At 36.5% G+C, this 144179-nt stretch overlaps 3 protein-coding genes across 7 annotated transcripts; 2 read left to right on the top strand and 1 right to left on the bottom strand.

Moving 5' to 3' along the window:
- Window positions 1-2626: 2626 nt before the first annotated feature.
- On the top strand, window positions 2627-36045 carry LOC125227326 (sodium/hydrogen exchanger 9B2-like). Of its 3 annotated transcripts, none has more exons than XM_048131612.1 (11): window positions 2627-2832; window positions 3941-4001; window positions 6072-6175; window positions 7146-7383; window positions 8044-8213; window positions 8766-8980; window positions 9653-9824; window positions 13835-13989; window positions 18547-18711; window positions 33660-33846; window positions 35146-36045. In XM_048131612.1, exons 1-11 carry the CDS (start codon window positions 2808-2810, stop codon window positions 35169-35171), a joined length of 1518 nt encoding a protein of 505 aa, XP_047987569.1. In that variant the 5' UTR covers window positions 2627-2807; the 3' UTR covers window positions 35172-36045. The 3 variants fall into 3 exon arrangements, with proteins under 3 accessions (XP_047987569.1, XP_047987570.1, XP_047987571.1); XM_048131613.1 differs by having other exon boundaries at window positions 3941-4005; XM_048131614.1 differs by lacking the exons at window positions 2627-2832; window positions 3941-4001; window positions 6072-6175 and adding an exon at window positions 6738-6761.
- A 1676-nt stretch (window positions 36046-37721) lies between these two features.
- Window positions 37722-85425, top strand: LOC125226826 (sodium/hydrogen exchanger 9B1-like). 3 transcript variants are annotated; one of them, XM_048130942.1, is made up of 10 exons: window positions 37722-37878; window positions 42260-42326; window positions 42615-42757; window positions 43157-43385; window positions 72604-72773; window positions 75981-76189; window positions 77690-77861; window positions 81337-81491; window positions 84104-84262; window positions 84906-85425. In XM_048130942.1, the coding sequence occupies exons 1-10, from the start codon at window positions 37869-37871 to the stop codon at window positions 85116-85118; spliced, it is 1527 nt and encodes a 508-aa protein (XP_047986899.1). In that variant the 5' UTR covers window positions 37722-37868; the 3' UTR covers window positions 85119-85425. The 3 variants fall into 3 exon arrangements, with proteins under 3 accessions (XP_047986899.1, XP_047986900.1, XP_047986898.1); XM_048130943.1 differs by lacking the exon at window positions 37722-37878 and having other exon boundaries at window positions 42271-42330; XM_048130941.1 differs by lacking the exons at window positions 37722-37878; window positions 42260-42326 and adding an exon at window positions 42357-42508.
- LOC125226827 lies at window positions 52154-57399 on the bottom strand. The gene is made up of 7 exons (XM_048130944.1): window positions 56771-57399; window positions 56606-56659; window positions 56034-56096; window positions 55517-55651; window positions 54178-54368; window positions 53423-53585; window positions 52154-52996 (listed from the first exon to the last, which is right to left on the bottom strand). The coding sequence occupies exons 1-7, from the start codon at window positions 57048-57050 to the stop codon at window positions 52887-52889; spliced, it is 996 nt and encodes a 331-aa protein (XP_047986901.1). The 5' UTR covers window positions 57051-57399; the 3' UTR covers window positions 52154-52886.
- Window positions 85426-144179: the final 58754 nt, after the last annotated feature.

Genomic DNA, 144179 nt, shown 5'->3' with positions numbered 1-144179 from the left:
TTTAAAACGAAAATGTTATAATGTTCAAAGCAGCATCACACATTGCGAACTAGATACAAATTGGTTCTCCCATTTTAGTACTTAGTTGTAAATTGACAATTTAAACTTGTACTCTAAGTTAGAATTAGCCACTTGCACTTTCTTTGGAGTAGCCATTAAGTAGCCTTATACATATTAAAATGAGCTAATAAGCAGTTCAGTCAAAAAGTAAACTAACATTTCAATTGAGCGATCGTCTATTTTTAAATAGACACTTGTCACTGAAAACTAATAATACCTACAAATTTGAAACTATGCCAAGTAGACAAGTCAAACATGGCTCAAGGTTTCGTGTAGCTAATTAGATTTGTGTAAAATGTTTATAACATTAATTTGGTAAGTACCAGATAGTGTTTTTGGAGTTATGAAAAAAAAAACAAGTCTTGCTAAAATAATTTCTAAGTTCTGTTTCATTTCATTTCGCGTAGAGTTCGTCTGTGATTATGATTAAAAACGTCAAGTACTTTTACTGTCTATGTTTTTATAAGCTGTCATTGATATAATGGGCATAATGGCACAAGACCATTAAAGTAATGAAATTTTCTGGAGAAGCCTAATATGTTATTGCTAGACTCACCTATGTAAGAACATTTAATATGACAAATGGATAAGATACCTAACTAAATTGATAGTTATAAAATAATGTTCATGAAAAAAATGGACTGAATGTACACAATAATTACTACAAAAAACTGGACTACAATAAAAGTATATACAATGTACTACATAGATATCGAGAAAGGCTATTATAATAAATAAATAAATATTGGGGGACACGTTGCACAGATCAACCTAGCCCTGAACTAAGCAAAGCTTGTACTATGGGTGCTAGGTGACGATATACTTACTTATATAGATAAATACATACGTATAAACATAGAAAATATCCATGACTCACGAACAAATATCTGTGTTCATTAGGGTGGTTCACATTTGTATGGAAGAAAAATAAATATGACTAATCCTTTCTCCACATGGTTCCCTTTGTTCTATTATGAATTAGTAGTTTATGTACCAAATTTTAACCCATTTGCTCATCATTTACAAGTCGCTCAAGATACATTTAAAATTGGATATCTCCTATAATAAAATAAAAACCGAAATGATTAAAACATTGCAAACTGCCCGGTTCATGTTTTATTTAGCTCTAATGAAATAGGGAAAAATATAATTAAATCATTAAAATACCTCCATGTAAGATTTTTTCTTTAGTCATGTTCATTTCATACATTTCAGTATGGCATTATTGCTTTATTTTGAGCCATAGCTGGGCATTAACTCGTTAATCCGTTAATCGTTAATTAACGAAGTTAACATTTCGATTAACGGATTAACTTTTAAGTTAACTTTAAAAAATGTTAACGGATTCGTTAACTTCCGTTAAATTTCATAGAGTCCGTTAATCGTTAATCCAGCACCCCAAGCGGCTCGCTGCGCCGCGAAAACCACGTTCTTACTGCTACTGTAAAAACCCGTAGTACGGCAAAACCTAGGTTTTATCGGTAAAAGCAGATCCGTCGGTTATAAACAGTCTAAAGACCAATTAGCGACTTTGGATCACTTATTCGAGATCTTCTAAATCTTATTAGGCGTGATCGATCACTAACCTGGGAATAGAGTGCAATCATCAGGCATGACAGACAAATCGCGCAACCGACGCATCGAGTTAGAGTCCGGCGCGGGCCTTAGATTACTCTACCAAGTTATCGTGGCCCACAGCATCGAGTTGTCATCTCAAATCTCAATCTGAAGAACCGACGCACCACGATCGCGACCGCATGAATGACCCAATAATTACCAATCCGAAGTAAAACCTAGGATTTAGCCAACCAGCGGCGGTAAAAGCCCGAAGAGATCGTAATTATTACATTTCGGTTTTTTACCGATTGGCGTGACAGGTTTTAATGGTTTTTGGTGGATACTTAGTAAATAGAAATACGTAATACCTACAGTGGAGTCCCAATTTTATGAAGTGTTAACGGATTATCGATTAACTTTAACTTCCGTTAAATCTACCGAAATGTATCGCTTTAACGATTAACGAAGTTAACTTTTTAAGTAACGGATTAACGATTATCGAAGTTAACTATTTGATTAACGGTGCCCAGCTATGTTTTGAGCGACCTCTAAATAAAGTCTGATTGTTCTCAAAATTGGTTGACATGATTTTAATAAGTTTTCGTGTAGAAATAACCATGTGGAGCTCAAACAATAAAAAATTTTTTTTTTTGGACCACCCTAGTGTTCATCACACAAATAAATGCCCTCACCGGGATTCGAACCCGAGACCGCGGCTTAGCAGCCAGGGTCGCTAGTCGCTACGCGCTAGGCCAGACCGGTCGTCTTAATAATGGAACAATGAACTAAAATAAAATTAATCTTTTTAATATTAAAAAGTGTTCAATGTTAGATTACTTTGTCATACAAGTCAACATCAGCGCCTTCCGTCTTCCACGTCATGTTGAATAACTTTCTTTGCTGTTTTCAAAACTACTTCAATTGTATTGCCTCACTTCTGATGGCTTCGACACCAAGTGATTAATGTATTTTCAATTATGGCAATTGAACACAGTGCGCATGCGACGAAATTTATTATTAGAAGGACGTTAAACGAGATCACACGGTTATACTGACCGCTTAGCGACGGACAATACTGAGTCGAGTTGTGATCTTGAGTGATTAAAGTATTTATTACTAAGGACTTATTAGTGTGTGTGACGGCTAAGTGATAGTATGTACGAAACGGTTCGTAGTTGGGCAACGGAAAGATGAGTGCTGACAGTCGTAAAACTGGCAAGTATATTTTTATGAATTTCATATTTTTTGCGAGTATAAGTTGAAAATTATTTGCCACTTTTCATTAAAAAGATTGCAGTGTTTATGTAGAGCTAGAGATATCCTGGCTTGTTTGAGGCGATAACTTATTTTCTAGGCGGTATAAATAGTATTACCTACACTGATTTCTGCATAACAATATAAAAATATTATTCACCACACCTACTGGTACAGGCTCTCTTTGTTATTCGAAAACAGATAGCAAAATTACATTTAACCCACAGCAATGTAATTTCATAGAAATTTTAACTTGATGTCTAAAGCTGGCTAGTATTTTCCTATAAATTATAATTTTGAATCAGAAATATTGAATAAATTGATGGATTTGATTTAGAGGTAGTTTCATGTTTTATAGTCAGTATTTTGTTCGTGTTGGTGTGGTGAAAAATTTTGTGTTTCACTCGGTGGCAAAGTTTGTTTAACCTTCGTGCCTTGAAACCCTTGCAACGCTCAAGATTCCACTTGGAATCTTTCGCCTGCTCGGGTATCAATATTGGCACGGTTGGTTAAACAACAACTTTGCCCCCTTGTAAATAAAACAAATAACTATAGTCTACATATTTACGATGTCACAGAATAGAATAGCTTAATTATCGCTGTTTATGATTAAAAAATAAAGAAAATTTTGGGCCCATCTAATATATATATACAATAATTTATACTATTTAATTGATAAAATTTAATAGTAAACTAAAGTTGACTGTTAGAAAGAGCTGGGCCTGAACTTTTCGCGAGTAGGGCACGAGGCACAAGTAACACAAGTTTCCAAGATATTTATCACTAAGCACATCTGCTAGCAAATATCCATTAGAGACCCCCGATTTACTTTATGTTTAATAGGGGTGAGATTAGATTTTCTGAATGTATATTCTGTATCAGGAGAACATAATATTATGTACACTGTATTTCTTTTCAATAGCTTTCTTCTTTCTTCTTTTGAATGGCTGAGTGACACTAAAAGTAATCATGAGTGTATTCAAATAAAATTTACCTATAAGTACCTAAATGTTTGAATCCCGAATGTGTGAGATGCCTAAATAAAAAAAAAAACTAAATTCATTTTCAGGCAAAGAAAATTTCAATATAACGCGCAACGCGACAAGTTTTGAGATGGAACGCTCCAAAACGTGAGTAAGTATTAATTTGTATTGTGTTTACAAATTGTATAATAATTACATAGGTACTTATTTAAGTAGTTCATAGTTCTTTACCAAGGACGTATATAAGGGGGGGGTTCAGGGAGTTCAAACCCCCCCCTTAGGCAGGGCCGGATTAAGAGTAGAGCGAGTGGAGCGGCCGCTCTAGGCGCCACATGGTAAGGGGCGCCAAAATCGAGAATTTGGAAAAATCCATACAAAAAAATTATACGTTGCGTGGGCGCGCACATATCACAAAATGGCGAGAGGCTTCGGAAATTAATCCACCTATTGAAAATCTAGATTTGTAATTCAGATTAAGTGGAAAGTTGCACCATATTGCCATTCATAAGGGCGCTGTTGCTAGGGCGCCGTAAAAGGAGGATTCTAGCCCTTGACGAACCACATTGTGCGGCGAACGGCAAAGTTACGTCGCTATCCAAATGCAAAAATATGACTCTACCCGATAGTCCAAAGTGGAGTTCCTCATAAAGCCAAAGGCGCAAAACGTCTCAGAGAGGCGCAATTTTGTGAGTCGCAGCATTATGGTGAGCGAATTTCAAAGCACTCAGATCACTTAGTGGCAAAATACCGAAATGGGCGTCCCGACGGTGACGATCGAGTCCGCAGTTAATCTCTTAAGTCTCTTAATTAACTCTTAAGCATTATTATAAAAATAATAGTGATGGCGAAATATAGTCAAAATACCCCAAAATATGTCAAAGACCGCAACTCTGCAGAGTGCAGACGATAAAAGCTTGAAAGTTCGCGGATTCCCCGCTGGCGGGTTGTCTTAATTAATCGAGTCAATAGAAAAAAAAAATCGCGCTTACTATTTATAATTATCTGCTCTTTTAGTTAGGACAAATTATAAATAAATAAATATATATATATATTATAGGACTCGCGCTTACTATTTATAATTATCTGCTCTTTTAGTTAGGACAAATTATAAATAAATAAATATATATATATTATAGGACATTCTTACACAGATTTCCGAATTTGCTTTCGTGACTTGGCCACTCTAGTGCTCTATTTTGTTTGTTATTTGATGTACATGATATTCACGTTCAGCCACATGTAACTATACTAGGGTGCGGCTACGAAAGTTCAACCATTTGTCCCTTTCGCACTCTGTCTGATGACATCCATAAATTTTGTATTGCGTTAATCTTCAAATTAGGGCATTACTATGAAAAAAATTTCGCTTTATTTTCCTACGTAGTGATGCTTCTTCAAAAGGGCACCGAAAATTTATGCCCTGGTGGTGAACTAGTGGCACCTCGTACAACTGGTCGCCAAACCCATCGCAATAATGTTCTAGAGGAAACTGCGGAGATATACTACCGGCGAAACGTATATTAATTATCCTTTCTTGGAACAGTTGTTAACTTGTCACATTACAAAAGGTTTTGCCAACGAAGACTAATAATGTTGACAACGCCACAAAAACGGAACTACTGAAAGCTGCTAAACTTTTTCTTGGGTTAACAGAAGCAGAAGACCACATATTCAAATCTGAATACGAACTCTGGCATAATCATTGGTCAACCCTGGAGCCTGAAAAAAAACCTAGAACTGCTATTGGGGCCATCGACCAGTGTGATCCAAATTTCTTTCTTTCAATCAGAAACTGCTGAAAGAAGTTTTTCAACCTTAAAAAGGTTAAAAACATTTTTGCGTAATAGGACGCGGGACAAGAGCGCCTCACGGGGCTAGCCTTTATGTCTATCCATAGGGAAATAGCTGCCGTAATAGACGATAATGATATTGTCAATCAACTAATTTTAAGAAGAAAACGATTAAATATAGTTTTATAAGGAAGTAGTGTCTTTTAATTTGCATCATTATAAATTAAATGTTCGAGACCGCTTTTTATCCGGTTGAGTTTATGACCCGGACCCCCCCCTTAGACTTTCTATATATACGTGCTTGTTCTTTACAATACCAAACATGTTTTAATAAGCACAACACTGAATTATTTACTATTCTATATTTACATAGTATGATCCCCTGATGATGTAATTATACTTATTTAATCTGATAAATATGTTTTAGGAGTGGAAATAAAAACAATGCCGGTAAAGGAGGCTCCGAAATGCTAATCAATGCGGCTCCTTCCGTGAAAGAGCTGAAACAATACCTGGGTGTTTTCTTATGCGGTAAGAACTTAAACCAGTGTTTTTGTTACCGACGAACCTTTTCTCGTGATTTATCAAATTGTAAACGGCTTAAAGGATGAATGATTTTATTTTAAAAATAATATTATGGTACGGTGTACATCATGAGGGCTCACTTAAATAGGGCCCATTTAGACGGTACGAGAACTCGCATACGAGTTTTATTACATTGTGGTATTTTATGGCTGTGCAAAATTGTATGTAACCTCAACAGCCCGCAATGGAACTAAAATCGCATGTTCAATTAAGTCTACTAATTAAATATTTCAGTAAACCCGCGTGCAGCCGTGCAAGTTTGTGCAACGTGTAAAATGGGCTCTTATATTTACTTAACTATAGCGTGATATACAACCGTGTTAGTTTTATAATGTTATCTTTATCACCGTACTTTTCTCATTCAGTATTTTTTATAAAGAGGTTTATGAATATAAATAAATGGTAATAAAGTTGCTACTTACTCTTAACTACCGTTCTCCAGAGATAAGATAAGATATTCTTCAGAGATTTGTTATTATGATGAATACATTTCTTGTTACCGACATCGATAGCACTTAAGTCGACATTATAGGTAGGTAAATCTATCTCAAGCCGTCACAATTTAGTCTAGTAGGTAAAATCAGTACATATAACAGAAGATAACTCCAATAATAGACAACTGTAAGACATTCATATATTTACAATTTGGTAGTACAGCTCCCTCAATATAAAAAGTGTTGTTTATTTATTCATTAGGAATAATTACTATTCAATATAAGAATTTTTAGATATACTGATGTATGTAGAATTTTTAGAACGTGTAAATGTACTAATTTAGGTACATACCAATTATAATTTAGTGCTCTCAATATTTTAATTTGTGAGTCGCCTAGTAGTAGAACTAATTGAGTTGTAACATCCTATAACCTTGTACAATAAAATTAAACAGTGTGATATTTAACATGAAATATTTCAGGAGTGACACTGTGGGGAAGTTCGTGGTTTATATTGCGAGATGCCGTCCTCCCTGGAGGGTATCTGTTCAAGATGGCGGCCGTGGTGGCGGCGGGGTACGTGGCCGGCCACACTCTGGAGAGATACACTACCCTGAACCCCGTCGTGGGAATGACGTTAGTCGGCGCGCTGTATAGGAACTTAGGAGCGGACAACTATTTACAGAATCCTGCCGCGGATGCATTAGATTATCATTTGAGGTAAGTTTAAAGAAATAAATACTTTGAATTGATAAATTGATTTCAATTATACTTAATTTAATAGTAAGTACACCTACATATAGTTTTATTAATGCCCGAAATAATACGCTCCGCTCACCGCATGCCCACAATGGCCTATTTCATCGCTGTACATTGCCAACCCAACAAGTAAACATTGACGCCAATTACCCATGTAACTTGTTGACCTAGAAATGAGTACCAAATTCAGTGTCAAAGTATCAATGTTACCATGGTAAATTAAAACAGGCCACTGAGCGTCCTCCGTCTCTGTTACCTATCTAACTTGCAAGAACAAGTCCGTAATAGTCAAAATGTGAAATAGAGAGTGATCTGGCTTTCCCTGCTATCTGGTTTCACTCCATTTTCCCTATCTCATCTCAAAATTTTTATTCATACCCAATTATATATTTACTTCGGATTTGTTTACGAAAACAATTCCACTTTAGGGAATGGGTACTTAAGAGCCCTAATTAAAATTCCAATCAACAAAAGTACTTTTCATTTTCCCATAAAAGAATAGAAAAGGTTTTATTTTCTCGAACGCTTAAACAATTAATTCGAATCTCGATAACCGTCGGTAGAAATCAATTTTGGGGGTTTATGCTGCGAGGATTGCTTGAGGAGATTCTTTTGTTTCAGACGGATTTATCCCGTGATTATCTTGTCGAAGGGGCCTCTCAGCTGGAACTGGGAATATATTAAATATAATTCCGTGAAAGTTTTCTCATTGGCAACCCTGCCTTGGACCGTGGAGTGTTTGTCTACGGCCGTCTTTGCTCATGTGCTTCTCAAATATCCTTGGTATTGGGGTGAGTCCGTGTGTAAAGGAAATACAAACAATTTTGCTACTTAAGTGCGTTTTCACATTATCCGATCCGATATCGGATGTCGGACCGATATACCATACATTACAGGCGCCATCTTGGATTTTTTCTATTGAAATCCTTCCGACATCCGATATCGGATCGGATAATGTGAAAACGGACTAATACGTTTGCCATGTTTCATACATGTATCTTAATATAGGCGAATTGTCATATAAAACTTAACAACCTTCTAACTGGAGGTGATAAAGTTGCGTAGTTGGAAACGCAACGTTTTACTTTTATTATACTTAGATAATAATAATACAAACTTAACTAATTATGCGCGTCCTGAATCCGAAATGGTCACCATAGGGACAATGTATTGTAATATTCGTACTTAACAAAAAGTATCCTAAAAGTTATATCAAGTAGCTCCTGGTTAAGCGTACATTAATTTCATCTTAAAATATAAATGATTTTCACAGAAATCGGATATCTAATATCGTTAAACGAATATCAAATAATCACGAATATTAAATTAAATGCCTTTTTTAGGTCTGCACCTAGGCGCCATATTATCGTCAGTGTCTCCAGCTATAATAGTACCCACAGCCATGGGTTTTCACGGTCGAGGCTTAGGGACTAAGAAGCAGGTGGCGGTGCTCGTGGCCAATGCGGGTGGACTGGATACCGCGGTCACTGAAGGACTGTTTGGCGTCATCAATAGTGCCATTTTCGTCACATCCCCTCTTCCATACAGAATTGTCAAGGTGATGTATAAAATGATAGGAAGATTAACTCAGCTCATTTCAATAAGAATTAATGAACAAATACGGCTATTTCCCTTAACATAATTTTTTTTATCAAACGGTTTCCAGGTCACACCAATGTACAATTTTTTCCCATAAATCCAAAATCAAATTTAAAATTCATTTACTATTGATGATTCAGTGCAATGTTGGCGGTTTCTTGTTTTGGTTATAATACGAGTATGTATAATGAATAGAATACCTACATAATTATATGATTGTTGCATTGTATAACATCTACCGCGGAATGGAATAGGTATCGAGACAAACCTTATTGGTTTAACGATACTATGTAAATTAATTAGAGATTTATGTTTGTAATTACCTAAAATAAATAAAATAAATAAATAATTAATCTTAAAGACTAGTTACATTTCCTGAAAGTGTAATCAAATTTGAACCTTAAATTGGAATCCTAAAGTAAAAATGCTATTAGCGCGCACGTTTTCGATTACTTATGATTATTTTTTTATATGTTGTTATAGAAAATAATATTAGATATCGATAACTATAATATTTTTTGGACTAATTTTGTTATCTAACATCCATGATTAATTTTGTATTAATTTCTAAGCACATTTGAGAAATTTGCTTTGTAAGAATTGTATGGTTAACAATTTCTCTTCGCTTCAGGCGCTCTTGGCTATATTCGTTGGCATCGGCCTGGGCATATTGTGGGGCATTCTGGTGGATTGGCTGCCGGACCAGAAAGATGTCTACGCACCAACCATCCGAAGTATTTTAATTTTCACCGGCGGTCTTCTACTCAGCTACGTAGGAGGATATGTGGGATGGGGCGGAATGGGTAAGTAGACTAAGTGTATTATGCGGATATTCACACCTCTATAATATGCGACTTGAATAGAAAGCTATACCCAAATTATTTTGTATACATTACGTACGTGTCTTCATAATTTCCACCGTTTTTGTTTACTTGGTACTAAGTAAACCTTATTACTATATTTTAACTGATGTGTAGAGTTTGTGAAGTTAGGCCAGGGCTTGTAGTTACAAATTTCGCTCTACATAAGATCTGAAATGTTTAGCAGATCAGCCTTATGTTCTCGTCTTGGCAATATTTTACATAAAAATGCATTTGGTATAATTTCACTTCTTTTTGTAAGGTGCTTAGTAAGCACTGTTTATGGGCATTTTCAGAATTTGGGACCCCCCAAAGTTGTTAACAAAAATTAACTCACTGTCAGTTTTGTGACGACAATTAAGCATAAAATCTGTCTAAAAACTTACTTTTTTCACATTCTGAATGTAGATTATTGCTCAAAGTTTATGTAATTAACACAAAAACAATATTATTATAGAAATTTCATGCTTAATTATCGTCACAAAACTGACAGTGAGTTAATTTTTGCTAACAACTTACGCTAATTGGGGGGTCCCCAATTCTGAAAATGCTCTTAATATGACTATCATCCATGCCCTACTTAGGAGCATGAGGGGATTCTTTCCTAAAAAAAAACAAAAGCGTGTAAATATTGGGGGACACCTTACATAAATCAACCTACTATCTAGTCCCAAATTAAGCAAAGCTTGTACTATGGGTGCTAAGCGACGATATATATACTTATGTATATATAGATAAATACATACTTGTATACATAGAAAACATCCATGACAGGAACAAATATCTGTGTTCATGACACAAATAAATGCCCATACTGGAATTCGAACCCGGGACCGCGGCTACTACCAACTTGTGCGTTCCCATTGAGGGTCCACGTTGGAATTTCGAGCTTTTGAATGTGTCTTTAGTAAAAGTTCTCAAACGATTGTAAATTCAACCAATAATTTGTAAAAGTAGGCACTCAAAAGTTACATTCGGTTAAAGGTGGACCCTCAGTCGTGCATGTCAGGTATCCATATTTCATAATCCATTTCAAATTTACAGCTTCTGTAAAATGACTACTCTTAGTAAAAGATTTGTAAAAATAATTTCATTAATTGTGACTTCTTTCTGCAAACTCAATACGAAATAATGGCATGCAGAATGTGGTCCCCCAATCGATCGCGATAAGTTCACATTAAGAGAGAACAATAGTAGTTATTATTTAAAATGTAGGTGTGACTGGGAGTTAGTAAAAGTACTCGAATAATTGTAAATTCAAGCTTTAGTTTGTAAAAGATGCCATTCAAAAGTTTCAATCGATTAAAGGTGGTCCCTCAATTGAAACGTTTGTCATAAAAATAAATCAATTTACGTAACATTTGGTTGTTAAATATACAATTGCTATAGTCTACTCGTTAGTAAAAAATATTTACTAACTATTGCTCCATCGATCAGTAAAAACAAATGTACCGTTTTACTTAAAATAATAATCAAACACCTGCGAAGAAATACTACGGACCAGGTGACCACACATTAGGATTTTGATTTGATTTGAAGCTCGAAATTCCAACGTGGACCTTCAATGGGAACGCACATACTACCAACTACGCCAGACCGGTCGCCGATTAACCAATGTAGTAATGTTATATAACACCATTGTAGTAAGGACAATTGTCCATCGCACTAAGAGCCACTTTAATAATTAGTCAACCTTCATTTCAATCGAATTTAATCAAGACTGTTGCGCGCGGAGTGAAGTGCTATATAACCTCGTACCGCCCAAGAAATAATTGCAGATAATTTAGATAACTTTAATTAATATAATATATAACCTATGTTGAAATAGTTTAATATAATAATTGTTTAGTTTTTAATATGATTATATACTTTCGGAACGCGACCTTAAACAAAATTATTTCACGGTACATCAATTTGTCATTTCAGTCTCAAGTATGTTACCATGTATATTTATCTCGCTTTGGGAAAATTATGGGTCTTGCGCAAAAGGCGTTTATATATGTATAGAAGCAAAATTTAAAAATATTGAAAATATTAGAATAAGACGACACATAACGAAAAATTGAAATGTTTGCGGTCGGGTCGGCTTTTGGTACACCACGAATCTTGACATACTAAAAGATAGGAAAACAGAATTATCTATGTGTGCTACTCGTTTTCACTAGTTCAAAATTATTTAAAAAATATATTTGTATTGATAAAGCTGTAGTATACTCGGTTACCGAGATATTAAGTCATAAAATATAATTATACAAAGGCTTAAAGTTATGCAAAGGTTGCAATGGGTTTTACACTTCGGGGTGTATCATAAAATTTATAAATAGAATAGAATAGAATAGAAGAAATTTATTCAGAAAACGCTTAAATTTAGGAATTACATAGACAGTACTAATTTATTGTTAAGCGTCACTGAAAGGGTCTCCACTCAGCTTAATGTCAAGATACCACTTAAGAATCTCGACGCTGGTCTTCCGTGGAAACCCTTCCGAGAGAGCGCAACTACATGCTAAAGTACATAATAGTGTTTATATATAGGTAAGTGCAAAACCTGAAATAGATACCAATGATACCATACACCAAAGAAAATAAATAAACAAGCCCTAACCGGGATTCGATTCATTATTATGCGATAAGATCCGTTTCCATCGTCGTATTTCATGATATGTTCTTATGTTACGTGCGCCTATTACACTTCCCACCCTGTATGTATGTACGTACACCTACGTAATCCGCGAGATAACTGCATCTCTCCACTTTCCTAGCGCCCGAGGGCTAAAAGGATACCGACGTCGCAGTCATTTTACTACAAATAAAAAGAAAAAGGCTCCAAGTTACTACCTATCTACTTAACTGTATTAGATAGACCCCTTAGTATGTAGCGATATAGTATGGAGTCCTGTGTGTTCGCATTTCGTTCTCCTTAGTATACCTATGTAGCGATATAGTATAATAATGTAAGTGGACACATTTGGAAGTGGAAAAGTTACAATTAAGCAAATATAGCTCAAAATTAAATAAATACGAATAAATTAAATAATACTGCGGGCATTTCGTTTGTATTCCCACTATTTTACAGTCTAAATTGCCCCTGTCCATCCGATGCATGCTAATAAAACGTTCTAATGATCGCAACCTATGGTTTATGATGCAGGTAATTATTTTATGTTCAAAAAAAAATCAAAATTTAATTCAAAACACACTTCAAAATTTTACCTCCCCTTGATTCTATTTTCATTTTCATATATATTTATTTATAATATAGCATGATTATTACCTAGCCCATGAAGGCGCCGTTTACACAACTGTTACAAAAAATAGTTTCACTATTAAGTAATTATTTCACATCGTGCTCTAACGGACAGACAACAATAATAAATAATGAGACTTTCGTGTTACTTGGTTTTAAGGATAAATGTGCTGTTCCGTATTCGATCAATTTGCTATTTTAATGAATATTTCCTTTGTATTTATACTAATTAAGATTTACTTTTTTTTATTTCATTACTTTTATTACTACATATTATAAATGGCAATGAATTAAACGTTTTTACAATATTTTTTGCTGAATAAGTATTTTGAATAGAAATGTCAATAACAATATTAAAAAAGAAAAGAAGTATAAAATAATAAACTTCTAATAAGGTACATCGGGGCAAATCCCGACTAGGGGACAATTGTAACTGATCTATTTTTTCTATTATTACAATTAAATTGAGTTCCACATGTAGGTATCCACTAAACACGAGTGCCATATATAACCCGTGGACACTCTATTTAATAATGCAAACATTATAATACATGGTTCAGTTGCAATTTTCCCCCAGTCGAAATTGACTCGCTGTACCTTATATACATTGTTTAATGAATATGGCTAATATTAATATTCCCTAGTATTTTTATAATAGGTACCTATTGCTTTTGTTTCAATATGAAATGTATCAAATATTGTTTAGCCGGGGTCGCTATCATGGTATGCGCCGTGACAGCAGCGACGCGGTGGGACCGGCGTGGCTGGCCAATCAACAACAACCCTGTGACAGAAGTATACAAGCTGCTCTGGAGGACCCTCGAGCCGATGCTCTTCACTCTTAGTGGCTATTTTTTGGAGGTAATATTCTTTGATATTCATTGGCCTAATCGTCTATTGCAGACGATTTTTTTGATGCCTTAGTAGGCCGATCGATGCGAGACCGACATAGTCTATCGCAGGACGCTTTTCTGTGTGCGTAGCCGAATGCACAAACGCTCACGAAACTCTCACGATAACAGCTCTTTCGTAGCTATCTATCTCTATCGCTCTTGCGTATTAGCGCGACAAAGCGAGACTACCTTTCACGGCGTTTCGTTTTCGTTTCGCGTCGCAGAAATGGCATTCGGCTACAGGGCCTGACAAGAAAAGTTAGCGGAAATCGGCGCTGAAACGCCTTGGCGTCGCTTTTGTCTTTTATCAGTGAGCGCTAGAATCCATCTTTGATAAGATAATAAGTAAGTATCATCTTTGGTAAGATTATAAGAAGTAGTAATTAAAAATTTCCTAAAGATTATTCTCTTGGTCTTACACAAAACGGTAGTCAACATGTTGACTTTACTGTTGTAGGATTCCGTATGCAAAGGTGCTGGCAATCTATAGATTATTAACTCTCTTTTTTATTTTTATTTACTGTCAATATATCGAAAATAATACAAAAAAAATAAGTACAAAAAGGAACCTAATAGAAGCAATAGAACTATATACGGGTTATTTGTGATGTAAAATATGACTATAACTTGCGTTTATTGCTAATTTCGAACCCGTAGCTCACAAACGTGACATAAGGCTCCCGTGTGATAAAAACTCCGATGCTTGATAATTTAAATTGCCTTTGCTTTCATACAAATTGATGCCTATTATGTTTTGAAAAGCTATATTTACAATAAAGATTGTTTAGCCATCTTTCTTGCGATATGTAAAACAATGAATAATGACATTCCTGACAAAATGATTTATAAAAATAATGTTCTAACTGAGGGTATCGATATATGTAATGCTTTCAACAGATATTTTCATTCCGTATTTATAGAAAACAATTCAAATATTACGTTAAACTTCTCAAATACTTCCGAAACAACCGTAGATATAGAATCTATTAATTTGAATAAAGATGTTGTCCTTCGGGAGTTGCGACGTGTAATCGTTCATAAGGGCGCCGGTTCCGATGGAATACATCCACTTTTAATCTCTAAATGTGCAGCTGAACTTGCTGAACCTATTACGTATATTTTCCTATTTTCTCTAAAGATAGAAGATATTTCCGTGCATATGGAAATCTTCATTAATAACACCCATACCCAAAACAACTGAGGGTAAGGCACTCGTTGATCAGTATAGGCCTATCTCCAAACTGTGCGTGCTAGGCAAAGTTTTTGAAAAAATTGTTAGTGAAGAATTGTTTAGAGCATTGAAACACCATATATCCGAACATCAACACGGTTTTTTCAAATGTAGGAGTGTCGAATCTAATATGTTGACATTTACTGACTTTATACTTCAAGCCATGGACAGAAACCAACAGATCGATGTCGTGTACACCGACTTTTCAAAGGCGTTCGATAAAATTAACCACGATTTGCTTATTAACAAGCTTTTGGACGCCGGTGTGCACGGCAGCCTTCTAAGATGGATCGACTCATATGTACGTAATCGCAGTCAGGCCGTATGTGTTAAAGGGTACTGTTCTAATTATCTTAGCGTGCCCTCTGGTATCCTTCAGGGATCTCATTTGGGGCCTCTTTTATTTACAGTATATCAATGATATTGGCACAACACTTAATAACTCAAATCACTTATTATATGCTGACGATACGAAGCTATTTAAAGTAGTCACCTCGGTCAAAGATTGTTTGGATCTGCAGGATGATCTTAGAGCCTTATCTTCATACTGTTCACAAAATCAATTGTTTTTAAATTCAGATAAATGCTCTGTTATTAGTTATACCCGTAAAAAACACCCAATAATATTTAACTACAACCTTTGTGATGACACACTTAAACGTACGACCAATATTAGAGATTTAGGTATTATAATGGATGACAATGTATCTTTTAATGCACACATAGACAAAATAGTTCAAAGAGCATTTCGAAACCTAGGCCTAATCAATAGACTCAGTAAACCTTTTAAAACCAATAAAACCCTCAAAATTTTATATTTTTCATTTGTACGATCCATATTAGACTTTAGTAGTGTCGTATGGAGCCCTTACTTCCAACGTCATAAATCGAGAATAGAAAAGGTACAAAAAAAATTTATCAAAATTCTTAACTATAGCAATTTTCGAAAGAACTCCAGTTATCAGGAATCCCTACAACACTACAACATCTTATCCCTAGAAAACAGACGCAAATTAACTGACGCGACAATTTTATTTAAAATTATAAATAATCTAATCGACTCCCCTACTTTGCTATCAAAAATTAAACTTTCATGCAGTACTCGATCAGCCCGCTCCTCACGTAAAAAATATCTGTTTTCACCCCCTCACTTGAAGAAAAAATATACAAAAAATTGTTTCCTCTCCCGCGCGCCTGAAATGTATAATAATGTTTTTATGCATATAAACCCTTTTAATGTATCTATTTTAAAAATGATATATCTAACTGCCTGTTAAAATATGCCAATCAATAAGTCATAATGGCTAGATCTCCACTAATGTAATAACTATAACTCAGTAACTAAGTAATATACCGATATATGTAGGTATAATTGTAATGTACTTATCGATCGTAAGGTATAAGAACAAATTACTATAACTGAAGTTATTAATTAATTATTATATTCAAAATGTAATTTTTGACGATCATGATGAGAAGATAAACATAACTTTGGCATGTAACAAATTTATAGTGTAATTTTTATCATGAAATAAAGAAATCTAATCTAATCTAATCTATCATTTAATATTGTCTGTGTTACTGGATTTCGTAGGCAGCTTAACTGACAGCGTTTATAATTTATTTATTATTTGCATATATGGTACAAGATTATCGGATAAAATGTAACGCTGCCCTGCTGCTGCTGCTGGGTTGCACGTAAAATCTATTTCTACCGCTCAGTATCAACTTTTATAATTATTGAACAATACCTATTTGTTAAATTTTCGGCACTGTTTGTCTTTTATGTATTCCATCTATTGTATCTTTTGATGTAATGACTGTTTGTTGCCATAATAAAATAAAATAAAATAAAAATAAAATGTCCAAAGCCCAAATTCTTAACACCGCTTTTGTATCCTATCGTGACTAGATATATAATAATATATTATAAGAAAATCACCCCATGGCGGGTATTAACACATTCTGTATCGTATCCATTTTGATGGCAAAAAGGGTATTAGAATAACAAAATAGAAGCCTACACAAACAAATAATGTTTTGTTTGTGAATACAAAAAACATTATCGTTACTTAGTAGAAAAAGGTAAATCTTTCTTTGCATTTAATAAAAACTAGAGTGTTTTGCCTTTTCGCAGAGTACCTACATAATTATTTCCAATGTAATAATTCAAAAATTGGGTTAAATTGTGGTGTAGGCGAGAGGCTGGCAACCTTTCACTGCAATGCCACAGTTTCGTTTTTCTTCTAACCCCTTATTTGCCAAGAGTGGCCCTGAAGCTTTAGTGGTTTCATGTGCTCTGCCTACCCCTTTACGGGATGCAGGCGTGATTGTATGTATGTATGTATGTATGTATGTAATAATTCAACTTTTCAGTTTTCATCTCGTCTTCTCAGTAATCGGCTTAAGTAGCTAAAGAAACGTGGCTTGTGGACCTAACAACAGCCGTATCTCTCGTATTTACATAAAATATCAGCCAATAAATGCGTATGTATCAGATACATGTTTTTCCGTAGACCTTTTTATACCTTTAAGTGGTTTCTACCTTACCACTTATGTAGACTAATTAGGAGTTGGATTTTATGCCAGCCATGAAAAAACTTTGATTCATGTAAAGGTTTTTTCTATTTCTTTCTTTGTTTATAAGTACATACATTTTGTAATAAAATTAATGATTTTATTGAAGCTCATTTTATTAATTGCAATATTCACGAACATCATCAAATCTACAAATAAGTATACGTCGCTTACCTACTACCAAAAAAAAATCACAGATGTGATAAAATAATATTGGCCAGTCTGTATATTTTATTGGTATTTAGAAGATTGTTTTTCTAGCAATAAGTACACTTGAAATACCACCACTCGAAAGCATCAACAGACCTTTTTGCTTTTAATGGACCACGTTTCTATTCCATGTGTGGAAATCATTAATCAATACAGTCACTTTGAGTTATTTTCGTGTTTTGTTTTTACCATTTTTATACGGAGTGAAGCAAAAATAGTAGGCATCCATTTTCGGATATATTCAGTGATTTAACCAGGATTATTTTGCATTGAAGAATTTTGCTTAAAAATTGCTCATAAAATAAAATTATTCAGTAAAAAAATTGCTTGTCCTTTTTCCTAATCAGTGAGTATAGGACACCAAATAAACCCTTAAACGGATTCCTACTACTTTTATTAAAACATATTATTTATGTTAAAAAAAAGAATTTGTAACAATAATAATTATGTAGTCTAGTTAGTAACATTTTCTGTTTAAATTAAAAATAAATACAACATTTGATGCAGGTATCTCAAATAACGTTAGAAGAATTCGGGCGAATAGTCGCCTGCCTCTTCTTGGCTCTGCTGTTGCGGTTGCTGACAGCCTTCTTGGTAGCCCTTGCTGTGGATCTGTCAGTGAAAGAGAGCCTGTTCGTAGCGGTCACTTGGATACCCAAAGCTATCGTTGAGGTAATATATTCAATGTTTTTACTCTAATAATATATACTTTACTCATGGTAAAAATAAAGGAGTTTGTACAAAAAAAAAATATTAATCCTAATTAACTATTTCAGATAGATTCGGACATACATATGTCTTTAACGCGACAATTCTGTACCGAAATTGATAGAAAATGTACTATGTCTGAGTACTTATCTATCACTGATTCCTGCCATCCACCTGCTGCCTACATTGAATTATTTTTTCTAGGTATATGTAGCCTATGTAGGTACAACCATTCTTAGGAATTAAGAAAAAAATCTGCATCTTTTTTTATATTAGAACTTTTATTCAGATATACTTTGACTAATGTAAGTCGAATAAAATGGAGGCAAAATTTATACATATTTAGCAAAGACGATGGAGTATTATAGAGAGTTACTGTCGAAGTAAAATGTGTAATCACAGTGCATAGACTGCCATCTCCTGACACAGGCTTAAAACTTTTGAACCTCAGTTTTGACAATTTGGCCCATATTCTTAGCTTCATATGTGTTAAAATGTCAAATATTAATATTAGTGCCATCTAGCTGAGCGAACCCCAAAGGTGTAATGCCATCTAGGCCACCGTACCTTTTTCTGTATGGTACTGAGGTACGTTTTTTTCTTAGACTTTATCTGTCTATACGGAGTTATATTTAGGTACCAAATATCAAATATTTTCGTGCCTACTGGCACGTTAGTATAAGTAAAATCACTCGTATTAGTAAAATAACCCGAGCTTTTTTTTTTAAATTTGATAATTTACATTGTGCTAAATGTATAAATATTACTAACATGTTATAACTGTTGGAATTAACAAAACTAAATCTATCTTACTCTAACAAGTATATTGTTATACTTTCTCTTTCATAAATGTAAACTATTGAATAAAAAACAACAGCCCATAGTTCCTAATCTTAAGGACAATAGTGTTGTGAGATTCATTTGTGGACAATGTTGTGTAAATATTAAATGGAACATTAACCCTTCAGTGGTGAATTGGTGATAAGAAGAGTATGCGGAACTTACAAGTTCAATAGTTAATAAACTATCTACGTTTTTTTAATGGTGTTTGATGGAAAAGGAGTCGTAAACCTAAAATAATGGTGGATTTGAAAAGCAATAAAACTGAGGCAGCCATTGTTCAGTATTTGATGTACTATTTGAAAACATATACCGACTTAGGAGAAGAAAATTATATTGCCGCGAGTTTAAAATCTGAAGAGAAATAACAGTACATCATCAAGTTTTCAACGAACGTGTGCGAACTGATAAAAACGGATGCAATATTATACCTATTGTTAAATGAAACATAATACATACTGACTCAACTGACGTTTGCCGTATTTAAGGACCAAAGCTTCGAACCTTCAGTAATAATAGCGTACTCCTTTTTTCACGGCCAGCAACGCACTTACAACATTTGTGATATTACAGATATATCTGTCTGTGACAATAATTACTTAACATTAGTGACTGCTTACTGATCCGTCCGCTAGTTTGCCTCTTATCCCATAAAAAGGGGCATATTATCAGAGTACGAGTTAAAATAGCAATTGGATACAGTAACTACAACGACATGAAAGTTGTTCCATTATCTGAGAAGGAGTAAGGAATATGTTTGTGACCAAGAAAGAGAGTTAACTATGCAACGCAGCGCTCAACGTTAATGCGCTAATGGTAATGACGAGAGACAACTGTAATATAATTGATCGACGTGAGTGCTACGTGGGCTACGTCTACCATATGTTTCCTGACAGTCAAAGTAATCAGCAAACCTGAATTTACAGCACCTTCCTATGCTGACATACTTGTCAGCGTATATCCAATGATGGAATCATGGTATTGACTTACACACCAGTAAGTGTAAGGTGTGGTACGTATGGTACAATTATATTTATTATTCTTTTACATTCCCTGAGTCATGTTTTGGAATACTTGTCGTCACTTTAATTAACAAACGACGTACGTTCCGTTACAAATAAACAGTTGTAACGGAACGTACGTCGGAACACTTATGTCAAACTGACTCGTGTGAAAATATTCATATTTAAGCTAAAAAACAGTTCTGTGACTCGTGATTTAGTTCATTTGAGTGCATAAAACAGCTGTGTATATTAATACAATATTAAAAAACATTACCATAGTGTAAATAGCTTAGATTGAGGTGGCACAGTCCGTGGCCAACCAACCGAACGCGTAGCGGAACCAGTTAGTCGTAAGTGCCGCAGAATGCATGGCGCTTAGGACCTTCTACGTGCTTACAATTAACCATAAAAAGTGATTTATTACTCGAATCTACCGACTTGCAAAGACATTCGGTGCAATGTCTCTAGATAATCTCGTTTGGGGCTGCTGTTCGCTTGGAATAGCAGATAACAAATACATTTGCTGCGAGAAATGTGGAACGGCGTATCACTTGGACTGTATTCCAGTGGGACGGAATTGCGACGAGGGCCAGGGCGGCGACGTGGCTGTACCCACAAACTGGTGCTGCCCAGTATGCATGAGCCAAAAACCGTATGCCGCTAAACGAGATAACACACCAGTGCATTCTAACGTCAGTAACGTCACCGTAAGACCTCAGAAACGTCAAGCAATGAACTCGCCGCCGGCGACGGCCACGTCTCCCGTACAACTAATGTCGCGCGACGATATTCGTGACATTATCAATGAATGTCTGTCCAACACAGAGGATAAATTAAAGTGGCACTTTAAGACAGAGTTAGACCCCATTAAAAAAGATATGGCAGAAATGGACGCTTCAATAAAGTTCATATCTAAACAATACGAGGACATGCGTGTAAGTCAAACCAATATTAATAAATCAATAAGTGAACTACAAGCTGAAAATATAAATTCCAAGGCCACCATTCAGGATCTTTCCACCAGAATCAACCATTTGGAGCAGCGTGCTCGGGCAACCAACATTGAACTCCAATGTGTACCAGAGAAGAAAAGTGAAAATATCATGCAAATAGTCACCAGAATCGGCACAGTTATCCAATATCCTTTGAAATCTGAGCATATCCACAGTTGCAGCCGCATCGCTAAGCTAAACAAAACTAACAATCGACCGCGATCAATCGTTGTCCAATTTAATAACCAGAAGACCCGCGACCAATACTTAGCTGCTGTGAGTAACTACAATAAATCAAACCCAGAAGATAAGCTGAATAGCAGTCATATTGGGCTCGATGGAACCAAGACGCCCATATATATAGTTGAGCACCTATCTACAGCAACCAAGGCACTACATGCTGCAGCTCGAAAGCTGGCTAAGGAAAAATCCTACAAGCATATCTGGACCCGCGATGGCCGTGTTTATGTCCGCAAGACAGATACCTCAGAATACATTTTTATAAGAGACCAGGAGGCTCTGCGTAAAATAGTATAAGATTTAGTTGTAAGCTAATTAGTTGTCTAACTAAGGATAAAACTACATTTCTTCTTTAATAAAATTCAGTGGTTTAAATGTATACTATCAAAATTGTAGAGGATTAAAATCCAAAACTACTGATTTTTACAAGAACCTATGCCATTCTAGTTATGATATAGTCATTCTAACTGAAACTTGGCTCAATCATAATGTGCTTAGTAGTGAACTGTTTCATGACCAATTTATAGTGTATCGAAGAGATAGAGAGTCAACAAAACTATGTAATAAAGAAGGTGGTGGGGTGTTAATTGCTGTATCAAACAAATTTGTTTCGAACAAAATAACTCATTTAGAATCTAAGTTTGAAGATCTATGGGTATACATAAATTTAAGTACAATTAATCCATCTTTCAAATTAATTCTATGTGCCGTGTACTTACCCCCACCGATCCACAAGAGAGACTTAGACGAATTTTTAAAAAATTGTAACAATACACTTGAAAATGAAAACTCGCCTGTTTGTATTATTGGTGACTTTAATCTTGGGTGTATAGACTGGAACTCCATGAACACAAATCCATCAACTCGCTTGACACCTACCGCACAATTGCTCATTGATTTTTGCTACTTAAATAATCTGTCCCAAAAAAATTGTATTATGAATAATTGTAATAGAACATTAGATCTAGTTCTAACTAATCTCACATCCTGTACGGTTAGTAAAGCATCAGATGTACTAAGTAAAATAGACCAATATCATCCGCCACTCGATATAATTTTGTCATTCAATGAAATGGGTACTTTGAAGAATAATAATCAGAATTTAATACGAAATTTTAGGAAAGCTAACTATAAATTAATTAATCAAGAATTAGCAAAAATCAACTGGAATTTACTTCTTCAGAATACAGATATCAATGTGATGTTACGCACTCTATATGAAACTCTAGGAAATGTTATTGAAAAACATGTACCTATCGCTAGAAAAAAAAACAGCTCTAAGTACCCACCATGGTTCGATAAGAACATAATTCGTCTGCTTAAAGAAAAAATAAATATAGAGTTAGATTTAACAAATACAAGAACCCTCTTGACAAGATTAGTTTAGACATTCTCAAAACAAGGTGTAATAAATATGCAACAGAATGTTACAATTCGTATATAGAGAGAGTCGAACGAAACATATCAAATAATCCTAAATATTTTTGGAGTTTTTTAAAAGCAAAACGAGGTGGTGTTAGTGCATATCCCGAAATAATGTCGGACGGAGTGACGACATCGAGTGAAGGATCCGATATCTGTAATATGTTTGCAAAATTCTTCTCCTCTGTTTACAGCACGGACGAAATATCAAGTAACTTTGGCTACCACTCTGTAGATGTAAGCTCAGAGGTACTGTCAAGTATGTCATTAGATCACAGTGTAATTTCAAAAAAACTATTAGGTCTTGATGTCAACAAAGGTGCTGGCCCCGACGGCATACCACCCCTGTTCATCTATGAATGCTCAAAGAACTTAGTAGAACCGTTATACTTAATTTTTAATGCGTCATTACGATCAGGAATATTTCCCCAAGAGTGGAAACTTGCTAAAGTAGTACCTATACCAAAATCGAATCAAAATACGTTAGTTGACAACTACAGACCCATTTCTATACTGAGTACGTTCGCTAAAATATTTGAATCCCTGACTTGTCCCATAATACAATATCATATCAAACAAAATTTAACAATTCATCAACATGGTTTCGTTCCCGCTCGATCCACTAACACTAACCTTGTAACTTTTGTCGAAACATTATCAGAACATATAGATATAGGTAATCAAGTAGACGCTATTTACACTGACTTCAGCAAGGCATTTGATCGTGTGTCACATTCTGTGTTGCTACATAAACTATCAGCTTACGGTTTCTCGGGATTATTTTTGTCTTGGTTGCGTTCTTATCTTACAAACAGGTCATTTTATGTGGTTATTAATGGTTTCAGATCTGACCTAAAATCTATAACATCGGGAGTTCCCCAAGGCTCGCATCTGGCACCATTTCTTTTTAACATATTTATAAACGATATACCACAATTCATACTCAATGCGACACCATTTTTATTCGCAGATGATCTCAAATTTATTAAAGTTATAAATTCGGAACAGGACACTGTATTACTCCAGGATGATATCAATAGGTTGGTCAAGTGGTGCAATGACAATGGTATGAATTTGAATACTAGTAAGTGTTATCATGTTAAATTTACGCGTAACAATAGCATTTTGCAATCATCTTACTACATTAACGACGAATTAATAAAGGAAGTCACTCAGATTAAAGATCTTGGAGTCATATTCGATCGAAAACTCTCGTTCATTCCTCACGTAGATGCCATAACAAAGAAAGCTTCTAAAATGTTGGGTTTCGTGATTCGCAATAGCAAGACCTTCCGCAAGGTTACAACAAAGAAACTTCTATACTACACTCTCGTACGAAGCATTCTGGAATACTGTAGCGTAGTTTGGCGACCGCACTTTGCGACTCATAACTTGAGGATGGAAAGGATACAGAAACGCTTTGTATGGCATTTAGCAAGAACAACTGGGGTGGCAAAGGAATTAAAGTCCTACCATAAGCGCATAAAACACTTTAAATTACCATCATTATCACAACGCCAGGATAGTTTAGACTTATCGTTTATATACAAGCTATTGAGAAATAAAATGGATTGCCCCCAACTATTAGAAAAATTCGATTCAGAGCCCCAAACAGATATCCACGCACCTCAATCAAACCCCTAACCCCCCCTTTTCGCAAAACTATTCTCGGTAAAAATTCCCCAATACCCCGTTTAAGTAGACTGTTAAATGAAAACTGTGACCGTTCTGATGTATACTTCGACTCCTTAAGTAGATTTCGGACTGGCACCCAGGACTAAATCACTAAATCACTATAGATATATAGGTAGTTATGCTAATTGTATCTTCTTTTCTTGTCTCAATGCATGTAATAAGTACTTCAGTGCAGTTTATGTTTCCAAATTGTAAAACTACAGCATGTTTCAGTTTCCTTTTTTAAACTACTCAATGTTAATTTAATTTAAGATTACACAAGTGGTGTTTGCCTATAATTAGTTGTGCAATAAGCTTAAAATGCTAATGCATGTATACCTAACCATGTATTATTGTAACCGCTGTTGGCAGACCTTAATAAATAAAATAAAAAATAAAAATAAAACAATACAATTAATATTATAGAATTGTGACTTTTGAACAGGAAGTACGTATTAATTAGTATTTGTACTTTATTTTTGGGTCACTACACAAATACGAAACATCTAATGCTATAAAATTTAAATATACAAGCATTAAGTACAACAGTGGAGTTAAAATACGCACGTCAAATATCTTATTTCCTTTATTATTGTTGAAGTCCCATTTTTGACGTGTTGTGAATAGTGACGCTTCATTTGACTTGTAAGGGCAAAACACATGTTTTGTTGAATTGGCCCACTGGTGCGCCCGATAGATACTTGAAATCTCATAAATTAGTATTTTTTTTATTTTATTATTAAAGGAGCTCAGTTTTTTATATTTGTCAGATTGTCTAAAGAAAGTATCTGAGAATGATGACATACGTATTTAAAGTGGCACATATTTATACATTTACAGTTTCATGTGCTCTGCCTACCCCTTTATGGGATACGGGCGTGACTGTATGTAAGTATGTATAAATAATAAATAAATAATAAATAAATAAATATTGGGGACACCTTACACGGATCAACTTAGCCCCAAACTAAGCAAAGCTTGTACTATGGGTGCTAAGCGACGATATACATACTTAAATAGATAAATACATACTTATATACATAGAAAACATCCATGACTCAGGAACAAATATGTGTGTTCATCACACAAATAAATGCCCTTACCGGGGATTCGAACCCAGGACCGCGGCTTAGCAGGCAGGGTCACTACCAACTGAGCCAGACCGGTCGTCATATGCATATTTATGTTGTCTTAAATGGCATTATGCTTAAATATAAGTACCTTTATGATATTAATGATGTAAGAACGAAATAACATTTTATTGTTGTGTTACTTCATGACTGAAAACTCGTTCTTTTGAATTAAATTAGCACTGGTATAATAATTGTAATACATCTTTGTGGTCATATAAAATCCTCGAGGTATATGGTTCTGTGTTTGTAAACATAATTTAGTTATGTCTTGAGCCATATGAAAAAGGTGTAAAAAAAAAAAAAAAAAAAAAAAAAAAAAAAAAAAATGATAGCGCAGTATGTCATTGATTGAATTCCATAATGACATTCAGAGTGTTTCTGAAAAGTCTGTTTATCGACCATGTGAGTCTGATTATCAACCATGTGAGTCTGTATGAATTCCATAATGACATTCAGAGTGTTTCTGAAAAGTCTGTTTATCGACCATGTGAGTCTGATTATCAACCATGTGAGTCTGTATGAATTCCATAATGACATTCAGAGTGTTTCTGAAAAGTCTGTTTATCGACCATGTGAGTCTGTATGAATTCCATATGGACATTCAGTTTTTCTGAAAAGTCTGACTATCGGCCATCTGGTCTTGAGGGAAATGGAAATTCGTTAGACATTCGGGAGTTTTCCGAAAAGTCTGTTTTTGGGCCACATGAGTTTGAGGGAAATGGAAATTCGTTAGACATTCGGGGTTTTCCGAAAAGTCTGTTTTTGGGCCACATGAGTTTGAGGGAAATGGAATTTCGTTAGACATTCGGAGTTTTCCGAAAAGTCTGTTTTTGGGCCACATGAGTTTGAGGGAAATGGAAATTCGAAAAATGTCTTCAGGATTTGTTGTGTTATGATTAAAACTATTGTGTGTGTGTTTGTATAATTGACATGTCCATCGTGGTTCAGCGTGGAAACGCGGCCACTGTGTGATGGTCCATCGTGGTTCAGCGTGGAAACGCGGCCAATGTGTGATGGGTATCTTTGCGTCGCGTCGGAAACGACGCGGGATGGTTTGTTTTACCGACAGCTTTTATACAAGTTTTGAGATAAAATATCCAAGCACAAATTTTAAATTTAAATATTTATAATTATAATTTTAGGTGGTTGAGAGTAGATAGATCAATCGAAACTCAACAGTTAAAACAAAAATTAAACAAATAAAAACTAAATAGTTTAGATCAAAAATAATATATAAATTAGTCTAAACATATAAAGTCCATTTTTCGTTGCACTTGTAGTTAAATATAACAAAATTAAACAAATTATATTTCTTTGTGAAATACATGTGCAGTTACACTAGTAGGTATATAGTTTTTTTTTTCAAAGCAAAAAGATTTCCAGAACACATAATATAAGTAGATACCTTCCTAAATTGCATAAATAGGTACCATTGTTTATAAAAATCATAACTCTACTTTTCTTTTAATATCTAGTCATTCACACAAAGATAGTAAGAAAATAATAGCACGATGTTGCATCATAGAAGGTATATAATTCTTGTAGCCGTCTCTCTTATTTTTTATTAGACCAACTGGGAATGCAACAATGCATAATATTATTTATCTTTAAAATTTACAACTTTGTCTAATACTCATTAAAAAATGGGTTCCGTATTATAATGATTAAATACTTACCTACAAATTTTATACTCGAAAATTGCAAGTGAAAGAGTCTTATAAGTCTTTCAATTATATTTTATTTGGTTAGCTAAATATGACCTCCTCTCAGAACACAGCAAAACTAATACCTAACACTTGGTTATAAATAAATATAAAAACCTAATTCTATTTTAACCATTATCTAGTAGGTACAGACAGTGATAATATTAAATAAATTTCATTTTAAATGATATACATACATTAAGAACTATTAATCATAAATAAAGAGTCAAATTAAAAGAATTGTATTTAAAATATAGCAACACACAATAATAAGTAAAATAAAGCAATACTCGTATTGTTGTAGCATTTTAAATAACTATACTTAGCTAAACAAATCTTTGCATTTGGAATGTGAAGTAAAATAATGCAAAGAGTTCCAATTGAAGAACAAAGGACTTTGTAGAAATAAAGTGGTGTTCTTAGCCAACTTAAGCTAATGTAAACAAGGCGATACGTTTCGTTATGCTAAAGAGTGTCAAGTTGATTCTCACGGATAAGGAAATCATAAGTGAGCCGAACAGTGGACACTCTATAGGGGTGACAAACTTCTATGAAGTGGTTTTCGGTAATTGTCAAACAGCAAAGTGGCATTGATAAAGCTGAACTTTTAAGTTCATTGATAAAGGATCAAATAGATTGTTTCTATTTCTATTATACATATATAATTGGTGGTAGTTAATACAATGTGCATGTACAAGCACAGACAGGTTAGTTCTAAAATATATCTACATATGATATGAACCTGTCAGAGAAAATGGTACATGAGTAATGTATAGAAATGTGAACCTTATGTGTTCCAGTACAATCTTACAGAATGGTTATGAAAATAATATACAGCTTGTGGTTTATATAACTATAGTTAATTGACAATAGTGAAAGCTGAAACTACGTATTATAATTGATACGTATTTAACTAATAAGTTTTATGTCATGATTTATGAATGGTTGTTTTATTGTGAAAGTAATATGTTTCATTATGTATAGTTGTAAGAAACTGTGGTAATGTAGTAGTAGGAGTAAACACTTTATTGCACAGAATAAATTATGTGAAGTACAGACAGTACAGTAAATAATTTTAATGGTTATGTACAGAGGCGAGCTTATTCCCTTTAAGGGATCTCTTCCAACTAACCGTAGAACAACTGTGTATTTTTAATTTGTTCATGATGTACAGTTTGTATGAATGTTATACCTATGAAACATTACAATATGAATACATGTCATATACCTGTTGACATAAATTAAAGCGTATAAAATGTCAGCGTTAATATTAAGACTTAAACGTTATAAGTGTCTGTGAAATTTATATTTATGTGTGGTTTTATGTGGTTATAAATGTGTTGTATTTAAACGACTATGTTTTGACTTATAATAGTTATAATTTACTTGAATCGATCTGATCAATCGATTCTGGTGTGTTAAATCACATATGCATATGTGTTCTATGTTCTTAGATATGGTACCATATAGGTAGGAAATGTAAAACTATAACGAACAAGCCTGTTAACCATAGATATTATTTATACAATATAATAGTCACAAAATAATAGCTGCTTTCACTTTCCTAAACACGATGGCATAATATTCCTATAAATATTGAACAATAATCGGGTGTTTTCCGGAAATCGATCGACCAATATTTGCATGGTAAACGGTCCGCTAGTTACATGTGCAAGTCATTAATCATAGTCAAGTGATGCCGCCCCCGCCGCCCGCGCCCCCGCTGCCGCGATGGCCACGTCACCATCCTAATATAACTTTTAAGCGATCTTTTTCATTAACTAGTGCGGGACAAGTACCTAGCCGAGCGTCCAGACTTCAGTTTAATTCAATTTGAACTATCTTTTGCCCTGTGTTAAGACCACGACGACGACGACACTAGGTAGGTATACAACTATACAAACGAGCTCTTAACCTAGTTTCCTACGAGTTTTTAATATGCATCAACACCGAGTTGAATTTTTTATTTCGTAGTTTTTACACTTTTAGGCAATTTTTTTACTTATACTGCTTACTTCGAAAACATGTAGTATAAGTTTTAAGCGAATCTTTTCCATTAACTAGTGCGGGATAAGTATCCGAGCGTCCAGCCATCAGTTTAATTCAATTTGAACTTTCCTTTGCCTGGTAGTAAGACCACGGTCTTAAGAGAAAATTCCTAAATGATGACAGATGACTAGTTTTCCTTCAACACTTTTACCTATTGCTTACTCCAATAAATGTTCATTGAGTATGTCACCGTCCTAATATACCTTTAAAAAGTCATTTTTAACTAGTCGGGTTAAACTACCGAGCATCCATCCGAATTCAAAGTAATTCAGTTTGAACCACTTTTGACCGATTCACTCTTAACAGGGTGGCTAGCCGAATGGCACAATCGCTCACGAAACGCTCACGAAACGAAGCGCTAGTAGATATCTATCTCTATCGCGCTTGCGTATTGGCGCGACAGAGCCAGCGGCGTATCGCTTTCGTTTGGCGTCGGAGAAATGCCATTCGGCTAGAGTTCCCTAAATTTCGGGAAATAGATAGTGGTAAATTTTTTTGAAGTCTTCGAATACTTAGTTTTATTTCACATTTTTAGGACAACATACTGCTTACTTCGATATAAACTGTTCTTTGCCGGGTCATCGTCCTAATATAACTTTTAAGCGACCTTTTTCATTAACTGTGAGACTAACTGCCGAGCGTGCAGACTTCAGTTCAATTCACTTAGTTCTTCCTTTTTCCGGGTTTTACTTTTCTTAACTAAGTTTTCTAAATAACGGAAATGATAGTTAAATTTGTTTGGAAATGGGTTTCAAATTCTTCTAAAAAAAGTAAGTATTCATTCTAAGTAAGTTTAGATAGTAAAAAGAATAGAACCCAAGTCCATTTCGTCAGTGAGTTCCGTTCCGTGATATTTCTACAACATACTTATACCTACCTATTACTGCTTCTAGTTATAGTGAATAAATAGTATTAATTTATATTTTCATGTTATGAATTTGTTATTGTCGTAAGTTGGCAAATAAATGTATGTAGAGCAAACTGCTTCCTTCATGTTCTCGCTCAAACTATTTAAAGCCATTTATAAAGGAGAACTCATGTGTAAGCTGTGTAACTTGTGAAAGATGACGCGTAACTTCAGCCGCATTGCGCAGGGTTGAGACTTAAAAAGACAGGGGAAAGACGCTTCTGCATTACTAAAGTACTGACCGTAAAATTTTCCTCTTTGGATACTGATATTGAGATAAATATTTATATAGTTCGACTTAAATTATCCATAGGGGCGTAACTTAAATTAGCATTAGGGGCGTAGTTAAGCATTTTTATCATTTTTGATTGTTCTAATAATTAGAGGCCAAAATATCTGCAATGATATCAATATTCAGGGAGGAAACTACGTTTGTATGAAAAAGCGATTTCTCAGGGCCCTTCCACTTTGGTCTTAATCTTAATGCAGCGCAACGGCTCGGCGTGGTGTTTTGTCACGTAAATGCGGCACTCGTTTTTTGCCCGACTAGGTATTAACCACACGTCTATTCTAATTTTAATAAACGTACAAAATTTGGATAAAGTATGGATGTTAAGTGACGTTTTCTCAATAAAACACGTTAACTTTTGACACAGCTCACAGTTAACGAAACTTCGCTTTTGAAACTGGCATATCTATCTGATCCATAATGCCGTATAGACATATACTATCGTCATCATCGTCATCGCCTTATTCGGTTTTTTAACCCCCGACGCAAAAACGAAGGGGTGTTATAAGTTTGACGTGTCTGTCTGTCTGTCTGTCCGTCTGTCTGTCTGTCTGTCTGTTTGTCTGTGTGTGTGTCTGTCTGTGGCATCGTAGCTCCCAAACGGATGGACCGATTTAGGTTTAGTTTTTTTTGTCTGAAAGCTGAGTTAGTCGGGAGTGTTCTTAGCTATGTTTCATGAAAATCGGTCCACTATGTCGCGGTCGGGGGTTTTTTCAAAATTTTAATTTTGTGGTTATTTATCATGTAATTATTTTTCATGTTGCCTATAAAGCCGATGGTTCTAAGTTCGAATCCCAGTAGCATTTATTTCTGAGTCTTCAATTCCTACAATACCGGCCAATAATAGGTATGTGATATTTGTGATTGGTTTGTATCAGCGTGTATAGAGTACTTAAGCGAGGTTTATTTGTGAGTGCTGCCATGGAATATATTGAGTTACAGTGGGAGACTTCATTAAATAATTATCCATACATAAATAAGGTGTCGCAAAAGGCACAGTTGGCTGTGCACAGGAGGGGTGTTGGTGCACTTAAATATGCACGGTAGCAAAAGTCGGATATGGCATATTATTATGGCATAACCATCATCAGTGCCAAGTTAGTGTAATCGAAATGAAAGCGTTGAGAAGTAGTGTGCGATGTTACATTATAAGATAGGTAATATATAATATTTTAGAAACATATAATTAGTTATTTACAGCTGTGCAATGTGCGTGTAACATATAAAAAATATTGAATGAATTTGCTCTTCAGCATTGTAGTATTAAAATGATTTTACTAGTTCGCCATGACAGTCAACCTTAGCACACATACTAACATAGGTGGAATCGATACGGGTAAAAAAAAATCTAGCTAAATAAGGCAATTCATCAAGGCATACCAAGCTAGCTGACAGCTTAATTTGATAAGACAAGTAATTTACATGTTGAGTAAACGTCATAATTTTAATTGCATTTCAAATAACCCATGCGCAAATTGTGGTATCGAAGTCGTTGTCAACTTGACTTGGTCCGACTTTTCTTCTTTTTGCACTTTTAAACATATAGAACATGGCCCCCTATTACCATTTTAATATATTATGTAGAGTCTATCCTTAATACAGATAAAAAACCTTAACTTAAATAAAAAGTTAAGCCTTAATTTCACAAATTACATGAGATTTTACTACACGTGATAAAAATGGGTAAATCTCATAATATTTTTTTCCCCTCACTAGCTCAGAAACACGTGTTTTGTCCTTCAATATCAGCGTGGAAAAACGCATTTTATCCACTAGTGGGTAAAGTAATTTGACCTTGAATAAAGTCAAATTAACTGCTTTAAAATTACTAAAAGTAGGTGAAACCAGTAATAAAGATGATTTACCACCTGTGGAACTGTTGGAAGCAGTGATAAACGCATTTTTTGCGTTGTAGTTTCCTCGCTACAGTGAGGGGAAAAGTTTTGTGTTACACTCGGGTGCAAATGTATTTTACTTCTCGTGTGTTAAAAAACTCGCAAGTTCAGGATTCTATTCTCGAACCACTCGCTTCGCTCGTGGTTCAACTATAGAATCCTTTCACTTGCTCGTTTTTCAATTCCACACTCGGCGTTAAAATACAACTTTGCCCCCTTGTATAACAAATAACTATTGCAGTGCATGACATTATTGACTTCCGTACTATTTAGTCAACGATATAAAGTGTACAAGCACGCAGTCATAAAAACTCGTTGTATTCTTCCGTCTCCGTGCCTACCGACTGTTAATACTCAGATTCAAATATCATCATCATCCTCCTTGCGTTATCCCGGCATTTGCCACGGCTCATGGGAGCCTGGGGTCCACTTTGACAACTAATCCCAAGATTTGGCGTGGGCACTAGTTTTTACGAAAGCGACTGCCATATGACCTTCCAACCCGAAGGATAAACTACACCTTATTGGAATTAGTCCGATTTCCTTACGATGTTTTCCTTCACCGAAAAGCGACTGGCAAATATCAAATGACATTTCGCACATAAATTCCGAAAACTCATTGGTGCGAGCCGGGGTTCGAACCCTTGACCTCCGGAACGAAAGTCGCACGTAGGTACTTACCGCTAGGCTACCAGCGCTTAACTCAGATTCAAATATATATTATTGTAAATAATGATATGCCCTGAACGATAATATTTTTTCAGGCTGTATTGGTTCGCGTGGCTACAGATTCTCTATGGGAGGATAGCAGCGCCCAAGACAGAAAGATTGCGCAGCAACATTCAAATATCATCGTTATTGCAATACTCCTAACGTCGACTTTAGGGTCGGGGCTGACGACTCTCTTAGGACCTATTCTACTTTCGCAGGACTCGAGGGTTGCTCCAGAGGGTATCTATTATTTTTAACTGAATGATGTACCTATCTATCAACTCACTCTTCACGTATAAACCTGCAATTTATCATAATATTGTAATAAGAATTCAGTCCATGGATTTTTACTTTCATAGTTTTTGTCAGTATTTTATCAAGACAACATGAGTCAGTTTAATAACATCATTCATTCATTCATTCATTGTTGTATAGACAAAAATAAATAATTAATAATAAGTTATAAAGAATAATACAATAGTTATTTGTTTTACAAGGGGGCAAAGTAGTTGTTTAACCGCACGTGCCAATATTGATACCTGAGCAAGCGAAAGATTCCAATATTGAACCGCGAGCGTAGCGAGTGGTTCAAAAAGTGGAATCTTGAGTGTTGCGAGGGTATCAAGGCACGAAGGTTAAACAAACTTTGCCACCGAGTGAAACACAACATTTTTCACCACACCAACACGAACAAAATACTGACTATAAAACATCAGAATAAATCAAATCCATCAATTTATTCAATATTTATGATTCAAAATCATCATTTATAAGCAAAATCTAGCAGCCAGATTAAGACATCGAGTTAAAATTTATATGAAATTACTTTGCCCCCTTGTGGATAAAATACAATTTTGCTATCTGTTTTCGAATAACAAAGAAAGCCTTTACCAGTTGGTGTGGTGAAAAATGTATTATTATACACGGTGAAATAAAAAGGACCGTTCAAACTTTGCATAGTGACATTTGAGGTCATAATGAACAAGATTTATTATGGGACCAATGCTGAAATAGGAAAAAAAATTTGGCTGTTTCATACATTTCCATTGTCATGATGCCGCTCATTTCCATGGAACAGCCAAAACTTTTATCGCGATTTCAGCATTGGACCCATAATAACAGTTGTTCGTTAGGACCTCAATAGTCAATATGGTTTAAACGGTCCTTTTTATTTCACCTGTATTTGTTATCTATACATATAATAGTTATCTGTTATACAAGGGGGCAAAGTTGTATTTTAATACATTTGCACCCGAGTGTGAAACAAAACTTTTCCCCTCACTATAGCGAGGAAACTACAACGCAAAAAATGCGTTTATCACTGCTTCCAGTAGTTCCACAGGTGGTAAATCATCTTTATTACTAGATTCACCTACTTTTATCAATTTTAAAGCAGTTAATTTGACTTTATTCAAGGTCAAATTACTTTACCCACTAGTGGATAAAATGCGTTTTTACCCGCTGGTATTAAAGGACAAAACACGTGTTTCCGAGCTAGTGAGGGGAAAATGTATTAAAATGTCTAATTGATTGTTTCAGATTTACATCCAGCAGACAATCCCTGACACCGTTTCGGTTCTCTGATCTCATTCCAAGAAATGTACCTTCTTTTAATTATTAATTTATTACGTAACTATTAACTATAGACACGTAATTATTAAGATAAGACATACCTATGTCTTTCCATCACGGACAACATTGGGTATTCCGAACGTTAGCGAGGCGAGCGCGAAGCCGAAGCTAACACGAAGACGCCATTTACGTAATATTTTTTTACTTAATTTAGAATACTAGTTAAATATATTTTTATTTAAGTAAGTAGGTAGACAGTTAGGACACCATATTTTTTAAATAATTTTGTCTATTATTACTAGGCCTTAGCGGTCAAATCCGATAAGTTGAGCAAACTGGTTTTTTAAATTAAATTCGAACTTCGAAATATTTTGCACGTTAAACATTGCTCTAGTAGAGTGCTATATGGGACACTTAATGTAAAAATTGTAAAACATGGAAAAATGATTGATTAGATGAGGTATAATTAATGTGTAATTTCCACAACGTTCTGATTTTGATGAAAAACAATCTCGACTTATCGGGTTTTACCTCTAACCGCTATATATGTATATTTTGAGGATAGTATGCAGTATTAAGTACATATTATAATGATTGTGACCATATTGAAATATAAGTATTGGTATCTTTTCATAATTCTCTAATTTACTCAAAGTATACACGGTGCTCGTGAGCATTGCGAGAGATTTTAACCACGCATTTCTGAGGCTAAAGGAAAGATTCTTTTTATTCACATCAGGAAATTTTGCCAAAAAAAAAATTTTTTTTTACTGTTTTCGAATGTATTTTCACATAAAAAGTAAATGTTATTCATAAAACTAGCATTTAAAATGAATTTAGACGTTTTTTTTTCTAAAAACCTCCTTTTTTAAAGCTTTTATTTCGTACTTTTGGCCATCTATCAACGAGGACAGTGAGACTAATTCTCCATAATGGCATCAATATCGTTAAAAAAGCCTTTTGTACTGAGTAACAATAACAATTTTTTTTTTTACAATTGGTCATAACTCACAACTCTGAAACTAGACGAAATCTAGAAAAGTGTATATATGACATTTTTGTCTTAAAATGGGATCAGGAATATGCTCTTAAAGTCTCTCGCAATGCTCACGAGCACCGTGTATAGTACTTTGTATAGTCAAACTTCGTATAGACAGATAAAGTCTAAGAAAAAAACGTACCTCAATGCCATAGAGAAAAAGGTACGGTGGCTTAGATGGCGTTACACCTTTGGGGAACGCTCGGCTAGATGGCTCTAATAAGTATTAATATTTGACATTTTAACACATATCAAGCTAACAAGATGGGCCAAATTGTCAAAACCGAGGTTCAAAAGTTTTAAGCTTGTGTCGAGAGATGGCAGTTTTTGGACTGTGATGTTTTACTTTGACGGTAACTCTCTATAATACTCGATCCTCTTTGGTATAGTACTTGAAGTTTATTAAATCCATTAAAGTCATACTATGATTACAGTTTTGATTTATTTCTCCCTTCTAAATTCGGTAATTACCGTGACTATAATATTAGTATTACATATGCAAAATGTACAGTTGTATACTTGTACTTGTTCATTCTTCTAATATATAAATAAAATAATCTATAGGTAGATCTTTTGTCCATCCTTGATTCTACCTATTCACTGGCAAAAATGTCAATCAATACTAAATATTATAAATGGGAAAGTGTGTGTGTCTGTTTGTCTGTCTTTCTCGGCAAAACGGAGAGACGTATTGATGTCATTTTTTAAGTGAAGATTGTTAAAGGGATTGAGACTTGAGAGTGACATTGGCTACTTTTTGTATGTTTCTAACCCCCCACTTCCCTAAAATGGGGAGTGGAAGATTGTATGGAAAATTCCGCAATTTTCGAATTTAACGCGAGCGAAGCCGCGGGCAAAAGCTAGTTGATTATAAACTAGATCCACACTAGACCTATATTTATAGTCTTGAAGTCTACCTGGAAATCGAATTATTCATTTTGACATATTATCTATCTTCTACATATATATCTCCAGGCTTAGCATACGAGACTCAAGCAACAGGTTAGCTTTCTGAATTGCTATTGCAATACAGCGCGGGAATGCTGCCTGCGTGATGAGCACTTTGCCGAGAAGCCAGGGTTTAGACTTTTAGGTATTTATATTTTTTAGATAGGTTTAATGCTAGTATAATTTTAATAGTATAATTTGTTGTTGCTCAATGAATAAAATGGTTAGAGAAGCTTCATATGCTAAACTAGTCCCAAATTTTCTTCAAGCCACCCCGTTGGGTACGCTACGGAGCGTATCTACAAGAGTGGTCACTTGTGTACGCGCCCGCTGCGTCTTAAGGGCCCATTTACACGGTGACCGACCCGCATGCCAGTTTCATTACATTACGTTTTGATTGGTTTGCTGAACTGTATGTAACCACAGAATATATAATAGGTAACAATGTAAGTACAATCGCGTGCGAGTTCGCGCGTCGTCTGAAATCAGCCTTAAGGCAGAGGCGGGATATACCAGTAACAATTACTTATTGATTCGGTCCATGACACTCCCTGTCGCCGGAACGCCAGTCGTTGTCTTGCGCACGAGTTTCAACTAACCTCTCGCAGACCGGTAGATCATGTTCTCTAAAAAAGTGTATTATTTATTTGAATTATTCAGTTAAATTATGAATTTTAAGTGATTAATTTTTAATACAAAGAAAATGGATCGTGGTAAGCTGTACTAATTTATTTTTTCATTCCTAACCTGCCTAAAAATCTCTTTATAAAAATTAAATAAAAAAGCAACATAAAAGTGTCGTATCTCGCGTGACAAATAGATAGACAATTAGTTGATATTATTATATTTCTACTTAATAAGTTATTTATACGAAAAATAATTATTCATGAATTAAGTTCGAAGTTCCTTCCAGAGTTATATAATAACTACATTAAGAAATAATTAGGAACTCTCCTGGGCTAATATTTTAAGTAAATGGATTATATAACTACTTAAGTAGGTAGGTTTAATTTAATCCTTTCGCCGCTGGCACTCCGGTTTATTTAAAATTTCGAACTTTTACCCATCGGGATCGGTAAAATCCAGTAAACACAGTACCTACATCCTTGGTTTTACTCTACTTCAGGATTTTACAGTAACATATACACGGTGTAACATTAAGGAACTGAAAGATTTTAACCACGCATTCCTAAGGGACAATGTTATGACGTCAAGCAAATTTCGCCAAAAAAATGTGCACATAAAAAGTAAATGTTATTCGTAAAACTTGCACTCAAAATAAAATAAAAACTTTTTGCAATGACTTACTAGTTATTTTTTGACATCTATCAACGAGGATAGTTAGATTATGTCCGATAACAGCATCATCGCCATCAATATTGTTCTGAGAAATAATAAGTAATAGTTATATTTTTAAATGCTTATAACTCTGAAAGTAGACGAAATCCAGAAAAGTTTATATGACATTTTACTCTTCTAATATGATGCACGCTGATACACGCTGTTAAAATTATTCGGTTTCTTCATGTTACACCGTGTAGGCGTGTATATTACTAAACTTCATTAATAATCTAATTATCATAAGACTGCAATAAAAAAAATGCAGTAATCATATCGTACGTACATATTATGCCTAAATGTAATAATTTATCATAAAATAACATAATAAATATCTTTATTTCAACAATAAGCGACTCAGTTGCTAATAAACTATATAGAGTACAATAAAACAATAACTTTGTGCTACAAATATGTTTAAATGTAAAAATAGATTAATCAGCTAATAAATAAGATTAAGCTTGTTCAAAACATTTGCCTAATTCATAATAAAAAGATAAGTACTTATTCGTAAGTAGTAATATATCTCATTTAAAAAAAGTTCGCAAATTCACACAGATGGTATTTAGAAATCGTGTCTAATGTGTGTGTTCCACAGAGAACCTCCTATAGAGTAGAAATCTTGTATATTTTGTGCGCGATACGAGTCGCCAGTGTTTGGGGTGCGAGGAGCGGGCGGGGAATGTGTTAAGCGCGCTGTGATTGGCCGTTTCAAGGACGGCGGGCAGTCGCGCCAGATGAAAAGGGACAGAAGTATGACTGTCCCTCTACTGACGCGTAAGTGGCCAATGTAAGTTGACCTATGCCGGCTCTGAATAAATTATAAATATGACTTATTTGTGGAATGTAATGCCGTCTGTTTTTAAATTTGAGCTTCTTGTTACCTTTCCACACCATTTCACACTACAGGTGGACATCTTTAAGGCATCAAAATACCCTTTTCCAATTTTTTTGTGCGAAAAACACGCGCTGCTTTCGGGTCTGTTACTTGGTCGATACTGATCGGGCACGGCGAGCGCCCGCGCTTATATCAGTGCAAATACTAGGAAGGCTGGCCACTGCGAGTCGTCTTGTAATAGATGTCTATAGGGGTTGGTCTGTGGTGTGTTCATAAGGAATAGGTACAAAACTTCCGCACTGAAATGATAAGAAATATTTAATCCAAGATGTGAAGATACGGCCTTGTTTTGTTTCTACATATAATAATGTAAGTATCATTATTTCTTTATTATACAATGGAACCACAGAATATATCTAATGGAACTTAATATTGTTGTGACATCAGATTATATATTTAAAAAAAAAATTTTGGTTTGTTAACAACGATCATATGTGACATTATCTGGGTAAAGGGACCTTATTGTCGGTGGCGCTTAAGTCCCGCGGCATCGTATTTGTACGTGAACATCGCTCATAACGTCATAACGCCGTAAGCGCCATCGATAATAAGGTGTCTTTACCCAGATAATGTCACAGGTGTTCGTTGTTAACAAACTAAAACATTTTTTTTTTAATTAAGCATTTGTCCGTATGTATCTTTTTGGAGAGTCACCAGGTAGGCAAGTATGGTCGCGCGATAAATGATAAAACATCAGGCCGTCCCTATCGCACTTACTAATAGTGCGATAGGGACGGCCTGATATTTTATCGTCTATCGCGCGACCATGCTACCCGTGCAGTGCTATGTAAAGCCTGACCAGAAATATATGCCTATTGTCAGGAGGGCGCTGTTAGTCTGATGTATGGGGTGACAGTTCAGTATAGTATGAAGAAATTAGTTCTAATGAAATGCAACAACATGGCGCGTAGTCATAATATGTGAAGGTCATTCTTTAACAATTATTACGGTTGGCATAACTTGACGCCCCTTTGCGTGCGCTACCAGCTACCACATATATGACAAATAATTCCTTGATTTTTGGCAACCCTAAATAGCCAAAATAAATAGTGCCATGGACTAGGAAGTGACAACATTATTCGAACCTGGACAGAGGTTCAGTCACACTTCGGGTTTTTAAGTTTTTTTCTGTAAGTACCTATTCTGTGGTGTCAGCTTAATAATTATTATAGGTACTGGGAGTTTCTAGAGTTCGTGAATAATCCGTCTCTATCAATTTTGACAACCATGCGATGCGAGTTGTATTTTTCGAAATACCATTACTGCACGAGATAATCGGCACCCCTCTAGTGATTATTATGCAAAAATACGGCATTTAGGATCGTGCGGGGACATAATATAAAGTGTCAGCGAGGTCCTTTACACCTTATAAAGTTACATATTTTAATAATCATCTTGCAAAAATAGGACGACGTGCACAGCATTATCCTTGTTAAACCGTAATACCTATTTACAACGCGTATATTATAATGCGTAATACTCATGTGTATTATATTTGACCACAATCGCAAATGTGCCACAAACAATACCTACCATAGGTCATAGACATTAGTAATAGTTACTTAATTCCAAAATAAAATAGGACGACATCGATATCCTTGTACACTGGACCAATATTTAAAACACGTATGTAAAGTATACAGTAATATAGCACATTGGAGTTTTTCCCGTAGATTTTCCGTAGATTTTTTTAATACAACATTTTAGTCATATTCTGTGTCTCCTACTCCCACAATATATGTATACAAAAAACAAAAATATGATAAGTATAAGTAAGTAAGTACCTATTATTGGTAAGTGCTGTTCCAAACAGTTCAGAACAACTTTCATTTTAAGGTTCACAAGGATTTTACTTCCTACCGCATTCATATCATATAGCTTTAGTATTTAAGTGTAAGTACCTATGTTTGAAGCCTATATAATTATGTAAATTATTGTAACATTATAAAATTATGTTCTTTGGCCGTCAGTTTCAACATTCAATATAATATTAAAAGTGGTATTTTTAAATCTCACAAAACCAATAGTCAAATCAATAAGTAAATAGTCTGGATTTCACGATATTTTACTCACATACAGGCCTGATAATTAATGAGATCAACTATTATCATCTCCTTCAAGCTAGTCATTGACAGCTATTAAAGCGTGATAAATAAAGCAACCGAGGCCTTGATGAAATTACCTCTTCTTCCATTTTCAAGCCGTTTAAAAATAACAGGAAGTGATTACCTCAATATTTCTTTGAATACCTTGCCGTATAAGGTATTAGTTTTCCTCATTTATTTATTCCCGGGCTAGTGACTGATTTCGGTGTAATTTTTTAAACATGACATTACTCTTACAAATTAAGTAGCACAAATATAGGTAATTTTAGCTATGTTTTAACCAAAAGGTTTCTCAGTCGTTCGCTGGGTTTGGTCCCATGTTTTTTAAGATTCGGTGGATCAATTTACTCCCACAGTTTAGGTCCATTTGTCGTTACGTAAGGTACTAACAAACAAGTAAATTAAAACTACTAATGGACCTAGAAAATGTGTTTTTCAGACAGTTAAATTAATAATAGATGGTTCAAATTGCAATTAAAGTTTGGTTAGCATAAAATTAATGAAGGTATTAAAACCCTTTGTGGAAAAGTACGAGATTATTAAATGAATAAAGTTTTAAGTTTAATTCGTTAGAAAATCTTAATAAACTCTGTAAGTATCGTAGGGATTTTGTATTAACATACGTACCTACACGTGCATTATTTAAGCAAATCAAAGACCGTCTATGAATGCGAGGACAATTAGGCTACTGATTCAAAGATGCTGTGATGTACAATGACGCGCTCAGATTTGATAATAACTTAATTACTCCAGATAAGGAGACAGCAGCAGTCATCGATAACAGTATCTACACAGTATGCCTGAACGACGACGTTAAAACGTGAGTAAGTATACATCATGTATCCACCTGTTCTCAATACGGGCCCAAATGGATGACCGAGTGATTGTCTGATAGCGAGATAACTTCGAGCAATTAAAACTGATGAATGAAGACGAGCGATTATTAGTAATAATGGCGGGCAGGCCAAGGGAAGACGATGCTACCAGTACAAACATCTCAAAGTAAGAAGATTATGGATTCGAACATTTAAAAGTGCGATGTGACTTATTAATTTATAGGTACTTGAAGTATTAATTTATTGTCAATGTTTTATTTTTTATTTTTCAGTATATCACAATTCCCACCGGTTGTGAATTCAGATAAAATAAATAAAAGTGTGAGCAGTGTAGAAACTGTGGACACCAAACCAAATACTGGCCCACAGACAACAAAGTCATTATGTATTCAGTTATTTACTTTAATAATACTGGGTAAGATATTATTTCACATTAGCAACTATGGTTTACGTACATATTGAAATAAGTAGTTTCTCATTCTCTCATGTCTCAAAGAGTTTAATTATGCCTAATTACAATTATTATAAGAATTGACAACTTTCAATAAATTATTCCTTATTTCATTTTGAAATAGACTGTTTACTTGCTTAGGAACTCAAGTTTCCTCAAATATACCTGCGTACTACAGTGTAAGAAATAAATTAACGTACATACCTATTTTTTTTTCATGTATTTATTTTAACTAAGTTATATTCTTTTAATTAACATTTTATTCGGATTTATTGTGGTGCTCGTCTTCGTAGTCATTCAATCTAGCCAGTCAATACTTGTTCCTCGAATGTGACAATGGTAACAACATGGCACTGTTCACAGGGTTGATGTCATGGGGTCTGGCCTGGAGCCAGTGGGGCGAGGGCTGGGGCTGGGACGGGAAGTGGTTCCGACTCGGGCTCGTGGCGGCGATAGCCTGGGGCAGTGGGCAGGCCCTGCAAGCCATTACGACTTTGCCTGGGATGTTGGCTGCCCTGTTCACTGGCATCCTAGCTCAGAATATCGGGTTCCTTGACATGCGCGATTATCTTGAAGTAGATGGATTTTTAAGGTGAGTGCCCACAATAAGTGGGAAGAAACGAAACACTGTATATTTCAAATGCACTAATATAGAAGTGTTTGACACAATAGATATCGTTTCGCGTTCTGCAAATGATTGTCGCGTACACTGAAAAAATGTCTTAGTTGAATTTACGAATCTTTTATTGGTTGATTACTATTTCGTAAAATTTAGTGTAATTTTAGTTAATATTACAAAACCTGCAAGATTGAAGCTACGAAACCAACTTGTGTTGATGTCGTAAACAAGTATTTTTGTAGATTTTAGCTCCAAGATATGTTAAATTTACCAAACAGTAACAGTATACTTTACAAAACTTCTAGTTTAGTAAATTTTACAAAATCTCCTTTTAGTTTTTGCAAATACAACACGTTATCCATACCAAACTGTATCAATAAAATTTACAAAACTTTACGTTTAGTAAACAATACAACATTTCCTTGTAGATATTAGCAAACACAATTTGTTAAACTTACCAAACTGTGTAAGTATAATATACAACACTATTATTTTAGTAAAAAACGCTAAATCTCTTTGAGAACTTCAGCAAAGCAGTTACTTACACTTACCAAACTGTGTAAGTAAAGTTTACAAAACATTGAGTTAAGTCAATAATACTAAATTTGTTATTACATTTAACTAAATCTGACAATTGATTTTAAGAAAGTGCTAAGTTCATTTTTATCTTTGCTTTAGTTAAAAAAACAAATACATTTTTTATTAAATCTGACGAAACTGTAAACTTGATTATACGAAAATTTCGTAACGTAAAGAGTATAATCTACAAACATTCATTATTAATTTTAAGACCATAACTTTAGCAAATATATCTTTCAGTACATTTTACGCAACTGCAAAGTCAATTTCACAAAAGTTACATTGTAAAAATAACATAATTTACAAAACATAATGCTTACATTTTAAAACCTTTACTTTAGTAAACAGAACTAAACACTTTTTTAAATTAAAGAAAATTTCAAAGTTGATTTTACGCAACTGCGATGTTGATTTTACAAAACAATCAGGTTTAATTTTACAATCTTTACTTTAGTTATTCTAAATATTTTCTTTATTAAATTTAACGAAACCCATCAATCATCCATTTTACAAAAGGTACACCGCAATATAAAGAGCTGAAGCGACGAAACATTCTCGATCAATTTTAATACCTTTACTTTAGTAAATGTAACTAAAACTGTTATTATTTTTACGCAACTGCAAAGTTAATTTTACGAAGGATACATCTTGAAAAAATCTTTCATTTCAACATACAGAATACATTTTACAACCTTAAACAGAACTAAATCTTTCCAGAGAATTAACTAAATTGAAAAATTGATTTTACGAAAGCTGTAACACAAAAAAAGTATAATTTACAAAATAGTCACGATCAATTTTACAACTTTTTAATTCAGTAAATGTAACTAAGCCTATTATTAGATTTTACGCAACTGCAAAGTTGATTTTACAAAAGTTGCATAGTGAAAAGTTTATAATTTACAAAAAAAAATAAGTTAAATTTTAAAACGTTTACTTTAGTCATCAGAACAGAACCAAACCTTTTTAACCCGAATATAATAACCTCCTTCTTCTTTAATTTCAGTAAAGAAATCGGTTAAAAAGTCAAAATTACCGTACATTTCAAATAAAATGAATATATATACATTAGTTTGTAATTATGTTATTACGAGTTTCACAGTTTGTATATAACTATACGATACTTATTAGGAAGATTACTGGCTTATCTATGCCAAGCTACAATTGATATTTTTTGTCCTTCAATTCGTCAATATTTCCTCTTTTAATCTATAATCAGTTTAAAGACTTCCGTGTTTTGAATTACAATTATTTACCAAAGTAAACTATTAAAATCAACCCAACCTCCTATGTATTTTACTATTTTATAGCTTTGCGCACGAGTGCATGAGTGAGAGGGCGAGATATCTAAACAAGCGTGCGCGCACGGGACAATGCGCATGCCCTTCTCACCCCTTTCACCTGCACAGCGCAGTGTTGCCAGGCACCCCACTTTTTCACTTTTTTCAATGCGATTTTGATATTGGCCCGCTATCCATGTTAAGCTAATTCGAATCCGTTTTTTAGGGTTCCGTAGTCAACTAGGAACTTTTATAGTTTCGCCATGTTTGTCTGTCTGTCTGTCCGTTCGTCCGTCCGTCTGTCCGTCCGCGGATAATCTCAGTGACCGTTGTTAGCACTAGAAAGCTGAAATTTGGTACCAATATGTATATCAATCACGCCGACAAAGTGGTAAAATAAAGTGGAAAAAATGTTTTGTTAGGGTACCCCCCCTACATGTAAAGTGGGGACTTATTATTTTTTTTCATTCCAACCCCAACCTGTGATATATTGTTGGATAAGTATTTAAAAATTAATACAGGTTTACTAAAATCGTTTTTTGATAATATTAATATTTTCAGAAATAATCGTTCCTAAAGGAAAAAAAATGTGCCCCCCCCCCTCCCTCCCCTGAACCATATGTTTAAAAATCACTAAAGTAGAAATTTATAAAGACTTTCTAGGACAATTGTTTTGAACTTGATAGGTTCAGTAGTTTTTGAGAAAAATACGGAAAACTACGGAACCCTACACTGAGCGTGGTCCGACACGCTCTTGGCCGGTTTTTCAAAATAAGTATACACAAAAAGTATTGGATCGGAGACTTAGGAGTTTGGAACTGACGGATCAGGGGTTCCCAGGTAGCATTTATACGTCTTTATGACGTCCGTTTACGGTACTGCTCGACGTAAGAGACGTCATTTCTTGACGTCGGGGGGTCCCAGCAGATGACGTCAATTTGTCACAGCCTCAAGACGTCAGTTTACAAAGAGAGACGTCATATACAGAGTTCATGGGGACGTCACTGGGCCGTACATATTAGGGCAGTCACTGACGTTGGAGTGACGTCATATACTGAATTAATAGGGACGTTACTGGGACGTCCCGTATGTACGTACATATTAAGGCAGCCAAGACGTTGGAGTGACGTCATATACTGACTTCATAGGGACGTTACTGGGCCGTACATATTAGGGCAGCCACTGACGTTGGAGAGACGTCATATACTAAGTTCATGAGGACGTTACACGGACGTACATATTAAGGCAGCCAAGACGTTGGAGTGACGTCATATACTGACTTCATAGGGACGTTACTAGGCCGTACATATTAGGGCAGTCACTGACGTTGGAGTGACGTCATATACTGAATTAATAGGGACGTTACTGGGACGTCCCGTATGTACGTACATATTAAGGCAGCCAAGACGTTGGAGTGACGTCATATACTGACTTCATAGGGACGTTACTGGGCCGTACATATTAGGGCAGCCACTGACGTTGGAGAGACGTCATATACTAAGTTCATGAGGACGTTACACGGACGTACATATTAAGGCAGCCAAGACGTTGGAGTGACGTCATATACTGACTTCATAGGGACGTTACTAGGCCGTACATATTAGGGCAGCCACTGACGTTGGAGAGACGTCATATACTAAGTTCATGAGGACGTTACACGGACGTACATATTAAGGCAGCCAAGACGTTGGAGTGACGTCATATACTGACTTCATAGGGACGTTACTAGGCCGTACATATTAGGGCAGCCACTGACGTTGGAGTGACGTCATATACTAAGTTCATGGGGACGTTACTGGATCGTACAGATTAGGGCAGCCACTGACGTCGGAGTGACGTCATATACTGAATTCATAGGGACGTTACTGGGCCGAAAATATTAGGGCGGCCGCTTTTTAACCTTTTGAACACCAGACGATGAAGAAATATGCCGTTGCCCTGATGTCACGCTATCGCATTTTTTGTTGAGCGCAATTGAACTTTGCGGAATCCCCGTAGGTGTCTATTACATTAACAAAGCTGACGTCCTTAGCCATCGTTGGCGTCCACAGCACGATTTTCCGATGTAAGTCACAACCGTCTTTGGCGCTCAAAAGGTTAAGTAAGTTATGTTAAGAGGAAAAATGTCATTTGTTTTGGATACTAAATAAAACCAATGACTTTTTAAATTTCTTTTTATTACATGTTTAAAATCTTTAAGTTTCTTTGAAACATTCAGCTCAACAGATACAAACGAGGCACAAACAAGTTTACACATTTTATAAAACAGTTGCGACTCCCACCCCGCCCCACCCAATGTGCGTTCCCATTGAGGGTCCACGTTGGAATTTCGAGCTTTTAAATGTGTCTTTAGTAAAAGTTCTCAAATGATTGTAAATTCAACCAATAATTTGTAAAAGTAAGCACTCAAAAGTTATATTCGGTTAAAGGTGGACCCTCAGTCGTGCATGTCAGGTATCCATATTTCATAATCCACTTCAAATTTACAACTTTTGTAAATGACTACTCTTAGTAAAAAAATTATAAAACTAATTTCATTAATTGTGACTCCTTTCTGCTAACTCAATACGACAAAATGGCATGCAGAATGTGGTCCCTCAATCGATCGCGATAAGTTCACATTAAGAGAGAACAATAGTATTATTTAAAATATAGGTGTGACTGAGAGTTAGTAAAAGTAGCTACTCGAAGAATTGTAAATTCAAGCTTTAGTTTCTAAAAGATGCCATTCAAAAGTTTCAATCGATTAAAGGTGGTCCCTCAATTGAAACGTTTGTCATAAAACTGAATCAATTTACGTAACAGTTGGTTGTTAAATAGACAATTGCTATAGTCTACTTGTTAGTAAAAAATATTGATTAACTATTTCTCCATAGATCAGTAAAAACAGATGTAACGTTTTACTTAAAATAATAATCATACGCCTGAGAAGAAATACTATGGAGTCTATGGACCAGGTGACCACACATTAGGAATTTGTTGGATAATTAAATAATAGTACATTACGTCAGATGCTGCGAAAGAAGGGCTTAGGGACCATCCACACTCATGAGTTGCGGCGGAGTTGCGGCGCGCGCCATGTCTCCGCCACGCCACCTGAATGTAATTCAAAAAACATCGCGTAAGATGCGCCCCCAGGAGGCGCGGCGGAGTTGCAGTGCGCGTCACAACTTACGTCCTTCCTATACAAAATGTACCGAGGAGACGTTTTTGAATTACATTCAGGCGGCGCGGCGGAGACGTGGCGCGCGCCGCAACTCATGAGTGTGGATAGTCCCTTACAGACTGAAGCCGAAACAGAACCAAGTCTTAAACGTAAAAGGCAAAAAAGATATATTTCTAGCAGCAGTGACGAAGATAAACACATAAGGCCACCACCGTTAAAAAATAAATTACAACCACTTCAAGCTGCTGACAATGAAGGAGATTATGGAGGTGGGTTTTATGGTCAACACTGTATGAATATATAGTAATTTGGTTGATATAAATAACAGTCGAATCTCGGCAGCGACGAGCCAGCAACGCCATCGAGAGTTCAAGAATTAACAGGTAGGTAATATACTAGAGATGGGCCGAATATTCGGTAAATATTCGGTATTCGGCATATTCGGCAAGTTTTTCAATGTTCGTATTCGGCCGAATAGTTCGGTTGCATTGCCGAATATTTACCGAATAAACAAAGTAAATAACTAATGAAGATCTTACGTATTCCATTGGATAATAAGCTCCTACTTTAGTAGCTTTCTAAGGAACTACTAAAAATGCGTCAAAATATAAACACAACTGTTTTGTAAAAAAGTTAAAAATCGTAGATTAAGAGTTGAGAAGAGTTCAAAGTTGTTTTAACCAATTTTAGTCTTTTTAGGTAACTTTGAAGTAATATCTATAAAGTAAATTATTAAAGAAAGTGGTTTGTCAGGATCGTAGTAAATGGAAATCCGTGATCTCTGCCTACCCCTCTGGGAAATAGGCGTGATTGTATGTATGTATGTATGTATGTAAATTATTAAAGGTTTTTTAATCAACAACATCAAAATAAACTTAAAAATGTCATTTTTTTAAAAGAAGCTTAGAAAATATATTGGAACGGAACGCATTTTGTCAGTTTGATTTGATTGAAGTAACGAAGTGAAGTCAGTCACTTCAAGTGACGCTGTTTTTCCCTCCTTTTTCGTTTGGCGCCTGTTGTGTCGTACGCGTCCTCCGTGATTAATAATAACGTACACCTATTCGTTTCATCGAGAACATGTACTCGGTAATACAATTTACTGAAAAAGACGGCGGAACCGTATCATTAGTGAACAACCAGTGGTTTACGCCAAGGCGGTGCGAAGTATTCTGGCCCCCGTTAAGGGAACCAAAGCATTTGATAAAGTTTTAGCTGATGCGCAGACACCAGACGAAAAGTGGAAACTTTACAGCGTCGAAAGAGTTTTTTGTAAGACTGGTACGTATATTTTAAATTTTATTTTATTTTGATACATTTTACAAACCACTTGGATTTATCTATGGGCAGATTCGTTTCCTGACCTGTAGGTATGGTATCTGGATGTAATATATCCTGATTTATCGAGAGCTTACTGATTTTGGTGAAAGTTTTCTAACTGTATTTTGTGTGACTACTACCTAAGACAGGTAATTTTTAAAACTGCTTGGATAAATTTCATGTGATAGCTACTATATATGGTTTTCTAACTCCCTGGGGCAAGTTTTTTTATTGGCATGCAAATTGTATTATTTCTTCGCAGGCATTTGATTATTATTTTAAGTAAAACGGTACATTTGTTGTTACTGGTCGATGGAGCAATAGTTAATTAATATTTTTTACTAACAAGTAGACTATAGCAATTGTCTATTTAACAACCAACTGTTACGTAAATTGATTCAGTTTCATGACAAACGTTTCAATTGAGGGACCACCTTTAATCGATTGAAACTTTTGAATGGCATCTTTTAGAAACTAAAGCTTGAATTTACAATTCTTCGAGTACTTTCACTAACTCTCAGTCACACCTATATTTTAAATAATACTATTGTTCTCTCTTAATGTGAACTTATCGCGATCGATTGAGGGACCACATTCTGCATGCCATTTTGTCGTATTGAGTTAGCAGAAAGGAGTCACAATTAATGAAATTAGTTTTACAAATCTTTTACTAAGAGTACCCATTTACGGAAGTTGTGAATTTGAAGTGGATTATGAAATATGGATACCTAACAATCCTGACATGCACGACTGAGGATCCACCTTTAACCGAATGTGACTTTTGAGTGGCTACTTTTACAAATTATTGGTATGAATGTCAACATTCAAAAGCTCGAAATTCTAACGTGGACCCTCAATGGGAATGCACATCCCCACCCATACCCCCCCCCCCCCCCCCCCCCCAACCAATTGTCTGACTGACGGCAGGTTATTGATATTCAACCCTTTCTTTTGGACCCTCAGCTCTGGTTATATTTGTTTGATACGCTCTCCGATTACATTTTGTATATTCATTCATATCTAAAAGCAAGTTTCACATAAAATTATTACTACATTACATTAAGTACATTCAATTATCTATCACAATCATAATCATGAAGCATTGGAATGCTTACTGAATAGCTGTTATTGTGGAAAACCACGCATTTGGTTAAAATGTCATTAACAGGTATCAATTTAAAATCTGAATATTTTTTTACTACCATGACATCAATGGCTACTGAATTAAAAGGGTACTCAAAAAACGGCTGATAGTTTACAAACTCTTTGCCATAAATGAATAAAGTATGATTTTTAAGGATGTTATATATCTTAAACACCTTCCTATTTTTAGTAAGACAATAACAATCAGCTTCACGAGATTCTGCTACATGTAACGCATACTTTTTATATGTTAGTTTTTTATAACATTCATATACATTTTCCTCAGGTAGGGGTCCAGAATAAAACTGGTCAGAAACAGTTATTTTCGATGAGGAGCTGTATAGTTTTGAAGATTCCATTTCTTTCAATCTTCGTACAATTTGTTGCAATGGCTTATTAGGCGATCGTACTAATTTTTTTAAACTCCCCAAATGGTTTTCAAATGGGAATGCTGAATATTCATCTAGTGAACCAAAGAGGCGTACATCATCGCATATATGACATAACATGTGAACATTATATACCAAAAAATGTAATCCATAAACCGATTTTGAATGATTAATAAAAATCAGAAGTAATTCCTGGGCCAAATCTATACCAAGTTCTCTAATATGTTTGTTTGAACATAAAATCGTAATAGCTGAATGAAAAAGTAGAAAGTTTTCGTAAAGTGAACGTGGCAAGATGTCCTTTAACACAATTGGACCTACATATAATAAAAACATTCGATATTCAGTTGCTTTCCATCGAGCTAATTCAGATAAGCTCCGCGGTTTTCTATTAAATTCAACTGGTATATATTTTGAACAATGGATTAGTTTTTCAGATATTAATTTAATTAAGCGACTTTGTATACGAACATTTAAATCACCACTAATCCACACATTTAACAGCTTACGCATTACCCCCAAACAAACATTATGCATATATTCAATAGGGAATAAAGATATCAAATCTATAGGGAGCCGTAAAAGTGGTGACTCTCCAACATGATGGTCTTCATCAAGCTGTGAACGAAATGATTCATTGGTCCTAGTGGGCGCTGACACACTTTCATAGATCACGCGGCCGCGGTATTCGCCTGCCTCTATACACTTGTCGCAAGCTGAATAACCACCATGTTGTTTAGTACACTTGATAAATGCTCGTGCTGGAGCGTCACAAATAAAGCTATGGATTTTAACAGTGTAATGAATATTTTCAAGATCGAAACCATCTCTAAGTAAGTTTTCTAATTCGTCAACAAATGGCTTTAAAAAACATTTAATGGTGAAGGTTTAGCTTGACCACAGAAAAGAGCGACGACAAATGGTTTAGCATTAGGATTGTTTTTTAGCAATCCCAATATTGGCCACAATTGTGTATTAGTACTTTTGAATATGGGAAGTCCATCAATGTTAAAAGAAACATTAATTTCTCTATTACCGAGATTACTATCATTATCGTTAAATAGTTTTATTTGCTTTTGAATTTGGGAAAGAAGACCTAAATGTACTAATTCACCAGTATCTAACTTAGTAATTTCTAGTTGTAAAGGGGTTGTCAACAGTGTTCTACTATCTTTTGGTAATCCAGGGCATAAAGGAGACACAATTTTAAGAAGACTATTTAAAGCATTATGTGGTATTTGATATTGAGTGGCCCAATGTTTTAACTCTGTTTTGAAATCATCTTCTTTTATAGACTTAACAGAATCTGAATCAGATAGTAAATGCTCATTATCACTAGTAATGATATGATTATCGTGAGAAATGTCATGTTCTATCAATAAACCGGAATTATTTCTAGAACCTTGGAATACAATTTCAGATTGAGAATTATTATATGAAGTACATGGCAAATTAACTAAGGAAGAGGATGCACTTACAGTTGTAGTACTCTTTTGTAAATTTGAAATTACATTTAACTGTGCTTCTTTGGCTCTTCGCAATAATTGACGTTGGCCAACTATGGCTTTTCTCGAATATTTTATTTTCTCTGCCATGTTTATTGTTGTTTAATCTTCTTCAATCTTTCGGGGGCATGTTTTAACCAAATTTTAATGGAATCTTCTACGTCTTTAGCTGTAGACCCAGATGTAGTGGTGACAACTCCTTCTATAAAGATAAAGATATAATACATATGTTAATGTTATAACATTACTACTGAATGGCAACCTAATAATTAAAATCAAGGATCCGGCAGACCCCGCCGACAGTGGCGAGACGAGCTTGACTCCTTTCTAAAAGTATGGCCAGAGACTGCTCAAGATAGGGAACAATGGAAAAAGTGGGACGAGTCCTTTGCCCAGCAGTGGGACACTATAGGCTCGCAATAAAAAAAAAAAAATATAACTATTTATGCAAAATAATAAGTTTTTACTTCATCTCCAGATTCTCCAGCATACAGGTTGCTTTTTCTACAACTAACCATATTGTACGAGGTAATTAGGTAGGTCATATTGAACAACTTTTTCTATGGGACGTGGACCAACCCCAAAATCCTAAAAAAAATTACCACAATTTATGAAACAGCCAACTTACCCACGATACAATCTCGCAGGCGCAGTTGGCAGAAAGGCTTTTTGTTCGATCTCTTTCCATAAAAGTTGTACTGTTGAGCCAGCTGGTCAGTGAAACAAAATTTCATTAGTCGAGACACTTTGCTCGCAATATCCCTGCCTCCAATAGTTCTCATGTATGAAACCTGTAACAAACAAAATAATGTATAATTGAAAAATAGCAAATAAAAATTATTGTTGGTCAGACTAATTGAGTACATACATACATATAATCACGCCTGTTTCCCAGAGGGGTAGGCAGAGATCACGGATTTCCATTTACTACGATCCTGACAAACCACTAATTAAGTGAAGATTAGCAATATGTGAAATACATTTTTTAGCCGAGTTTAGACGTGCAAGTTATTGCTGCAAGTTTTGAGACAGAAGTATATGCAAGAAAGAGACGCAGATATTTGCCAGTTTTGCCACCCACTCTTACCTATAGTTGCATCTTAAAACTTGCAGCAATAACTTGCTGGTCTAAACTCAGCTTTACAAATGTTGTATCCGTATTGTATGCGAGTTTATGTATTTTTATTACTACTAAATAACTATAAATTGCACCACCTGCTTCAAGCTGTTCCTTCCTTCTTCCTTTTAATGTAAGCTGTCTGAATGAGATCGCTTTGAAGCTACAAGGCCGCCTATTGGTGCAAATATTCTCCATTTATCTTTTTTCTGTAAATCTTTTTATATGGTGTTCAATAAAGAGTTATTGTAGGTATTGTAACTTACCAAATTGTCATAATTTTCTTTTTTCTCTATTAATAATTCAGTTGTAGTTAATTCATCGGCATTTTGAATTGGGAATTTGAATTCCGGTTTTAGGCTACCTTTCGATGTGCCAGTATGTTTTAACAGACTTATTATTTGATCATTTTGAGTTTTGATACATGTCAACAATGACAGCACTTTTGTTTGGTATCCTAAAAAATAAATATAAAATAAAAACAGTGTAAGTGCAAAGTGGTCAAATATATCGGAACAAGACTCGAGAGCGTGTACATTGGCCGCTGCGATATAGATACATGTTATGCCGACTGTACACACTCGCCGAGACAACGCGAGATGGGCACGCCATTTCAGTCATCCATTCTAATATTATAAATGCGAAAGGAACTCAGTCTATCTGTTACCATTTGACGGCCTCTTAGCCTACGCCTAGTTGGTAGTGCAACTGCTTACATAGCAGGAGATTCTGGGGTCGAACCCCGGTAAGGGCATATATATTTGTGCGTTTATCACAGATATTTGTTCTTGAGTAATAGATGTTTCTATGTATACAGTATGTCCTTAGCCATTGGACAAAGCCTTAAATCCACATAGGGTTACTTCTCAGAAGTGCTCTAACACTAATTACGTAATGTGTTTGTATGTATGTGTCGGTGTTGGCACCTGCCATCACGCACATTTGTGCCATAACTATCATAAGATATTTTTCATGTGAAAATGTAATTAGTGTCAAGCATAAAAAACCGGCCAAGAGCGTGTCAAGCCACACTCAGTGTAGGGTTCCGTAGTTTTCCGTATTTTTCTCAAAAACTAGTGAACCTATCAAGTTCAAAATAATTTTCCTAGAAAGACTTTATAAAGTTCTACTTTTGTGATTATTTTCAATTTTTTAAACATATAGTCAAAAGTTAGAGGGGGGGGGGGGCACACACTTTTTTTCCTTAAGGAGCGATTATTTCCGAAAATATTAATATTATCAAAAAATTATTTTGGTAAACTCTTATTCATTTTTAAATACCTATCCAACAATATATCACACGTTGAGGTTGGAATGAAAAAAAAAAACAGTCCCCATTTTACATGTAGGGGGGGTAACCCTACCAAAACATTTTTTTCGACTTTTTATTTTACCACTTTGTCGGCGTGATTGATATACATATTGGTACCAAATTTCAGCTTTCTAGTGCTAACGGTCACTGAGAGATTATCCGCGGACGGACGGACGGACGGACGGACGGACGGACGGACGGACGGACAGACATAGCGAAACTATAAGGGTTCCTAGTTGACTACGGAACCCTAAAAAGTACTACATCATAGTCATATATAGTATATTACCTACCTGTTAATCCCTGAACTCTCGATGGCGTTGCTGCTGGCTCGTCGCTGCCGATATTCGACGGTTGTTCATATTGGCACCGAGGACTAACTTGGCGTGCAAAGGGAGTTAACCGTCCGTCGCCGTCGTCTGCCAAATCTGACAACATACAAAATATAATAAGTTTTTGGCAAAAAAAAATATTTTTGGTACAAGCTTTTATCGCTGACTGTACTTTTCTTACGACAGACAACTAATACTCATCAAGACAATTCTAAAAAAGTCATTTTTATGACGCTATGATCCTTGGAAGTTACATACAGGTCGACCTAATATAAAAGCTTGTTGCTATAAAAATAAAAGCGGAAATTTTTTAGTACCTACCTATTAATAAATAAAGATGAATCCAACAAAAAATCATCCTTGCTGTTTACAGCAGCCTAGCAGGGAACACAGTAATGAACACCACACACACACACATACATGATGATGAAAGTTAAAGCGCCGCATGGGTTAAAATATATAAACATGGATATCTTACCTTGCATTACACTGTTTTTTAAGATGGGAAGCTCATCTGCTACATTCAGTAATGAGAGGGTTCCTGTTGGCAAAAAACATTTAATTTAATATGAATTATATTTACTACAAATATTAATACTATTAATAACACAATGCACGCAAGGGAGTTAATTGGAGATTAAGTGGATAGGTATATTATTAGTTTCGAAGCAACATCAGACAAAGAACATATTCTAAGTTCCGTAATATACCACACTACATTTATAGTGCTGCGGTATATGTAGTAGCAATGGCTGGGACAGGCTAAACCCCCAGGTTAGCAATTTATTTAGTTGGCCTTAGTATGTAATACATTATAATTTATAATTAGTATAATTACAGGGTTTGACAAAAATGACTATTCACTTGTAAGCCTTTAATCAGGTATTTTGCGTGCCTGGAGAATCTATTTTATTATAGGTCAAAGGTTACCTGGCTCGATTACCTTTTTAAATGTTATGCATTTTTATGAAGCCCTACCCAAATCTAAACTTTACCAGGTAAGAGTATAATATGTGTTTATCTATTATTTATTAATTATAATTTACTTACTTTCTGCTATTGAAGCGGTTTCTTGGGCAATGTTTGGCTGAGCTTGACGACTATCTGCACAAAACATAACATATAATTTTTGAAATTAGGTACTTCGGAATTACATCATTAATATCAACCAAATTACTACATATTCATAACAGGTGTTTTGACTATAAAACCCACCTCCATAATCTCCTTCATTGTCAGCAGCTTGAAGTGGTTGTAATTTCTTTTTTAACGGTGGTGGCCTTATGTGTTTATCTTCGTCACTGCTGCTAGAAATATATCTTTTTTGCCTTTTACGTTTAAGACTTGGTTCTGTTTCGGCTTCAGTCTGTATGTCTGATGTATCTTCAACCAGTTTCAGTTTTTTTTTTGCTTTCTCTAGGTCATCTTTAGGTACATGCAAATAAAAAAATACACACAACATGCAAAAATAATAAATTAACACAACATAATGCATCCCCTAGTAAACAAGGTTATTAAGTAAACATATAGGATGGACTTGCATTAGTACGAATAACCTGAAATTGTACAGTCAACCAATTTAATTAGTAGGTCACTTTGAATCTTTGCAGGATTCTTTGATGCCAGCATGTCTACTAAAATTAATTAATTTAGTTATTGTAAATAGTGTAATCAAAACAGTTGCCTAACACTAAGCTAATTAATAGTTGACTACAGGTGCTGTAACTACTTGTCAACACTGTCTATACGACATTATAAAGACAGAGTTAGTTATGACAGTGTTTTGTATTATATTGTAATTTTTGCCTTCCCTCAGTAAGTCTTAAGTTTCAAGCCCGCCATAGATGGGCCACTTGAAGCAGTTCAGCTGCTACAAGCTGCCCGTGTATGATGAGTCTACAAGCAGTTACACCCCCCATAGGCATACCGCATGAAGCAGTTCACGACAACTTCTGATACACCTAAAGAAAACAGTAATTAACTCAACTATATTATCTTGCCTTACCTATGGCTGTCAAACTTGGACCCTAAACCAGTCAACCAAAAATAAAATACAGACCATGCAAAGAGCAATGGAAAGAAGCTGTTTAGGCATCAAGTTAAAGGACATAATAAGATGCTCAGATATTAGAAAAAAGACACAAGTAACTGATGCCTTACGCTTTGCTCAGAGTATGAAATGGAGATGGGCGGGTCACGTGGCAAGGCTAAATGATGACAGGTGGACAGGAAAGGTTACAAAGTGGAAAGAACCACAGGGATCAAGAAAGAGAGGACATCCACTATCCAGGTGGCAGGATGACATTAAGGCTACTGCAGGTAAGGAATGGCAAAACATGGCCAAGGACAAAAGTAAAATGGAAACAGCTTTTACAACTTTTATGGAAGAAGCTTTTACCCAGAAGGGGTCTACAGAAGAAAATCAATAATAATTAAAAAACAAATAATCGAAAAGGAAAATCTTTTATGTAGAATAATAAAACTTAAATAAATAAATAAATAAATATTATACGTTAAATAGCTAGCTCAGTTTATTACTAAAAACAAAAACAAATACCTAACTTTAGAGCATAGGGGTGAGTCAGTGATTCTGGTACTAGAAGACCGGGTAAAGGGTAAATTTATTAATTAAAAAATAATAATTTATGTTGGGCTCCTTTTAAAAATAATAAAACGAGGCACGCTCTGACCTTGGTGACGTGTAGCAGAATTTAGGGGAGGTGGAAGCTGCAGCTACAGGAATGGAAGCTCTCCCATACCAGTCGCCACAGCCTCCTGTCCACCGGTTCAGGCTCGGGAAGCATGAGCTCCGCGCTACCTTTGAACGTAACCTCCAAATCGGAGAACCCTGAAATAGGATTTAAAAAAAACAATGACCCTGAGGCTTACCAACCCTTGGCGAGGGTTAAAATCATGCGCGTATAAATGTGAAACATACCCAACGCAGAAAAGAAGCCGGCTTGTGGTTCCGTGCATTCATGTCAATGGAAGGGGTCCTCAAGTCATTTTATGAAAATAATGAATCATAATCATAATAAAAATGCATGGATTAGGCCTTCACGTTGCACTGGAGCAGCAGTACAAAGCATGATGGCGGCCGGGACCACGAACTGCCGAGTGATGTCCGTAGAATTGGATATTCGCATCTCCAAACGAATTCCTCATCAACTGCACCCTTTGCGTAGGCTATTTACTGCATAATATCCTATCAAACTTATACATTAAACAGCAGAATGCAAACATAAAAAACACATATTTGGAGAACGATCCGCCATGTTCCATGGATCAATCGAAAGTTCCAGTCTACATCATCTCATGGCCCCTGTACACACATGGCCAACGGTTCCACCAGCCTTTTGTGAAACCCCTTGGCCAAGATAAGAGCCGCTGTTTACACATTGGCGAACCAATCACTTGGCATTGGCTCTTCATAAAAGATGGACGTGTAATGAAAAAATCTAGGAAATTCTTGGTCATAGACGTTGTCAGAAAAAAAATATTAAAAAATAATAACCCCGTAGTAAAATTAAATTATTTGCAATATTAACAATTTTTTGAATATTCTGATAAGAACATTTATCTTTTTTAGGAAATACATTAAACATTTGCAAGGTTATTTTATTTCCTAAAATCTACACTATTATTGGCATAGATAAACTTATTATTTTCGTAAATATATCACTACTGTCCTCTCTGACGGCTGACGACCAACTGAATGAAGCGCCAACGTGTAAACGCAGTTGGCCATTGGCGCCAAGATCCTTTGATGTGTGGACAAAAAACCGACACGAATCGGTTGGCCGGCAAGCGCAAGCGCCAACTGCAAACTTACGGCCAAGTAGCCCTCTACACACATGGCCAAGGGGGTTGGTGGAACTGTTGGCCATGTGTGTACAGCGGCCATCAGATATGTATGCAAGTGTCGGCTGACAGCTCGGCCCACAGATACGTGACGAGATGCATTCGCCTATAGACAACGTTCAACTCAAACCTCTTTCGTAAAAAGGGTAATAAAATATTTCCAAAAAGGAACGAAAACTAACAATACAATAATAAATTGAGTTTTATTTCTGATAAATGAATATTAAAAGAGATTTATTTTAGAAGAAAATAAACTAACGACGATCGACACGCCATCTTTTGTCATTCTAGAAAACAGCAAACTAGGAGATCAATACAGTCCTACCGATAGATGGCTCTGCCTGTATGAAACTAATAGTTACTTGAATATAATGAATACCATCTAAATAAAAATATATCTACGAGGTTTGAAAAAATATTGTTACAATTTGCATGCCAATAAAAAACTTGCCCCAGGGAGTTAGAAAACCATATATAGTAGCTATCACATGAAATTTATCCAAGCAGTTTTAAAAATTACCTGTCTTAGGTAGTAGTCACACAAAATACAGTTAGAAAACTTTCACCAAAATCAGTAAGCTCTCGATAAATCAGGATATATTACATCCAGATACCATACCTACAGGTCAGGAAACGAATCTGCCCATAGATAAATCCAAGTGGTTTGTAAAATGTATCAAAATAAAATAAAATTTAAAATATACGTACCAGTCTCACAAAAAACTCTTTCGACGCTGTAAAGTTTCCACTTTTCGTCTGGTGTCTGCGCATCAGCTAAAACTTTATCAAATGCTTTGGTTCCCTTAACGGGGGCCAGAATACTTCGCACCGCCTTGGCGTAAACCACTGGTTGTTCACTAATGATACGGTTCCGCCGTCTTTTTCAGTAAATTGTATTACCGAGTACATGTTCTCGATGAAACGAATAGGTGTACGTTATTATTAATCACGGAGGACGCGTACGACACAACAGGCGCCAAACGAAAAAGGAGGGAAAAACAGCGTCACTTGAAGTGACTGACTTCACTTCGTTACTTCAATCAAATCAAACTGACAAAATGCGTTCCGTTCCAATATATTTTCTAAGCTTCTTTTAAAAAAATGACATTTTTAAGTTTATTTTGATGTTGTTGATTAAAAAACCTTTAATAATTTACTTTATAGATATTACTTCAAAGTTACCTAAAAAGACTAAAATGTTTTTTTTTACTTTATTAATTTACAACAAATGATTGACAAATTGATATCAAGAAACGAAAAAAGGCGGAAAATTTGAAAAATGTAGGCGCGAAGGGATAATAATTATACCTTCGCGACAAGATTTGTTTGACCATCTATTTATCCGGAGTCCGAAAATCCGGATAATCCGCTGATTTTGCGATCCGTTTCTAAATCCGGATTTTAAAACCGAAATCCGGATTTTCGGATTTTTACTTTAACGTCGCAATTTCAACCGAAATAAAGGACACAAGTGTTTATTTTTAACTTCTGACTAGCAGAAACGTCTGCAATCGATGCCACTAAGCTTAGAATAAATTTAAAAGTGGAAAATGTGAGTTCAAGTCTCACCCAAGGCAGACATTTTCCACTTTTAAATTTATTCTAAGACAAGTGTTTATGTACGTGGAATCCAATGTATAAGCAACTGTAAATAAAAAAAACATCCGTTTACACGTCATCAGATGTCTTGAGAGTGCAGGCAAATTTAAGTTTAAATAGTATACGAAAAATGTCCATAAATACAGGGTGTAATGTGATTCCTGGTATCTATACTTATGTAAACCACTTTGTATACCATGGTTTGCAATAAATGCTTATATTATTAGTAGACGAACCAAACATCCTATTGTTAATGAATTATATTAAGTAGAATTACAATCATAACCACATAACAACACTGTCATCAAAGTTGGTTCTATGTTAGAACTGATGCACTTCAATACATACTATAATTATGCTGTCAAAGTCGATTAGGCTAAGTTTGAACTGCGACCTCAACAAAAGTTGTCCAATGTTAATGTAGAAATTTGACTAAATTGGCATGTTTATAAGATAAATGAATACTAAATTGCTTGCTGCCTTCATATTCGGAAACACTATTACTGTCGTAAAACATATTTTATAATATGCTTTTCATCACACTCTCTCGAAAACGGTGTTATTCTGTTATTACATACTGATACTTAATGAACTATTTTACCGCCCTTGGGGCGGTAAAGTGAATACCAGGGTGGGACCTTCCATGACCTGTCAAAAATTACAAGATGGCGGACGAATGTTCAAAATGTCAGCGTAGATATTTCAATACAATAGTTTAAAATTTGGTTATTACTTCGCGAGTGTGATGTTGTGTATATCACGGGAGGCTGAAGGCTTCACTTTCCGCCCTCAATCTTAATACACAATGTACGATTATTCAATGCGTATTGTTAATTACGGCAATATAGATAGATTGTGCAAAAATGACGTCTCAATAGTAAAATAACGGCAAAATACGAGAAATTGTCACGTTGGAAACGACAGGCTAAATATACACGATGTGTTAGTGTTACTCGTTTAAGTCCTGATTTAGTTTAAAACTGAGTGAAAGTCGTAATTCAATTCCGCGCTTTTTTTTTTTTGTTAGCCTATATGAGTGTCTCACTGCTGGGCAAAGACCTCTCCCCTGGCTCTCCATGACTCCCTGTTCTCTGTTTCCTCCGGCCAGTTCTTCAGAAAGGCGTACAGATCGTTTCGCCATCTTTGCCTGGGCCTGCCCGGCCCTCACTTCTTCATCGGCATCCACTTGGTGGCTATGTTAGCCCACCTATCCGGATGCATGCGATAGACGTGGCCGGCCCAGTCCCATTTAAGCCTGGCGGTTTTTTTGCCAACATCAGCAATGCGAGTTTTGGAGCGCAGCGTAGTGTTTAGGACTCGATCGGTCCTTTTGACACCTAGAATGCTGCGCTCTATAGCGCGTTGGCAAACCTTCAGTTTGAACTTCTGAATCTCTGTGAGTGACCATGTTTGGGCGCTGTAGGTTAGGACAGGCAGAATACACATGTCGACGAGTTTTCGCTTGAGTGACAGTGGAAGGTTTCCCTTCATAAGCTCCTTCATGGACCAGTAGCTCTTCCAAGCGTTATCGACACGGCGTTCGACTTCTTTGTCTTGCCTGTTGCTGAAAGAGACTAGCTGGCCCAAGTAAATATACTCGTCGACATATTGTATATTCTGCCCATCTACCTCGACCCTACGTTTCTTGCTGTTGGTCATAACTTGTGTCTTTGCACGATTCATTCGAAGTCCAACCTGAAAGCTTGCGTTACTCAGATCTTGGAGAATTTCTTGCAGTTCGGATTCCGAGGAAGCAAAGAGGACAATGTCGTCAGCGAAGCGAAGGTTTGATAACCTCTTGTCTCCGACGACTATTCCTCTATTCTCCCAGGAAACCGCCAGGATTTGAAAAAACTTCTTCAAGGGTGCTGGTGAATAATTTTGGAGATAGCGGATCACCCTGTTTGACACCTCGCTGTATAGGAAACGACGGGCCTAAGTACTGAAGTTTTATGTTCGCTGTACTATTCCTGTATATGTTTTGAATTAAGCTAATGTATCTGGGGTGGATATTTTGGTTTTGAAGTGCGGTTACTATGGCGGAATGTGTGATGCTATCAAATGCTTTGATGGTATAAGGGGAGTTTGAATTCCGTAGAATTTTCTATGACCTGGTTGATTGTGTGGAGGTGATCGGTGGTGGAGAACCCTGGACGAAAGCCAGCTTGATTGGGCGGTTGGTGTTGATCGAGTTGCCCGGCAATGCGACGCTCTATAATTTTAATATATATTTTTTTATACACCGTGTTTCACTTAACACTAAAAACCTGAAAACACTTTGTTCAGAATCGAGAGTAGAATCGATTGAGCTATATCTTGATGGGGGTAATATTTTTATTTAAATTAGTATTATTAGTTATTTTTTACGTGCCCATTCTATTGTACTCGTAATACAACATTGTGTATATCGCATTGCTAGAGGTTGTTTACCTTTTTTCAGTATTTAGGGGTATTAATACTGGCCGGTTACTTGGACGATTATTTTTTCCGCTACTAGTTTGACGTTGTTTGTCAGTTTAATCTTAATGTTTATCATAAGTCATAACAAATTGAACTCGTACCTAATTCCAACCTTGTCATTTTGAATATTGAGTTTATTTGCTTACTGCGATTACCTGTCCAATTTGAAGTTTACTGTGACAAAGCTTTAAAGTGTTTTACAGTGACATCTTAGCTGTCTATTGGTAAACCTTATGTCGTTGCAGTAACGTACACAAATAAATAGACTTATGGTTTATTATGGTAGTTAGCAATTATTTTATTGAGTGTAGAGCTAAAAGTCAAGTAGAGCTGTACAGAAAATTAAAAATTCAATTAAAAAAAAAGTAACGATCAGATTAAAAGATGAATACTCTAGATGAGTTTAAAAAAATAAAAATCAGTTGGGGTGTCTGAGGTTTTGAGTGATACCGGAAACACCGTGTATGTGGGATACAAGACTGATTGGCCGATAGTTTCCTATGTCGGCTTTATCCCCTTTCTTGTGCAAAAGTATAATATTTGAATGAAGCAGTTTTTGAGGTATTTGTCCTGTATTTATACTATGGTGTTAAACAATTTTGAAAGAGGAAGTAATAGACTTGTTTTCCCGAAAATTAGTGCTTCTGTGGTGATAGCGTCAACTCCAGGGCTTTTGTCGAATTTCATTGTAGACAAGGCTTTGGCCACTTCCTCAGTTGTTATGGGAGAGATAGTTTCGCCGCAGAAGAGTTCCGGGGTGTTGTGTGCGTTAAGTGGGTCTGAGTATAAGGAAGAGTAAAACTTGGTGCATATATTCATTATCTGGTTTCTATCGCCGCATTTCTTGCCGTGTTCGTCTTTTAAATTAGTTATCCACAATTTTCCTTTTGTTATCCCATTTTTTGCTGCTCTAAGTGACCTGTTGTTTACTATTGCTGCTGTAACTAAATCTGTATTGTAGTTTCGGATGTCGGTTCGGATGCTGCGTTTAACTTTTCTGTCTGTCATTCGATATTCTGCGGAGCCTATTTCTAGATTAGTACGTTGTTATATTAAGTTTTTGGTGTCCTTTGATAATATGGTGCGTTTATTTTTAGTGGTGGTTTTAATTTTTCTCTGTGTTGCATGAACCACTTTCAGAATATTGTCATATTGGGTCTCAGTATCGGTGTCGTCTAAATTCAATATGTCAAATTGGTTTTGAAGTTCAAGGTTGTACTGGTCGTAGTTGGCTGTTAGTGTTGCTCTGTCTAGTTTTTTGCTGCGCACTGAAAATATATGTTTGCGGTGTAACTTGAAGTGGAATTTTAAGGTAGCACGAAGTGGTCTGTGGTCGGATTGGAATTTAATTTTATTTATAATACCTACGTTAGTGACTATGTTATTATTTGCGCTCTTAACCACTTAAATCAATATTTTCCTGGTTCTGTTGTAATGCTGTGCCTAAGAACGTAGAATTGACTCTACACTTGACGCGCTAATATTTTTATGATTTCGTTGTTTACTGGATGTATATAATCCTGAATGTAAAAAAAAAAACTTTACCTCGTTAATACAATGATTAACTGCCCACGTACGTAGCTTATATAATCAGTAAAAGCCGGCCAAGAGCGTGTCGGGCCACGCTCAGTGTAGGGTTCCGTAGTTTTCCGTATTTTTCTCAAAAACTACTGAACCTATCAAGTTCAAAATAAATTTCCTAGAAAGTCTTTATAAAGTTCTACTTTTGTGATTTTTGTCATATTTTTTAAACATATGGTTCAAAAGTTAGAGGGGAGGGGGACGCACTTTTTTTTCCTTTAAGAGCGATTATTTCCGAAAATATTAATATTATCAAAAACGATCTTAAACCCTTATTCATTTTTAAATACCTATCCAGCAATATATCACACGTTGGGGTTGGAATGAAAAAAAATATCAGTCCCCACTTTACATGTAGGGGGGGTACCCTAATAAAACATTTTTTATTTTTGCACTTTTTTGGCGTGATTGATATACATATTGGTACTAAATTTCAGCTTTCTAGTGCTAACGGTTACTGAGTTGACTACGGAACCCTAAAAAAGAGGAAAATGTTTTGTTTTGATTGAAAATAATGAGAGTTATGATTCACGCTTAGTTTCACTAGACTTAAGTATTATATATGGACCGAGGAACTGTTCAGAAGCTCCACAAAAGAATATAAAGGTAACCACCTAACCACGTCACGGTCTATCTATACCCCAGTCAATATAAGTTTAATGAAATAATTCATTTTTTGTTTGAAATTTGCGTAGCAAAACACGCATATACGTACTGTTGTGTGTTTACTAATGTTTAAAAATACTGTTTACTTCTTAAACTATTGAATTTTGCTTTATTTTTGGTGTTAACTAAAAAACCTTAAAAATCCGGATTTAATCCGGAATCTGGATTTTTCCTACAAATAATCCGAAAATCCGGATTTCCCAACATATAAGCGGATTTGCAATCCCTATTCACTATGATAGTGAATTAGTCTGAGTAAAGGAAAAGTATAAGATAACTAACTATAGTTTTATCAAAGGTCTGTCTCATTTCAAATTTAGACAGAGAGAATATAGTCATACTAGTTATGAAAAAAAAAGCTGCACTTTGAGATGGAAGCAAGCCGCTTTGCATGGTGATAGTAGACATCAAAGTAAACGATTTTTTCCGAGGATATCGAAATTTCATCCCTTAGGAAGCCGAGCGTAGCGAGGTGTTTTATGAAAATGAAAAAAAATATATATTTTTATTGTATCGTCCGATTTTGACAAAACGTATCTCAAATTCGAACAATGCAAGCAGAGACAAGTTACCAAGTTTGACAAGTTAAAATCGTGAACGAAACGCAGCGATGACGGATTGCCTCAGAGCGTAAACATAGCGTAAACGGAATGGCGCTGTCAGTGTCAAATCGATCAGTTGTCAATTTATCAGATAAACTTAGTTATACTTCCGTGAGATAAACAACTCACTGCGTGTGAGTTTTCGGTTCTGGAAAAAGGTCTCAATTACGTGGTTGCGCCGCGGAAGATCCCTTATGAGGACATTATCGTCAGTGTGGAAGATTGTCTGGTGAAGAACAATGTAGGCAAGGAAGAGTTAGAGGCTATACGCCAGGATGTCTCGTCTTTGTTACGGAGAGCGAAGCCCCCAAGAACAAATTTACCTAGGGATGAATTTGTCGCTTTAAAAAAATTGGGTGAGGATCCGGACATAACTGTTCTTCGAGCTGACAAGGGTAATGCGGCCGTTGTACTTCAGATTACAACGAGAAGATAATGAATCTTTTGGCGGATACATCAACATACAAACATGTAAAGAGGGACCCAACTACGAAGATCCTGAAAACCACTAAAGATCTAATTAGTGAGTACTCGGACAGCCTCAATCTGAATGTTGCAAGTTTAGTTCCTGATTGCCCGGTGCCTAGAAGTTGTATGGGTTGCCAAAAATACACAAGCCGAATGCTCTGCTACGTCCAGTAGTGAGTCAGATCGATGCTCCCACGTATAAATTAGCTCAGCACCTAGCGGGAGTCCTTTCACCATTGCGAGGTGGCACCAGCACTCATATAAAGGATTCTTACCATTTCATCAGTGAAATTAGAGATCTCACATTAACTGATGAATGAAATTATGGTCAGTTTTGATGTTCAGTCGCTATTTACGAATCTACCGGTAAAAGAGACTGCATTGAAATTGTCAAGAAGAGGTTTAGAGAGCAGAACATGTCTGAGAACCATGCCAAGTTGTTGGAACATTGCCTCACATCGGGCTACTTCCTATGGAACGGTGAATTCTACCTTCAAGTGGACGGCGTGGCAATGGGGTCTCCGGTGTCTCCAGTAGTCGCCGACATCTTCATGGAGGATTTCAAGGAGAGAGCGCTCTCATTGGCTGCCGTCCAGCCGAAGATATTTAAAAGATACGTAGATGACACTTTTACTATACTTCCTAAAAGTAATGTTTCAACTTTCTTAGACCATTTAAATTTTATCCATAGTAAAATACAATTTACTATGGAGTTGGAAAAAGACTGTTCTCTTCCCTTCTTGGATGTTCTCATTTTGATGAATCCTGATAATAGCTTAGATCGCACTGTGTATAGAAAACCTACTCATACTGATAGGTACTTAAATGGCAAATCCCACCACCATCCCAGTCAACTAGCTACTGTAGGCAAATCTTTGTTTCAGAGAGCCCAAAGGATATGTGACGACCAGCATTTGGCCGCGGAGCTTCGACATGCCAGGCAGGCGCTGTTGGCGAACGAGCTCAAGATACCGCGTGTCAAGCAGAAGGCCCGCTTGAAGATCCCTACAGTCGGGCGCCGCCCTGCTATTCTGCCTTTTGTTAGAGGGGTCATGGATAGGGTCAGCCACATCTTGAAACGGGCTTCTATTAAAACTTATTTCAAGCCTATGAAGAAGATGTCCCAATTCCTGAGGCCTGTGAAATGTCAAACTCCTCTATAAAATGCGGGAGTGTACAGGCTAGACTGTGAGTGCGGCCTGTCATATGTGGGACAGACGAAACGAAGTATTTCCACACGGGTGAAGGAATACATAGCGGATGTCAAGCACCATCGGCAAAGGTCTGCAGTCTCTGAACATGTCATGGATAAAGTCAATCATGCTATAAAGTTTGACAAGCCTCTGGTTCTTGCTAAGGAGAAGCGATATATACCCAGAAATATCCAAACTTTAATAGAGAAGATGGCTTTGCTTTACCACCGGCTTGGGATCCAGTTGTACATCTGATAATGGAACAAGCACGACGAAGGCTGTGAGGCATTTGTGTTGTATGGTGTTGGACATTTGCAGTTTGTTCTTTGTCAATTTTGTGTAGATTAATTGGTTAATTATTTTTTAACATAGTAATGGTAATTTTTTGAATATTGTATAACTAGCTTTATTAATAGTGTGTGAACCTGCCTTAGGCACTGGTCCCACCGCGAGCTAGTAAGCTATGAGCTATCGACTATAAAAACGAACAAAAGATAAGCACCCCCGTGCAAATAAAAGAAACACGGCGATTTTAATAGCTCACCGCTGGGCGAGTAACTATAAACATCGCCGTGTCTCTTTTATTTGCACGGGAGTGATTATCTTTTGTTCGTTTTTATAGCCGATAGCTCACAGCTTTATACTAGCTCGCGGTGGGACCAGTGCCTTAGAAATCTATATTATTTGTGGTCATGGTTCGTTAATATTTCTTGTATGTGGGTACCTTTTGCACATTGTAATTTTTATTCAGTCACCCGTTGACCACGATCCGAACGCTGTAAAGAGTTCGAAACGTCGGGATGTATTCTAAATTCATTATACGCGATTTAATGAGTTTCCATAGTTTTATTTTATATTTTCGTATCACACTGAATAACTGCAAATAACGGTAGAAATAATGTACAATGTCGAGAAGTAAGTTTTTAATATTAAAGACAAATAAATTCATGATTATAAACTAAAAACCGAATCGAAATCAGATCAGTAGTTTTTAAGATACAAGTTGCCAAATTTGGCTTATTTTGTTTATATATTTTTTAATTTTTTTCTTTTTTTTGTGAGATTTTTTCTTCTATTTTTTTTACGTTACATCATCGATTTAAACTTCCGGTAGTTTAGATCGATGCGTTACATCCACAGAACTTAATTTAGATAGAAGAAACAAATTCATATATTTGTATAGGGGCCGAGCGTGTCAAATTTTGTACTGAAGTTGATTCTTGCCTGTAATTTTAAATATGTCTCAGGCTCTTGATTGTTCATAATTTTTGTGTTGTTGCAATTGAATATCACGTAACGAGGCATTTTTTATGTTTTGGTTGACTTCAACTTACAAAAATTGACGCCCGAAAGCTGCAAGCTGCGAGTAAAGACGGACAACTCAGTGGATTTCACTGAGTTCATTTGACACGCTAAGTAGATACGTTTGCTTGATCTATGGTATATATGACATCTGTGGTTACATCAATGAATCTCTTTCAACTGACAAACTTTTTGTCAAAATCAGATGATTAAATAAAAAAAATATATTTTGTTTTTTGTAACAGACCTCGCTACGCTCAGCTTTCTAAGGGATGAAATTTTTATATCCTTGGACTAATAATACTATGTTTGACTTACACTAGTACTAGCACCCTAAAATAAAGGATGCCTATTGCCTATCCACTCAATTGCTGGTTTGTAACCGTTAATAGTGTCGATTTGCAACCCCAAATAGACGTCAGTGAAACGTCCATTTTTAACCGCCGCCCAAATCTCTCTTCTCTTTTCTCTCGGTTCTGTGACTAAAACGGTACATCCTGATAGTGACCCCAAAAAGACGACAGTAAAACGTCGTATTTGTGACCAAAAAGGTACGTCCTGGTAGTGGCCCAAAATAGACGTTAGCGAAACGCCATATTTCTAACCAAACAGGAACGTCCTGATAGTGACCCCAAAGAGACGTCAGTAAAACGTCCATTTTTAACCGCCGCCCCAAATCTCTATTCTCTTTTCTCTCGGTTCTGTGACTAAAACGGTACATCCTGATAGTGACCCCAAAAAGACGACAGTAAAACGTCGTATTTGTGACCAAAAAGGTACGTCCTGGTAGTGACCCAAAATAGACGTTAGCGAAACGGCATATTTCTAACCAAACAGGAACGTCCTGATAGTGACCCCGATTAGACGTTAGTGAAACGTCAACTTTGTGACTAAAATGGTACGTCCTGATAGTGACCGCAAATAGACGTCAGTAAAACGTCGTATTAGTGACCAAAAAGGTACGTCCTGATAGTGACCCCAATGAGACGTCAGTAAAACGTCGTATTTGTGACCAAAAAGGTACGTCCTGATAGTGACCCCGATTAGACGTCAGTAGAACGTCGTATTAGTGACCAAAAAGGTACGTCCTGATAGTGACCCCAATGAGACGTCAGTAAAACGTCGTATTTGTGACCAAAAAGGTACGTCCTGATAGTGACCCCAATTAGACGTCAGTAGAACGTCGTATTAGTGACCAAAAAGGTACGTCCTGATAGTGACCCCAATGAGACGTCAGTAAAACGTCGTATTTGTGACCAAAAAGGTACGTCCTGATAGTGACCCCAATTAGACGTCAGTAGAACGTCGTATTTGTGACCAAAAAGGTACGTCCTAATAGTGACCCCAATTACACGTCAGTAGAACGTCATATTTGTGACCAAAAAGGCACGTCCTGATAGTTACCCCAAAGAGACGTCAGTAAAACGTCATATTTGTGACCAAAAAGGTACGTCCTGATAGTGACCCCGATTAGACGTCAGTAGAACGTCGTATTAGTGACCAAAAAGGTACGTCCTGATAGTGACCCCAATGAGACGTCAGTAAAACGTCGTATTTGTGACCAAAAAGGTACGTCCTGATAGTGACCCCAATTAGACGTCAGTAGAACGTCGTATTTGTGACCAAAAAGGTACGTCCTGATAGTTACCGCCGAATAGACGTCAGTAAAACGTCGTATTTGTGACCAAAAAGGTACGTCCTGATAGTTACCCCGAATAGACGTCAGTAAAACGTCGTATTTGTGACCAAAAAGGTACGTCCTGATAGTGACCCCAATTAGACGTCAGTAGAACGTCGTATTTGTGACCAAAAAGGTACGTCCTGGTAGTGACCCAAAATAGACGTTAGCGAAACGCCATATTTCTAACCAAACAGGTACGTCCTGATAGTGACCCCAATTAGACGTTAGTGAAACGTCAACTTTGTGACTAAAATGGTACGTCCTGATAGTGACCGCAAATAGACGTCAGTAAAACGTCAACTTTGTGACTAAAATGGTACGTCCTGATAGTGACCCCAAAGAGACGTCAGTAAAACGTCGTATTTGTGACCAAAAAGGTACGTCCTGATAGTGACCCCAATTAGACGTCAGTAGAACGTCGTATTTGTGACCAAAAAGGTACGTCCTGATAATGACCCCAAACAGACGTCAGTAAAACGTCAAATTTGTGACCAAAAAGGTACGTCCTAATAGTGACCGTAAATAGACGTCATTGAAACGTCAATTTTGTGACTAAAAGGTACGTCCTAATATTGACCCCAAATAGACGTCATTAAAACGTCCTCTCTCGACGAATAAATGACCGACCTTATTATGACCTATAAGTGACGTCACCTGTGCGTCGCTGACGTCAGTTTGCTACCTGGGTTAGGAGTTGAGTGGTTGGGCGTTGGAAGTAATGGGATCGGGTTAAGTTGATTAAAGGGTCGAGGAATGGCGGGGTGGTGGTTCAGGATTAAGATATTCAGTGATCAGGAGTTGGGGTGCTGTCAGTAGAATTATGACAAACCGTTAAAACTAAAAAGTGAAAAATACAAACTTTTTATTGACCTCCTGGGGTTCAATATCCTAATACTAGGACAAAACACCTATGATGAAATTTGAATCTACGTTAAATAGTTGAGTTGCTTTTGTTTTGATTCGTTCGATTTTCAAACAAAAGAAATTCAGCCCTGTTTTCTAGTACCATTGATTCAAATTCATTACCATTGGCAAATTTTTTGTATGGTGGGTCGCTAGGTTTTCAAATAAGTATGGGTTTTCTCAATATCAATAATGCACTCACTACCCATGTATATTCATATTATTTTCATTATAAGTATGATACAAGTTCCTCTTTAATCCTATGTTTGACTGGTAGAGAATGCCTTAAGGTAATGGTCCGCCATTTGTACCCAAACTTTTATGATACCCAAACTTTTATGACGATATTTTAAATAATAAATTAACTGTTTGACCATGCGCTATCTTAATCTTTCAATGATGTAGATTCTATCTTCTATCTAGATTCTACATAAATTGTAGATCATGGTTGACTTGTAGATAATGCATTATATTTGGCATAGTCTGTCGTTTTAACATTCTTGCACATTTTAGAATTGAACAATAAGGTTTAAGTAAATTGACTCACTGTTTTTTTTTTTTTTTCATAAAAATAGAAGACGTGGCAAATTTTTATATGACTGTTAATTATCAAACCAGACATAACGTAACATATCGTGTCTAGACTTTATTTTGAATTCATACAGAAATTCTAATCACATTGATAGTCAATTTATCTAGAAAAAATAACTGCATATAATTATACATCTACAGGAAAATATACCCAGTAGTGGTTCTTGGGAAAGGCTCACTGGGATGGAACGTGGACTACATGAGAAGCAACTGGCAGAGAGTAGCCACGCTCGGCGGCGTCCCGTGGCTCGCGGAGGTGGCGGCGGTAGCGGTGTGCTCACACTACCTGCTCAACTTCCCGTGGATTTGGGGTAAGCTTGGCCTTTCTCAAGGTATTGTGTGCCCTTTAAATATACCCAGTAGTGGTCCTTGGGAAAGGCTCACTGAAATGGAATGTGAACTATATGAGAAGAAACCGGCACAGAGTAGCCACGCTCGGCGGCGTCCCGTGGCTCGCGGAGGTGGCGGCGGTAGCAGTGTGCGCACACTACCTGCTCAACTTCCCGTGGATTTGGGGTAAGCTTGGCCTTTCTCAAGGTATTGTGTGCCCTTTAAATATACCCAGTAGTGGTCCTTGGGAAAGGCTCACTGAAATGGAACGTGGACTACATGAGAAGAAACTGGCAGAGGGTAGCCACGCTCGGCGGCGTCCCGTGGCTCGCGGAGGTGGCCGCGGTAGCGGTGTGCGTACACTACCTGCTTAACTTCCCGTGGATTTGGGATTTGGGGTAAGTTTGTAATTTCTCAAGGTATTGTGTGCCCATTAATAAACCCAGTAGTGGTCCTTGGGAAAGGTTCATTAGGGTGAAACGAGAAGCAACTGGCAAAGGGTAGGCACGCGGCATCCCATGGATCGCTGAGGTGACTACGGTGACGGTGTGTTCGCACTATCTGCTCCACTTCGCATGGATTTATCGTAAGCTTAACTTTTCTCAAGGTATTTTGTGTCCATTAACCCTTAATAAGACAAGGGGAATTCATTATATCTCTCACCATCACTTAGACTAAATTATGGAGGTGTAATTTAATTTTGTTAAGTGTTGAACAGCAGAGCTGCCTATCCGATTAAGAGTTAAATACTCGCAGACATGTAACCATATCTCTATTTTCTGGGATATTACAGTATTTACAACCTATAATAATTCTTAATACCCTGTATTACTTGTTGAGCATTGTAATATTACATGACGATAAAGAATATTTCTTTTAGTTTATTATCGACTAGATACACTCAAACAATTCCATATTTACATTTCTTATCTTTATTGCACATAAAATAACCTATAGCAACAAAGCTAAAAGACATTTTCTACCAATGGACCTTTGAACAAATTGGATAAGTTGTAGCCTGTTCATGGACAACATTAACTGTAAAAACCGGCCAAGAGCGTGTCGGGTCACGCTCAGTGTAGGGTTCCGTAGTTTTCCGTATTTTTGTCAAAAACTACTGAACCTATCAAGTTCAAAACAATTTTCCTAGAAAGTCTTTATAAAGTCCTACTTTTGTGATTTTTTTCATATTTTTTATTAAACATATGGTTCAAAAGTTAGAGGGGGGGACGCACTTTTTTTTCCTTTAGGTGCGATTATTTCCGAAAATATTAAAATTATCAAAAAACGATCTAATTAAACCCTTATTCATTTTTAAATACCTATCCTATATCACACGTTGGGGTTGGAATGAAAAAAAATATCAACCCCCACTTTACATGTAGGGGGGGTACCCTAATAAAACATTTTTTTCCATTTCTTATTTTTGCACTTTGTTGGCGTGATTGATATACATAGTGGTACCAAATTTCAGCTTTCTAGTGCTAACGGTTACTGAGATTATCCGCGGACGGACGGACGGACGGACGGACAGACGGACAGACAGACATGGCGAAACTATAAGGGTTCCTAGTTGACTACGGAACCCTAAAAATGACAATATTAAAATTAAATTCTACTTTAGATAGTCTGTATATGAAACAAAAACACATCTTACGTCTTACGTGACCGAAACGCGGCAAAAAATGTACAATAATGCTAATTTATCGCGTTCAACCCGTAATTAACTCTTTAAATAAACATACATATGTAAAGTTAACATACACTGTAACAGTGTAACATACACTGAACATACTATCAATGTAAATAGGTACATATGAAATTACATGAACCGTATGGGTAATGTAATGTAGCAATAATTATAACCACGATTCCTCCTGTGCAAATTTTCCAATATAAAGTTCCGATTTGCGATCGTTAGTGAATGTCACACTCCATATACCCAGAGTAATAAAATAAAATTTGTCACGGCCGCGGAACACAATGGGGAGCGTAGTGTGCGGTACAAAGCCAATTCAATAAAATCTGTAGCGGGGCTCGTATTGCAAGGCGTTTGAATGCATTTTCACCGCATGACGTGCATTATTGAAGGCGGCAGAAGCGCTGGCATTCAGGCTCGCTTTGCGCTCGCTCTTTGTACTAAGGACTGACTTCAGCTACCTAATTCACAAGAAATTTGGTCCCGACTGTGAGTTCCTTCTTGTTTAACTTGATATCTATCGGCAGTGACAACAAAATGTAATCAGAGGTTACATTTGTTGTGGATGACAGCGATGCGCTCGTTAAGCATTACGAATAACATCTCTGAACCCTGAAGCATACACGTTTAACTCATACCAGTCGTTCCTGCCTCAATTACAGGCCCGATTTACAAACAAAACCTCAAAGTGGAAACAGCATTCAATGCACGTTCCGTTTATTATTTTTACATTTAAGTATTCCTTCAATTTGTGTTGTGGATTTTAAACTGTCGCTAGCAAATAGTCCGTTGAATGCAGACAATCAAATTGTAGTAGCGTAATGAATGAATTTCCAGCTTCCAGTTTATTTTTCAATGTTTGTTAAAGTGTTACTGTTAAATTGATTCATTCAGTTTTAGAGTACATTTCGGCATGAAACTGTAGTGACTTTTCATGTATATTGTAGTATTGCGTTTTCATGTTTCACAACAATTAAATAAAGCTCGTTATTTTATTTAGTTTAGATTTTTGTAAAAAAAAAATATCTAAAAACACGTGCTATACGATATTGTTGTTGACTTATGGTCATTATTAGCCTTAGAAGATAGAAGCATCATATATTGTTAATCCCCTCCCTTTCTCGGAAATCAAACTATCCTGTACCTATGTCATCTACTTAAATCGGTCCAGCTGTAGAAGAGCTAACACAATGACATAAAGATAGACAGACAAACTTTCGCATTTATAAAATACGAGTAATCGGAGTAATTATAGATTTAATACAAATAAAAAGTACAAATATGGTGCTTTATTCCTCACTATTTCGTTCGCAAATCAGCATCTTACTGAAAAACGTCTTATCTACATATAATACAATAGACGTGCGTAGGTAGAAGAAATTCGTAACTCGTGTTGATTTAAAACACTCCATTCGGACGTGTTTTAATTTATCGCCAGCCATTTGGTGTTTCCTCTTTTCCGCACTTGTATCGTTATGTACTATTCTAGGTTTCCTGCTCGGCTCAGTATACTGTTCGCTGTCGTGGGCGGTGGTGATGCCCGGGGTGGCGCGACTCAGCGCCGCCGGGTCCGCTCGCAACTGGGCGCAGCTGGTGTGCACCGCGGGCGGCACCGACACAGCGCTAAGCGTCGGCGTCTACGGACTCATCTTTAGCTTTATATTCACCGGGGAAACCGAACTGTATAAATATATCAAGGTATTTACCTCCTCTGTTACTGTCAGTCAAGATCATTGCGAAAGTGTCTACCTAAACTTGACAGTTATTTTTTTTTACCCACGCACGGTTCATCTGTAAGCATACGAGAGTTTACACTATGCTGATGAATACGTATGCGCAGCATATCTTGCTTCGTTTTTTGATTGTGCAGTTTCTTTTGAGTATAAAGCACGAAACGTTGAAAATAATATGCGACAAGACATTATTATCTCCTGGCCCCGTAGCCGAATGGCATTTCTGCGACGCGAAACGAAATCGAAACGCCGCAGAAAGGTAGTCTGGCTCTGTTGCGCCAATAAGCAAGAGCTATAGAGATAGATATCTACGAGCGTTTCGTTTCGTGAGCGTTTTGTGCATTCGGCTACGCACGCTGGACTTTTGGGTGGCGTTGCAAGGATACATGCATATTACTATACATAGCTTCAGTATTCTTAAGAAAAATCCCGACATTGGCAAGCTCATTCTTGATTCATTTGGTTTGATGTGACTATGAATACCGCTTATGCAACACGCACAGTCGCACATCATTGTGTTCCCGCATGCTTCTCTTTAGGTATTTACAAAATACCTGCAAGCCAAAAATATCTCTGCAGTCCCTGCCGGAGACAAATCCAATCGATACACTATTTATTTTAAGCCGTTTTATAACTGCAGGCGGTAAGCCACAGCGTTAAACGAACTGTGTCGGTTGGTCTACGAATAATAATTCTTCCTCGTCTCCATTCTGCAGTTGAACGCAATTCCAGGAAAATAATTAAAGTAATAAATTGAAAGTATTATTTTATACTAGGTCTTGATTTTACCTACGTTACAACCAGTGGGACACAATAGGCTCATAATAAATAATAAAATACAACCTTTAAGTCTGCACTGACTTGACAGATAAACTCAAGAGTAATAGAAATTAGACACGTTTCATTAACAGTTTTATACAAAATTACTTTATACAAGACACCAAACATTTCATTTCATTTATTTATTTCTCACATATAAGCTAACAGTGTTTCACCAAAACGCTTACACGGTATACAATAAAAGACTAAGAGCTAAACAATTATAAATAACATGCAAGAGATATACACATTTATGGACATTTAAAAAATTAACAATTAACATAATGTAATAGACCTTATAGACCTTTGCCACTGCATTAATATGGGATGGAAAATTTCATCTGATAATTAAACAAAACGGTCTAATACAAAGTATTTGTTTTACAGGTACCTACGCACATTTTACACAGTATAAGTTTTGCATAAAGTACATAAAATTAAGTTGAAATAAGTATTGGCATAGCACACATTACACAAAAGAGAAGAAAAAGGTCTTGACATCTCCTCCTAAAGTAAAGTGGCAAATTTATCAGATGTGGCTTTATTGCAATAAGGTCCAAGGGTACAAATCTGTAAATAAATAACCCAATATAGCCAAAAAATCTCTAACCAGCCAGTACGTCAATTCAATGTTATTCCTTCTCAGGCCGGATCGACTCTGTTCGTGGGCGTGATACTGGGAGCAGCGTGGGGTAGCCTGGCGGGGCTAGCACCACACTCGCGCGACTACTACGTCGCCGAGCTGCGGGTGCTCTTCGTGCTGGTCGGTGGACTCTTCGCCAACTTCATGCTAGTGCGCTTTGGGTGGGCTGGAACTGGTGTGTACTTATTTCCTGTTTTCCTTGCTTATTATCAAAAATAAACTTACATGCTAATTATATTTAAAAATAAAATAATTACCTGCCAAAAAAATAAACAAAATTCGTCACACAAAAATCCGAGAAATCACCAAAGCCAAAGATGCTTTATTATATGCAAAAACACAGAAATGGAAGTGGGCAGGACACGTAGCGAGGCTAAAGGACGAGAGATGGACTAACAGGGTAACGAAATCGAAGAGCCCACAAGGCAAACGTCGTAAAGCAAGACCGCACACGAGATGGGAAGACGAGATAAGACAAATCGCTGGGCCCTGCTGGTCACGAATAGCGCAGGATAGAGACAAATGGAGCTCTTTAGAGGAGGCCTTCACCTTCACCTGAGGAGGGGTTCGTGTATATCAAAGATATCTACATAGCTAAGACACAGTATAAAGCAGTAATAACTCTTCTAACAAACTTCACTCCGCGCGGTGTGTCGAAAACTACTCTCCATATGCACCGAATACATGCGAAACTGGTAAGTATTGGGCTGGACAGTCGGGGCCGCGTTCGCGCGCTGTGTTGACGTGTTGAGTTCGGGAGAAAATGACGTCAGCACCGAAGACATATTTTCGTTACTGTAGTGCTTATGGGTGTATGGAGAACAGTTCTCAAAATGCGGAAATGTCAGAATGTTCTTTAGAATTCCTAGACACCCAGAAAAGTAAGTGGTTGTTATATTTTTGCAGTGTTAGGTACATTATTGCTTACGTAAATGGCGTAAAAGTGAGATTTAAAGCTAGAATGACACATTAAAATCAATAAGGATTTATCTGTAACGACATTTAGGTAGATGCTGCGATCTATCTAGCTCGAAAGTTTGGTACCTACTTAAATATTGTGCAAACATCTATTCAAACATTTTATGTAAATACGATTTCGTCAGTATTTAAGAAACAAACACGTACTTGAATCTTTATTAGATAAAAAGGTAGAAAGAGCGTTGGTACTAGCATAGCGCCATACACAGTTACTACGAGTAGGACAGTAGCACAGGTACAACCCTGCGTGACCTTGCGCAGTAGTAACGACCGCGTCGCCGCTGCCGGAGATTAACTACTGATTTATCCTTATACTGTGGCTAAGATACACAACACGACAACATTTACCATAATTAGGGAATTCAATCTCGATGAGATTGGGGCCCTGGCGAGATCTCGGGAATTCATGAAACCAATCTCGCGAGATCTCGCCAATTTCGAGATCTCGCGAGATTGGCCGGTTTGTGGGTTTATTCTTGTAAATAATCACAATGTAGCAATGAATAAGGATAACAATAATAAGAATGATTGCTATTATGACACAAATACTTATCTTGATTATTTTTCATATATGTTTTTATGTATTTTACATAAATTATGTACCTTACAACTCGCAGTATATTTTATTAAACTTTGAAGTATATATTATCATGTAAGAAAATAAAATAAAAATATTCACGAATGAGTAAAAGCGTGCCAAATTCGAATTCGTTGCCATGCCAACACACACAGTAGAGACTTCTTAAAAAATCCGCAACGTATGCCTTTATTGATGAAAGGATAAAAATTTTACATTATAAAAGTCAAGGTTATCCCTACCATCATTAAATAGACCATTACGACTAGTTGACTACTAATAAATTACATAAAAATATTAGACTACCAATACAATACGCTTCTTAAACCCGACAGTTAAATAAGAAACTAAAATATAAAGAAAAACAGAAACATATATATAAATATTATTAAATAAATATTACAGGACATTCGTACACAGATTGACTGAGTCCCACGATAAGCTCAACAAAGCTTGTGTTGTGGATACTCAGACAAAGGCATACATAATATACAAGTACTTAGATACACTGAGAACATTCATGACTCAGGAACAAATATCTGTGTTCATTACACAAATAAATGCCCTTACCGGGATTCGAATCCGAGACTGCGGCGTAGCAGTCAGGATCACTACCCGCTGGGCTAGGCAAGACCGGTCGTTAAAATATAATAATAACATATTCAAAAATATAATATATAGTAGTGTGAATATTTAAAGAAGAAATAAAAAAAAATATAATACAATAATTTGATTTTTTGAGTGTAAAATAGAAATTGTTATTGGTTGCCTAACAAACGACAGCCGTAGTAAAGTTGTTGTAGGCTTCTGCTCTCTCGACATCCAACAAAACTCTGTGCACGAAAATTCGTAAAATAGATGGTTATATACACAGAGCTGTAAGTTTAAATTAATACCATAATGGGCATAGACATAAGACATTCTTTATTGGTAATGAAAATTACAGGTCATAACTTTTACCATATTAGATTATTGCACATATTTATGTAATTACATCTATACACATTATCTACATTTTATATACATTTGTTCGATAACTATACATTTTTATTTTTATATAGCCTGCGATTCTTTACATTGGCGAATAAAGCCCTGGCTGACACCCTTCGAATTATTTCGAAACGGTCTGAATCTGTCATTCGTCATTCCGAACTGAGATAGGTAAATTATTGGGCGAAATAAGCGAGTTGAATCTCTAAATCTCTACTGAATTAACGAGTTGGCGAGTTCAGTTAAATGATATAGTTCATATAAATCACTTACAACTTGCGAACGAAACATGTCTAGTCATTTCGCGAGCTTCGAATAAGACGTTTTATGCTTGAGTTCAATCTCGTTGATCTCGCGAGATCTCGTCGATTTTTCGGCCGAGATCAATCTCGCTAAAAATGACCGAGATCTCGTACAAAAGAGATCTCGCGAGAACGAGATTGCATTCCCTAACCATAATATATATATATATATATATATATATATATATACTTTTTTTTCTTCTCCTATGTTTAACAAAAATTGTAACGAACTTGCATGAAATAAAAGGCTTTTTATTTTTATTTTATTTTTATTTTTTTATTTATTTATATTTACTTAATAAAGCTGTCCGAAACGCGTAGAAGAGAGAGAGGGAGGCCTTTGCCCAGCATTGGGACACAAGAGGCTAACAAATAAATAAATAATAATAATAAAGCTGGAAGCGGTTGGCCCGTGTCCTGTGTGTAAGACTGTCTCATGTTGAGCACTCCGAATGTTTTAGACTTAGGCATTGGTCTCTCTGACATTCTGGGTTGACAAGCCAGTACGGCCGCGGTTTTTGTTGACCTTACCCTCTAAATCAGTGGTGTGCAGAGTACGGCACGCGAAAGGATTTTATCCAGCGCTCCATGCACCGGTCCTTCAAAATTGTGATGTGGCCAACAATGTCCTCGTAATACATTTTTGGTGTACATCTGGCCCTATTCTAAAATAACTTAAAATTTTGGTCACTGGTCTGAATGGTCGGGTAACCCACGGGAGAAATTGGGGTGAGGATGAAATGAAGCAGTACAATTTTTTTTATAAAATAGAAATACGTATCTATTCTATTCTAAATCTTTAGCTGGAGTCGCTGTGTTGGTGTGCAACGCAACAGCCGCGAAGTTCTGGGCGCGCGACGGGTGGAAGCTAAACAGCAACCCTGCGTCCACGGTCTACCGGGTGTTTTGGGCCGCCTGTGAGCCAGCCGTGTTTGCTTACACCGGCACTTTCTTTGTGGTACGTTTCCCTTTTATACCTTTACGCTTTAGCCCGCGACTTCGTCTACCCGAAATAAAAAGGCAATATTGTGTTACATGCTTATAAGTCTTATAACTTATAATGAATAGAAGTGAAATATTTTTTATCCCATTATCATAGCCTGCCTAAAACTTAACCCTTAAATGCATAGTGATGTATATATGCATCATCTACTTTTGACTCTATTGACAGAATGTCAAAACTCAAATTTGAATAAATCTTTGTCAAGGTCATGCATTTAAGGGTTAAGTCCGACCCTGGGTTTCAATTTCTTTATTTGCATTCTTATTGTAGTTAGGTTAGAATATGTACTCAAATAAGATGTGTACCAAATTTCAAGTACTTAATTCGCTGCAACGATTTTTAAGCAGGAAGAGGGTAAGACAGACAGACATTCGCATTAAATTTATAATATTAGTGTGGGTGGAACTTTTACACAATTAACGTATTCTTGCTTTATCTACAAATTCTACAATATGATCTACGTCTTTTTATTCGTACCTTGCACAAGACAAGAACATTCCTAACTTGGACAGCGTTTCGGATAATTCAAATTGAGTACATTTTGTGGGTGTTATCCGACGCGGCGCATAAGCTAGAGTTCTTTTTTACGAAATGAATTCAACTTCGTTATGAGTTCACGAAGCTTTCCATACTTTTCAGCATCCATGGAGTCCGATAAACTTCGGTGTTTGTCTGATATGAATATAAAATGGTTTAACCGGTATTTTTAAATTCATGAGGCATCTGCAGCTTCCAGACTCTTCGAAGTAGTGTGTCTGACACGCTCAAGCGGCGTAGACAAGATGCTAATTGTTAACGCTCCATAGTAAACAAAACGCAACACTATCACGTCTATCACGCTAATATGGAAGAGAGGTAACTAACATACGCTACGGGATGTGAACGATTGGCACTTTGTCTACGCGCCCAGGTGAATAATAGCGAACTTTCAAGGAATTTCTAAAGTACTTGGTAGTTAATCAAGGTATTGAAGACGGAAATCTAATTTATGAACTTAGAATTAACTAAAAAAACTGTTACGGTAAATTCTAACAAGTATTTTTTACACGAACAAGACCTCTATATTATGTTTCCCTTTGCATGCCTTTGCATTATTTGCACTCCAAAATTAATGATACTCACGTCACGTATGGATGACGTCATGGATGTTTTCTATGTATATTAAGTAGGTATGTATTTATCTATATAAGTAAGTATATCGTCGCCTAGCACCCATAGTTCAAGCTTTGCTTAGTTTGGGGTTGGGTTGATCTATGTAAGGTGTCCCCCAATATTTATTCATTTATTTATTATTTATTTATTTATAAATAATTTGCATTCAATAATAAAAGTCAGTCAGACACGTCAGTGCCAAAAATAACGCTTATGGCACGCTAATGTTTGGAAAATTGTCACATACTTAGCAATCGGATTCACATCCAAAATAGATCAAATTATAAAACTTCGAATACATCTGATAGCTACATCATTCAAAAACGTATTGGAACGACAATAGTGTCATGATTTTTGTTAATTGCATTAATTGGATTGTATTAATTGGATGTTACTCAAACGACAGCAGAGCACCTACCAGAATTTGTTTAAAGTTTCAGATAACAAAGTGTATTCTAAAATCGATATCGTAAACGTTACAAAAAATGTATGTAATATTTGGTTCTAGTGAGTAACCGTTTGAAGGCGCTATGTTTCCAACGAATGACATTTTCCGTGTCGTATTTTAAAACCTCTAAAACAAATGTTAGATGCGCAGGTCATCTTCGAATAAAAGAAAATACTAATATTTATCAAAGAACTCAGCTAAGGTCATGCCGAGAAACGTTATTGAACAGGCAGCCACAGCTAATTGAGCGCCCGCGCGTAGTAAGTACCAATCACGGCAATCACGTAACATAATCTACCCGTTCACAACATTGACACACAAAGCGATGAATGAACAATCGAAGAATGGAGTGAACGAAAAACTCCGCCGGTTATTGTTTTGTTACACGCGTGCTTTTTATCGCGTTTATATAATATGAAAAAAATAATAATATATAGCTATGTCATTTTATTGGTTCATAGTTTCATGGACGACTTTCCTTAAACAATTAAGAACATGAAAAAAACTTCGTAACCTCAGTCTTTATTTTACTTCATTATATACTCTTGGCCACAGACTAGCTGAGTTATCTGTTGCTGCTGTTTGTGGTTATATATCAAAATATATAGGTTAATCGCGGAGTTTTAAAACGTCAATATGTTACGACGGGTTGAGGAACTGTTTATATGGGACCAGCCATGAAATCGCAAACAAATTGACTCTCCACAATCATCAATCGACATCGGCCATCGTCTAGCCGAAATATATAGCGCGACCTATTTTTTGTGATTTTCGGGTTATACTCAGAGTAAAAGTTATTTGGACCACCCTACTGTATAATTAATTATATACTGTATCATATTATTAAAACTTTATGATGCTACGTACGTATTAAGCGTACCTAAATAACTATATACCATTTCGTCTGCTTTTTTTTAATACACACTAACCGCCTAGACGCAAAAAAATACCAAATTCCCTTTTTCAGGTTGATAATGACCTCTGGGATGTTATGTTGATCGGGTTAGCAATCCTGCTGATATGTCTGACTGTGAGACTTACGGCGGCCGCGCTCGTCTGCTGGGACATGACCCTCGAAGAAAGACTCTTCGTTTGCTGCACCTGGGTACCCAAATCTATAGTAGAGGTAGGTATTCATAGGCTTTAGTGGGATTAGTGTCCCGCGGACCGACCGAACGGATCCGCACCGGACTAATATGTATTAAGTTCAGGGAGCGTTTTAGAGTAAAGCGTACGGGCCCCCTTGGGCGACAACATCAACTTGAGATAAATTGGTAGTGCGGTCGGTCCACGTGACATTAAAATAAGTCATAAAATAATTCAGTCGAATTGACAACATCCTCCTTTTTAAGTTATAAGTCGGTTAAAAACAAATATACCTACATATTAAATAGTCTTTAAAAACTTGTGCAATTTTATTTACATTCTCAACCCACGGGCCAAACAGAGACAACTAAAAATGATGCTTGCCAGCAGAAAGCAAGATCCCATTTTTAACCCCCGAGGTAAAAACGACGGGGTGTTATAAGTTTGACGTGTCTGTCTGTTTGTCTGTCTGTCTGTCTGTCTGTTTCTGTGTGTGTCTGTCTGTGGCAACGTAGCTCCCGAACGGTTGAACGGATTAAGATTTAGTTTTTTGTTTGAAAGCTGAATTAGCCGGGAGTGTTCTTAGTCATGTTTCATGAAAATCGGTCCACTATGTCGCGGTCGGGGGTTTTTTCAAAATTTTAATTTTGTGGTTAGATTATTATCTAAGGAACTGTTTTCAGGCTGTACTGGCGCCAACGGCTCTAACGGCGGTTATCTCCCGGGGCCCTCACCAGGACTACGACAAAGACTTGGCCTGCGCAGTCAACATACTGCGACTCCTGGTTCAAGCCATCATCTTCACAACCCCTGTAGGATACCTGCTTACTAACCATTTAGGACCAAAATTACTTAAAGTACCAAAGAAATCCTGTGATGATAAGAACTTAGCATAATCCTAGAGTAGATAATTATAATACTTAATTTTTGTGTAATATTTTCTTTATTAAGTATTTTGTTTATGTCTTTAGAATAATCCTCAAATATACAGACTTTAAGTACTTATAATTATTGACTTTTTGCTGATACTAATGTCGGAATGTACGAGTATTTTAAAGTAATGTAATAAATGTCATGAAACTCGTGATTTAATACTTTATATACAATTACTTATATAAAATATTATTTAGAATTACATGCAGTAGATATGTATTCGAATCTCTGCAAATTGTTGTCATTGAATGATACAAAATATATGTAATTAATTAACCCTCCCCTCCTACGTGTATACATACAACACGACCGGTCAATTATACTGCCAAAATTGTGACCGAGTCTTTAAAAGTAAATTTGGCCTGGCCAGCCATATAAGAGCTCATATGAGAAAACAACTTTGATTGCTCAGGTCGCCGTCATCGAAATCGATGTGGAGGACTATAGTATAATTAATTAATTATGTATAGGTAAAGAAAACGATTTAGAATAAAAAATATACCAAAGTTATTTTTTTACGATAGGTAGGGATATCTGCCAAATTAGATATAAGGACTTCGTATATATATTTGTATTAAAAAAAACCGGCCAAGTGCGAGTCGAACTCGCGCACCAAGGGTTCCGTATAAACCTGTAGATATACAAGTAAAAGTTCACAAGTTTTATTATATGTGTGCCTAGCACACTAGGTAGCGTGATAAACTTTATCGCATCGGTGCATCCCTATCGCACTTACGAATATTTAGTGCGAAAATGGCGGCCTGACGTGATAATGATAAGGTTTATCGCGCTAGTGTGCTATTAGGCCCTGCGATGTAACTGAAAAGTTACACGACCTTTTGTGTTAGCTTTCGCGATTTTTCCTTTATGTATGTGCTATAAGACGTGGTTTCGTACCAAATTTCACGATTCTGAGTTCACGGGACGTACTCTGTAGGTTAGTTTTAATTCTCTCGCGAGTATCGAACATTTCAGCAGTTATTAAAAAGTTTGTACATTTATGGCCGGTTGCATCAAACCGTCTGTCACCGTTAAAGCGTTCGTTAAATTTTATTGTATGGGAAGTTCCATAGACGTCCGCTGCGTGACGATGATGTGTCTGTCAAATGTGGTTGGTGCAACTGGCCCTTAATGACTAAATAAAACTTACTAAAATTTCAATTCATCATAAAAATCTTGGTAACAAAATAGGAATAAAAAATACAAATTTAACTTTTTCCTTAATTATTGTACAAACTTTTTGAGAATTGCTGATTTGCGGATTTTAAGACATAAACGGCTATATCTTTTGTTTACGTTGGCTTAGAACTTCGATTTTTTTTCACAACTCCAAGAGACAGTAGACCTGAGTATTTAATTCCAGCGTGATACAACCACGCATTTCTGAGAAAAATGTTGACAGGTAGACAGACGGACAACAAAGTGATTTTTAAGGGTTCTGTTTTTTCCTTTCGAGGTACGGAACTACGGAACCTCAAAAATAGACACGCATTTTGCAAATACTATTAATTGAGAAGTATAATACTATTATACAGAAAACTACCGACTAAGTCTGGCTTTAACTTCAAAACCAAATTTGGGATTGCGAGCTACATCCGGCTCTGAAGGATTATTTGAAGCATCAAATTCATAAAAATATATTAAAATAATACAAGGTGAAATAAAAAGGGCCGTTCGAACTGACTTTTGAGGTCATAATGAACAACTTTTATTATGGGACCGATGCTGAAATCGCGGAAAACAAATTGGCTGTTCCATAGAAGTGATCGGTATCATGACGGTCGAAATGTATGAAATAGCCAAATATTTTTTTGCGATTTCAGCACTGGGGTCCGATTTTTGAGTCTCACTGTCACTAAAATACCGGTTGAAAACGGTGAATTGCCTATTATTTTCAGTGACAATTTTCTGAATTCGAACGCTGTGAGACTCAAAAATCAGCCCCCTGGTCCCATAATAAATCTAGTTCATTATGACCTGAAAAGCCACTATGCAAAGTTGGAACGGTCCTTTTTATTTCATCCTGTATAATATAATTATGTAGGTAAATAATTCAAAGCACGCATCATATATTACCTATATTCATTATTTATATTAAATAAATAGCCATAAATCAGTTTCTTTGCCCTTGTCTAGTTTTATTTATGACACCTTTGATAAAGTTGAATTAGTACTTACATTTCTATTGTGTTTATATGTATAAATATTGTGATACTGATAATAATGATAACACATGTTAATTTTAATTTATTCCTTCCTGTGTATGATACAAACATCTTACATTATATAAATGATTATACATACATAGTCTCAGCCTCAGCCCTGTTAGGGTATTGCAATACAGTAGTTTTTTGTCAAGTTCTAAAATGTGTCCTATACCGCTTTCGTTATCTATAAGTATCACCACACGCGAACGGTTATACACACCTACAACAACTCGTTAAACAAATAAATAACTATTACCTACATTATTGCTTTTCCTCATCGAAGTTTAATAACTTTTTATAAATATAAATATCAAATAATTACAAATGAAATTTAATGTACTTAGATACAATTATGATATGAAATGAAAATAAAATAAAGGTAAATATTATTAAAATAAAACCCTGTTAAATTTTACATTTTTACCATGTGGTGACGGGTTAAGAATTTCACCACCCCCTTTCTTCCCGTGGGTGTCGTAAAAGTCGACTCTGTCTACCCCTTTATGGGATACAGGCGTGATTATATGTATGTAACTTTATGTATGTGTAAATTTTACATCGGCCCCTGCGGGATAGTACCGAAAAGGCTAGCAACATTTCCTTTTCTTCAATCTCCTGTGGCGTCTCTGAGTCTCTTCGATTGGTCTCTGAAGACAAAGAAAGCAAGGGTTTTGATGCCGAAGGGAAATAAATTACCCGGTCCGCACGAGACCTTCAATTTCTCTCCCGCCTCTGCGGTTGGTGCTGCCCTCACGGAGGTTCGGTGGAGATGTGACGAGGCCAGTGTCCTCTACACATGTTGCATCCCAAACTAGCACCCGTCCCATACTACACAGAACCAGTGGCATCCCATCCTCTCTCTCTCTCTCGGTCTCTTACCGCCCGTTCTTTATATGCCGGTCGGCTCAAAATGGGCCGGTATATTCATGGAGAAGCAGCGAGTGCTTCGTTGGTAGGAAAAGCCAGCATGGTCCCCTAGTCAGTGCACGTCAGTTCCACAGGGGCAGCGATGGGAGGCGCAGACTGGGACCCCGAGACGGAGAAAAACTGGCATTCAATGCATGGTATCTGCCTATGTCGTCTGAGACCGTCTTACATTTAACGCCATTACCTTTGGTCTTCAGACAATGATGTTTGACATTTTAATATCTCAGTAGGCGGTCCAAAATACAGTTTTAAAATTTGCCGAGTACGAGCCCAAGATGTTCGACGCATGTATAACATAAGGATCCCGAAATGTTTGTGAGGAAATAAAAAGGAAATAATGTTATATAAGTACCCAAGCTTAAGTAAATGTCGATAATTTATTTTTTTATAGTAATAACTCTAAAACTAGGCGAAAGCCAGAAGTTTAGTCTTGAATCGCGGTCAGCAAAACGTTACTAAAGTTATTGGGTTTCGTCATGTTACACCGTGTATGTGTTACCAGTGTCTGCGTATTGAAAACAACGCCATCTACATCCACCTTATATAAATATGTAGAACAGATGTTGGTATCAAAAAGCAACGCCATCTATTGTTAAGTACCAAAATGAGAGTGAACGTTCCTCACTTGACTCACGACACGCGACAGCTAGTATTCAAACAACGAGTTATCAGTGTATTTCATAGAGATGGCGTTATTATTGAATAGGTAACTCGAGCGTATTCAAAATATCAGTGATTCACTATATACGCTTCATATTTAAGATTGCACAAAATCAAATACTTATTTTCACCACACCAACTGGTAAAGGCTCTCTTTACTATTCGAAAACGGATAGCAATATTGCATTTTATCCACAGAGTGCAAAGTAATTTCATACAAATTTTAACATGATGTCTTAAGCTGGCTGATATAGAATGTATTTATATGTAAATATTGAATAAATTTATTTGATTTTGATGTTTTTAGCATTTTATTCGTGTTAGTGTGATGAAAAATGTTGTGCTTCACTCGGCGGCAAAATTAGTTTGCAACCTTCATGCCTTGAAACCCTCGCAAAGCTCAAGATTCCGCTTCTCGAACCACTCGCTACGCTCGCGGTTCAATATTGGAATCTTTCGTTTGCTCGGGTATCAATATTGGCACGCGCGGTTAAAAAATAACTTTGCCCCTTGTAAAAAAAATTAACTATTATGTGTCTAATAGAACGAGCATGCGTAGTAAAGTAACGAAGATCTTATATCATATAATCACCTTCACCCGGCAAGCTAGTCATGAAAATCGGCACTTAATAAACTTTAAGATCATTTTATGTTCCTCGAATATAGATATCACTTACTAAATAAATAAATATTGGGGGACACCTTACACAGATCAACCAGCCCCAAACTAAGCAAAGCTTGTACCTACTATAGGTGCTAGGCGACGATATATGTACATACTTATATAGATAAATACATACTTATACATATAGAAAACATCCATGACTCAGGAACAAATATCTGTGCTCATCACTCAAATAAATGCCCTTACCGGGATCCGAACCCGGGACCGCGGCTTAGCAGGCAGGGTCACTACCAACTACGCCAGACCGGTCGTCAAAATTCAAACAGTAGTAGTTTTATAACAGTGCAGCTCGTCTTGACAGCGATATTTTTTAGTCATCCATCTTACTTAGGTCCAACTACTCAACGTTTTACTTCCGTATCACACCAATGAACGAGTTTACAAGTGCGACAGATTATTTGATCTCAAGGTGGCTAGCCGAATGGCACAATCGCTCACGAAACGCTCACGAAACGAAGCGCTAGTAGATATCTATCTCTATCGCGCTTGGGGCCAGGCCCCGTAGCCGAATGGCATTTCTCCGACGCCAAACGAAAGCGATACGCCGCTGGCTCTGTCGCGCCAATACGCAAGCGCGATAGAGATAGATATCTACTAGCGCTTCGTTTCGTGAGCGTTTCGTGAGCGATTGTGCCATTCGGCTAGCCACCCAGGCCCCGTAGCCGAATGGCATTTCTCCGACGCCAAACGAAAACGAAACGTAGTCCGGCTCTGTCGCGCCAATACGCAAGAGTGACAGGGATAGATATCTACTAGCGTTTCGTTTCGTGAGCGTTTCGTGAGCGATTGTGCCATTCGGCTAGCCACCCTGGTGCCGTAGCCGAATAGCATTTCTGCGACGCGAAACGAAAACGAAACGCCGCGAAAGGTAGTCTGGCTCTGTCGCGCCAATACGCAAGAGCGATAGAGATAGATATCTACGAGCGTTTCGTTTCGTGAGCGTTTGTGCCATTCGGCTACGCACACAGTAGTCAATACGATTTCTCGAACGTCAAAGAAACATCGATTGTCCGAATAGCAGTTGCTTCTCCATATCTGATTTAAACGTCTACTTACTGAAGTTACATTTATAGATTTATTACCTTATAGTTCGAATTGGACAGTCAAATAGTAAAAGAAACACAAGGAGAAACTGTAAAGATTCCTAATTGGCTATACAACCCTGAAACGATCCTAATCACCTGCATCACCTGCATGTCTCGCAAAACCACGATTTCCACAAAGTGATGACTTTACAAGTAACTTCTTAATCAAGCTTGTAAAGGCTTAGAGTGGATTGTTTCAGGGGGAGCGATATTTCACAATAATACTGCTGAGCATCTATAACCATATTTTTGATGTTCTAGAATACCTACTTTACTTAATAGTGTAAACATCACAGAAAAATACATTAATTGTATGAAGAAAGTGGACTGTTATTAGAACCAAAAAGTATATACACCGTGTTTTTATTTAATTCCGTTAACTTCGGCATATAGTTATGTCCATTATAGAAAACAGAATAGCATAGTTAGTTTCTTCTAAATTCGTAACTTTTTTGTGAAAAACACCATACATCTGCGATAGATGTTACATCAATTGCTGTTAAGAATCAGGCTTTGTGTGTTCGATATGAGATTGACATGTCATAGTTTTAACTTTTGACACTTACTTAGTATGAGTTAAAGCCAGTTTCTCACATCAATTGAAGTAACATCTATCGCAGGTGTATGGTTTTTTTGTAAAAAAATAAGAATTTAAGAAAACTAACTATGCCATTCTATTTTCTATGTGCCGAAATTAACGGAATTCAATAAAAACACGGTGTATACTTACATTCTCCCTGGTTTTACGCTATGGAGTAGATTTATATTCTAAAACTTCAAAGAGTCATGGTAGCTGCTCTGTTTCGTATTACTTAGTAGACCGGTAGTATATCGTTTTATTTTGCATTTATATAGTGACCCATAAATACAACCTTATGCACATCCATACTAATATTATAAATAGGAAAGTGTGTGTGTCTGTTTGTTTGTCCGTCTTTCACGGCAATACAGAGCAACGAATTGACGTGATTTTTTAAGTGGAGATATTTGAAGGCATGGAGAGTGACATAGGCTACTTTTTGTCTCTTTCTAATGCGAGCGAAGCCGTGATAAAAAGCTAGTATTTATATATAAGCCATTTATGTTTGTATTTATGGGTTTTTAACCCCAACAACTTTCATTGTGATAAATATTCAAATTACTTATAGTAATTACACCTGTATAACAACGACTACACCAATTGTGTTGTGACCAAGCCATAAGCCATGTGCACAATGTTGAAATAAACATTTGTGTTAATGATCTTGACACAGTGAATCATATGTAGGTACTTCCATCACAAGATTCTTTCAATTAAAGCGAGTACGAAACGATGGCTGCCGCGCGCAGCAAACGGCGCGCGCGGCAGTCCGATCGGACCCCGACGTTCGATTGCACACTCGCGTGTATCTTACGTTATTATCATCCGACTTCTCGCCGTTAATAGTGTTCGTGTAAATACTGGGCCGACTGAAACATGGATACCGCGTGACAGTGGCACCGAGCCGTCCGCCCTCGAGCCGCTTCACCGTGCGTGCGCGCAGCCGCGACCGCTACGCAGCCGCCTGCGCGCCTAGCTCACCTACCCGGCCCAACTTCGGTTGAAGGCCTTAACGTGACCGCGACGAGGTGCTAACATAAAGACCCTACAGAGTCACGTACTACAAGCTGCTGACTTCTGTGTTATTTTTTATCACTTCCCATTCACCTTCGATGCAAATCTTATCTGTAAAAGCCAAGAAGTACTTAAAATTTTCCTGTCTTTTGCTATATTAGCCTCAGTTACTAAATATATCACGAGATATTCGAATGGATATGTTACATATTTTCAAATAATCTAACGATGAAGACGAGAGATCGTCGATTAAAGTACGATTCTCGGGGATCAAAACAGGAGAACCGTGGAAAGAGGCCAGATGTTAGAGGAGAGAAACTTTCAACTAATACAGAAAACTCAGCTGCTCGCGCGCTTGCTAAGCGGTCTGGGGTGGAAGCTGTCAAACTGCACCTGCAGGCCACCGGAGGCACGGGCCGGACATCGCGCTCTGCCACCTCGGTAAATAATTCGTTTATAATAAAGTTTCCTTTCCATACACCCAATTAAGCAAATAATATGTTTTTGCAATATTCGAGAGCAAAGTCATACCAACACTGCCAACTGATGTTGGGAGATCACAAATAACTTAGTCACGTTGGCGAGGCAGTGTATTGATGCAGGTGCTAAATAAATATACCCGTGAAGTACATATGGAGATACTTATACCTACCCATCGAAGTCTCATGATCCTATAAAAATGATATCCTCTCAGATCACATCACATGATTTACTTTATCTTATTTCTCGAGATAGTAACCAATAAAGAGATAATCTCGTCCGTTTCAAAGAATATTTATCCAATTTATTTATTTAAGGGTATGGCACAAAAATACGCAAACAACATTTCAGATTAAAGATTTATCGCGAAACAATAAAACTAGTAATTAGTAAAAAAGCATACGAATATAAAAATAGTTAAGTATTACTAAATAGGTCAACATTTACCCCATTACAATCCGATAGTTTTCAAACTATCTTTTACAATACAAGAAGGTACGAACTGCGGACTAAATGTGAAAAAATATTCTCTACCAGTAATTCATAGAGCTAAACCGAGTAGGTAGATGGTAGCGAAAATGACTAACATATTTTATTACAGTACAGTACAGTACAGTACTTAGGTATATGACATTTGAAAGGAATACGAAAATTGAAAATAGTTCCATGATTGATGATAAAAAACTTATAAAAGCGATAAGACCACCTGTTGCTACGGCTGTCGGAAGAGTAAGTAAAGTTTGTTTGACTTCCTTCTGAAACAAACTGGTTTCTGTAAACTTTGGTCATCTTGTCGTGGTGAAGGGGGTTAGATTAGCAACTGTGGCTTGGTTATCCGCGGTGAAGCGAAGAAGCAACCAGGGGCCCATTTCATTTCTCAAAACTGAAAGTTACTTGTAAGTAACATGCGGAAGTCTCTTTCCAACTTGTCATATTAGGCATTGACTACCGCTTGTAAATTGTAACTTGTAGCTTCGAGAAATGGGCCCCTGACCAGCCTCTTCAGTTGCTTCACCCAGGAGAATCGTCCAAGTCGGCTTGAATAAGAGTGTCGGTATTGCCGATTTTAGTGGCCGAGGTGATACATGCGGCACTGCACTCTCCTTCACTCCTGCGAACTTGGCGTCACTGTAGCGTCGTTGATGTGGCTGCACGGGAAAAGGAGTGTCGGTGTTACGATATGGCGTTCTCTTTGCACCCTACAGCCATGCTGTGATTTTGCTGACTAAAGACTTGCCCCCTTATTCATAAACGTACTCAAAAGTTATCAAGCCGATAAAGTTCGTTTGTCCTTTTCGATCACACCAATACGTCGGAAAGGGACAAACGAACTTTATCGGCGGATAAATCTGGCGCCGGGCAACAGGGAATTTTCAAGTCCCTGTGTCTTCCTTTTGGGGGAGGACCGCTACAGCGCAGAATTAAAGCCGAAGAGGAAAGCGCCTATCTGTTACGCGTAGTGTACAGGACCCTCGGGTGTTCCCGAAGGTGGGCCTTTTAGGCAGCTGTCGCTGGTTTAGTCTCGGATGAACGCAAATATTGCCGTAACCACACCATACAGGCGGCATTTTAGTGGGTATACTGAGGGTCTTATTAACCTACACAAGAGGCCCATAAAACCCTTGGATCACCCTACGCACGCGGGGAATGGGGAGCATTTTCCCCTACATAAAAAAATGTCAGCTAAGAGTGGTTGATGATAATTAACATATCACGTTTCTATTATTATAAATTGTCAGATGATTAAAAATTAATATACATTTTTAATTGCTACGTTGGTCAAAATCAAATTTGGTTTGAGTCTATTTTTAATTGAGCCTATTATTTTGTACTCTTAGCACAATAAAATATAAAGTAATTTTGCTCCCCAGCTGTTGGTAAAATCAAAGAAAAAATCAAGTATCTCGCGATACTGATTTACAAACCCATAATCAATCATGAATCTGTTTCATCTCAAAACTTTTCGAATTGATTGTCATGAGGACACGCATCTCTTCCAATTTCAAAGTAATAGGTAGTTATTAGTTTTACAAGGGGGCAAAGTTGTTGTTTAACCGCACGTGCCAATATTGATGACGCAAGCGAAAGATTCCAATATTGAACCGCGAGCGTAGCGAGTGGTTCAAAATGTGGAATCTTGAGCGATGCGAGGGTTTTCAAGGCAAGTAGGTTAAACAAACTTTGCCACCGCGTGAAACACACAATTTTCACCACACCAACACGAACAAAATACTGACTATAGAACATCAAACTAAATCAAATCCAGTAATCTATTCAATATATATGATTCAAAATAACTATAAGTAGGTATTTGTAGGTAAAATCTAACAACCAGCTCAAGGCATCAAGTTAAAATTTGTATGAAATTACTTTGCACTCTTGTGGATTAAATGCAATTCTGCCATCGCATAATGGTGTGGTGAAAAATAATTATTTTGTAACTTATGTAAGTATATAAGGACTGTATCGTTAAGTATAAGGACAAAACAAACCTCGTCTAAATGTTGACATGTGCATAATTTTGTATTATTATGTTCCGAGAGTATGATCTGAAGGTATTGGTAAGCACTATTTGATATAAGAAGGTCTGATATTTTTTTTATTTTAGGGACTTTATGGTACTTTCATTAAGGTCTAGCAAATAAATTTCGGACAACCCCTATCTGGCTTAATTTGAGAATATTTCAATGACTCTTTGTACGATTTCAACAAACAAAGGTTAATATGCTGCCAAAATATATTCTTTAAGAGTCCTCTTCATGGTTTTCCAATTGGGTACTTGTAGAATAAATGCGGTGAATTTATATAAATTAATAAAACGCAATTTTGAGCAACGTTCCGGATTGCCGTAAATTTTTGATGCGAGCAGGATGAGAGAAACAGATAAAAAAATTAGCCATAGGCCAAAGTCTAATTGACATTCATGGTGTTTGAACAGTGCCTAAACCAGATCAATATAAACAGTGTATGATAGTCAAATTCGACATCAAAGTCGGAGTTAGAGTAAGCACCATGCCACATTCTCTAAATGGCCGCCATACACAGATCCTGAACTTTATTTTTTTTAAATAACAGTGGCTAGACTATGTCCAGATATTCTGCTTTGTGGATCATGTGTCGTTGAGGTTCGCACCGTACAATTTTTTTACGCACTTTGTGAATTTTCTAGTAGCATTTGTCCGGAATCGTAATTGGTACTCGGGAGGATTAAGTCAATACTGTCTAAACCATATGCTTTACGTCGAGCTTCTAGGACAAAATGTGTACCTTATTATGTGCCTTATTAAGCCCATGTCTTGTTATAAGAAAAAATCTAATAGCAAATAAATACGGCTACTCAAAGTTGTCTTCATACTTAACGATACAGTCTTTATTACGTACGGAACAGTGACATTTGGTGCAGTGGAACTGCTGATGATGGTCAGAACGGAACTCCTCAAATCTGAACGGCACGCATATAGTGACTTTGGTATTTTTATAAGAACAGCATGCACTTACGTCCAGAACAGTGACATTTGGTGCAGTGGAACTCCTGATGATGGTCAGAACGGATTTCCTCAAATCTGAACGGCACGCTTATAGTGACTTTGGTATTTTTATAAGAACAGCATGCACTTACGTCCAGAATAGTGACATTTGGTGCAGTGGAACTGCAGATGATGGTCAGAACCGAACTCCTCAAATCTGAACGGCACACTTATAGTGACTTTGGTATTTTTATAAGAACAGCATGCATTTAAGTTCAGACAGTAACATTTATTTAGTTATATTTGAAGGCATGTTTACAAAAACAACATAACTACACTAGACATGAATTTACAGGAAACGAAAAAAACTAAATGTCTTCTTATATATTAGCTATTGGACATAAACGTTGTATACGTTATTTAAGTAAGTGGCCATTCGTTCCGAAACACACGATTACACATCTCAAAGACAATTATTTTTGGAAAAAATATTAAAAATAAGTTCGTCAGTTATGCTGTTTTTGTAAAATTTTGTTAGTTATGTTCTTTTTGTTAGAAAATAAAACAAGTTTCTATAGAAATTATGTTTTGTATTCTATCATTTATCTTACTAAACTAGTGGATCTACTTTAATCTTCCCATCCGCTGCTGTTGTCATCGTTATCTACCTCCAGAGACGACGATTCTTGACACGTATTATACAAAATTGATTGGTAGAATTGATGGCTCGATGGTTTGACCAAAACCTGCATCAATTTTCTCAAGTCGCCTACTTTGTGAGGATTAAGGGGAAGTGAAGACTCATAAGCACGACATCATTTAAAATTTTAGCAATATTCTTTAGGGTAAGACTTTTCAACGATTCTGGGGATGAAATGTTATTTCCACTCATTTTTAAGATGTGAAAGAAACTTCTGGATAGGTTACGTACATCAAACGCGATAGTTTTGTTTCCATTTTTAGGGTTCCGTAGACAGTTGAGAAACCCTTATAGTTTCACCATGTCTGTCTGTCTGTCCGTCCGTCCATCCGTCCGTCCGTCCGCGGATAATCTCAGTAACCGTTAGCACTAGAAAGCTGAAATTTGGTACCAATATGTATATCAATCATGCCAACAAAGTGCAAAAATAAAAAATGGAAAAAAATGTTTTATTAGGGTACCCCCCCTACATGTAAAGCGGGGGCTGATTTTTTTTTTCATTTCAACCCCAACGTGTGATATATTGTTGGATAGGTATTTAAAAATGATAAAGGGTTTACTAAGATTGTTTTTTGATAATATTAATACTTTCGGAAATAATCGCTCCTAAAGGAAAAAAAAGTGCGTCCCCCCCTCTAACTTTTGAACCATATGTTTAAAAAATATGAAAAAAATCACTAAAGTAGAACTTTATAAAGACTTTCTAGGAAAATTGTTTTGAACTTGATAGGTTCAGTAGTTTTTGAGAAAAATACGGAAAACTACGGAACCCTACACTGAGCGTGGCCCGACACGCTCTTGGCCGTTTTTTTACAATCGTACACTTATTTGCCAGTTACATAACCTAAAACGTTACGTAAACTAAAAAGAGTTTGTATATATTTTATTGAAAATTAAGTTTTTTACGTGAACGATATACAGTTATGTTCTTTTTGTAAAAAACAATGTAGATATGTAGTTTTTGCAAAATGGGTATATTTTTGGGGACTGAGTGTGGACAATTGGGGTCATTTTTGGACACTATCTTTTGCTCTACGTATAGATCCTGCTTAGACGAATGCTATGATACCAAAAACTCAAATCCGCAAAAAATGTTAGTTATGTTGTTTTTGTAAACATGCCTTCAATTTGTTAAGCATATTGACTTTTCAAGTCAAATTTTGTCAAGCTTCGATTTCTTATAATCGGATTCATGAGGAATTGAGGAAACTCCTCCAACCTTAACGGTATACGTATGTTGATTTTTCTTGCCATAAACAATTAAAGCATTAAAAGCAGTTTAAAAAAATACCTACACATTTCTACATAATCCAACATTCGCAAGTAGCTTTCACCAGAACCTCAAAGGCGGCGGTTTTTTTCTTAAAAATTATATATTGGAATCTTTCGCTTGCTCAGGTATTAATATTGGCACGTGCGGTTAAACAACAACTTTGCCTGTCGTGCCGCACTGCTGGGCAAAGGCCCCACAATTTCTCCACTGACCTCTTTACAGTGCATTAACAGTTCTTAAATTCAATAAATACAAATAATGTACCTAAACCTCGGGTAAAAGTCCTTTGAAGCCTCACTTATCCAGGTATCACTAGTTGTATATTATTTGATATTCAGTGTGTGGACTATGTGAACGAAAACTAGTGTATGTAAACCCAAATTAGAAAGATTTGACTATTCATGAAAACGGGGTAAAAACTAATATAATTTAAATGTGTTTTCCATAGTGGTCTTTCATATGAACATCAATACTTTTTTGCGCCAAGCTCAGAATAAGAGTACTTTACTTACTACAGCTTTTGAAGCATTAGACACTTCTATGGTAAATAAAGTTGCTATCATCAAAAACACTAATAAAAAAATATTGTACAAATAATGCCACTATACAACCTGTTTTTATTGATTTCCGTTCCATTGGGAAGTTTTTTTTATTTAGATCAATTACAATTAATTTAACCAAGTATATATCGTTGTCTGAGTACCCACAACACAAGCCTTCTTGAGCTTACCGTGGGCCTCAGTCAATCTGTGTAAGAATGTCTGTGAATCTGTGAATAATATTTTTTTTATATTATTTATTTATTTAACTAGTGTCTAACTCTTACTGTTGTCAAGTTATTCAAGTAATAAACTTAATGGTTCAATTCATTCGTTTATTGTTGCTTTTCCATTGTATTTCTTTATACCACGTCGATGGCAAACAGGCATACCGTCCGCGATGGAAAGCGGTAACCTATGGGCGCCTGCAACTCAAGGAGTGTCACATGTAATCGATAGTCTTAAATTTAATTAGTAAAGTCATGGACCCTGTTAGGACGTGGCAACATAAGTAATACGACCTTTATTACTTTCTAGTATTATGACCCGTTAGATTTTCTATTGTTTATTAATTATTATTATATGAAAACGACAAAAAAAATGTTTTCAAAACTAACAAAATTTAATACCATATGGTTCCTGTACTTCCTGTTAATTAGTCTAACGATCTGTCTTATTTAACGCAAAACAAAAAAACACGATGAATATAATAGTGATGTAGAATACTAACAAACTTATTCGTACTATAAAATCTAAGAGCATCTGGCTGTATTGCATTACAATATTTCCGACTATGTTGTTTTAAAGCACCCATAAGAACTTGAGAGCACGTTATTATTTTATCGTAGACGTCGCCTCATTTCCACGTTACGGAATTTCATATCCCTGAAATGTCTCTTCATTATATGTTCCCCGGATTCATGTCACATCGATGCCGTTCTAAACACTCGTGACGTCAATAATATAGTACACATACACATCTACATATATCTGTACAATGTCCACTTTTGAACAACTGTTAGATAAGTCGGCTATCAGAGTAATCTCTCCAAATTGACCTAGCCCATCAGTAGACTCAACAAGTTTCATTTATAGGTACATTGCAAAACAATTTAGGACCAAGGACGTCTTGAAATAAGTGTATTCTATGTAAATTGCTCTCTTGTTTACCATAACTGGTTTACTTTTCAAGTCTTTTGTCAGTATTATGAAATTCACGTGACATGGTAAATAAGACAGAAAAATTGCAAAAAAATGAGTTGCCTCCATCAAAATTAAGTAAATAGTCAACGGATTTAATTTTAAAGTTTTAGACAAACTGGCAGGTGCAGTCTCATGGTGGAACGTTCATTAACGCCATCGGTATAACTAACGAAACAAAGAGACTCCCTTATTTGTTACATGTTTGACGTAATTTCAACGATCAGTTGCCATTGTTCCATATTTGAGTAAAAGGGTGTTAAAACACGTGTTTTCTGAAAAAATTTGGAGGCCAACGAATGAATAGATACGTGAATTATTGTTAAATGCCCTTAGTCGGTTGGTCACGTAGGTTACAGACAAGTCAGATTCCGCAGCCGCCGCCCGCCGCGACACCGCCAGTCCGCCGCCGTCCGCAGCCGCGTGGCGCTCTCTTCTCGCCCTTATCCCTTATCAGAAGAAACTGTGACCACTTGATCCGCGTGACTAGACCATCCTCGTCACCTACCACTGTCGGTGACCGCGCTATCACAATCAGCGATAGTTCAGATACTGCCTTTACTGTGTTGTGACGGTTTTATTGTTGTTCTGATTAAAAATGTCATTTACGACTTCAACCCATGTTATATAGTCGAAAACGCAAACAATATCCACACTGTGGCTTCGCAACACGCAGGTTTATATTGATGTGATCGATAAAACAAAACACTGGAACGTCCATTGATCGGTGAGTTTATTTCATTTGAGCTTAGTATTGTTTGGTATATAATTATACTATTCACGGTAATAGAGTACTATTATCATACAACATAATACTGTGTGGGCCATAACTATAGCAATCACTGTACTTGGATTACGCCGTGCAACAAATAAGGGCGGTTTGGCCAAAATTAACGCAGGCCAAATTCAGATAGTGTAATAACTAAATTTAATCCAAAGGACGTTCGCTGAAATTGTTTTTCTTTTCATTCATTAAGGTATTTTTAATGACTGGGTCACTTCTGTTTTTTTTTAAATAAGTAGGTAAAGTCAGCAATATTATTTTCTAGACGCCAATGAAAGTAAACTGATCCCATTGGGATCATGGGATTCACTACAACCGACGACTACGTCTCTCAGGAGCACGGGTCCATGGTTAGTTGTTGTTTATTATCATGAAATTAACATTGTCAAAACAATCAAAAGTCAACAAACAAACAAAGAGAGACTAGAGAACAACGAGAGAGAGAAGAGCTACAAGACCAGTACAAATCTAAACTATTAAGGGGTTTGATTTTTACACGCCTGCTGAAACTAAATAATTTAGGAGACAAAACTTTGGAGGTACTATACAATTTAGGAGTTAGTAAAAAAAATCTTGTACTTACGACAGTTGGAATTTCCGGTTGAAGTTGTCTCGGAGCGGCTTCATTGCGGCGTCTGGCACACTAAATGTCTATAGATTTTTTTCCTTAATCCCCAGCTCTTGTCCATTCTCATGCAAGGCTAGAACCTCATAAACTTCGTTTTTAGGGTTCCGTAGTCAACTAGGAACCCTTATAGTTTCGCCATGTCTGTCTGTCCGTCCGTACGTACGTCCGTCCGTCCGTCCGTCCGTCCGTCCGTCCGTCCGTCCGTCCGTCCGTCCCTCCGTCTGTCCGTCCGCGGATAATCTCAGTAACCGTTAGCACTAGAATACTGAAATTTGGTACCAATATGTATACCAATCACGCCAACAAAGTGCAAAAATAAAAAATGGAAAAAAATGGTTTATTAGGGTACCCCCCCTACATGTAAAGTAGGGGCTGATATTTTTTTTCATTCCAACCCCAACGTGTGATATATTGTTGGATAGGTATTTAAAAATTAATAAGGATTTACTAAGATCGATAAGATAATATTAATATTTTCGGAAATAATCGCTCCTAAAGGAAAAAAAGTGCGTCCCCCCCCCCCTCTAACTTTTGAACCATAAGTTTAAAAAATATGAAAAAAATCACAAAAGTAGAACATTATAAAGACTTTCTAGGAAAATTGTTTTGAACTTGATAGGTTCAGTAGTTTTTGAGAAAAATACGGAAAACTACGGAACCCTACACTGAGCGTGGCCCGACACGCTCTTGGCCGGTTTTATTTGGAAAAGTCACTAAGATACACATTGATCTCTGATCAATGATCATATAATATACATGACATGATACGTGTTGAATTTGTTATTTTATCAATTTATTATGTTAACTATGTCGGTATAAGAAATGTAAAAAAAAACCGGCCAAGTGCGAGTCGGGCTCGCGCACAAAGGGTTCCGTAGCAGCAAATATAATAAACTTATTATGTCAATTTATACACCTGCCAAAATTACAGTTAAATCAACCTATCTCAAAAACTATAAGAGATACTTTGATCAAACCAAAAATCGTTGAAAGAGTTAATTAGCATGCATCACCTCTATTTTTTTTAGAATTTTATACCCCGTAGTTATAAAAATAGAGGGGGGGGACATACTTTTTACGACTTTGAGAGCTGATATCTCAAAAACCGTTCACTTTAAGAAAAATGTTTTTTAGAAAACTTTATATCATTTTAAAAGACCTTTCCATTGATACCCCACACGGGTATGTACATCGAAAAAAAAAATTTTCATCCCTCAGTTACATGTATGGGGGCCCCACCCCCAATTCTTTTTTTTACTATTTAGTGTCATAATTTTGTAGCGGTTCATACAACACATATTCCCATCAAATTTCATCACTGTAGTACTTATAGTTTCCGAGTAAATCGGCTGTGACAGACGGACAGACGGACAGACGGACAGACGGACAGACGGACATGACGAAACTATAAGGGTTCCGTTTTTGCCATTTTGGCTACGGAACCCTAAAAAAAACCAACAATACAAAAACTTGCAACTAAGTAACATGATGTGTCTATCTTTACCAGACGACTGATATAAGTATATGCTGAATCTACATAGAAAATGATATTTGTTGCCACCGGTCTTATTTCAGTTCCAGAAGTTTTTTTTTGTAATAGGTAATCAATCACGTGACCGGAAGTGACCGTTTTTTCGTGCTTTGCGAAGCGCGTTTTAAAGCACAACTACAACTTCCGAAAACCTTATCAGAGGTTTAGGGTTTTCATCGATTCGGAGCCTGAGTTTTCGATTGTCGGATTTGGATCTAAAATCGAATTCACTTCAAATAATAAAGAGCAAGTTATTTTCCATTTGTTATTTAACACACTTTATTCGTATTTCCTGATAAGAAAAACCTGATACCAGATTACTCTTAAGATGTTTGTTTCGTCAGTATTGTTCTTACCGATATGGACTGGACACGAGATAACTATCTGTCATGTGACAGTGTCCTCTCCAGTTTGATCAAGGATACTTCCTCCTTCAATGATTTCGATGACGTCCGCATTTATCATAAGCATCTCACAATAGTACATTGTGCCACAAGGGAGCAAAATAACATATTTACTACGAGGGCGTACATTTAATCGTGAACGAAGCAAAGGATTCTAAATTAGAATCCTAAGCGTCGTGATGAATTCAAATGTTAACACCCGAGGTGGATATTATTTTGCTATCGTGTGGCACTGCACACCGCTTTTCACCTCACCTTTGAGGAAATGTTCATGTTCCAAAATAAACGCACTAAATCGACAAAAAAGTTATTTACCTCTATTACTCTATTATTTTCGGCACTGTTTGTCTTTTATGTATTCCATCTATTGTATCTTTTGATGTAATGACTGTTTGTTGCCATAATAAAATAAAATAAATAAAAAATACTTCTATGTAAAACACTGATTTAAACTTTCACGATTTCTCGGACTAGACCACGGGGACAACGCCGTCCCTGAAACGTTGGAGGTCAGTTTAATATGTAGTCATACGCGAATCAGTCCCGATTTTAAAAATAATTATGTACTTATATGTATTATGCATGTTAACTAAAAAAAACTCTTCTCGTTGCGTTAATATTCTATATTGATAATAACATAAACTTCTTGATCAAAAATGGGCCACTTTGACCACCCGTGCGTTAAACGGAAAAGAAAGGTCCCTTTTCCGAATGATGTGTGATATGGAAATAGTTATTTGTTTTACAAGGGGGCAAAGTTGTTTAACCGCGCGCGCCAATATACCCGAGCAAGCGAAAGATTCCAATATTGAACTGCGAGTGTAGCGAGTGGTTCAAAAAGTGGAATCTTGAGCGTTGCGAGGGTTTCAAGGCACGAAGGTTAAACAAACTTTGCCGCCGAGTGAAACACAAAATTTTTAACAGCACGAACAAAATACTGACTATAAAACATCAAACTATGTAATATTTATGATTCAAAATTCTAAATCATTTGTAGGTAATGTCTACACTCAGCCAGCTTAAGATTTCAAGTTAAAATTTGTATGAAATTACTTTGCACTCTAGTGGATAAAATGCAACTTTTCTATCTGTTTTCCAATAGCAAAGTAAGCCTTTACCAGTTAGTGTGGTGTAAAAACATATATAGTATTTAAGAAAAATAAATATGTTCATGAACGGAACAGTAGGTACCTATATACTCGGGTGGGATATACAATAATAGGCAATTAGAAATATTAATTGGTTTCATAAGAAATAAACAGCTTCAACATACACATCATATATCATATACATACGTATTTTATAAAGTTTCGTCAAATACATAGGTACATACTTATTCACGTACTAAAAAACCTCTTACTTGGCTCAATAATCTAAAAAATGGAAACGATTACGCAAAGGATATCGAAATCTAAACAACTTAATGACAAATTTGTTTATCTATGATTTACTCATACAATAAATAATACTAAGTAATTTAAACATATTTTTTTTATGATTATTGATATTATACTGTAAAATATTATCAGTAACTATTGACCTAATCGCCTTGAAAACGTCACGTGACTGTGACATCAGCACGGTATAGGAATATTAATTAGAGAGGAAAAATTAAAGCGCCTCACGCATCATAAGTAGGTAAACAGGACTTCCATACTGAAGGCCGATTCAACTTGTCTTAACGATAATTCGTTACATTGGTCGATTTTGGCAATATACATCAGTTACATCCATAGATAGGAATTTTTTTTCACCACACCAACATGTGAAGATAAATTTTGCTTTTCAAAAACGGCATTTTATCCACAAGAGTGCAAAGTAATTTCATATAAATTTCAACTTGATGCCTTGAGCTGGCTGGTAGAATTTACCTACGTAATTATTTTGAATCATAAATATTGAATAGATTGCTGGGGATCGATTTTTGAATTTCGAACGCAGGAATTCGCCGAATGTCTGTGGAAAACGACGGAATGCTTTTTTTGAAAAAGGACAGCTAATAGTTTTAAACTAGTGGTAATGACCACTCGTTTTCGATTCTGTTAGTAGAATTTAAATCGCTAGTAGTGGAGATATTATTGGACGAATTTCACGAAATCGAATGGCCGAGATTCAAAAATCGGCTCTCTGGATCTGATTTAGTTTGATGTTTTATAATCAGTATTTTGTGCGGGTGTTGGTGTTGTGAAAAATTTTGCGTTTCACTCGGTGGCAAAGTTTGTTTAACCTACGTGCCTTAAACCCTCGCAACGCTCAAGATTCCACTTTTTGTAGTGGTTTTCAATAGTGGAATCTGTCGCTTGCCCGGGTATCAATATTGGCATGTACAGTTAAACAACAACTTTGCCCCTTGTAAAACAAATAACTATTTCTATGCTGAAGGCTATATTCCCGTTTCAAAATCGTTGTCTACTTAGCTTGGTTTGACTATATACGTTATACGTTTTTAAATTGTAAGTAATAGAGAAAACCGGCCAAGTGCGAGTCGGATTCGCCCACTGAGGGTTTCGTACAAACTTTCAATAGTTGAATCATCAATATAACTGCAGACTTTACTAAATCCCTCAAGACTCAATTTCCCTCATAACAAGTAATATTTAATAGAACCGTTTTTCCCCCGAAGGGTAAAAAACGGATATTTAGGTTCCTGCCGAAGCTTGAACCACTAATGAGATTAACACCTTCATAACTCGGCCCTAATCGAGTGAATTCCTCGACTAGTAGCGCCATCTGGCGCGCCAGTCAAGTACTAGTGTCGCCCTGTTACCAGCGCTCGGCTGCTTTTTCCTCAGTACCTTTAGCCGGCAAGGCCCTTAAGGGTGGTTCAAGCTTCGGCAGGAACCTAAATATCCGTTTTTACCCTTCGGGGGAAAAACGGTTCTATTTAGGTGTCCGTGCCTTCGCTTGAACCACTAATGAGACGTGTTTAAACCTCTGCCGGCGCTGGTTAGGGCGTACTGTGACTGATATACTTTATTTATACAGAAATGTCATAATAAGAAATAGGAAGGTATACAAAGGGATGTTTCAAAATTTAGCCACTAAGGTTTCATGAGTTGAAACTGACTCAACACAGCACAGCACAGTTATCCATTATGACTCTATGATGGTGGTGAATCACTTAATTTATGCATAACATGAAACCGACAGGAAGCCAGTAGTTAATAGATCGGTATTACAATATTTACGGAAATAAAACCTGTTATTTCAATAACATTTTTGTGAGAAAATATCTGTAGCAACCCAAACTCTGAAGAGCTTCCCCTTAATCAATGGGTGTTACATCAACGTCGGCTAAATTTGTCTCGCGTTTCCCTTACAACAGTCCCTAGTCAGAACAAGATCATATACATGTTTTTTGTCTTATAAATTCACCAAAATACTAGTCTTCTTCTGCTTAAGATAACTATAATTATATCATGTAACTATAATAAACAATTATATCATAGCACTGCCATGAGCATTATGACATTATGTTTAAATTTTTATTTTTCATGTAAATTGATTACTGTACCATAAGTAATGCGCCTATATGTATCTCCGAATATGCACATATTATTGTTAGTATACTGAGTAATAAGCAATATTGACATAGCTTAAACATTGTCTTACATAGCCCACTGCCAAATGTCAACATTTCCCATAGCATAATGTGTTATGAATTCTGTATATGAAATATACATTTGCCAAAACAATTGAAATGAACGCTTGAGTTGGAAGAAATTGCACGCTATCATATGTTAATTTGTAATGTATACCCACATCACGATAATGTATGCGTTACTGCTGGACTAGTAGCAAAACTGCAAATAAGATGATAATACATTTTCGGCTTCTGACTGAATTGACAATACCATGGCCATGGTTAGCTAAGGATCCATATAATAAAAGGTAAGCTCCTACTCAAAGTCTTTACGAGAACGGAAACTATGCAAATTTTTCCTATTAAATTAAAATGGGTCAACTGAGCAAAAAGCTTTGGGATACAAGCGATTGAAACGAATCAATGATCTAATGATTCACACATACTTAGGCGAAGATCAAATGAAGGCAATTATTTCTAATTAAATTGACTTTGATACTTCCATGAATATACATGAATGTTAATGCGGGAATCCTCTCTACACTGTACGTGTCAACTTTATTTAGTCTTTTACTATGTCTAGCTAGTATGCTTTTTTCGATATTTAATTTGTGTTTGAATAATTATGAATATGTGATGCATATATTTTTAGGCTTATCATTTTTATGACTTATGTGCTGACTAGCCGAATTTATAAAGGCAAAATTGTACGATTCGTGAGCTAGTAATTCTAAAACATTACGACTTATAGCTCTTTAGTCCATTTCGATATTCTAATAAGAATGTAAGACGACAGATAACTCTTCAAATAAGGGTTAATGATGTACGATTACCCATTTATAATGAAAATTCAGTCATCAGCTTAAGATAGTAAATACATAGTTTTCTTTTCAGAACTTTCGTAATTTATCACCAAATTGCAAAGCAATATATTCTATATTGCTCTTTTGTGCGAATAATATAAATGTCTCACGTTCTTTATAAACTGATGTATACACATAAACATACGGGTTAATATTTACTGTATTCTTGCTTATTTCCCAAAATCCATATGCAGCGGGACTTCCCACAAACAAGATGCAACTAATCGATGGAATCAGGCGTTACTTTGCGGAAATCCATGTTAATCGTAAACTAGAACTTTCCTTTGCTAATCCGCGAATAGATAACGTGCAAGTCAATCAGTGCTAACCTGTTATAATTACTTGCGTATTTTTTACATGCAATTAATTTTCCCACCCTCCCACCGCAAAAATAAAAATAAATACGCAAATAAATATAACAACCCACCACCAAAAATACAAAACTCGACACGTGTTTCGCCTCTCTACGAGGCATCCTCAGGAGCTGATGTTGACGGTCCGAAGTCCCGCAACTGACTGATTGTCCCCAGAATGGTCGGCCATATTTATACTTTGTCCACCCCCCCTACCAAGCAAGTTAGATGGAAAAATTCGTAATAACGGCGATGACGCAACATTCAACTGCTCATTAAGGATTAACCCCCTATTGTTGTACCTAATTATCTCCAACTGTTCTAGAACCCCCAAACGCAGCCCTTTCTCACATACATGTAAAACATCAAAAGAATGATTCTCTGATACAGTATGGTCACTCTCTATCAAATGCTTTGCAAAATTGGATCTCTCTGGATGGTTGTGCCTGTATGATGCCATATGCTCCTTATACCTAGTAGTGAAATTGCGGCCCGTTTGGCCCACGTACACTTTGTTACAAACATCACAGCTCAACTTATAAACCCCAGATTTTTTCCCTTTCTCGATCCTATCTTTGCCGTTACAAAGCTTGGAGTGCAAAGTGTTATTTGTCCTAAAGGCCACAGGAATGCCGTTTGACTTCAAAATCTTATAAATGTCCTCTGACACTTTGCCAACATAAGTAATGCTCGCTTGACACCTCTTAACCGGTTCAGAAGGACGTGCCGCATACAACATATTGTTAACCATAACCATTCGCTTCTTTCTGATGATGCCATCAACGATTGATTTATCATAACCGTTCGAAACTGCCAAGTGGTAAATATTGTCCAATTCGGCTCGATAGTGTTCTTCAGAAAGAGGCACAGACAACATCCTATGCACATAACAGTGAAAAGCGGCCAACCTATGCTGCCAAGGGTGTGTAGAAGAAGCTGGTATAACTGTATCAGTATGTGTAGGCTTGCGGTAAATTTGAAATTGATGGCCATTATTAACTCTAGTAATGGTCAAATCTAGAAAATTCAATGACTTGTCTTGCTCTAGTTCCTTCTTAAACTTGATCTTTGGATGTTTACTATTAAGCCCAGTAACAAATTCATCCAGCAGGTCCATACTCCCCGTCCAACAAATAATCAAATCATCTACGTATCTGAAGTAATACAATATATTATCATTCCCTGCAATATGCTGGTTCTCAAAGTGGTCCATAAAGATATCCGCCATTAAAGGACTCAGTGGAGAACCCATGGCTAAACCATCACTTTGCAAATAATACTGTCCCCCGAATCTAAAATAATTATGTTTCATACATATAGCAGTTAGATCTATCAACTCATCTACCTCCCCTGGATGTAAACGTTGCTTTTCAAAAAGGTCCCTTAGAATATCTAAAGTCTCCCCATACGGCACATTCGTAAACAAACTATCTACATCCAACGAAAGCAAGACAGCATTATCTGGAATAATAATATCTTTGATCTTTTCTATTAACTGCAAACTATTCCTCAAACAAAACTTCGGCCGGAACTGAGACTTTTCTCTAATAATGTGATTCAACCTCTTAGCTAGATTATAAGTTGGTGCACCCAAATATGAGACCACTGGACGAACTGGAATGTTATCCTTATGAATCTTAGGTAGCCCATAAAGAATAGGAGCTCGTGGATTCATTGGCACAACCATGCTCTTCTGATGTTCAGTTTCAAAAACAAACATAGAGTTCTTAATTGCCTGTCTCAGATCTTTCTGGAATCCTGGAGTTGGGTCTCTCCGCAAACTCGAAAAGCCATCACCTTGAATCAGATCAAGAACTTTCTGATTATAACTTCCTTTCTCCATAATAACAATGCAATTTCCTTTGTCTGCTTTCGAAACTACCAAATCATTTTCTCGCACTTTCTGTTGAATACACCCCCCCCCCCCCCCCTTGTTGTTCTACACACCCTTGGCAGCATAGGTTGGCCGCTTTTCACTGTTATGTGCATAGGATGTTGTCTGTGCCTCTTTCTGAAGAACACTATCGAGCCGAATTGGACAATATTTACCACTTGGCAGTTTCGAACGGTTATGATAAATCAATCGTTGATGGCATCATCAGAAAGAAGCGAATGGTTATGGTTAACAATATGTTGTATGCGGCACGTCCTTCTGAACCGGTTAAGAGGTGTCAAGCGAGCATTACTTATGTTGGCAAAGTGTCAGAGGACATTTATAAGATTTTGAAGTCAAACGGCATTCCTGTGGCCTTTAGGACAAATAACACTTTGCACTCCAAGCTTTGTAACGGCAAAGATAGGATCGAGAAAGGGAAAAAATCTGGGGTTTATAAGTTGAGCTGTGATGTTTGTAACAAAGTGTACGTGGGCCAAACGGGCCGCAATTTCACTACTAGGTATAAGGAGCATATGGCATCATACAGGCACAACCATCCAGAGAGATCCAATTTTGCAAAGCATTTGATAGAGAGTGACCATACTGTATCAGAGAATCATTCTTTTGATGTTTTACATGTATGTGAGAAAGGGCTGCGTTTGGGGGTTCTAGAACAGTTGGAGATAATTAGGTACAACAATAGGGGGTTAATCCTTAATGAGCAGTTGAATGTTGCGTCATCGCCGTTATTACGAATTTTTCCATCTAACTTGCTTGGTAGGGGGGGTGGACAAAGTATAAATATGGCCGACCATTCTGGGGACGATCAGTCAGTTGCGGGACTTCGGACCGTCAACATCAGCTCCTGAGGATGCCTCGTAGAGAGGCGAAACACGTGTCGAGTTTTGTATTTTTGGTGGTGGGTTGTTATATTTATTTGCGTATTTATTTTTATTTTTGCGGTGGGAGGGTGGGAAAATTAATTGCATGTAAAAAATACGCAAGTAATTATAACAGGTTAGCACTGATTGACTTGCACGTTATCTATTCGCGGATTAGCAAAGGAAAGTTCTAGTTTACGATCAAGATGCAACTGTTATGTAGGGTAATACCTGATTCTACAATTATATCGAGATGACAATTATTTATTTATCATATGGCATATAATTAGAATTTTTCTTAAAAGTCGTATGTGCGCACGGCTGTAGCATATAGCGCCACGGACGATGACAATGGTATTTACACTTGCCTGTCATCCGAGACCAATAGGTCAAAATATCGTAGCTATAAGTACTGCGTACCTTAAGCGCTTTCTTACTTCTGATAAATATAGTTCATCAATATCTATTTAAACGGCAATAATTTTAAGTTTTTTGTTACCACTAGAAACCCATTTTGCCTAGAATCTGCGCTACCTTTTATGAGTGTCCTAACAAATTCTTGTATGTCAGGTATATTAGGAGTCCGAAGTCTTCTAAATTAAGTCATAAGCACAGTAATGTTATAAATATCATATTTCTAGTTCCTTACACTAAATTCAATTGGGACTGGGACTCGTCCTCTGACCTTACGAACCGTTTTTGAATAAGTTGTGGCGTCTACTCTGTTACTGACAAATAGTCGCGCCGCAAAATTCTAATAAATGGCGTTTAGTAAGCAACTGCGGAAATGTGTATCGATCCTACAACGCGCTAATGGAGTTCCAAAAGGTAATTGTAAATATACAACTTCTGTTAATCTCTCTAGGCCCCAGAAACCTATTCAGAAAATATTTGTCAAATGAAATAAACGGGAACTTTCTGTTAGTAATACTGCAGTAGCGGGCGATAATTTTAGGATGCGAGCGCCTCTTTATTTGTAAGAGGAAACTGTGTTCTAAAATCGAAAGAGATTCATCCTTCAATTTCCGTTTAATTTATTATTTCAGAAACAGGCGTCCACATTCAGTGACTACCTTTCAACATTTTATCCATAAGAGTGCCTTAGCAAATTGTGAAAATCGGCTGCTCTCGGAAAATGTATTGCCCTATTGGTTTTAATGAGCTTAAAGTGTTTTCGATATATCATACTCATACAACAAATAAGCACTTTGAATACAATTTACCTACACGGTTTCTTGCTTTGTTTTGTGTAGTTGTTTAAGTTTAGGACCAACTTCATTTACTTCGGTCAAGAGATGTAAGCCATAGTTCTTCGCTGTAAGTAGTTTGAGAATATTGTTCGGTCGTCTCTTTAATCTAATTCGTTAGTTATTTATAGAAACATAGGATTCGTAACATTACGCCATCGAACTGGGCAACCGACAAATCCTTTTACGACGAGAGTCCGTCCTGAGTAACAATGCAATAAGGCATACTAAAATGCTATTGTACTAAATAACATATCCTTTAAGTCATTTTGCCAAACTATCCACAAAATATCGTATATATTTGGGAGTCAGATTTCCGGTACGAGTTTGTTGTCTTTGTAATTAACCTCTTCAAGGATTGTCTGTAACCTTGGTCTAGATAACGTTAGTAATAATGCATGATTGAGTATTCTAACCGTTGGTCGATTAACGGCAGTTTGAGGTCAATTTGTAGTACATATATGTATATATCGTACTTAGAAAACTTTCCGAGCTGTAGCTTTTTATTTCTAAATGAATTGGTTCAGAAGTCTCTACTGGGTCGATTGTTACAGAAGTAATACGTTTGTCAGTTCGGTATACTGAACAACATATACTGGAACATTATCCGCCATTAGTCCGACTGGATGTTTCAGCCGGACAGCTATAAGTTTGCTGAAATACAGACGAATATCCAGGTTTCACAGAGTAATGAGCCTAGTACAAGAATTTTCCTTTGCGGTAAGTTATTTTGTAGCTAATAGTCAACATTTGCTAAGTACCTGAGTGGTTCTTCTGCATTTCTAAAGTCCGTATCAAGACCCAAGACCATGCGTCAATTATTGACGCCCGTGAGTTGATGAGACTAGAGCTCTAATCATTCATTTAAAAGAATCTGCACTCTAGGAATAGCGTAAAACAGTGGCATAAATTAATGGATTTTCTTTTTCCCATTGGTATCTCTTCGCCGCCCCCTCTCCCTTTCTGATTGGGCAAGAAGGGCTTTGTAATATAAAGTGGTTTTTCATTCTGTTTAGCATCACTATTATGTATATTTCTTAATTCGCTTAGTATCTGACAACAAAGTGCTAGTTAATTGCTACCGAAGCTCCACCCACACGTTTTTAGATGTGGAAGTGGATTTTCACAACGTCAAACCTGCTAATAAACCTCTATCATGACGAGCATTCTAAAAGTTGACATGACAAATTAGGTTGGCAATAACGGCGTTGCTTTACAGTAATTGGATCACACATTCGTCATCATTATGGCCGTTCAGATATTCACGAGTGAGATAAATTTGGACATTCCTCACAATCATTCATCTGTTGGTCAGGTGACCACGCTGATTATGTATTAGCTAATTAGGCAATTGAGACGACGCCGATGTCGTTCACTTTACCTGTATAAAACGACCCCACTTATGAGAACCCATCACGTGATGATTATTGTCTAATAAGACAATGACTAAACTGTGTAATTGTGTATGTCTCAGGTTAACACGTACGCTGTGGTTCTGATTCGAAAGACCTTCTACGAAGAACATATGTTTAGAAATACCTTATACAAAGTATGTTTAGTTAAGAGTTGTGCTAATTACCGCAAAGTAGATGTTAAAGCGACATAATCTCATTGAGATTCGAGTACAAATACAACATTTTGCCTCGCGATCATAACGCTCGTCTCATGACACGAAAGGTGAATTAGTGCATAGCATGTAATAACCCAATGGGTTCTCACAGGATGTCGTAAATCATCGCATAGGGCAACGAAATCCAAATTTCAAGTCGCTGCAAAGTTTAATCTTTTACGGGGCGACGCTTGTCAATTTATATGACAGTGTACTTTTTCGCACAGCACAACTTTACTCATGTTGTCTCTAATGACGAATCATGTCTGCACAATGAATGATCTCCTTTGTCATATCACGAGGCGATACCCTACCGGATCGTGGGCCCTATCTTTTCATAGGCCAGGTTGTCTAATGGGACCTCATCTGTCGTTTCAAAACATCTCTTGTGTCCTGTCACCTCACGAGGCGAAGCTATGACTTTTCAAGGGACGAACCTATGTCGTCTCACGGGACGTCGCTCTGTCTCGTCTTACGTGAGCGTGGCATTTTTCCCTTATATTCTTTATGACGGTGCATAGGATTACACTGCGTCCCATCGCTGTCAATTTTCTTCATCGTCTCCATGCCACCACACAGGAACAACCCTGTCGTCTTGTGGGACAATGCAATGTCGTCTCATTGGACGACGCCTGTCATGTCACCGCACGACGCCATGTCGTCTAACAGGACGACATCTGTCGTCTCACGGGACTACGCTATGTCATCTCACTGGACGACGTCATGTCGTCTCACGGGACGACGCCTGTCGTCTCACGGGACGACGTCTTTCGTCTCACGGGACGACATCTGTTGTCTCACGGGACGACATCTGTCGTCTCACAGGACAACGTCTATCGTCTTACGGGACGACATCTTTCGTCTCACGGGACGACGTCTGTCGTCTCACAGGACGACGTCTGTCGTCTCATGGGACGACGTCTGTCGTCTCACAGGACGACGTCTGTCGTCTCACGCGACGACGTCTGTCGTCTCACGGGACGACGCCTTGTCAGTCTCACGTGAGTGAGTCATATGTATCCGCGTATTTATGACGGTGCCTACAGGAGGTCACTGCGTCTCGTCGCTGGGCCAAAGGCACCGAGCGGAATATCACGAAGTTAGAAGTAATCATAATCTTTTCGATGTTTTAAATTTTTCGAACTTTTTAAGACTTGCTTTTGTAAACGTGTTGCTCGGCCGAGTTACAAAAGCGTACTGAGGAAAAAGCAGCCGAGCGCTGGTAACAGGGCGACACTAGTACTTGACTGGCGCGCCAGATGGCGCTACTAGTCGAGGAATTCACTCGATTAGGGCCGAGTTATGAAGGTGTTAATCTCATTAGTGGTTCAAGCGAAGGCACGGACACCTAAATATACAATTTTATTCAGACACCGTCCAAAGAAAATCACGACAATCGACTTTAATATTATTTAATGACATATCTTGAGGACGCTCCTGACCCGACCTTAAAAATCTTAAAAATGCGATGTAGGAGATTGTTCTTGGATGTTGAAATTGAATTGTTCAAATGTTCATCGTACAACAACATCTATCGACAACTTAAGTAAACTAATGTGCGTGAACTATAAAGTATGGAAGATGATATTTATGGGATAATTATTTATTTTGTAAACCGATTTTAACCATTTTTACTTTTTTTTAAAGCGGGCTTATTGTTATTCTGTTAAAATTACAAATACCTACAATAAACACCCGCAAAGGTGGTTAAAATGAAAATCTAAATATGAAAGATTTGTTTTCAATTAAAAATAAAGTTTTCAAGATACGTACACGATTTTAATTTACCTGTAATATTTACTATAACAGCAATAATAATTTCATGAATTTTAGTTGGTAAATTTGACCTTATTATTAATTAGTCCTAATCATCTTGACATTTACAGTTCGCCCCCCTTTCATTTTTACCATAAATTAAAAAAAAAAATACTTTCAATTTGCAGAGGTTAACAATGTTCATAACTATTCCAAATGGCATATCGATAGCACAAGTAGTTCTCGAGATATTAGGTAATGTGACATAAGGACAGACAGACAGACAGACGGACGAAGGGGCACAATAAGGATTCCTTATGTACCTTTTTGGTACGGAACTCTAAAAACGCTTTATAATATGATGCAGTACGTGTAGGTACCTTTTATTGTAATTAATTACCTAAATAGCAAATTTACCTATATATTCGGACTTGGATACACAAAGACCACATAGGAGTTAAGGACGAACGTAGAAGTTAGAATTTTCTCGTCTAATCTTCTTAGTGAAATGTCGCCAGAAAAAATGTGTCCTATCTTAAATACATACCTATGTAAATAGGTACCTACTTCCTATTGGAAATTGCGATTAAAGTACAGCGGAGCAAATCTCGACTCCGGCCAATATAACTAACGCCGTGGCTTGCATGGGCGACGGTCGCGCGATGGTCGCGCCACGGCGATGCGACGCATACGAAATCAAACCTTATCGATATGGAAGTAGATGTTGCGATGAGACGCGACGGTGACGGTCGCGCGACCGTCGCCCACGCAAGACACGGCGTTATCCATTTTTTCCATGTCTTACAATGTTTGCATTGTTAAATAGAATGTCCACGCACCGGTTATATACGGTAGGCTTGTTCAGTGGATACATGTAGAACGCAACATCATAATGTTACACTGAGAGAAAATACAACCAGTTTTCATGTTCGTTCAACAATTTTTTTGGTTAAAATAGTGCCTACGTGCTCTTTGGTTCAAACAACAAGCTACTTGTCATTTGAATCGGCAATATATTTGAATCAACAAGTCGATTTTATAAAAACAACCTGACACATATTGTTTTAAACATACGTTTGGCTGATTCAATCGGATAAACCGCAACAAGTCGAACTTGTTAAATTCACAATGCAAATTTCTCTCAGTGTATAATGGAAAAAATTGATTAAATAGTTACAATTGCCCCCCAGTCGAGATTTGTCCCGCTGTATCTTACACTATACTCGTACCAGACAGATAGCACATACGCCCTGTGTTGTATCATTAACAATTATACATATACGTTCCATTGCGTCACTGTTCCTAATTTTTGTGTTTATTTCGGTGACGTCACATTTCCATAAAACAATGTGGTAGAATCGTAGGTATAAGTAGCATTTCTCACTAAACTTGTTGGTATCATGAGATTCTGTGTCATGTTATTTAACTGAATTAATTGTTTGGCCTCTATTTCTAAATCATTTAGGGTTATCAGCATGATCTTCATCAACTATTTTTTTCTACGTGTACTTAACGAAGCATCGCATTTTGTAATTTTCAGCATGACTACATTCTTGAGTCACTCAAAATATTTATATCTACTTAAATAATATATACGCGACAACCAGAGTTGCCTAATTTAGTTATCTTTTTAGGCTCGGTCTCTACCTCGATCTTCTAAAACTTCAGGCCAACTTTTGTACTGCGGACGTTGGATGTCCTACATACATTTTGTCACTGTTTGGTAGAAAAATATATAGCAACCTCAAATTTGTTGATACTCGCAACCCTTCGAATCTTCGCAAAGTACGATATTTTGTAACCCATGTTCGACAATGTGTAAATCACATGTTTGCGGTATTGATTGGGAGTACTCACGATAATTTACAGTTCTGAGATGTCGTATTCTAATTGACAGTGTCGTAGCTGGTGGGCTACGCGTGACGCTGAGTAGGTGCCACTTAGGCAGGGACGTCGCGCCGCAGTGCAGCGCTCTATCCTTATAATACCATAGTCATTATCAACACTACAACAGTAGCACACACACGATAAAGAAAGCCACTTAGAGTGGCCACAGTTTTACTAGTGACAGTGAGCAAAGAAGAAAACAACGTGCGTGCATAATGGTCAGTCTTGTTTTGTTTACTTTGACGCTTGTGACCATTGACTGTAAGTGTTTTCTATGCTCTGCATATTTATGTAAAACGTATTCATCGATTTCGTTGTTTGTATATTTAAACTGACAGTGTTCATATCATAGTGTGGAACATGTAGATTTGACAAACCGTTTTTGCGTACGTAGTATTAGATATGTAGGTACCTATACTCTCGTTTATTAACAACAAACATTGCATTCAACTGTTTTTTAGAAAATTGTCAACAGATTTGATTTCTCCATGGATGTTTACTTTTATCTTCGGTTTATACTCGTACTCTGACTGAATTGTCTAGTTAACTAGTGCCACTGACTAATCTAAAACGGCTAGGTTAGCTGTTATAAATCTAGATATTGTCAGTACTTTATTGCCTGAGGTAATCACCGTTACATCATTAAAAATGATTGAAAGACTCCTTTATCCATATCAAATGTCAAAGTAAATAGCCGTCATCATTTTCTAATATTTGCCTTATAAAAAAAATAACAAAATGGATGGATAACTATTTATTTGTTTTACAATGGGGCAAAGCTGACCATTCATAAACTAAAGTTAAAGTGATTTAACTCAAGATTCCTATGGATGAAAAACTTCTATGAGAGGGACCTATAACAAATGTTTAAGGCTAATAGGAAAGCCAGAAATCTAGGAAAACTATTACCATACAATTTGCGTGATAACTAAAATTTTGATATACTGGGTTCTTTTTATTATGTTTCGATCAACTTGCGGTATAATGAAAGCTACGTAGAAATGAAAGAAAACTTATTCCATGCTTACTACGGAAAAAGGGGAAATTTTGTTTTCATGTTTTCTATTTATAAACAATATTGTATGAAAACAATTAAGTAATAAACATTCAATGGAAAAACATCCACGATTTCCCTACTTATAGTAATTGCGCGGGAAAAGATTCATTTAAGTTGTGTTTCTTTAATACATTACAATAAATTGACCCCTAGGAACTCTGAAGAGACTTTGAAGCAAATATACGATTTTAGTAAAACACTTCGAGAGGCTGGCAACCTGTCACTGCAATGTCACAATTTGGATTTCTTTCAATCCCTTTTTGCCAAGAGTGGCACTGAAACTTAGTATTCATGTGCTCTGCCTACCCCTTTATGGGATACAGGCGTGATTATATGTATGTATGTATGTACTTCTGACTTAAAATACGTATTACGTACCAATGGGGTGCAACTATTTTATTTATAAGTAAGATCCAGTAACACATTATATCCACAGCAAACAGGATCGAGTATTATAGAGAGTTACTGTCGAAGTAAAATGTGTAATCACAGTGCATAGACTGCCATCTCTTGACACAGGCTTAAAACTTTTGAACCTCAGTTTTGACAATTTGGCCCATATTCCTAGCTTGATATGTTTTAAAATGTTAAATATTAATATTAGCGCCATCTAGCTGAGCGTACCCCAAAGGTGTAGTGCCATCTAGGCCACCGTACATTTTTCTGTATGGTACTGAGGTACGTTTTTTTCTTAGACTTTATCTGTCTATACGGAGTTATATATGTCTTTGATCCACAGAAAATGTTGACATGAAAATGTCGTGACGAAGCAGTTAGATGCTAGGCGCACGAATGACTTTATGATGGTTCCATCGCATCAATACCTTGGATCAATTGGTCGAACCTCAAAACTGCCCGCATAAGACATACGCCATATCGATTTCAAAGCTTTCTCACTCTCACAAATATGCGCTATTGTTTATTTACGGACACGGCTGAAAGATATTAACGCCCTGTTGAACGATTAAATGTCACTACGTTAGTACACTGTTTATAACACACGACCAATAACGACAGCAATTAATGCTTAGGTGTTAATATCTTGTCTGGAAATATTTATTAAACAATTAGTATCTAAGAGTAATACTAATGAGACCTAATGGCAAATGATTAGGAGACAATAACATGCTATTTACAAATATACCTTGTTTCATACAATTAGTTGTGTAATGGTGGCAAATTAATGGCATATCATTAGTTATTAGTGTTATGACAGGATATGTTCGTTTCATCTTTTCAAAATATTTAATGCCTACCTATTCAAAATCGCACAGTAGTACTATAGATTCTTAAATACTACTCGTAAACCTACCTTCACCAAAACCAATATTATGGTTAAGTTTTTATGAGTCAAGCAATATGGGGTATACCAGCGCCAAAACAACTAGGTACGAGTTATTTTTAATATTACTTATTTATAGTCAAATTACGAAAATAAATACTAAAATCTCTCTCTCTCTCTCTCTCTCTCTCTCTCTCTCTCTCTCTCTCTCTCTCTCTCTCTCTCTTGTTATTATGTTTAGTGCATAGGTGTATTATATTACGTGTGGTATAAAGATATTTCATCTATATTTCAATTAATTTAAGTCAAACTTGGGTGTAGAAACAAGTTCATCCTTAATGAATTCAACAAGTTTTCCGGTGGGACCGAGCAGCCTTGTCCATTGTTTGACTACTCTTTTTGAATAATAAATATACTGCCACATTGCAGATTCCTATAAATCGATTTATAATTCTGCTTTTATATCTCCGAAAGTCAAAAATACTGGTATAATTATTACCACTACTGACTAACAAAGGAGAAAATATAATAAAATGAAAACTCACATTGCTCTTCCTTCCAATTGGTGAATCTCCGACAGAATTTTGTTGACCTTTCCTTCGATGCACTCTGGAAATAATGAAAAATAATTAGATTGTTAACTTTAAGAAATAAGTTAAAGCAATGAAGTCACAGGTATTATCGATGTAGGTACATCATATCATTTTGTTTCACTTCCATTTAACAATTGCGACAAGTTATTGCTACCATTGTTATTATAATACTACCCATAAATACATAGGGTAAAAGCAATAATTACAATAATTGCCCATTATCACAAGGTTTCTTATGTAGAAATTAATTACCGTTGCTTTTTCTAAGACTTTTTTTTGATCAGACCGTTCAGATGTTTACGTTACATCAGTTCCAAGATAAATAAAAAGTCAATTAGTTGTTCAGTGCATCAATTAACACTAAAATGGTTTGGAACTTTAATAATAAGTACATAAATCAAAAATTTGCTCTAAATATGTGGGTAACTCTGAAAGTTCTTAGTATGAGCAACTTAATCTTTGTGTCGCAGTGACATGAAACCTGTTTCAAAATATAAGTAATTTTAATACATTGGCCGTACATATAAAATTAACTGTCGCACGCAGATCCTACTAAGTTCTATTCTAAAAATATTTTATGGCAGAATCTAATACGGCTTACTACGGGGCGTCAGTATATAACAAATTATAATCAGGTATTAAATTACATTATTTTGGAAGGCAATTTGGAAGTTTTAGTTGCTAAAATAATTTTGTGGGTGACCAAAATAATTTTTAAGAAAACAAAACCCGCCGCCTTTGGGGTTCTGGTGAAAGCTACTTACGAATGTTGGATTATGTAGAAATGTGTAGGTATTTTTTTAAACTACTTTTAATGCTTTAATTATTTGATGGCAACACAAATTATTTTATATAGATTATAAGAAATCGAAGCTTGACAAAATTTGACTCGAAAACTCAATATGCTTAACAAACATAACAAATGTCATAACAAATAAATGTCACTGTTCTGAACTTAAATGCATGCTGTTCTTACAAAAATACCAAAGTCACTATAAGTGTGCCGTTCAGATTTAAGGAGTTCCGTTCTGATCTTCATCAGCAGTTCCACTGCACTAAATGTCACTGTTCTGGACGTAAGTGCATGCTGTTCTTATAAAAATACCTAAGTCACTATAAGTGTGCCGTTCAGATTTGAGGAGTTCGGTTCTGACCATCATCAGCAGTTCCACTGCACCAAATGTCACTATTCTGGACGTAAGTGCATGCTGTTCTTATAAAAATACCAAAGTCACTATAAGCGTGCCGTTCAGATTTGAGGAGTTCCGTTCTGACCATCATCAGCAGTTCCACTGCACCAAATGTCACTGTTCCGTACGTAAATGCATGCTGTTCCTTGAAAAACACAAAAATCACCATATGTATGCCTTTCAGATTTGAGGAGTTCCCTCGATTTCTGCAGGATCCCATCATCAGAACTGGGTTCTGAGAAAAATGGGACCAATCTGTATGCATATACATTCAATCAAAAAAAAATTTCAAAATCGGTCCAGTAACGACGGAGATATCGTGGACCAAACATAAAAAAAAAACATACAGACGAATTGAGTTGAGAACCACCTTCCTTGAGAGATTTGAGGCGGCGGTTAATAAATAAATAAATGACTCGAAATGTATCGCCGAACGCGATGTATTTACGTGAGGACATTTGTATATTTAAATACTTGAAGTATGTTCATACTGATTATCTAATTAAAATCGTTTCAAGTGCTTATTAAATATACATTTACAAAAATGTCGCATTTCAACAGATTCAGACTACCTACCTACCTTAGTCAAGATTGACATAGTGAAGACATGAAAAAAAATCTACTTCTACAATGTAAATTGTGTAGATATGTCAAACAATATGAATCCCAAAATGGATAATAGTACGAGTTCTTAACCAGATGTACAGTCCGGTCTGGCAGAAAGCATAAAACTTGGCATGTATGCCTATAGCTTATAGGTTTATAAGAAAATATGGAAGTAGAAACACGCCGAGGTGTCAATGTTTCCCCTCTTTCCCCCCACTTTTGTATCCCTGATTTCAGTTTTTTAATATTTCCATGAAAACCGTGATAAAGCTACCATCACGATGTCCAGGAGAAGTATATTCTTCATAAAATTCTCTACAATATTGTCTTTGGAAGTATAAAGCTAGAACTTATAATTTTCAAACTATGCTGATTTTCCCCTAACGATATTTCTCTTTGGTGACCTGAACGATAAGTAAGACTAGCGACTTTGCTCTTTTACCTGTGGCGATGTTGCTTCACAAAATTGTTCCTTGGGTCAAACTGATCCGATTTAGCTCAATAGTCATGAAATCGCACGTCACTACCCCCCACAAAGACAAGGGGAAAGGGCCGGTTTCCTCGGTGAAATCTATGCATTACTTCTTTTTGCTCCTAGTGACTAGGGCAAATCGTTTATCATTTTCGTGTAATATAAGGACGAGTTAATCATTTCTGAAAAAATCGTTGCACCTTTTCATATAAAAATCAACGTACGATTTATGTAGATAGTTGTGTAAGTGACAAAAAGGCGAAAATAAAAAAAATACTCCAGTTTGAAGCATGCTGTGAGTACATGTACAGTTGTAAGCATCTTACAATCCACTTTAGTATTTCTATCACAGAACCACCGGCGCGTGTGACCGACTCAGACTTGGCAGGAAACGTAATCTAGTAATAATGACGGTAATTGTGATCTTCTTATAGGTTCCGATGCAATCAGCTAGTTGATTCATCAATGATAAAAACCATTTTCACTTTAAGCGTTATCCTGTAGCTATGCACGGTACGAGGAAACCGAACAATTTTCACAACCTTTTCTTCATTCCTGATCCCATTTCAAGACTAAAATATCACATAAACTTTTCTGGTTTTCGCCTACTTAGTTTGGGAGTTAGGATGTAAATCACGGTAGTATCTAAACTAAACTTATGAATTTTTGCTTCAAAATTAGACAACGGAGGTGTCATTGCATTAATAATACCTAGCTTTTTTCGTGATTTAACGATGATGGAATTCTAGGGCAGTGCAATACATGGTTGTACTGAACAGTTGTAGTATACCTACTGCAGACCAGTGCGTGGGGTTCCCGAAATTTAAACGGTATCACTCACATCTCGCAACCCACCAATGGGTATTCCAATAATTTAGGAAATGCTGTGAACAAATGTCACATGTCCTAATTAGGAAGCTTTACTTTTTTTTAATAATTAGGTATATAAAAGAAGTAACAACACAGTTTATTATTTAATTATTATAAAATAAACATATGTAGGACATTGTATCGTTTAGTCCTATGAGGTATCAAAAATATAACTATGTATAAAAATACAATGATGACACTATGGCAGATTGCATTAAGAAGTCAAGTAAATACGTTTAAATTATATGTCTTTTTTAAATATATAATAAAGCTACTGTTGCATAGTAAGTCAACAAAGAAGACACAAATAGTAGTCATAAGTGTAATGGTTAGCATTCTCGTTGAACCATTAACTAAACGAACAATTGTGGTAATGTTATGCAAAGTGATCCATATTTTCTTCCATTGGCGGCTAAATATTGTAATATAAAACAATGAGGAGCCATTAGGTTACAATATCTGTGTTAATATTTTTTGTATTTTTTTTTTAATTTAAGGACACTACAACATTAAGTCAGCCCTTTTAACTAGTCATTAAAATATTGGTAGGTAATTTAAAGTACAGTTATCAAAGAAGTAGATACAAGGACACCGATTTTTGATATTAGACCACTCGATTTCATGCGTTTAATTATGTCTCCATTAGGTACTGTCCATTTAAATTCTACTAAAAAAATTGAAAACGGTAAATTCCACAAGTTCCGAAATCTCGTTCTTAGAAAATAGCATTACACCGATTTTCACGGACTTTCCAATGGCGAAATCGTGCGCTAGAAATTCAAAAATCAGCGTACTGAGTCTATAACATTATTCATAAAGAGTCAATCAGACAAAGGACCCCAGAAGAATTTTTAATTTTTCATAATCCGAAATCCTTTGAATTGGTTTATAGAATATAACAAGTACTTTAACGACGAAAAATTCCATTAGGAAATTCTTAGAGACGACAAGGTATTCGAATTCCGATAGGTACTCGTGGTTATGTAGAGGCCATTATCCTTTTACGTTTAAATTGAAGTGTCACAACAGTAAACCGTCACAAGTAGCTTCGGGTAAGCAATCCAATTAATGTCGTTGTGGAGCGTAAGCGTGGCGCGGCCGATTGACGGCGCGGGCGCATGTACACAGGCGGCCGGTGGGACTCGTGGTCGGATCCTCGTGAGCGATCACATGACTGTGATGAGACCACTTAAGCAAATAAATTACTGGACTGCTACCCAACAACCACTTCTGTCAATAGATTTACTTTTTCAATTTAATACAAATCGTTAAAAGAAACATCTTATAAGATGTTCTTGCACAGTACTTCGGGATTTTGTAGTAAACCGAGCTTATTGTGATCTGCATGTGTGTTTATTTTTTATTGTTGTCGGACTTCGGTAAATGCATTGTTATTTTATTAATTATGTATGGTGATAGGATGTGACGTTTAGAAACAGTTTGGCATCATGTCATCTTCAAAATAGTAGCTTGTCTTCTATTTTTTTTTTAAATTCGTGATTTTTGATCCCTTGTTTATATCGTGTAATGTTTTAATATCTAATTACAACCCACATAATTATGTGAATACAGTGATCAGTGATTGAAAAATGTGGATATTCTTACTCAGATTGACTAAGTCCCATCAGTAAGCAAATCTACAACGATAAATCGATAATATGTGATATATTTGGGTTCAACTAACTCGCACATAGCATTCTGAATTTGCCAAAGGCGTTAACAGGCCCTTAAACCAGTACATATACGTACATGTTTGATATTGATTATTTACTGTGACATCTCATCAGGTTGTTTAATACATCGCGATTATTTTTGTAGTAGTCATAAGCAATTCATACAGTATTATGTATCGTAAAAGCAAGTATACTTACAACTAGCTTGTAACACATTCATCTTGTGATTGAGGGAAATATATGTACAGATATGTACGTAACTACATAAGTACAAATTCTCAATATAAAATAAACCAAGAACTAAACATAACCATAATACCTATATGCTTGACCAATTATACCCGACAAGAGAGATACTTACTTAATAATATTGATTGAGTGACATATAATTTATTTCTAATGAAAAACTATTGAGACAATGGCCTCTACATATTTACGTTTACCACAACAATGGAACTAAAAAACTGTGCTCTATGCGAGGAATTCCTTTTTTATGCAAACCGGTCTATAAAAACTGATCATCTACGAGTATCATCTATGATTTTACCAAATAATTTCGGGAGTTTTCTAAATTAGTCAGTATTTAAAAGTATTATTGAATTGAATTATCCATTTTAGGTACCTATTGTAAATTTGTTTTTTTTATTGTATAAGTTTCATATAAATAAATTGTATATATTGATCAACCGAAACCGAGAGGCAATTAGCAAGCATGAACGTATAACGCTACTATTATGCAGAGTTGCAGACACATAAAATATTAATTGTTTTTGCGACGGTCAAGGCATGTCATGACTTAGCCAAAGCCTTCAGGCTTCATCGCTGAAAGAGTGATGCGGATTCAGTCGCGCGTTGTGTCTGTAACTGGACACCGTGAGTGGGTGCGCGAGCGCAGCTTTCTGAAACCTAAACCGTTCGCGCCACAACGACGGGTAGTGATTCAGTTTACACCTATCTATATATTTATAAAAATGGATGCTAAAAATCGAATGAGGTGCGTAGAAAACAATCAGTAACCATACAATACACAGTGATTTTATACATTGTATTTAAATTAATCTTAAATAAATAAATACATCGACTAGCTACTAGCTAGACCAACTGAGTTCGTTTGATGTTTGAAACTCGTAGTTAAGTACTTATGCCGATATGTAAATAGGACATAACGTTTTTCACCTATTCGATTAAAAGGCTGAATCCAAAATAATGTCTCGTGTGTAAACTGTAGTACATAAAAATACATAAAAGAAATAAATTAAAAGAAATTGAATTGCCCAATAATTAAGTAAACGATATTAGTTTTGCTTTCAGGCACTAATAAGGCGTAAAAGCTTACATAGTAGGTATTTATGTACAAAATGTACCTACAAGTGAAGTTACAATGTAATTTTAATTTAGTTATTCAAGGATAGTAAAATATTATAAGCACCTATTTCAAGTTACGTTCATACTTGTAAAAATCGCAGTATCGCATTTTCATTGTGAATTTAACAAGTTCGACTTGTTGCGGTTTATCCGTTTGATACAGCCAAACGTATGTTTAAAACAATATGTGTCAGGTTGTTTTTATAAAATCGACTTGTTGATTCAAATATATTGCCGATTCAAATGACAAGTAGCTTGTTGTTTGAACCAAAGAGCACGTAGGCGCTATTTTAACCAAAAAACTTGTTGAACGAACATGAAAACTGGTTGTATTTTCTCTCAGTGTACTTGAATTATAGGTAGGTACTAAAACCCCGTTAATACAAATACCTGCATGGAGGTAATCCACGAATTATATATAATTAAATTACAACAAATGTAACTAACAATTATTACATTATTTGTGCCTTATCTCACCTTCGTTTATTTGTTGTCAGACGTAATTACATGTTTGTCTTCAATGTTAAAATAGATATTAGTATAAATTGTGATTGATCCCAACATTCTTAATGAATTATAAACCTAGTCATAGGGCTTACGGCGAAATTATGGGCAAAAGCTGCACTTTATGCAGAAAGCAAGCCACTTTGCACAGTGATACTAGGGACCAATACAAACGTTTTCATCCGAGGAAACACGATTTTCATCCACTAGAATTCAAGATGGCGGACATTTTCCAAAATGGCGGCCGCATATTTTTAAAAATTTATAGAATCGTAACGGCTGCACCGATTTTGATGGTTGGGGTGTCTATCGCATCGTATTGAAGCGTTCATTGATATAAAAAAATAAAATCATAAAAAAATTAAGATGGCGGCCGAATAATAAGAAAAATATGAAAATTTCAAACTTTTTTTTTCATTCTCGTGCAATTTTCCAATAAATTTTCTATGATATGGCCACATTTTTATGTATTTAAATTAAACCTGATAATATTATCTACATAATAAAATAAAAATCATGAAAATCCGTTGAGTACTTTTTGAACTATACTCATTTGAAATGGAGCGCGCGGATTTGAAAGACGTTTTCGCACGTGATGTAAACAATTTTGGAATCATAACGGCTGCACCGATTTTAATGGTTGGGGTAGCTATCAGTTTTTATTAAAACATTTATTTATATAAAAATTGAAATCATTTAAAAAATAAAGATGGCGGCCGAATAATAAAAAAATATGAAATTTTCAATTTTTTTTATTCTCACGAAATTTACAAATAGTTTTTCTACCATATGGTCACATTTTTATTTATTTAAATAAAATCTGATATTAACATCTGGAAAATAAAACAAAAAAACATTAAAATCCGTTCAGTAGTTTTTGAACTATACGCATTGAAAATGAAGCGCGCGGGTTTGAAAGACGTCTTTGCACTTGATATGTGATGAATCGTATCGTTTGGTACCGCTATACACGCAAGACTGATTATTTATTTTGGTCACAACTTACTATATTACTATTCAGAATCAATGTTTTTAGTATTTATATACATTATTAGTTTTTTATTCCTAGTTTAGGTATATTTAGACAACCCCCGTAAACTTGACCATCACATAATTTTTATTTTAATACGTAAAAGAACTTAAATGCACATAACATAACATTTGTATTAATAGCAATTGTTCTTTCCGAGGACTCCAGAGATAATTTTCGAGAACTTCTGTATGGGGCTTCAGAAATATCTATGTATAAAATAACTTGTTTTCTGCGACAAGGAGCGTATGTTTTTGTAGTGCTGGCGATGTTGGTGGGATGCTGGTTATTAATTTTGTAACAGGAAACAGTTCCTTGCGCACCAAGTTAACCGATAAATGTTGAGTCTGCGGATCAAGTTTTCAAGCTTGGCCATTATTCCTCCAGGAAGACACTGTTCAGTATGACAATCAACAAGACTTTTTCCAGAAACTGTAGCCTGTTGATGTTATAAGTGTGGTGATTATTTTTTTCTAAACAATTTACTTCATCAGAGAACATTTGCTCTGCTATTTCAGGGTAAACCATAGGAACGTAACCGGAAGAAGCTGATAGCCTCATTGTACCTCGCGCAAAAGATATGGCGGAACGGGGACTCACGCGTATCATCACATCTTCCGATACAGATGTCTTGGTATTTAAATCAACCACTGGAGTCTTCGGGTGAAGGATAGACGTAAAGTCAGTGGCCAGATTCGGGTTTGGACCTAGCTTAGAGCCTCGAAAGGTCTTTGCCTCATGTGAGACCTCGAGTGAGTTCAGGGTGGTAACAGATGCTAGAGTGTCCCATGCCCTTCGTTGAGTTTATCTCGCAGTTTGTAGCCGTGGAGGCTTTCAGGGCGTTACGTGCGAGATCGGACGTGATGTAAATGGAGGCAGGAATGACGGCAAAACGACACTTTACGAGTGCCTCAGCCGCCAAACCAGACCGGTAAACAGGCCTGAGTCCATGCTTGCTCAGTAAAATATGTGTTAAGAACGGTCCCAATTTGGCATTTAAGCATGTGATCTATGGAGCTAATTATATTGGGAAATTTCCAATTCTTATCTAGTATACTTTCTTAAGACTTCAAATGAGAATAACCTACCGGAGTATAAGGTACTACTGCTATTGGTGGTTTTTACGCTTTTACGTCTGATACCACTTCTTTTTCAATACAAAAGGAAAAAATCATGTTCTAAAACATTGTTTGCACACACACTGAAGTTATACTAGCTTTGATAGAAACATCGCAGTAACTACAAAGTCTTCCTGGAGGAATAATCGCCATGCTAGAAAAGTTCACCTGAACTTGGTGAGCAAGAAACTGTTTACCACCAAAAATAAATTAGTACCTAACCAACATCGGCAGCACTCCGTGTCGTATAACAACGCCCCATATTCTGGATATTACTTCTGTGCCTATGCCATCATCCTGGGGTTGGAAGACGTACAATGATAGTTGGGTACTGCAGTGGTCTGAAAACAGGGAGATATGGTATGAATATGTATACTTGGACAATTTTATTGCGGTTGTGAAAAAGGCTGCGAAACAATACGCTGTACGTGTTGTGGGTCTAAATACCCTGCGCGGCGCAATGCAAATAATGCAATGTATTAATAATGTTATATTTGCAAAGGGATCTGCCAAAATAAAAAGTATTTTGCAAAAATGATATTATAAATTATTATGTTATCATTATTTCCTTGTTTGATATTATTTTGTATCTCCTTTATCTTTCAGTATAACCTAGACGAGAAGCAAAAAATATGTTTTGTATTAATATAATATGTTTTCGTAGCCCCCCTACAGAAGTTGTCGAAAATTATCTCTGGAGTCCTCGGAAAGGACAATTGCTATTAATACAAATGTTATGTTATGTGCATTTAAGTTCTTTTACGTATTAAAATAAAAATTGTGTGATGGTCAAGTTTACGGGGGTTGTCTAAATATAGGTACCTAAACTAGGAATAAAAAACTAATAATGTATATAAATACTAAAAACATTGATTCTGAATAGTAATATAGTAAGTTGTGACCAAAATAAATAATCAGTCTTGCGTGTATAGCGGTACCAAACGATACGATTCATCAAGTGCAAAGACGTCTTTCAAACGACATATCAAGTGCAAAGACGTCTTTCAAACCCGCGCGCTTCATTTTCAATGCGTATAGTTCAAAAACTACTGAACGGATTTTAATGTTTTTTATTTTATTTTCCAGATGTTAATATCAGATTTTATTTAAATAAATAAAAATGTGACCATATGGTAGAAAAACTTTCGTGAGAATAAAAAAAAATTGAAAATTTCATATTTTTTTTATTATTCGGCCGCCATCTTTATTTTTTAAATGATTTTAATTTTTATATAAATAAATATTTTAATACAAACTGATAGCTACCCCAACCATTAAAATCGGTGCAGCCGTTATGATTCCAAAATTGTTTACATCACGTGCGAAAACGTCTTTCAAATCCGCGCGCTCCAATTCAAATGAGTATAGTTCAAAAACTACTCAACGGATTTTCATGATTTTTATTTTATTATGTAGATAATATTATCAGGTTTAATTTAAATACATAAAAATGTGGCCATATCATAGAAAATTTATTGGAAAATTGCATGAGAATGAAAAAAAAAGTTTGAAATTTTTATATTTTTCTTATTATTCGGCCGCCATCTTAATTTTTTTTATGACTTTATTTTTTTATATCAATGAACGCTTCAATACAATGCGATAGACACCCCAACCATCAAAATCGGTGCAGCCGTTACGATTCTATAAATTTTTAAAAATATGCGGCCGCCATTTTGGAAAATGTCCGCCATCTTGAATTCTAGTGGATGAAAATCGTGTTTCCTCGGATGAAAACGTTTGTATTGGTCCCTAGTATCACTGTGCAAAGTGGCTTGCTTTCTGCATAAAATGCAGTTTTTTTCCGTAAGCCCTATGACTAACCTCACCCTCGCACTAGCCATCTATTATACCGACCTCTGATACTAATAGTTACATACATACATATAATCATATATCACGCCTGTATCTCATGAAGGGTTAGGCAGAGCACATGAACTACTAAGTTTCAGTGCCACTCTTGGCAAAAAGGGGTTGAAATAAATCCAAATTGTGACATTGCAGTGACAGGTTGCCAGCCTGTCGCCTTGCGCCACAATTTAACCCATATCCCACAGTCGACTTCTACGACACCCACGGGAAGAAAGGGGGTGACGATAAATATTGTCAATTTGTAATTAACACTACACGGGGGTTAATTACAAATTGACAATATTTATCGTCCCGACTTTTATAAAAACTCCTATATTTTTCTGTCAATGAAAAGACAAAAGTAGTAGTAAACGTATGGGATGCATAAACATGTATGTATAATTATTTATTTTTTCGTGTACGTTCGGTTTTTTTTTTTTAATTAGAAATCTCGTATTAAATACTTACTTATTCAAATACACACAGTTTCGTTTTCTTTTAACCCCTTATTTGCCAAGAGTGGCCCTGAAGCTTTAGTAGTTTCATGTGCTCTGCCTACCCCTTTATGGGATACAGTCGTGATTGTATGTATGTATGTACTTATTCAAATGTGTCACACTTATCAGCGGTACACTTACAATTTAAAACTGCGAAATATGTAAAAAACGAACAGAAATATCTAAAAGAAAAATGGAAATGGGCCAATTATATTTTCCCCAAATGCTTTACGAGTTTTTATTTTTTAAGCCCACTTTCACCAACCACTGAACTCAGGGTTCTGTCAGCTGTCAAATTCCTTATAAAATGGTGCGTTAACCCTCGGATTAACCCTATATTTTCGCTGGTGCAAGTGGCCCTTATAAGAACATATGAAAGTATTTAATACTATACTTCTACATCTGATATCAAATCGGATAATGTGAAAATGCGCTAACAAGAAATGTCAATGTCAGCTCTAAGAACAATCGATTAGACATCATCTGTAATGAGGCCAACAATTAAAGTGCCGTAGGTTCGGCATACGGAGTTTTTAAATCGTTGGAGTACTTTTTTAGTATAAAATCTTAAGTATTTAATTAAAATCTTAGGACCTTTCTCTAGATTAATTAATTCGCAACCAGCAAACCAGCAAAATAAATAAATAAATGAATGAATGAATGAATGAATGAATGAATGAATGAATGAATGAATGAATGAATGAATGAATGAATGAATGAATGAATGAATGAATGAATGAATGAATGAATGAATGAATGAATGAATGAATGAATGAATGAATGAATGAATGAATGAATGAATGAATGAATGAATGAATGAATGAATGAATAAATGAATAAATAAATAATAAAGGACATTCTTACACAGATTGACTGAGGCCCACGGTAAGCTCAAGAAGGCTTGTGTTGTGGGTACTCAGACAACGATATATATATATTATATAAATACTTATATACATAGGAAACATCCATGACTCAGGAACAAATATATGTGCTCATCACAGAAATAAACAGATTGATTACGCACTAGCTAGGAGAAAAGATCTTGGAAAATACAAAGACAGTAAAGTTATTCCTGGTGAAGCGCTAACATCACAACACAGAATATTAGTTACAGTTTTTAAACTTTCAAAACCGATAAAATTAAACCAAAAATTCACTCCAAAAATTAAATGGAACTCATTGACAAGTGATGTGGGCACCATTTTCATCCAAGATTTAAATAATTACATTATGAAGGCTAGTGAAGATTGCAACCGGACGGCAAATGAAATGTGGAATGATTTTGAGGTAACATGTAAGTCACTAGCGGAAAAACATCTTGGAAGAACTAAGAAAAGTAAAGGGCCTTTTAAAGAATGTTGCTGGTCGCAAGAGGATGTTAAAAACGCAGTGCAAGCAAAAAAGAAAGCCTACAAATTATGGCAATGTACAAACAGAGACTCGGATCATGAAGCATACAAAACTGCAAAATCTGAAACCAAACGTCAGGTAGCAATCGCAAAGGCAAAGTCAAACTCAAACTTCTATGATAATCTCGAATCAGCGAAATCTGAAATGGATATATACAAAATTGCAAAAAGGAGAAACGCTAACAGTAAAGACATCAATTCTGCGAAGTACATTAAGGATTTCAGTGGTAATTTGCTAACCGAAGACATACAAATCCAGAACAGATGGGTTGAATATTACAAAGACCTCCTAAATAAAACCAACCCCAGATACCAAGAGGATAATAATCCGCTTCCTGTAAACGGCCCAGTCCTTCAGGTCACTATGGAAGAGATATCCAGTGCAGTGAAACAAATGAAAAACAATAAAGCTCCCGGACCAGACGAAATACCAGCCGAGGTCTGGAAATACTTGGGTACTGCAGGAACAGCATGGCTATACATTCTATATAACAAGTTAAGCAGAGGCCAATCAATACCAAATGCATGGCGTAAGAGTCACCTCATTCCCTTCTACAAGGGAAAGGGCGATGTTAGGGAATGTGGTAATTATAGGGCTATTAAACTCATGAACCACACACTCAAGATATGGGAGCGTATAATAAACAATAGACTTAACAGCTTGATAGAGTTAACACCCAACCAGTACGGTTTCGTTGCAGGAAAGGGCACCTCTGATGCAATACAAGCGATCAGAATCATGTTGGAAAAAGCTAAAGTTAGTAAAACGAACTTACATATGGTCTTTATAGACCTAGAAAAAGCTTTTGATCATGTTCCTCGTGACCTGATATGGAAGGCTCTTCGTGCACACTGTATACCGGAGCACTATTTACACCTTATAAAGGACATGTACGAAGACGTGTCGACACAAATCGCATGTCCTGCGGGTATCACAAAATGCTTTGAGCTAAAGGTTGGAGTACACCAAGGGTCAACACTTAGCCCACTCTTGTTCAATGTAACGATGAACTACCTGACCAAGAACATTCAAAGACCGGTGCCTTGGAGCATGCTGTATGCAGACGACGTCGTTCTGATTGCCGAAACTGCCAAAGAACTACAAGAAGACCTAAACGGTTGGGTGGAAGCCCTTGAAGGAAATGGCCTTAGAATTAGCCGCAAAAAGACTGAACAAATGTCCTGCATATTCGATGGCATCACAGACCCGAAGGAAACGAGCGTACACATAGATCAAACTCCATTACCATCCGTAGATAAATTCAAATATCTTGGGTCATTGATCAGCTGTGACGGCAAAATAGACGCAGATGTGATACATAGAAGCAATACTGGTTGGTTGAAATGGAAGGAACTGACTGGCGTGATGTGCGACAAAAAAATGCCCCTCAAAGTAAAGGGAAAAATATATAAAACTGCAATAAGACCCGCAATGTTATATGGATCGGAATGTTGGGGCACAAACAAGAGCCACGTAAATAAACTCCATACTACAGAAATGCGCATGCTACGGTGGTCAGTTGGTGTAACACTCCTCGATAGAATCCGCAACAAATACATCAGAGGCAGTTGCAGAATAGCTCCGATTGCAGATAAGCTGGTCGAACGACGTTTGAGATGGTTTGGACATATTCAAAGACGTCCAGAAGACCATGTAGTTAAAGTAGCTCTGGATTTACCTTGGACGTCAAGCAGACAAGGAAGACCCCCCACCACTTGGTGGACGACGGTACAAAGAGACCTGAGATCTTTAAACTTAGACCCGAACATGGCACTGAACCGTGCTGAGTGGAAAAAAACCGGCCAAGTGCGAGTCGGGCTCGCGCACAAAGGGTTCCGTAGCAGCAAATATAATAAACTTATTATGTCAATTTATACACCTGCCAAAATTACAGTTAAATCAACCTATCTCAAAAACTATAAGAGATACTTTGATCAAACCAAAAATCGTTGAAAGAGTTAATTAGCATGCATCACCTCTATTTTTTTTAGAATTTTATACCCCGTAGTTATAAAAATAGAGGGGGGGGGACATACTTTTTACGACTTTGAGAGCTGATATCTCAAAAACCGTTCACTTTAAGAAAAATGTTTTTTAGAAAACTTTATATCATTTTAAAAGACCTTTCCATTGATACCCCACACGGGTATGTACATCGAAAAAAAAATTTTCATCCCTCAGTTACATGTATGGGGGCCCCACCCCCAATTCTTTTTTTTTTACTATTTAGTGTCATAATTTTGTAGCGGTTCATACAACACATATTCCCATCAAATTTCATCACTGTAGTACTTATAGTTTCCGAGTAAATCGGCTGTGACAGACGGACAGACGGACAGACGGACAGACGGACAGACGGACATGACGAAACTATAAGGGTTCCGTTTTTGCCATTTTGGCTACGGAACCCTAAAAAGGACAGGGAAGGCCGACCCCAAGTAAATGGGATAAGGTCCAGGCAGATAGATATCACAGAAATAAATGCCCTTACCGGGATTCGAACCCGGGACCGCAGCGCAGCAGGCAGGGTTACTACCGACTGCGCCAGACCGGTCGTCAAATATATACTACACTACTAGCGTATAGCGTCACTACTTTGAAAAAAAACTTGTATCTTCTTCTGTCGATGAAAAGAAAAACGTAATAAGTAAATATGTATGCAATGCATGTAGACTTACTGCGTTTTAACTTTGAGGAGCAGTGTGAGATACGAGATTTTTTCAAAGTAGTGACGAAAGGTGCATTCTCTATCACTCTTTCATATTAGCTCGTCTGAAATAATACCTCAATATTTTTGCATAAAATATATGAAATTTACAACAATTGCTGGTAAAAAATCCTATTAGAATTCTGTTCTAAGTGTTCTAACTGTACTATAATATGTGTTATAAGTTATTACGACGTACAAAAAATATAATACCTATTCACGATTCCCTGCACACAATCACGCCTACGGGGCCTTAATGCATTACTAGAACATCATTGCAGTGTCTCTCGTAACATTGAAAGGAAAACGCTTCCATTACAGTAGATTCCGCTTAATATGATTGAATATGTATTAAATTAAGTATACGGTCTAATCCACCATTTTAGCAGAAATATGGGTCGAGCCAATTGGCGTTTGCGTCCACACTACCTGTTTTCAGTTAGTTGTTCGGATCATGGTACGTAGGTAGACATTTACACAAACGCTTAAGATAATAGGTATCTTCTCTATCGATCTTCTGTACCTACTGAAGCGACCGACTCAGACTGCGTTTCGATTCATGCGCGGATCCAGGGGGGGGGGGTCATGGGGGTCATGACCCCCCCCTGGAGCCTAGGTTGGCCATACAAATAGACCACGTGACCCCCCCTCTGGGGCCTGGGCCTTTACCACGTGACCCCCCCCTGGGCACGAAGCTGGATCCGCGCTTGTTTCGATTTGCGTATAACGTCGACAATTGTTATTTCGGCTAGGCCGGCTGGTCCTCTTGCCCTAGCAAGGTACAATAGGCTACTTGCCTTCGAGTCAAGTCAGCTTCTTTTTAAGAACTGTCAAAACGAATTTGAACGATTTGCTAATATGGAATTTATATGAAATCGAATTGAGCATGACGTCATTCAGCTACTTTATTTATATTTCTACCTGACTTATTAAATAGAAATTTGATTTAAAAATAACTTCCGTCCATGTTTTTCATATAATAGGCTAGTTTCCTATACTTAAAATAAAATATTTTATGTAGTGCACGCAATAAAGCACCACATAATTAGAAGAAAAATATGGACAGTAGTTATTTTTAAACATAATTTCTATTTAATAAGTCAAAGGAGAAAGATATAAAGTAAATGAATTGACCATGACGTCACTCCTCAGTATTTCATAGTAATTCCATATTAACAAATCGTTTTGACAGTTCATAAAAAGAAGCTGATTTGACTAGTAGGAAACTAGCCTATTATCTGATGTTTTATTTCGTGGATGGTATAAAATATTTTATTTTAACTACAGTCAAGTTCCCTATTGTTATCACTCCAACAGGTAAGAGCGATAGAGAGGGATATTTTACGATACCGCACGGAGCGTCGTCCCGGCGTATCAGAAAAAATAATCCCGTCTCACTGGACATTAATTTGAAGAAGCTTTGGCTTTCCAACCAAGCGTGATCTGGTTATGTGTATTCCTTCTGAACCTACTCCTATTTGAGAAGTACATATTTCTTGCGATATTCATATTTATGTATATATATATTTATATATCGTATTTTATTTATGTATTCGTGTATGTAGTTTATTTCATAATATTATTTAGTATTTAGATTAGATTAGGTTAGATTTCTTTATTTCATGATAAAAATTACACTATAAATTTATTTATGTAGTTTATTTACTTGTGGACATTATTTTGGTATATTTCTGACCTTTATTGTACTTCTGTAAGTTTGTCTATCTTGCCTACTTTAATGTTCCTCTCATCTAATCTAAGGTTAGCTGGAAGAGATCCCTTATAGGGATAAGTTCGCCTTTGTACCTCTGTTCCTGTAAACTGTATATGAATCTGTTGTACACAATAAAGTGATTACTACTACTACTACTACTACTACTACTACTACTACTACTACTACTACATTTCAGTTCACGCTTATTCGTTTTAAAATCGTGACGATGTATATGTATAGGTAAACCGCAACAATACTCAACAAAGCAGTAAATGTACATTTTATAGATTTCCGACACTGAGTTGGTAGAAATGCTTACAATTGCTAGAAGTGAATATAGGGATTACGTATGAGATTTCATCCAGATTATCGTCTACTGTAATGGGCTCATCATCATTGGCCACAGCATCTGTAGTAGATAATTGTTGCGGCGCTTGTAGGTTTACGGGGTCCTGCATCTCTGTTGATGACTATACAGTCCTATCTTAGCAGCGTTAATGAGCTAATTAATGGCATATGCTGGGCGAATCGTATCACTAGTATATCACTAAATTTATATCTTAAATTGATGACCTGAGTAGCCGATGGCCTTAGGTGCTAATCCCTACATTTATTTGTGTGATAAACATATATTGTGTTGCCAAAATTACCCATGGTAGGTACAAGCTAAGTGTGCTAGGTTGACCATTCGGTAAATTCGGTTATTTTAAATGATAAGGGATTAACATACCGTACATACCGTAACATACCGACATATTAAATGTTTCCGTTTAGTTAAAATGAAATAAAAACGAAGGAAATTGACCATCGTTGAACACTTAACTTTTTAAGGAATCATCTTTAATTTGTTAAGTTCACATAACATACCTACTTATTATGTCACAATATTACGGGTCGTTAAGGTGATAATCAAATTACACGAAATGCACTTAAATGAATTTAATGAACAACTTGTAATCCTAGAATACAATTAGTATATATAAGAAAGTATATTGAAATTTGTCTAATCTAAACTAAACTAATAGGTATCTTATACTAAGTCTTGTTAGGCGCCAGGAGGGATTTGTTGCAGTAAGTATCTGGAACCCTGCCTATCCAGTTGCCACCGGCTAGCGACGTAATTCGTTTCTGGGTTAGTTATTTATTCAATGATAAGATGCCACAAATTGTAACCCGGAACTCGAAGGGCGTTTCCAGAGGCTAAAACAATTACACTAAATAAATTCGACTGTTTAATACCTAATGCTTAATTGCAGGTTTTATTTTTACACTTATAACTAAACTTACCCCTTCGCCGTATTTAACAATCACAAAAATGTCTATAACTGTATTGTGTTTTACATTTCACTTTACTAGAAATTGCATGTCATCTACACAAATCCAATTTCATTTACATTTTGGTGGGTAAACTTATTGATGTGACCACCGTCTTTACAACGGTGTGAACACGTCCACAAGATGAGCAGGAATGGCCTTCGAGCTGTTGTAGTTAAATATTTAAACGAGTCCTCACTACATATCAACTATTACTCTAAAAATATAAATGGAAAAAGATATTCGGGAGCTGGGGTTTGAACGGCCGACCTCTTGCGTCCGAGTCTCGTCACCGTACCGCTGGTCCAGCGAGCCATTAAGCGAGTCGCCGAAAAACGCAGTGTCTATCGACCGATAACACTATCTATGCACGTCATGCGAGAATCTACCTTATGTCTATGTATTAAAGCACAACAACATTGCAAACCGAATAAATGTATCATTATATATGCCCCTTCCCTCATTAAAAAAAAAAACACAGGTTTTTTTTTTTTTTTTTACGTTTTCAAATCTTTGGCATGCCACACTCCAATGTCTTTGCCAAATGCATTATTAAGACGAAACACGTTGTCGGACAACTTTGCAGTGATAACTGCCTTTTCAAATTTAGGAGCTAGTTTCGCCTTGAACTTTTTTTGAGCGCAGGACAGAAATTTTGTCCTTCGTAGCACCACATCTCCAACATTAAATTCACTAGGCCTCCTATTTTTGTTGTAATACACTGTACTGTTTTCATGTGCCTTTTTTATTCGTTTCCGCACCTCAGCAAATACTTTACGCCTGTATTCTAGTTCATTTATATAACTCGTTACATCTAAACTTTGCGGACTATTGTCTGTATTTGATTCATTCCCAAAGTCAACCATGCATGGGTTTGGAACTGACGTTTCGCGACCATAGAAAAGGTAAGAAGGTGTATATGTTGTAGTTTCATGTCTGGCCGTCCTAATTGCATTGCCGAACTCTTGTAAATGTACATCCCATTCATTGTGTTTGTTTGACTTAGTATATGATGCTATCATAGTTCCTATTACCCTATTCACGCGTTCTGTAGGGTTCGCTTGGGCGTGATAGCTTGGCGTATACCAAATTTTCGAATTGTATTTATTTGCCAGGTTTCTAAAAAGGTGAGAAACAAATTGCTTGCCATTATCACAGATTAGCGCCTGGGGTGCTCCAAATAGTAGAAATTGATTCTCTAGGATCTCACAAATTTTTTCTACTTTACCGGTTCTCAAGGGAAAAAGAAGTGTAAATTTACTGAAGCAGCAAGTGATAACCAATAGCATCGTATTACATTTCTTACTTTTTGGGAATGGTCCCATCAGGTCCAACGACACTATTTGCCAAGGTCCTGTAGCATCTCTATGCTGACCCATCAAACCAAATGGTACCTGTTGTGAGACTTTATATCTTGCACAGGTGTCACAATTCTTTACATATGTTTTAACGTCTTGCAACATATTGGGCCAGAAATATTTTTGTTTAATTTTAAAGTATGTTTTACGAACTCCTAGGTGACCGGCTGTAGGCCTATCGTGACATTCCTTGAATACCTCTTTCCGTAAAACTTCCGGTACTACTAGTTTCCACGCACTTAACTTTGGGTACAATTTCAAACTCATTTTCTTATACAACTGTCCCTTAGCAACCTTCCAATCTGATTCCTCTTTGTTGTTAGTGACTTCATTCATCTTATCTCTATACCATTGATCTTTATGATGGTCCATTATTTCTATGTTATTTATTTGAGAAATAGCTTCCGATCTAGATAATGCATCTGGAACTGTGTGACTTTTACCTGGCTTGTGAATGATGTCGAAACTAAACTGTTGTAGTTTCATAGCCCATCGTGCTAGTCTACCATGAGGGTCCTTCATTTTGTGTAACCACTGTAGTGCACTATGATCCGTTATGACCGTGAAATGTGTGCCGTCGATATATGGCCTGAACTTGTCGATTGCATAAACCACACTTAGTAACTCTCTCTCAGACGTAGAATAGCGACATTCTTGGTCCGTAAGTTTCCTGCTCAAATATGCCACTGGTTGCTCTACATCCCCCTCTCTTTGACACAAAACAGCACCGACCCCCGTGTTTGAGGCGTCACACTGTATGATAAATGGCTTAGAATAGTCTGGGCATGTCATTACCGGCGTTGTCGTAAGCAAGGTTTTCAACTTGACGAATGCTGCCTCGGCCTCTTCATTCCACTCTAGCAGCTTTTTCTTATTGCCTTTTGTCAAGTCATGCAGAGGTGCTGCTATTGTTGAAAAGTCTTGTACGAAGCGTCTGTACCAACTCGCTAGCCCAATAAATCGTTTAAGATCTCTAAAAGTCTTTGGCCTCTGGAAGTTCAATATCGCCGACACCTTGTCCGGATCCGTCCTCAACCCATCTCTATCTATAACATAGCCTAAAAATTTTAAACTAGAGCGAGCAAATTTACATTTCTCCACATTAATTGTTAATTTGGCCCGTTCTAGTGTGTTCATTACTTTCCTCAATAAGGCCAAATGTTCGTCAAAATCTGCAGAACAAACCACTATGTCATCAAGGTAAGACCAAACTTTATCCTCATTAGAACAAAAAAGAATATCCATTAATCGTTGTTGAGTTTGAGAAGCGTTAACTAAGCCAAATGGCATTACTTTGAATTGATATAAGCCTCTGCCAGCTATCGCAAATGCAGTTTTCTCTTTACTTTCTTCTGACAATGGTATTTGCCAGAAGGCTGACTTCAAATCTATCGTGCTTAGATACTTCGCATTTCGAAGGCTGTCTAGAATATTAGTCACTCGTGGCAGTGGATACGTATCCCTCTTTGTTACCTTATTTAATTGCCTACTATCTAAGCACAATCTGTTGTCTCCGTTGGGTTTTTTCACAATTAATACCGGTGAACACCACGCACTGACTGACGGCTCAACTACATCCTTCGATAGCATATCATTCAACTCTAACTCAATTTCTTTTTTTATTACCGGAGAGAAGTTATACTGTTTCTGGTGGATTGGCTTCACATCCCCTGTATCTATAGTATGGCTTAAAATATCCGTTCTTCCAAGTTTACCTGACCCGATTGTCCTTTTCATCTCCTCTATTATATCCAACAATTGTGCCTGCTGATGTGCTTCCAAGTGTTCTCTTGAAATCACTGCTGTATCTCTCAAGGTCAAAGAGTCTATCGCCGTTTGATCTAACTTTAGCTCACTCCTAAACTTAATTGCAATTCCAAATTGAAGGAAGAAATCTCTGCCTAATATCAAGTTGTGTTTCAAACTTGGCATTACTAAAATTGGGATGACTTTGTACTGGTTATCAAACTTGCAGGGAACGTGGAATATTTCGGTGATTTCATGATTATCTCCACCTGCTGTGGAAGCTTGCACACTGTTAGTTTTAATGGACCTCAATCCTAGAGAGTTCAAAATTTCTGCATAGGTCTCGTTAACCACTGTACGAGTTGCTCCGCAATCTAGCATGCCAATCAACTGCACCTGCAAAATGTCCACATAAACATAAGTCCTGTTATCATTTTCCTTATTAACAACTACCGGACACAGTTCCACATCCCCCTGCGAGAAGAATTTCCTTACCACCGACAACCATTCCTGCCACTCTGCATCTTTACTTTGGGGTAAGTTTACTGGGCAGGTTTTGAAACTTCCCTGATGCGTTTCCCTTTGTGCATTTGCAATCTTTTGAAGTAATACCAAACCGCCCACATCGGTAACAAAACAATCTTTGTCTTGGTATAGTGCAATCTCTGAACAAATGGCCTGCCTCACGGCAGTTCCAGCACCGGCTTGTGGACACTGGTTGCACCTTTATTTTTGTCATTTGAGTCAGTTCACTGACTTCTGTAGCTACCGAGGTAGTTTGGGGTATTTTATAAGCTAAGTCTGGCTCAAGCAAATTTTTAGGTGTCTGCGGTTCCTTAAAATTATCACAATGTATCTTAGTTCGCTCTATTACTCGCAACACGTTAAATAAGTCCATAAGTGACGAAAATTCATCCCTGCATACAGCTCTCTGATAGTAGGGTTGAATGTTACGCAGTATTATCATAATCTTCTCTTTCTCGGTGATCTTTGTTGGCAGTCTATTAAACATATTCTGCATAATGGAAATATAAATAACTACCGATTCCTCCCTACCCTGAGTTCTAGCTTTAATTTCCGTGAGTAACTCCTCTTGATAAAACGGTGGTTGGAATGTACGCTTGAGGAGAATCACTAATTCCTCCCAACAAGTGGCATATTCCTTGTTGGCCCTATACCATATCAACGCGTCTCCTTCAAAGAAATCTATGGCACACCTCCATAGATCCTCATCAGACGCATTTCTTGCGTCCTTCAATTCACTGACCCGTTCAATAAAAGCATTAACACTCGCGTTATTGCTCCCTGAAAACTTTATTCCCCACTTTGCGATCGGCACAAGCTTACGTGTGGAAAAGTCTTCATCCAGAGTAGATGTCCGTAAGAGTCTATCTCTAGTACCCCCTACTTTCCCTAATTGACCTCCCCTCGCGTCTACAGTTTTGCTAAGTATCTGATTTTCTTCCGCTTGTTTAATTGTGCCTGACTCCTTTAGCCTAGACGTACCTTCTCTATCGCTATCCAACTTTACTATGATCTGCTGGCCTAAGTTGCCTAATGTCTCCTGTAACACTTTCTTATCTTCTTCAGTTAAGTCTTCATCCTCTGACATATCATCCTGTTCCTCCAACTTAGCTACGAGGGAGTAAGCGTTTTGCGTTAACTCTGCCTTACGTGCATTTTCAGCTTCCGTACCAGACGATACGAGACTTAACCTGTTGATGACATGATACAATCTTGATATTAACCTTTTGAATAAGTTCCGGTCTGGCTTTCCCACCAGCTCCGCTATATAATTGCTCAATAGTGTTAATTTGGACGCACATGTCTGAAGTTCCACGCTTGACTTATCACTGACCCCTAATACCGGTTTATTGCCTGTCCCGGAGGCCCCCGAAATATCACTTAACATTAGTTCTTTTAAAAGCTTCTTCAACACTGGAACTGAACTTTTCATTGTAACACCACGGCACGCAAGTTCGAATTCCAGCTCATCTTTTAACAAAAAATTTGGATCCATGTTCACTAAAAATAACTTTTAAATTTTTATTACCTATATATAAAATAATCTAATACTAAGTACTATGCCTAAAACAATATATCCCCACAATTTTTTTTTGTTTTAAAGATATTTGTAAAAGTAAATGCAGTTATATACAACTGAAATATTTAAAAAAAATCACACCTTAAAAATAAGAATACAAACAAAACCACCTTAACCCGTTTCTTGTTTTATCGTTGGGCGCTATTTATTACGGGTCGTTAAGGTGATAATCAAATTACACGAAATGCACTTAAATGAATTTAATGAACAACTTGTAATCCTAGAATACAATTAGTATATATAAGAAAGTATATTGAAATTTGTCTAATCTAAACTAAACTAATAGGTATCTTATACTAAGTCTTGTTAGGCGCCAGGAGGGATTTGTTGCAGTAAGTATCT

The sequence above is a fragment of the Leguminivora glycinivorella genome, chromosome 6 (genome assembly GCF_023078275.1).
Source record: "Leguminivora glycinivorella isolate SPB_JAAS2020 chromosome 6, LegGlyc_1.1, whole genome shotgun sequence".
Classification (NCBI taxonomy): Eukaryota; Metazoa; Arthropoda; class Insecta; order Lepidoptera; family Tortricidae; genus Leguminivora; species Leguminivora glycinivorella.
This window is presented reverse-complemented; position numbering and strand designations above follow the sequence as displayed.

Bases quoted from the DNA above. Each gene is read 5' to 3' on its own strand.
- LOC125226827 (XM_048130944.1), bottom strand. From the start codon at position 57,050: ATGCATTATGTTGTGTTAATTTATTATTTTTGCATGTTGTGTGTATTT. The intron at 56,097-56,605 runs GTAAGTAAATTA...TTTTGCCAACAG, and splicing joins AACCGCTTCAATAGCAGAAA to GAACCCTCTCATTACTGAAT. The intron at 54,369-55,516 runs GTAGGTAATATA...TTTATTTTTTAG, and splicing joins GAGAGTTCAGGGATTAACAG to GATACCAAACAAAAGTGCTG.
- LOC125227326 (XM_048131612.1), top strand. From the start codon at position 2,808: ATGAGTGCTGACAGTCGTAAAACTG. The intron at 4,002-6,071 runs GTGAGTAAGTAT...AATATGTTTTAG, and splicing joins GAGATGGAACGCTCCAAAAC to GAGTGGAAATAAAAACAATG. The intron at 18,712-33,659 runs GTAATATATTCA...ATATTTTTTCAG, and splicing joins TACCCAAAGCTATCGTTGAG to GCTGTATTGGTTCGCGTGGC.
- LOC125226826 (XM_048130941.1), top strand. From the start codon at position 42,429: ATGAATGAAGACGAGCGATTATTAGTAATAATGGCGGGCAGGCCAAGG. The intron at 43,386-72,603 runs GTGAGTGCCCAC...ATACATCTACAG, and splicing joins GAAGTAGATGGATTTTTAAG to GAAAATATACCCAGTAGTGG. The intron at 76,190-77,689 runs GTATTTACCTCC...ATTCCTTCTCAG, and splicing joins AACTGTATAAATATATCAAG to GCCGGATCGACTCTGTTCGT.